General features: G+C 41.7%; 1 protein-coding gene across 2 annotated transcripts; it reads left to right on the top strand.

Moving 5' to 3' along the window:
- The first annotated feature begins 27,953 nt into the window (after nt 1-27,953).
- Nucleotides 27,954-113,601, top strand: LOC125454629 (tryptophan 2,3-dioxygenase-like). Of its 2 annotated transcripts, XM_048536031.1 has the most exons (12): nt 27,954-28,033; nt 39,882-39,981; nt 45,733-45,823; nt 45,949-46,019; nt 58,678-58,805; nt 74,990-75,176; nt 88,622-88,729; nt 89,493-89,604; nt 100,750-100,807; nt 101,635-101,714; nt 101,808-101,898; nt 112,791-113,601. In XM_048536031.1, the coding sequence occupies exons 1-12, from the start codon at nt 27,993-27,995 to the stop codon at nt 112,942-112,944; spliced, it is 1,221 nt and encodes a 406-aa protein (XP_048391988.1). In that variant the 5' UTR covers nt 27,954-27,992; the 3' UTR covers nt 112,945-113,601. The 2 variants fall into 2 exon arrangements, with proteins under 2 accessions (XP_048391988.1, XP_048392846.1); XM_048536889.1 differs by lacking the exon at nt 101,808-101,898.
- Nucleotides 113,602-114,030: the final 429 nt, after the last annotated feature.

Genomic DNA, 114,030 nt, shown 5'->3' with positions numbered 1-114,030 from the left:
AACTTAAACATCACACCAACGCTTTGTGAGGTAGTTGTAGAATTGGTGCCTTCTTCAAATGTCCAGTTATAGTAACTGGAAAGTTAACTCTGTAAGCAGTAAAGGCCGTAATATGGGATAAGTTAAAGATACACTTGAAGAAAAATAAGTTAACACTAGACAGTCAACATGGCTTTGTCAAGATATGTCATGACCAGCAAAATTAAGTTCTTTGACCAGGTGATGCAGACAATGGATGAGAGTAGTGCACTGGACTTACAGAAAGCATTAGATATGTTGCCACATAGCAGGTTGATTAGCAAATTAGAAATGTTTAGGATTGATGGGTCTGGTAGAATGGATTAGAAATCGGCTAATTTTAAAAATTAAACAGAGGATAGGTATAGATGTGCATTTTTCAGACTGCAGACGACTTGAAAGTGGTGATCTCCAGGAATCAGTGGCAGAACCCTTGCATTTTCTGATCCGTATACCTGATATAAAGATGGGTGTTGAGGGCAAAATATCTAAATTTGCAGATGATATGAAGCTAGGGAGAAGACTGAATTGTGACTTTAGAGAAGCATTGATAAATTACCCAAATGGGCAGACGCCTGGCAGATGAATTTCAATGCGGAGAAACATGGGGTAATACTTTCTGGTAGAAGAAACATGGAGAGATAATATTTAGGCCCAATGATACAACTTTGAAGGGAGTACAGGAAGAGAGGGGCCTTGAGATTCATGTGCACATCTGTCTGAATGTGGCCAAGCAAGTTGAAATAATTGTTACGAAAGTTCCTAGGATCCTTGGGTTTATAAATATAGGCAGAGAGTGTAAAAGCAAAGAAGTGATGATACACCTCTACAAATGATTGGTCAGACCACAGCTGGAGTATTGCATTCAGTGTTGGCACCTAATTTAAGTTGAGATATTAAAGCTTTAGAGAGAGTGCAAAGGAGATTTACTAGAATGATACCTGGAATGAGGGCCTTTAAATGCAAGAGATGAGAGAAATTAACCTATTCTCCCTGGAGCAGAGAAGGTTAAGAGGTGACCTTATTTCCCTTAAGAAAGATATTTTATTGTCACTTGTCAGTAACTGCACATTATAATTTCAAGATTGTTAGCAGAGAGTTAGGTGTGAGATGAGGAGAAAAATTTTTTACTCAAAGTTGTTAAGATTTGGCATGTGTTGCCTGGGAGAGTGGCAGAAGCGCATATCATAGGGAGTTTCAAAAGAGAGCTGGATATATGTTTGAAAGTGATGAATTCAGAAAGCTACAGAGATCAGGCTGGAAAATTGAACAATCTAGGTAACTCTCTAAGGAGCCGGTCAAATGGCCTCTGTCTGAACTATAAAGTTCTTTTAATCAAGTGCAATCAGATCTGTTACTCCTTGAGGTCTGATCCAAAGGCAAGCCAAGAATTTCAAACATACAATCTAATTTTTTTGACAGGTGCTAACAATCTTCTCATACTTCCAATAAAGCAAGATAAAGCCTATACTTATTAGTAACCATTTTAGATTAGATTAGATTCCCTACAGTGTGGGAACAGGCCCTTCGGCCCAACAAGTCCACACTGCCCATGCAGCATCCCACCCAGACCCAAGCCCCTGACACCCACACACCCCTGAACACTACGGGCAATTTAGCATGGCCAATCCACCTAGCCTGCACATCTTTGGACTCTGGGAGGAAACTGGAGCACCCAGAGCAAACCCGCATAGACACGGGGAGAATGTGCAAACTCTGCACAGACAGTCGCCCGAGGCTGGAATCGAACTTGGGTCCCTGGTGCTGTGAGGCTGCAGTGCTAACCACTGAGCCAACGTGCTGCCCTAGTTTTAGTGTGGCAAAACAAAATAATTCTAGCTTTTCATCAGTGGCCTGATTCAAATACACCACCAAACCTTCTCAGAATGCCGATATGTGTCTGTAGCACTTTCCTTTGATGATACTAAGGTACATAGGTCAATACTGGATGCATCATTTAACCACCTATTTAGGGAAAGGCATTGATGAAGTAGTAATGTAACTAGGGTGGTAATCCCAGGCTAATAAAAAAGCAAAAGATAAAGGCACCATAGTTCTATTGGATTGTAGTGTATTGGAGAGAAATGACTGGTGGTAGTTTAACCCAAGGGTTGCAATGCCTTCGATGAGGGGGGAGTTTGAAAAGAGAATCCTCGTGGTAACCTCAGCCAGTGAGGAAATTAACCCATGCTTTTGGCGTTACTTGCGTTGCAAACCAAACATCCAGCCAACTGAGTTAATTGACCCGTATCCAGGCAAATGTACTAGGAACTTGGGTTTCAGTCTCACTATGATAAATATGAAGTTAAAAGATAGACTCAACAATCTCACAACCTTTGAAATTACATAAATGGGTGCTTGAAATGGCACAGTTTTCAAAAATATAGGCCACTTGTTGGAAAGTAAGATTGATGTATATAGTTCAATACAGACATGATGGGCTAAAGACCCTCTTCTGTGCTATATTACTCTATTACTGTATTGATGATTGTGTTAAAATTTCAGGTCCAGTGACCCTTCCTCACAACTCAGTTCTGAGGAAGGGTCACCAGACCCAAAATGTTAACTCTGTTTTCTCCTCCACAGATGCTGTCAGACCTGCTGAGCTTTTAGAGCAACTGTGTTTTTGTTCCTGATTTACAGCATTCGCAGTTCTTTTGGTTTTTATTTAGGGAATAGACTGATATACAGAGTTTTAGTTTAGAAAGGCATCATGTGTTGGTGCACTCTTGGTGGGTAGAACAACCTCTTCCTGTGTTGTACAATTCCTTGTGCATCAGTTTGGAGCTCCAGTATGCCCAGTGCATTGGTAAATTAGTCATTTTCGTCCCCTCACCTCAACTTTACCAGTGCACCTGATCCAAACTTTTCCCTTCAGATGTGACACAAAGTCAAACTTGATTGTGCAGTTGCAGAACGCTGCAAATTCTTTATGGAAGAGTTTAACAGGCACTTTTAGAGGTCGTGAATTCTCACAGCAACAAGCAAACTGAATGAGTCAAATGGCCTCCTGTGCTGTTCAATTCCATGATTTTACAATAACCACCAGTATTTTATTTGTTAGTATTGTCAATGAATTTTTTTCACATTTACTTTTCCAATAAAATTATCAAAAAATGGAAGAAATAACAATGACCTTTTAAATATTTTAATCTTGCATTTAGATTAAATTGCAAGTGTTTTTGACGAAGATAGATAATATTTTACAGAATTTGCATCACATGATCAAGTTCACTGAAGAACGTTGTAAAGGGCACAGAAGTTGAAAGTAAATGCACAATAACAGAATTTTTGCAATTGAAGGTCATCAAGATTAGTTGCAGATTTGAACAAATATTTATGTGCAAAGGTCTGAGCCACTTAGAAGTTATGCGATCACAAAAAAATCACAACCACCTCTACTATTCAAGCACTTATCATGTAAAATAAAATATCTAGAATCATTTTTCATGTGAAGGAAGATCTTATGCAAGGAGAAAAGGGGAACAATTCACGGAAATTATATCGAGGTAGCCAAACAGAAAGTCATTTTGGATATTCCCACAAGCAAGTTTTGAGGAATGAAGGCTAAATGGTTTTAGCAGCTACAATGCATTTGGTGTCTTTATATACCAAACAAGTGGTAATCCCTTCTGATTCACTTTCTTTCATAAATCTGTTGAGAATCAGGAAGGGTCCTTTTATTTATATTGCTATACAGCATTTTCCTTACTCATGTCCAATTATCTCCTCCTTTCCAATATTTAACTGCAGGGAATGGGGAAAGAATAGAGGTGGTACGATGTGGAACCACTTAAGGATCGTAATTTTGACAAAAGCCACTGTTGACCCTCTTTATATAGCCCTCCTTACAATGGCTTATCACTTCCAAAATAATATATTAATTTTGTTAAAAAGCACTGTTACTTGTCAATCAATATAGATGCCTTCTCCCCAATACCAATGTAGAGACATGTTGAGACTGATAGTCTTTGGCTCATTGCATGTTTTCTCCTTTCAGTTTGATAGTTAGTCCTCTTCCGAGTATCCTTCTTCTTTACCAGGATGTATCTTTGTTATAAGTCGTGAACAATTTTTGAAATGTCGACATTGTTCATCAATCATCTTTTTTACTCCTGCCAATTCTTCCCTTATTCCTTCACAATTACCCTTATTTATGACTAACAGTTGTTTCCAGCCCACACACCTCACTCTCAAAATGAATGTTATATTCTACCATATTTTCGTCAAATTTACTATTGGATACTTAGCCAGATCATTTGTTGAACATGCCTTACTACACATTACCAAATTGATCTCTAGTTGTGTCCACAACATATTGTTCTAGGAAGATGTCCCAAATACATTCTATGAATTTTTCTTCATAGTTAACTTGCCAATTTGATTTTCCTAATCTGCATGAAGATTAAGGTCAACCATGATTAATATACCCCCTCCTCATTATCTCCTGATTTATTTTATATACTACAAAATAGTTATTGTTTGAGGTATTTCTGTAATCTTCCTTATCTTCCTCCTGTTTCCTCCCTGAAAAATCATACCTAAGCTATTCAAGCTGGTCTGACTCATTAGGGACCATTTTACATTAATGCTAACTCTAGGTACACATGCAGTGTGTAAATCACTCAGTAATTAAGAAGGGATTTAAGACAAGTCAATTGAAAAAGTGACTGGTGGGCATTGTGGGTGTTGTGGTGAATTGTGTATCTGCATGATGATATTTTACTTTAAATAAAGTAGGTTTTAAACAATCATTTGATCCAACTAAACTTAAGAATTGCTGCAAAAAGACATTTCAATGAATCTTTTCATCCTGCATTCTTCAGGACATCTTTCAGAAATGCAAATTTGAGAGGAAAATAAGCATTTATACAGCATGCGATGAGTTATAGGAGCATCGGAACAAGATACACCATTCAACCTGTCGAGCCTGCACTATCAAACATGATGATCATTGTTGATGAGTCACTTCAATACTTTTTAGCACCACATCTGCATAACCCTGTACACCATTGATGGTCATAAATCTATCAGCCTCAACTTCTGACACATTCATTGACTGATTCTTCACAGCCATCTCTGGTAGAGAATTTCAAAGGTTTACAACAGTGAGTTAAAAAAAAAATCCTCATCTCACACCTAAATAGCATCTAGCTTATTGTCAAATTGAGTCCTTTAGTTCTAGACTCCCAAACCAGGGAAGCAATTTAAATTCACTGCCACATAGAGTATGAATGTTGATTTTTTTTTCTCTCATATTTGTAGTCTTGTGAAATGTCCTGATGAGCGCAAGCTGAAAACATTCAGCAAAATGTACCTTTAGTTCAGAAACAATACATTTCCTTTAGAATTTTGATATTTGTTTCAATGCCCCTATTAGATTTTTCCATTAATATTGTTTAATTTCTTTAATTCAAAACAGTAGATTGAAAAAGCGATTGTAATGTTTAACAGTAATGAAGCAAATGCAGGATATTCATGGAGTAAATATTTCAGGAACTAGGTAGTGTAGTGGCTTTCAAGGGGTATATTTTCCCCTAGTTTTCTTTTAATGAAGAAAGGTTGAGACAGAGGTGCTGAACAGTCTGTTTCAAAGCCAATAATGTAACAGCTTGTAGGGCCTTTGGTTCTTTTTCAAAGTTAGAACAATAGAGACAGCCTGAATGGAGGGGTTCAAGCTCCCACAAAAACAGGCCTTTTGTTTAATTTTAGCATTCAGTAGCAGTTTCTGGGGTCTTGAAGCTGGATGTGGAAGCTCTCATTCCTCTCTCTGTTACAGCTAACAGCTGGCATTCTCTTCTTGCTGCTAGAATTGCATGTGAGACAAATCTATTTTACTTGATTTGTCTTTCCCAAGAGTGTGTTTATCGAATGTTTCTATGTTTGAATAGTTATTTAGTAATAGTTAATGTATATTATTTTGATAAGTATTTTGATAGAGTTACAGTTAAGCCTTTTCTTTCATTTTTGTTTCGTCTTTATCATAGCAGACGACAAGTGTGTTTTGTGTCAAGCCTGGCAGTTTGTCCAAACAAATTGCATCTGGAACATCTTACACTATAAAATAAGAAAAAGTTAGTCTAGATTATCTTCTTGATATATTTTGATGGTGTTTGATCTGCTCCATGATAGTAGATACACTTCCAAGAAAAAGCTAACGAAGCATGAATGATCAAAGAAGCAACTGTTAAGATAAAATCTTTTTTAAATTCCAGAATTCTAAAAAGCAGAGATGAAGTTCACTTCGAGGTACGGTTTCAAACCTGCCCGAGACGCAAAGTTCAAACTGTGCTGAACTTAAACTTGCTTCAATCTGATGTTGAAGTTCCATATTTGTGATACACATTTGAATGGCAAAAATGACGCAAATATATCCAACAAATAGTTATAAATTGAAAATAGTTAAGCGGGGGGGGATAAAGGAATATTTGAAAGTTGTAATCCTAAAACCATTATATGTAAACATTTTGTTCGGTATCTGAGAATTCTTAAAATGCTAGGTAAGTTCCCTGAGTCTAAATTGAAGACTAATATATGAATGTATCAGTGTGTAGTTAGGAAAGGGTTGGACTCAATGCATCAAAGGAATATGATAAGAATTCCTATAAGTTGAAATTCCTGGCAATGGACTGATGTTAACATTCGGATACAAAAGGAAATGTTGTGAAAATGTCTGTAGAAAGAGTAAGAGTGCAAAACTGTCTGTAAAACTGTGCTCAATGGCAAGGAGCATTGAACAGTCCAGCTCCAATGAGGATGAGAACCTTGCATCTGAAACATATGGGTTAAACTGCTGCTTGGCCTGCTGTGTTCATCCAGCTCCACACTTTGTAACCTTAATTACAAAGAACTTAGTTTTCCACAGCACTTAAAGCACACCCTGCCCATTGTGAAATGGATGATTAGCTGTAAAACCTATCAGGTTGTAACAGTGACCAATAGTTTTCTTTGCAGCAGAAGCAGTTGCTATCAAAAGCTTGAATGCTACATTGGAATCGCTGTTCAAAGACACTTCCATATTGCAGCAACAGTCCACCAAGTTGTTTTGTCAAATTGTTCTCCCAAAGAATCAGTTGGGTTGTTGAAGCACTGTCCTCAAGAGTGGTAATGGCTCCCAGGAACACATACCTATTACTTCTCATAGGATAAGGATGTTTCTGCTCCTACTTCTGCTATACTGCTATTGCTCTTCTAGCTAGCCATGAGCCAGCCCTCTAGTGTCCATCCAATGGGCCAAATTCGATTTTCAAAAATATGTAACTAGACAGTAATAGGTTTTACAAACAAATGAAAAGAAATTGAGTCAATAATTTACGTGTAAAACCCTTCAGAGAAAGTGAATAGGGATTCCATTATGAAAAGCAAGAAGATGGCAGACTTCATCATAGATTGGATGAAAAATATCTAAATAGTAAAATATTAAAGGTAAAAGGGAAGGAGAAATCTAAATCTAAATCTGAAAAGTATGATTTATCTGGTGGAATAGATAAAGGGGGATGGATGAGTGTTGTGCATTTGGATTTCAAGACAGCTTTTGGGGCAGCAAGGTGGCTTAGTGGTTAGCACTGCTGTCTCATAACACCCTCTGGTGACTGTCTGTGTGGAGTTTGCACATTTTTTGCACTTTCTCCCTGTGTCTTCATGGGTTTCCTCCCACAGTTCAAAAATGTGCAGGCTAGGTGGGTTGGTCCTGGAAAAATGTCCATAAGTGTTGAGGGATGTGTAGATTAGGTGGATAGTAGGGGGATGGGTTGTGGGATGCTCTGAGAGTCATTGTGCACCTGTTGGGCCAAAGGGCCTTTTTCCACACTGTAGAGATTCTATGATTCACTGGGAAAACTAATGGCATTAATAGCTGGCTGATCCATTGAATTTGATGGCAACTTTCCACAATTTTGAAAGAAGAGTATTCAGAAGTTAAGGTTGTAACCTTTCACAGGTTGAAGCATGGGCACTTTTAAAAAGTGGGAAAACAGACAAAGGCAATGGCAGTGACCACACGGGAAGTGATTCAAATGGAGAAAGAAACCTACAGTGTTGTATGACCCAACACTGAATCTGCACAGCTACTGCCTCTGCTGTTTGATTTCAAAGATTACCTGGGCATAGAGGCTCATCCATGAAAAATTAACCAACAAAATTTACAGCTGACCTTGGAGAAACCTGTGTGGGAAAGCTTACAGCAAGAGAGCAGCTAAATGGCATTTTAAAGTGCAACCTTTTGTTCATTTCATAAAACTGTAACAGTGTGTAGAGTGTGATAATGGGAACTGCAGATGCTGGAGAATCCAAGATAATAAAGTGTGAGGCTGGACGAACACAGCAGGCCACACAGCATCTCAGGAGCACAAAAGCTGATGTTTCAGGCCTAGACCCTCTCTGATGAAGGGTCTAGGACCGAAACGTCAGCTTTTGTGCTCCTGAGATGCTGCTTGGCCTGCTGTGTTCGTCCAGCCTCACACTTTATTAACAGTGTGTAGAGTGTGTTCTTTTTTATTTATATGTTTTATTGAAATCGATCTCTTGATTAAACTTGAAAAAAATATAAAACATAGGTACAAAGTTAGCCTGGAGTGGTGTTTTTAACACAGCATAACTGTGCTATTTTCTGGGTCTGCAGATAGTTAAGGTGCAAAAATGGCCTTTAGTAGAGTCATGTGCTCTTCCTGTTGGATGTGGGGGTTTAGAGAGAGTTTCCATGTTAATGATGATTATGTATGCAGGAAAGTGTGCGGTTGAGACTCCTTTTGAGATTGCATGAATTGGTTAGAGCGGCAGTTAGAAACAATGAGGAGTTTACAGAAGCTGGGGGTATGATGGATGGCAGCTGCAGGAAGGGAGAAAAACCACTGATGCAATAAGCAGATGGGTTACTGCAGGGAAAGATAGAGAACAAGGCAGATAATGCAGGAGTCTCCTGTGACTATCCCCACTAACAAATATGCTGGTTTGGACTGTCAGGGGAACGTACCACAGACAGCTAGGCTTCTGGCACTGAGACTGGCTGTAATGGAATGAAGGGTAGGTCAGGTTCCAAGCGATCAATTGTGATCGGGTACTCACTAGTCAGAGGCACAGACTGACATTTCTGAGGTTGACAGTGAGAATTCAGAATGGTGTGTTGCCTCCCTGGTGCCAGGATCAAGGATGTCCCAGGGAAAGTGCAGAATATCCTCAAAGGGAACAGGGACCAGCAGTAGATTGTTGTATATGTTGGGACTAATGAATCAGAAGAGGAAGAATGAGGCTCTAAAGAAAAAAATATAGGAAGTTAGGCAGGAATTTATAAAGGAGGTTCTCGAGGACAGCAATACCTGGATTTCTCCATGTCCCATGAGCTAGTGAGGTTACAAATAGGAGGATGTAGAAGATGAATGCTTGGGCTGAGGAACTGGTACAGGGGAGAAGGATTCATGTTTTTGGATCATTGGAATGTCACTTCTACATGTATAAGAAGGATAGATTGCACTTGAATTGGAAGGGGACTAATAAGCTGGTGAAGAGATTTGTTAGAGTTACGCAGGAAAATTTAAACTAGTAATGGAGATAGTGAGGAAGGAATCAGTTTGAGACTGGTATAGTTGGGGAAGGGAACAATTCAAATTGTCAGGGCAGGCAGGAACAAAGCGGAGAATGAGGTAGGACTGATAAATTAAACTGCATTTATTTGAATGCAATAGTCCTAACAGGTAAGGCAAGGCAATTAAAACTCAGGGCATGGTTGGGAACATGGGACTGAGATATCAAAGCAATTACAGAGATGTGGCTCGGGGATGGAAAGGACTGGCAGTTTAATGTCCTCGGGTGTTGATACTACAGGAAGGATGGATAGGGAAGCAATCATTGAGGGGAAATGGCATTTTTGATTAGCGATAACAATATGACTGTACTTAAGGAGAATATTCCTGGGAATACCTTCAGGGAAGTTATTTGGGCAGAACTGAGAAATGAAAAAGGGATGATTGTCTTGTTGGGATTGTACTATAGATCCCCCAATAGTAGGCGGGAAATTGAGAAACAAATTTGTAAGGCGATCGCAGTTATCTGTTAGAATAATAGGTGTTTATGGTAGAGGATTTTAACTTTCCAAACATTGACTGGGATTGCTAAAGTGTTAAAGGCTTTGATCAAGAAGAACTTGTATGATTCAGTATGTGTTTGTACCGACTAGAGAAGGTGCAAAACATGACCTACTCTTGGGAACTAAGGCAGGGCAGGTGACTGAGGTGTTAGTGGGGGCACACTTTGCAGCCAGTGAGCTTAATTCCATTAGTTTATAAGAAGTAATGGGAAAGGATAAACCAATCTAAAAATTAACGTTCTAAATTGGAGGAAGGCCAATTTTGATGATATTAGGCAAGAACGCTCAAAAGTTGATTGAGCCTGGATGTTTGCAGATAAAGGGACAGCTGGAAAGTGGTAAGCCTTCAAAAATGAGATAACCAGACCCCAGAGACAGTATATTCCTGTTAAAGTGCAGGGCAATTCTGGTAGGTGGAGGTAATGCTGGATGACTTAGAGAAAATGAGGTTTTGTTCAAGAAAAGAAAAGGAATCATATGTCAGGCCTGGACAGCAGAGATCGAGTGACTCCTGAGAAGACTACAAAGGCAGTAGGAAGTATATTTGAGAGGGAAATCAGGAGGGCAAAAAGAGAATTGAAAGGGGTTTTATAAATGCATTAGTGACAAAAGGATAACTCGGGAGAGGTAGGGCCCCTTCAAGATCAGAAGGGCCACCTATGCATGGAACCACATGAGATGGAGAGATACTAAATGAGTATTTTGCATCAGTGTTTACTAGGGAGAAGGATATGGAAGAATCAGAATGTAGGGAAATAGATAGGACATTTTGAAAAATGTTCATATTACAGAGGAGGAGGTGCTGTATGTTTTAAAATGCATAAAGGTGCATTAATACCCACAACTTGATCAGATGTGCCCTAGAACTCTGTGGGAGGCAAGGGAAGTGATTGCTGGGCCCCTTATTGAAATATTAGTATCATCAATAGCCACAGATAAGGTGCCAGAAGACTGGAGGTTGGCGAACATGGTGTCACAATTTAAGAAAGGTGGCAAGGAAAAGCTAGGGAATTATAGACCAGTGAGCCTGTAATCAGTGGATAAGTTGTTGTTGAGGGGAATCCTGAGGGATAAGATTTACATGTTTTGGAAAAGCAAGGACTGATGAGGAGTAGTCAACATGGCTTTGTGTGTGGGAATTCATGTGTCACTAACTTGATTGAGGTTTTTGAAGAAGTAACAAAGAGGATTGATGAGGGTGAAATGGTGGATGTGATCTATTTGGGCTTCAGTAAGGCATTTGACAAAGTTTCTCATGATCGACTGGTTAGCAACATTAGATCATATAGAATACAGGGAGAACTAGCCATTTGGATATTGACCTGGCAGGAATGTAGAAGACAGGGTGGTGGTGGACAGTTGCTTTTCAGACTGGAGGTCTGTGAACAGCAGTGTGTCACAAGGGTTGGTGAAGAGTTCACTGTTTTGCATCATTATGATTTGGATGTGATCATAGGAGATATGGTTAGTAAGTTCACAGATGACAGCAAAATTGGAGGCAGAGTGGACAGTGAAAAAGTTTACCTCAGAGTACATTGGGATCTTGATCAGATGGGCTAATGGGACAAAAAATGGCAGATGGAGTTTTAATTTAAATAAATGCCAAATGCGGCAGTTTGGAAAGGCAAATCAGGACAGGACTTATACAGTTAATGGTAAGGTCCTTGGGAGTGTTGCTGAACAAAGAGACCTTGAAGTGTAGGTTCAAAGTTTCTTGAAAGCAAAGACCCAGGTAGATAGGATAATAAAGAAGGCATTTGGTGTGCTCACTTTTATTGGGCAGTACATTGAGCAGGAGTTGGAGGTCGCATTGTGGCTGTACAGGATATTGGTTAAGCCACATTTGGAATACTGCATGCACTTCTGGTCTCCCTGTTGTAGGAAGGATGTTGTGGAACTTGAAAGTGTTTAGTAAAGATTTACAAGGATTTTGCCAAGGTTGCAGTGTTTGATCTCTAGGGAAAGCCTGAATAGGCTGGGGCTATTTTCCCTGGAATTTCAAAGGCTGAGAGTTGACCTTGTCGAGTTTTATAAAATCTTGAGGGGCATGGATAAGGTAATTGGATAAGGTATTTTCCCCAGGGTAGTGAAGTCTAAAACCAGAGGGCATAGGTTTTAGGTGAAGGGGGAAATCTTTAAAAGAGACACTACCCGGGTAGTGTCTCCCACCCATCCTCCTCCTCTAGCTAAAAAAAAGGTCTGTGTGCCTGATTGGTAAGGTAACAAGTTTATTTTTTATTCTTTATTTTTTAAGTCTTGGGAATTTAGAATAATGGGAACGGAGGTCTGAGCAGTTGAATGTTCCTCCTGCAGAATGTGGGAGGTAAGGGTCACCACTAGTGTCCCTGCTGACTTCATCTGCGGGAAGTGCACTCAACTCCAGCTCCTTGAAAACCGTGTTAGGGAACTGGAGCTGGAACTGGATGAACTTCGGATCATTTGGGAGGCAGAGGGGGTAATTGAGAGGAGCTACAGGGAGGTAGTCACTCTTCAAGTACAGGAAAAAGGCAGATGGGTTACGGTCAGGGGACGGAAAGGTAACCAGCAGGCAGTGCAGGGATCCCCTGTGGCCATTCCCCTCAACAATAAGTATACCGTTTTGGATACTGTTGGGGGGTGGGCGACTTACCAGGGGAAAGCAGTGGGGCACAGGTCTCTGGCACAGAGCCTGTCCCTGCTGCTCAGAAGGGAAGGGGGAAGAGGAGCAGAGCATGAGTCATTGGGGACTGCATAGTTAGGGGGACAGACAGTAGGTTCTGTGGGGACGAGAGAGACTCATGGTTGGTGTTGCCTCCCAGGTGCCAGGGCGCGTGATGTCTCTGACCGTGTTTTTGGGATCCTTAAGGGGGAGGGGGAGCAGCCCCAAGTCGTGGTCCACATTGGCACCAACGACATAGGTAGGAAGAGAGATGGGGATTTAAGGCAGAAATTCAGGGAACTAGGATGGAAGCTAAGAGCTAGGACGAACAGAGTTGTTGTTTCTGGTTTGTTGCCTGTGCCACGTGCTAGTGAGGCGAGGAATAGGGAGAGAGAGGAGTTGAACATGTGGTTTACGAAGGAGGTGGAATCTCTGGTCAAGAGGAAGAAGAAGGCTAATGTTAGGATGAGATGTGAAGGCTCAGTTAGGGCACTTGAGGGCTACGAGATAGTCAGGAAAGACCTAAAGAGAAAGCTCAGAAGAGCCAGGAGGAGACATGAGAAGTTGTTGGCAGATAGGATCAGAGTAAACCCTAAGGCTTTCTATCCGTACTTAAGGAATAAAAGAATGACGAAAGTAAGATTAGGCCCAATCAAGGATAGTAGTGGTAAGTTGTGTGTGGAGTCGGATGAGATGGGGAAGCGCTAAATGAATATTTTTCAACAGTATTCACTCTAGAAAACGACAATGTTGTCAAGGCGAATACTGAGATACAGGCTATGAGACTAGGTGGGATTGAGGTTCACAAGGAAGAGGTATTAGAAATCCTTCAGAGGGTGAAGATAGATAAGTCCCCTGGGCCGGATGGGATTTATCCTCGGATCCTATGGGAAGCCAGGGGGGAGATTGCCAAGCCTTTGGCATTGATCTTTAACTCGTCATTGTCTACAGGAATGGTGCCAGATGACTGGAGGATAGCAAATGTGGTTCCCCTGTTCAAGAAGGGGAGTAGAGACAACCCTGGTAATTATAGACCAGTGAGCCTTACCTCAGTTGTTGGTAAAGTGTTGGAAAAGGTTATAAGGGCTAGGATTTATAATCATCTAGAACAGAATAAATTGATTAGGGATAGTCAGCATAGTTTTGTGAAGGGAAGGTTGTGCCTCATTGAGTTCTTTGAGAAGGTGACCAAACAGGTAGATGAGAGTAAACCAGTTGATGTGGTGTAAATGGATTTCAGCAAGGCGTTCGATAAGGTTCCCCACAATAGGCTATTGTAGAAAATGCAGAGGAATGGAATTGTGGGAGATATAGCAGTTTGGATCGGAAATTGGCTTGCTGAAAGAAGATAGAGGGTGGTAGTTGATGGGAAATGTTCATCCTGGAGACCAGTTACTAGTGGTATACCACAAGGTTCGGTGTTGGGTCCACTGCTGTTTGCCATTTTTATAAATGACCTGGATGAGGGTGTAGAAGGATGGGTTAGTAAATTTGCAGACGACACTAAGGTCGATGGAGTTGTGGATAGTGATGAAGGATGCTGTAGGTTGCAGAGAGACATAGATAAGCTGCAGAGCTGAGCTGAGAGGTGGCAAATGGAGTTTAATGCAGACAAGTGTGAGGTGTACAAAACTCTGGTGCGGCTGCACTTTAGTATTGTGTATAGTTCCGGTCACCGCATTATAAGAAGGATGTGGAAGCTTTGGAAAGGGTGCAGAGGAGATTTACTAGGATGTTGCCTGGTATGGAGGGAAGGTCTTATGAGGAAAGGCTGAGGGACTTGAGGCTGTTTTCATTCGAGAGAAGAAGGTTGAGAGGTGACTTAATTGAAACATATAAAATAATCAGAGGGTTAGATGGGTGGATAGGGAGAGCCTTTTTCCTAGGATGGTGACAGCAAGCATGAGGGGGCATAGCTTTAAATTGAGGGGTGAAAGATATAGGACAGGTGTCAGAGGTAGTTTCTTTACTCAGCGAGTAGTAAGGGAATGGAACGCTTTGCCTGCAACAGTAGTAGATTTGCCAACTTTAAGTACATTTAAGTCATCATTGGATAAGCATATGGACGTACATGGAATAGTGTTGGTTAGATGGGCTTGAGATTGGTATGACAGGTCGGCACAACATCGAGGGCCGAAGGGCCTGTACTGTGCTATAATGTTCTATGATTCTATGAGATCTAAGGCACAGCTTTTTCATGCAGAGGGCGGTGTGTATATGGAATGAGCTGCCAGAGGAAGTGGTGGAGGCTGGTACAATTACAACATTTAAAAGGCATCTGGATGGCTGTATGAATAGGAAGGGTTTAGAGGGTTATGGGACAAATGCTGGCAAATAGAACTGGATTTATTTAGGATATCTGGCCAGCATAGACGAGTTGAACAAAAGAATGTGTTTCCGTGTTGTATGACCATCGCTATGACTCTAATTATTTGGAACAATGCAAATACAACAATTCTTTTCACGAAAGGCAAAAATAGAAAACAGGTCAGAGTGAGTGAGTTAGCCTAATATCTGACATTGGGAAAATGCTAAAGTCCATTCTTAAGGAAATAGTTGTAAGGCATTCTGATAATGTGGTAACATAATCAAGTAGAATTAGAGTTTTTTGAAGTGGAATCATGATTGAAATATTTATTAGATTTCTTTGTGTTAAAGCAGGTGAATAAAGGAAAATGTGGTATTTAGACTTTCAAAAGATAATTGACAAATCTTCTGCAGAACAGATCATAATATTAGAGGTGATATATTAGCAAAGATGGAGGATTGCCTACTAAAATAAGGGGTAGTGTGGACTTGTTGGGCTGAAGGGCCTGTTTCCACACTTTAGGGAATCTAGTCTAATCTAATCTAATCTAAAATGAAGCAGTTGACTGGGCCATTTTCAGGTTGATAAACTATATTTATTGCGGTGCTGGATGGATCAGTGCTGAAACCTCAATTACTTCAGATCTATCTTTAGGACTTGGATAAAAGAACTGAGTATGTCGCATCCAAATTTGCATATTGTACAGAGGATACAATAAACCTACAAGGAATTGGGAAAGTGAATTGGCAGAAGGAAGATCATTTAGGAAAATGTGAGCTTGTCCACTTTGGCAAGGAAAATGGAAAAGCTGATTATTATTTCAGTGAAAAGAACCTGTTGTAGAGAGAGATCCGGGCATCCTCGTCCATGAATCACAAAAGGTTAACATGCAGGTACAGCATGTAATTAGGAGGCAAATGGAATATTGGTTGTTGTAACAAGGAGAATTGAGTATAAGTGTATAAAGAAATGTCTTACTGCAATTGTACAGGGTATTGTCAAGACCACACCTGGAGAACTTGCCCCTCACATCTCCTTTGGATTTTTCCCCCCACACCTTAAATGCATGCCACCTAGTTTTAGACATTTCAGTTATGGGGGTATATGGTTCTGACCGTCAACTCCGTCTATGCATTTCTTAATTTCATAGACTTCTATCAAATCTGCCCTCAGTCTCTGCAGCTCCAGAGAAAACAACCTGAGTTTTTCTCGCCTCTCCTTATAGCTCATACCACATAATCCGGGCAGCATCTTGGTAAACTGCTCCAAAGCCTCCACGTCCTGCCTATAAACTGGAAACCAGAATTGAATGCAAAATTAAGTGTGGCCTAACTAAAGTCTAATAAAGCTGTAACATGACATCCTGACTCTGTACTCAATTCCCCGACCAAAAAAGGCAAGCATGCTATATACCGTCTTTACCACCCTGTCTATTTGCGTGGTCACTTTCAGGAAGCCATGGACTTGAATTCCAAGATCCCTCTGTACAGCAATGCTATTCAGGATCTTGCCATTACCTGTATATTTTTCCTTAACATTTGTTCTCCCAAAGTACAGTGCCTCACACTTACATGGATTAATCTGCAGCTGCCATTTCTCTGCCCATATATGCAACTGATCTATATCCCACTGTATCCTTTCGCAACCTTCTGTACAATCCACAACTCCACCAATCTTTGTATTGTCTGCAAATTTATTAACCCACCCATCTGCATTTTCATCCAAGTCATTTATGTATATCACAAACAGCAGAGGTCCCAGTATGAATGCTTGTAGAACACCACTAGTCACTGAACTCCAGCCTGAAAAACATCCTTCCATCTCTACCCTCTGCCTTCTATGGGCAAGCCAGTTCTAAATCCATGTGGCCAAGTAACCATTGGTTCCATACAACTTAATCTTCTGGATGAAACAACCTTGTTGCTGCCATATGATGAGCTATCTGAATGATTGCAGTTATGCCCATGTGATTCTTGTCTCCCTTGACCTCACTAGTGCCTCGTTGCCTTTGATCTTCAGGCATGGCCGTATGGTTGAAACACATGCAGATGAGGACCTTGTCAAAAGCCTTACTAAATTCAATGTAGACAACATCCTCTGCTCTGCCTTCATCAATCACTTTTGTCACCTTCTCAAAAATTCATTCAAGTTATTAAGACCTGACCTGCCCTTTACAAAGCCATGCTGAGAGAGCTTTGGCAAACCGCAGTAGGTCTTACTTGCTTAGCCGGTCGAACTCATACCATTTCAGCCCTTCAGGATTCCTACAACTTGCAAACCTCTGCTGGTGATTTTGCTTGCAGGAGCATACACACCCCAAGCATCTCCACAGGATTCAACTTAGGCTGCTAGCATAGTTTCTTAGGGTTCTCTTATTTTGTGTTTTCTTGAAGACTGTCAACTTTTGTGGTTTGCGTTGCTTCTTAATGCGCAGGAAAAGGTGGAAGCTTGACAATTTGAAGAACTGAACAGCCAAGGGGATGGAAATATTGCTGTGTAGCACTACATTACACTAATGCCATGTTGAAAGCATATGTTAGCAGCTTGCACAGAAAACACACTGCATGTGCTTCAACCATATGACCATGCCTGAATATCAAAGGTCAACGAGGCACCAGTGAGGTCAAGGGAGATGAGAGCCACATGGAGATAACTGCAATCAATCAAATAGCTCATCATATGGCAGAAGGTCTGCCAGGGGTCTTGCATTTGTCTTATTCCAGGACATGTTGGACATGTGCAACGAGTCTGGTGATTACTGCTAAGCCTCTCAGTAAAGAATATAATTCAGGGATGGGTGAATTTTATCCTGTAATGAGGCAAAGAGAGAGTCAGAGTATGATGGAAATACGTGGAAGAGTAGTTAGTTGTGATGCATGAGTTGATGAGGTGGGTGAGGTGTTCCCAGTGAATGAGGCAGAGGGAAGGAAGAGTTAGTAATTTGGAAGGATGAGTTGAGTGAGACCCATTGAATGGAGATGATGCCTGCCATTGTGGGGGCCAATGAGCCTTTGTGTGATACATGGGCCATGGCAGAATTCTAGTCAGTGGCAGCCCCATGACTTTGAGATAGCAAAGAGAAAATGGTGGCACTTACTTCCAAGGCAGACATGGAAGATGATAAACTTTCCTCCCTGCACTGCTGTATTTTGTATTTCACATGGAGCACTGCATTGACCTGGATCACTATCTTGATTTGGGCTGACTGATCCTAGTGAAATGGCTTCCATTGCTGGTCAGCAGGAAGGAGCACGGCTCTCCTTTTCATTATCCCATCACCCAGCACTTCAACATGCCTGACTGTGAAACAGTGTTCCAACTTCCCCTCTTGGACCATGTCCTTGGTAATAGTGGTGGAGCAACAGCACGTGAATGAGAGTTCCTGCCTTGCAAAATTTAAAGTCATGAGCAGTCGGGGATTTAGTACAAGAATACTGGCGTAAGCATCATTGGTATCTGGCACATTGCCGAAAGATAGGAAATTGACCTCAACTGAAATAAAAGCTTGTGAAGCCTACAAATCGTCGCACCAAACCCACGATAATAGTCTCTACAAGGAGAAAATTCCAAATCATAAACCGAGATTGAAGCAATTGATATTGGACACAAAAAGTAAGTTTATTCCTTTAGTTGAGAATGCAAATTCTTATATTCAAGAGAAAGATCTCAGCTGAGAAGCTTAAAGAAAGCTTAAGTTGTTTTGTTTAGTGGAAGAGTATATTTATATTCAGATAAAATTGTTGGAAAAAGCTGATAATAAGCCTTTGGAAGAAAGATCACTAGCTAAGAAAGTGGTTGAACTGGCAGTGGATTCAACTTTTTTTATTTGTTTATGGGATGTTGCTGTCTCTGGTGATGGCCAGCATTTTTTGCCCATACTAGTTGCCGTTGAAGGTGGTGGTGAGCTACCTTGAATCGCTGTAGTCTACCTGCTGTATGTTGACCCACAATGTTATTACAGAGGAAATTGCAGAGTTTTGACCCAGCGACAGTGAAGGAATGATGATATATTTCCAAGTCAGGATGGTGAGTGGCTTGGAGGGGAATTTGGAAGTGGTCATGTTGATTTCTGTCTTGTTGCTCTTATCCTTCTAGAAGGAAGGGGTCGTGCGTTTGGCTGGTGCTGTCTGAGGATCTTTGGTGAAGTTCTGCAGTGCATTTTGTAGATAGTATACTGCTGCTACTGATGTTAGTGGTGGAGGGAATGGATGCTTGTGGATGCAGTGCCAATCAAACCGGCTGCTTTGTCTAAGGATCCTGGGATTGTACTCATTAGAGTTTAAAAGGTTGAGGGGAGATCTAATAGAAACTTACAAGATAATGCATGGTTTAGAAGGGGTGGACACTAGGAAGTTGTTTCCGTGAGGTGGGGAGTCTGGGACCCGTGGACACAGCCTTAAAATTAGAGGGGGTAAATTTAAAACTGAAATGAGACGACATTTCTTCAGCCAGAGAGTGGTGGGCTTGTGGAATTCATTGCCGCAGAGTTCACTGGAGGCCAGGACGTTGGATGCCTTCAAGGCAGAAATCGACAAATTCTTGATCTCAGAAGGAATCAAGGGCTGCGGGGAGAGTGCAGGGAAGTGGTGTTGAAATGCCCATCAGCCATGATTTAAATGGCAGAGTAGACTTGACGGGCCGAATGGCCTTACTTCCACTCCTGTGTCATATGGTCTTATGGCCTTATGGTCTTGGATGGTGTCAAGCTTCTTGAATATTGTTGGGGCTGCACTCCAGGCAAGTGGGGAGTATTCCATCGTACTCCTGACTTGTGCCTTGTAGATGGTGGGTAGGCTTTGAGGAGTCAGGAGGTGTGTTACTTTCCGCAGTATTCCTAGCTTCTGGCCTGCTCTTGTAACCACTATGTTTATGTGGTGAGTCCAGTTGAGTTTCTGGTCAATGATAACCCCAGAATGTTGATAGTGGGGGATTCAGTGATGGTAACACCATTAATTGTCCAGGTGCGATGGTCATAGCCGGCATTTATATGGTGTGGGTGTCACTTAGGGTCAAATTAGGGTGAAAAAGTCAAAGGTAAAAGTAGAGTTCATTCAAAATCATTTTGAAGTAAGAAAATGGCTTTTGTTGCATAATTGAAAATCATCTTGATTGGGTGAATATAATACCACTTTCTTTTTCCTTTAAAAAAGACCATATGACCATAAGATATCAGAGCAGAATTCCACCTTTGACTCTGCCCTGCCATTCAGTCATGGCTGATGTGTTTCTCAACCCTGTTTTCCTACCTTTCTCCCATAACTCTTGGTCCCCTTACTAGCGAAGAACTCATCCATGTCTGTGTTAAATGCATTCAGTGACTTGGCCTCTATCGCCTTCTTTGACAATGAGTTCCACAGATTAATCACCCTCTTGCTGAAGAAATTCCTCTTGATCTCAGTACTAAGGGGTAATATTTTCACTCTACAGCTGGGGCCTCAGGTCCTAGTCTGTCCGACTAGTGGAAACATCTTTCAGCATCCACTGTATCCAGGCCTCTCATTACTTTGTAAGTTTCAGTGAGGTTCCACCTCATCCTTCTGAACCCCATGGAGGACAGATCCAGCGTCCTCAACTGCTCCTCACGTGACAAGCCCTTCAGCCTTAGAATCATTCTTGTAAACCACCTCTGGACCCCCTCCAACACCAGCATATCTTTGCTTAGATACAGGGCCAAAAACTGCAGTCAGTATTCAAAATTCTGTCTGATCATTGCCTTATACAGCCCTACCAGTGCATAGAATCCCTACAATATAGAAACAGCCCATCCAGTCCACACTGACCCTCTGAAAATCATTCCACTCTAAACCATCCCCCCCACCCCCGCATTTCTCGTGGTCAATCTACCTAACCTGCACATCTTCGGACTGTGGGAGGAAACCAAAGCACCCAGAGGAATCCCACATAAACACAGGGAGAAGGAGCAAACTCTGCAGAAACAGTTGCTCATGGCTGGAATCAAACCTAGATCTGTGGTGCTGGGAGACACCTATGCTAACCACTGAGCCACACTGCCTCCCATGTCTCTGCTTATGTATTCTAGCTCATTTGAAACTAATCCTAATGTTGCATTCACCTTCTTAACTGCCAATTGATCCTGCATATTAACCTTAAGAGTATCTTGAATGGGACTCCCAAGTCCTTTCCATTGAATACCCACAGTGTGGAAATAGCCCAACAAATCCACACCGACTGTCATAAGGGTGGCAGTTTCCTTCCCTAAAGGACATTAGCAAACCAGATGTGTTTTTCTGACAATCGACATTGTATTCATGATCGTCATTAGATTCTTAATCCAGATATTTTTATTGAATTCAATTTCCACCATCTGTCATGGCAGGATTTGAGCCTAGGTCCCCACAATGTTAACTATGTCTCTGGATTAACAGCCCAGTGATAATAACACTAGGTCATTGCCTCCCTAGACTGTATACTTTACCACATTGAATGTTTTTCTTTTACCTTTGTGCCGTCCCTGATTTCCCTTGTCAGCCATGGTTACCTTGTGCTCCCCCTTAGCATGTTTCTTCTTCATTGGGATTTTTTTCTGCTTGCCTCCCAAATTACCCATGAAACTCTGGCTAGTGCTGCTCCACTATCTTCCCCTTCTAATCAACTCTCGCCAACTCCTCCCTCATATCTTTATAGATACCTTTACTCTACTCAATTGTAATATTATTAAATCTGATTCCAGTTTCTCCCTCAACCTGCAGGGTGAATTCTATCTTTTAGTCGTCACTACCCCCTTAAGCTTTCTAATCAAGTATGCCTGCCTCATTATACATCAGCAAATCCGAAATTATCTGTTCCCTAATAGGCTCTACCACAAGCTGCTCCAAAAAACTATCTTGTAGATATTCCACGATCTATCTTTCTTGAGATGCACTACCAATCTGATTTTCCCAGTCCATCTACACGCTGAAGTCCTTCATGATTATTGTAATTGTGCCTTTCTTACATGCCTTTTCTGTCTTCCAATTTATTTTCTGCACCACATTCTGACTACTGCTAAGAGGTCTGTACACAATGTCCATCAGGGTCTTCCTGCCTTTGAGGTGCTTCAACTCTACCCACACAGAATCTATGCCTTCTGACTCTACATTACTTCTTGCTGTTGATTTAATTTTATTTCTTGCTAACATGATAATACTGCCCTCTTTGGCCATTCTCTCGACAGACTGTGTATCCTTGATGTTTAGTTTCCAGCCCTCAGTCCCTTCTCAGTGGTCCCCATAACAGAATCCCAAGAATGCAAATAGAAGCCATTTGGCCCATTAAGTCTCACCAACCCTCCCAGGAGCATCCCACCCAGATTCACCCTGTCCTGCAACTCTGCATTTACCATGGCTAATCCCCCACCTAGCCTGCCCATCCCTGAACAACACTAGGCAATTTAGCACTGCCAATCTACCTAATTTACATATATTTGCACTATGTGAGTAAACCAGAGCTCCCAGCTGAAAGTCACCAGACAGTGGAAGAACATGCAAGCTCCATAGACTGACACCCAAGGTTGGAATTTAACCCATTGTGAGGCCATGGTGCTAACCACTGTGCTACCATTCCAGCCACAAACAACATACCTGTCAATTTCAATCCAAGGTGCAAGCTGTTTTGCCTTGTTTAGTATACAGCACACATTTAAATACTACATCTTACATTGACTGTGTCTCTTTTCCTATTATCTATTCTGGAAATTTTAATAACCTCTGTTGAGATCTGTCCTCTTTAATTTTTTCCATGCAACTAAACATCTCAAACCCCCAAACCCACCCCTCACCTCCCACACCCAGTATGTAGTTTGAAGCCCTATCAACAGCCCTGTTTATGTGATTCACCAGGACTCTGGTCCCAGTGTGATTCAGGTTGAGTCTGTGATCAGAACTCCTTCCCCTGTACTATTCCCAATGTCCCATGAATTCAAGCCTGTTTCTCTCACATCAATCTTTGAGGTACATACTTGCCTCTTCAATCTTGTTGAGCCTCTGACAATTTGTTTGTGACTTGGGTACTAATCCAGAATTTGTAACCCATTTTGGTTTTGCTTTTTAATTTAGCCCCTAGCTGCTCCTATTTCCTCGGCACAATCTCGTTTCTTGTTCTATCTATATTGTTGGTACCTGCATGGACCACAATAACTGGATCCTTCCCTTCCCACTCCAAGTTTTTCTGTTGCCCAGGTGAGATCTCTTGAACCCAGGTACCAGATAAGAAACATAGCATTTGGGACTCTTAATTCTGGCCACTGAGAATGGTGTCTATTCCCCTTGTAAAAGTATCCCCCATGACAAGTACATTTCTTTTTTTCTGCTCCTGTTTGAATTGTACAACAGTGCCGTGCTTATCATCCCCAAGGCCTCCACACTCATCGACATAGGGAACAAGAATCTTAAAACAATTTGTAAAGCTCAAGGGCTGAGGCTCCATCATCACTATTTCTTGGATCTCTCTGTAGGAGCAAATTTCTGCAGATGCTGGAATCTGTCCTTAAAAACAAAAAATACTGTAGATCACAGCAGATCAGGTGGCATCCACAGACAGAAAGCAAACTTAGCTCGAAACGTTAGCTCACTTTCTCCCATGGATGGTCCCTGACCACACTGATCTCTGGCATTTTTTGTTTTCACTCCTGGACCCTCTTCATTGCTCGTAGTCATTCCCTCCTGACTCTGACTGAATTTTAGATAATTAATCTAAAGGATGTGACTGCCTCCTGAAAGACAACATCCAGGTAACTCACCCCTTTTTGATGTGAGAGTGTTCAAAGCTCAGACTCTAGCTCATCAACACTAAGCTGAGTTCCTCAAGCAACCAACACTTGCTACAGATGCGATCAATGTGAACACAATGGGATCCATCAGCTCCCACGCCATGCAGTTACAACACATCACCTGGCCCAACATTTCAATTTAAATACTTAGCTCTTGCTTTGATTTTTTTTTAAAAATTGTACTTGTCTTTTAGTTTGTAGCCTGCAAGATTGTCATATTAATGACTATTACCAACCAATTAACTTACAGTTTATCTGTGAAAACTCTCTTTTGTGCTTATCCCCTGATCCCAGGCTACAATTTATTCTGTTTTTAAAAATACAACTGACAAACCGAGTCCAAAAGAAAGCAAGCACAAAACCATGTCTTCCTATCTGCTGATATTTTTACAGGTCTTCGATATCTTTCTTGTGAATATTGTCTTGTAGTACTTGAGAGTGTAAGACCTACTCAGCATGTGCTAAGTTCTTGATGCCTCAAGTCTAATCTGAAAGACAAGGTGGAAGAGTTTTTAAAAAAGGGAATAATCAAGTAAACACCAAGCGAAAAGTGGAATGAAGAAAACTAAGATAGGAACTGAACCTTTGTTCATATCCAGCATCCTGGTCTTTAATCTTTTGATGAGTGTTATTTAATCTTATCCCCTTCTTACTAATGATGTTCCTGAACTCTAGGAAACCTATACAGGTGGCATTAGTTTTGAGATTTTAATTGGATTTTATGAAAGAAAAATGACTTACATTCTGGGGCAGCACGGTGGCTCAGTGGTTAGCACTGCAGCTTCACAGTGCCAGGGACCCAGGTTCAATTCCAACCTCGGGTAACTGTCTGTGCAGAGTTTGCACATTCTCCCCGTGTCTGCATGGGTTTCCTCTGGGTGCTCCGGTTTCCTCCCACAGTCCAAAGATGTGCAGGCTAGGTGGATTGGCTATGCTAAATTACCCGTAGTGTTCAGGGGTGTGAGGGTTATAGGGGAATGAGCCTGGGTGGGATGCTCCAAGGAGCGGTGTGGACTTGTTGGGCCGAAGGGCCTGTTTCCACGCTGTAGGGAATCTAATCTAATTGTAATTACCAATTTACTTTTCTAAGTTACTTGGACACATCATTGTTTGCCACTTTCAAATAAATGAACTGCATGAAAACTTTGTACCATGCCAGCTTTAAGCTTCATACAATCATGAGAACAATAGAGATGCTGGAACAAGTCCAATTTCTATATGTAATGAGGAAGTAAAAAATGAAACATTCGCAAACCCATTTTTTTCCCCATGAGAACTGAGCCGATTATTTCCTATTTCTCTCAATTTAGTATTTTCCATAAGGAGCGAGGGTACATATTCTGATCTAAGAGTTTGACTGGATCGATGCTGAGGGAATAGTTCCATCATGGGTAAGTTAGAACTAGGGATCATTGTTTTTCAAAAGTTGTCTCCTATTTAAGATGACTATAAGAAGCAATTCCTTTTCTCGGGAATTACAGTTCTCTGGAATTTTAATCTCCAGCAAGAAGTAGAGGGTGGATCATTGATCATTTAATGGTTAAAAAAAGTTTCCAAGATCGTCACAAGGCAAGCAAATGATAATAATGCACCAATTCTTGAAATTCCATACTTCAGACTGACATTTGTTAAACCTTATTTGTGCAAATTTTGTCTGACATCAAATCTACATATTGTCATGAAATGTCAACAGTTTATCAATCAATTAAGCTATGATTTGAAAAAGAGCAATTTTTTTAAGAAAAGAAATACAATGGGTTGAAAATTATATGTAGTGGCTATATTGAGTTTTTTGAGGCTTTTCACTGGAAGGTCCAGTAAGTTTTCTTGTTCTATCAAATTCACCACATTAACTACCTACCCCACAATACCACGTCTCAACACTGAGAAAAGCATGATCTTTTATTTCAGAAAGGAACATGGAACAGAAATAAGGTCAACAGAGGCTGAACATCAACTCACATTGTCAACTACATTTTGGTATGATGACTAAAGATTGTTCCAATAAATGATTTTCTGCTGTGTCCAACTGTCTTCTATTGAAACCAGGTGAGGTTCTGCTGGTTTGTAGAGTCCTTTGCAGCTAAACCATCTGCTGGAAAATTACAGCTTCCTCCACCCCAAAGTCCTCATCCTCCTCTTTGAAAGAATGCTCCCATGCCCCACGTAGTTCAACATCCAGGAAATTGTATTGTTCCCTCTAGCACAGAATATCAAGATGACACCAAATACCAGGATACTCTGCTTGTTCTATGATGAATGGACACTCCCAGATTGATGCAAGCAGCAGGAACAGGAATGGAGAATGGTGTAATCAGCCATGCCCACAGTGGCCTCGTTCCCAGCAATTGGCCTTGCAAGGCCCTGGACCCTTAAATGCACCAGGCACTCCAAGATGAAATTGTCTCAGTAGCTGCCACATCACAGGCCTATCCCTCAAGGAATTGGAAACTGTGATCAACTGAAAACAGCCTGAACATTATTTGAATAGAAACCTTTACTACTGAAAAATTCCATAGCAATCTGATATGACCTTCTCAGTGCCAGGTTTGTACAGCAGATAGTGCCCCGCACCTGGGAAAACCTAGCTATGTTCTCAAATCCTACTGTCCTGGCTACAACGCTGACCCAAACATGGGGGTGCAAAATGAACCCGTGTGACCTTACAGAAGTGGCATAGGACATTGTGCTAATGAACTTGTACATGCACAACTGAGAGATTCCACAAAGGTTGCATGTTGCTCCCTGGAAGGATTCAGTCCCCCTACAATAACATTCAAATCCACAAGGAAAGCATAGCCTCCCACTCTTGGAGCCCTCAAATCCCACTCTGGAATCTGATGTGGTTTTGTCACCGTGCCCCAAAATGTACAGAACCTATGTCAGCCATATACCTCGCCCATGGCCAGGAAGTGGAGTTGGGGCTGGGAAACTTTGGGCCTCCTATGCACTCCATCACCCTGAGGGACCTTGCAAAAATGAGTTCTCCCTGAGCAGTGTGCTCGTTATCCTTCACATCAGACAACTGCTGCTCCTGGATTTTCATCAGTCCCATTCCTTCTGCATCCATCTTCACATTCTTAGGCAGGTAGCCACAGCGACAGGGTCTATCGCTCTCAGTGGAAAGGATGTAAATTTGTCACAAAGAGCAGAAGAATTTCTTAGTTATCAGAAGAGTCGTTTGTAGCATATCCTCCAGATGCAGGGTGAGCACCCTTCACAGAGTGAGGCATTGCTGGATTTTGATAATGGGACATGTTTACCTTGCAATCAAATGCCACTTGCATGCCCAGTCAATCGCTGAAGGTGCTGTGCCAGCTGAGCAACTACCACAAATTAGTAAAAAGGAGCTATCTGTAGCCTCAATATCACTCTTTGCTGATATCTATCATGCTCCTTTATACTCTCTTGTGGGTGTTATGGTGGTGGTCACAGTCTATAACCATACGTCACCACTAGTCCTGTAGCCTACATTGCCCTCCAATACTGTTCCACATTCCCCCACTGAACTCAAAACCCACCTGTCACTATCCTTATTCCCACTGTTATAAATGCCTCTGCTTCTCCCCAACAAATCTTAATTCCCTCACCCCTTCTATCATTGATCCCCTTGCTGCCTCTACAGATTCTCCCAAACCTTCTTTACACTGGCCCTACAGAACTGACCACAAAAATCTCCTCAGATGCTAAAGTGACAAATCCCTTGACCATGAACATCTGAATTAGACAAGATCAGGTGAAGACCCTGGACTGTGTCCGTGACAGTGCTGGGACCCTCTGACTGGCAGCAGCCCTCTTTGATCAGATTGAAACTATCATTTAACAATTTCCAATATGGTTATTTAATTAATGTGCAATGGTTTTGCCACGCAGACAGCGAGCAAATACTGTAGGGATTAGATTGCTGACTCTGTTCATTAAAATGGATTCCTTCTCACAGGATGTGTACTAATGCAACTGTCAATAATTTGAGTTTTGTGAACTAACCTGGGTGATGAATAAAGTTTGTGTAAGTTATCTTTCACTTATATTTGCGTAACAAATTTTATCTCTTTACACACCATGCAGTCTTTCTTTGATTGGTTGGGCAGATAGGACAGCCGCTTTAAAAGGGAAACAAGGAATTTGTTGATATGGCAGTAAAAACAAGAAAATTCAGCATAGGACTGGGTGAACAAGCATGACCATGAATGGGTGCCCGTTTCAAAGGAGTAAATCACAGTAAGTTTAACTTTAAGCTCAAGCACACGTGATTGCAATTTATAAATCTTGCAAAAGGTTTTAAGTCTTTTTTTCCAGTAATGTTACATTTTTGAAACTTGGAAGTTGAGGGAAAGTGGAACATGGAAATAAACAGTCATTAACTCATTGGATTCAATTTGTTTGTTATAATGCTTTTTTTCTTTGAAGTGGCAAGAGTTGACCAGTTGTAATTGTCACAAGCTTTTGTGAGTGCCACATGACAGGCATCATAGTTCAAATATAAAACAAAGATTTCCAGACAGTGGAAATCTGGTGGAGAAATTGAACAGTTTTGAAAGCATCTGTGAAGAGAAAACAGAATTGATGATTCAGGCCCATTTTCAGACCTGCTGTGTAGCTACAGCAATTTCTAACTTTATATCTCAGCTCAAATGTATCTCATCACGTGGAGCTCTTTGAGACAACTTTTGTAACAATACATAACAGACCTGCAAACACTTATAATTCTATGTTGCCACTATACATTTTTTAAAGTGTCATAAAACAAGGAATTCAGCAAAACAATCTAAAGTTATTATATTGTACGGGACATTGCAAGCAAGTTATGAGAATATATGACAATAATCGGCCAAGAAAGTCAAGTATAAGAAGTGCATCAGAATTTCTGGCAGGTATACACACCGCATTTGTCAGACCCACTATTACACACCAACAAGTTATAAAGCACACCATCACTAGCTGGACCAAAAGGCTGACATAAATTCAGTAGATTGTGTTTGACTTCCACAAATGTTTGCATTGGTCACTTATAGGTACCTGAGATCATTTTTAACCATTTGGTCCATCCTTTTGCCGATGCTCTTGATGCCTTGCCTGCTGGCCTCTTTTGTCTTTCATTACACACAGGGTCATTCATGGAGTGACACCTCTTGATAACTTGACTTGCCCAGTCAATCAAAAACTTAGTGAAATTTCACTTAATGGCATTTCCCAAGAATCCTTTCCCTTTAGACTGCATTTCATTCATTTCCACAAAGGTTGGGCCTGATCATCGTTGACATCGATTTTGCTGGGCATTACATTGCACGTATCTGCAAATTCTTTAATTTGTTTCTCATCTTCAGATTCCTGTCAAACAAACTGGTTGCAAGGGAAAGCCAATCTGAAAACCTTTCTCAGCATATTTGGTTTCCAGTGCAGCAAGCTGATTTATGCAGTCTTTCCTCTGGGAGGCCACTTTTATGATATTGTAGACAATTCCCTTGTATTCTTCCAGAGACACTTCTGTGCCACCTATTTCCTTGATACTAAACTCGTTAACAGATGTCACCTTACGCTAGGCTTCTGATTGCACACTCATTGCTGCTGCCCTTACCTGCTCCTTACATGATGCTAAATCCACCAGAAATATGTTTTATATGCAATGTTGTTATATTATGTCTTCTTAAAATTTGATAAGAAATTGAAGGTTTGTTAAATATTTCATCAGTATTAAGCTGTCCTACAGGTATCAAGAAATTAAATTGACTGGGAGGAACATTATTGAGATGTTTAGAATTATGAGGGGCATAGATTGGGTCGTCAGGCAGGACTTTTTCCGCTTGTTGGAAGGTTTAATTGTAAGGGGCAGGAGGTCTCGAGGGGATTTGGGGAAAAACAATTTCACCCAGAGGGTGGTAAGAATCTAAAACTTGCCAGTAAGAGTGCTGGTGTCAGAAACCCACCTGACATTTTAAGTATTTAGATGTCATTTTTGATGCCAAGGCATAGGAGGCTATGAGTGAAGTATTTAAAAAAATGGGATTAGAATAATTCAATGCTTCTTTTTGACCAACACAGACTTCGACAGGGCAAAACATCTTATTTTGTGCTACAGACATCTATGATTCTATATAACTTCCAGTAAGATGGCAGCAGAGTAGGGCTTCTAAGCCACATCTGCTCCACTTGATTTTCTTCCTTTTCCTCTCTCTTCCTGTGATTTTCTTTTTATCTTTTCTTCTCTAACTCTTGTTGAAGAGGTTCATCGTGGCAACTGCATTGATGTTGGCAAGTAGGCCCAGTGTGGACTTGTGTGCTGCAAGATGGTGGCAGAATAGGTTTGTCCACTTCATTTGCTCCTCTTCTCCCTTTTATTGCCTTTATCTTTTTCCTTTTTTTTGGTTTTAGTGTTTTTCTTAGTTTGTTTTCTACAAACTTACCTTCTGGAGAGCGGTAGCCGTAGCATTAGCTGCAGTATCAGGCTCATTGAAGTTTTTGGTCAGTCAGATGTCAGTGGCTGGCGCCCTGACCTAGACTCTCAGTGAATTCTTGATGTGAACCAAAGGTGAGGCTGAGGCCCAGCACAAACGGTGCCTGTATTGGGGCTTCAGCAGTCTGAGCTCCAATGTTGTGATGGAGGTTCCCCCGACATCTTCAGCGACAACAAGAACAGGGTGATTGAGCAAGCATGTTGGAAGAGTGCCAAAGTGGAGGAAATTGAGTCCTTGTAGGAGGTGTGGTCCCAGCATTGCTAAGTACTTAAGAAAGAGCAAAATGGTTGAACTTTTAACTTGATTTCTTTATTTTTCGACTTAATACTAAGAAGGACTGTAAAGTTTAACTCTTAACTTTGACATACTAAGTATGATTATAATGAGATAATAGGAACTGCAGGCGCTGAAGAATCTGAGATAACAAGGTGTAGAGCTGGATAAACACAGCAAGCCAAGCAGCATCAGAGGAGCAGGAAATCTGACGTTTCGGGCCTAGAAGGGTCTAGCCCGAAACATCAGCTTTCCTGCTCCTCTGATGCTGCTTGGCCTGCTGTGTTCATCTAGCTCTACGCCTTGTTATCTATGATTATAATGATTGGCTTAACTTTGTTCCCTATTTCTTTCTACCTTGTTCTTAAGCTCTTGTGCCTAGCTATGTCTAAGATGGCACCATGTGTGGCAACATTGAAAACTTTTCACCGTACTCTACTTGAGTACACATGACACTAAAGTCTAAATGTAATCCAAATCTATATTAAACATTATTAGTCTACAGCACTCAGTTAATTAGATAAGGGCTGATTTGCACCTCAACCCCACTTCCAATTCTTTCTGTATCCTTTCTAACCTATCCAATTGGTTCGTTGTATCAAAATATATTAAACTGATGTGATTATCAGTCCAGTCAGAAGCAAAATGGTGTAATTCATGCTCATGCATGAATAACCATGACGATCCCTGCATAGTAAGCCCACCAAATTATTAGATACCCCCAATCATCTATTTAAGTCTTCTGTTCAGCATTATGGTTATTCATGAAATTATAACAGCCAGACCGCAATAGTGTATAGAAATTACAGCATGTGAACAGATGATTTTACCAACTAGCCTGAACTTTATCTTCCATGCAAGCAATAGTTTTACTCCTTTAACTCTCTTCATGATTGGTGCGGAATGAGAGGCCACTGTTTTAAAACTGTGGTCACCCTTTTTGTTCAAGGATAAGGAGAATTTTTAAATTTTCTCTCTGAGATTTGAGCAACTTGGAACTCTGTACTTCAGAAGGCAATAGAGATGTGTTCATTGAATATTCTTAAGTCTTAGGTGGGTAGTTATTTGTTAAACAATGGAATCAAGGATGAAGAGGAGAGGGGCAAGAACGTGGAGGGATCTGAAATAAAGTTAAGAGCTTGGAAGTCAAGATGCTGCTTAACCCTGAGCAAATGTCGATCAGTGAACGCAGGGTGACAGATGCACATTCTGTGCAATATCATTTTTAGCTACATTTATTGAAATCAACAGTCAAATTCATTTGTAGAATTTGAAATAACTTCTCCTTTAATCACAGATTCTGGCCTTATACTCCAGTAAGAATGCCATGGCTTCAACTCACAATATTGCCTAATCTGTCAATACATGCTCTATAAATGTTTTTCAAGACCAAAACACCACCTGGCAAATTGCAGTAAACCATTTCCATTCCTGATCACTAAAATAATGATGGAAATCCCACTTACACACTCAGACACAGTATATGACACAGTTCTGGTAAAGTTATATTGGTAGAGACAGCAATTTCTAAACACGGTTGTTAGGATTTACAAAGTCAGTTTAAGTTCTGTAACTCATAATTACAGCCACTGCTTTGAATATGCCTCACTACTCCCTTTGGATCATTCTCAGATTTTGATCAGTGTCTTGTGTCACTCACCATCTATTTCATATTTTACATTCTAAACCCAACTTTTACATCCACCACAGGGAAGAAAAGACACTTTGTCCTCAATTCATTTACAGTTGCATTTTCAAAGTCCTAATGATCCAGCCATTGACCTTCTGCTCAGTACAACATTTCTGCAGCTACACATTACTCAGCACAGCTTCACTTCAACCTTCAATACCCTCGTCTTCACTAAAGCAGTTGGTCTCTCACCCTGACTCCAGTACTCTGGCATCTGGCCCCGACCAGGTGACGGGTTTAGCCATACATTGCCAAATCTGGTTAGATTGCAAAAACACTGTGAAACTCTCTTCTTGTCTGAGAAATATGCTGAATAGCGCAAGATCATTCTGCACTGCAAAGACAATTATTTTACCCCCAACCAGTTTCTTTTCTCATTTGCAAACTGTCTTTTAGACCACTACTCTTTGCCCTTCTCCTTCACTTCTAACAACAGATTTGAGGCACTCAGTCTTTGTCACTAAGATTGATATCTGTCACAAACAAAGATGAGTTTTAGATTTATGGGGGAAAGAAAACGAATCTGACTCTCATTGAGCACAAAAGATTGAAAGAAACCTAGCTGTTACTAGTCACCCGACCACACAGCTGAGAGTTTTAACTGGTTTGCACAAAGCCTTGCGCAGACATGCAAAGACACTTGAAATACCAGGAGGTTGCAACTGGATAATGAAAGTGAAAATTCTCATTTTGAAGAGAAACAGCAGATAAGCGGAAAAATTTCAGAGGTCCTTGGTATAATTGACTTCATTACTTTTACAACCCTTGAGTCCTCAAACCTTACCCACCATTTTGAGATTTTGGACTGTAAATTGGCTTAGAAAAGAACTCCAAAAAGGAGGCTTTGAAAACCACCTTCGTAGGAATGTTTTGAGCCAGAGGGACATTGTGGGCCGGGGTGTGGTGTAGGGAATAAAGATGAAGGGTTATGCAGAAACCAAATACTGTTAGGTTGAAGGAAAGTCGAGCAGAAAATGCCAAAACCACACAATGGCCTGAACATGCAATTCACCAGTTTCTAAATCTCCCCGTCCTCAGCCTCACCCCATGTCCAACCCTTTCTCTCATCCCCATCTCTTTGCCCTGACACAACCTGTCCAGCTTCATTCCCACCAATCCGCCTCACCCTTCCCACTGACCAATCTCCACTACCCCTACATACATTCACCTATCAGCATCCCATCTACTTTCCCCTAACCCTACCTCTCTTCCCTCTATTTATTTCCCAGCTCCTTCCCTGTTCCCCTGTCCTCATCAAGGGTCCCTAACTGAAACATCAACTTTCCTGTTCCTCTGATGCTGTCTGACCTGCTGTATTCTTCCACCTCCACTCTGCAGTGACTCCAACTTCAGCATTTGCGTTTCTTGCTATCTCCAAGAGATTTTCAATACCGCAAGCAGATTGGGTGGAATAGATAGTTGAAAGTGGTTCCAGTCATAAAAACATCAAGAACCAGAGGACACAGATTTAAAGAGATTTGCAAAAGAAGCAAAATTGATGTGAGAACAAGTTTTTTTCTCACACATTGAGTAGTTATAGACAATAGACAATAGGTGCAGGAGTAGGCCATTTGGCCCTTTGAGCCAGCACCACCATTCATTATGATCGTGGCTGATCATCCACAATCAGTATCCTGTTCCTGCCTTATCCCCATAACCCTTGATTCCACTATCTTTAAGAGCTCTATCCATCTCTTTCATGAAAGTATCCAGAGACTTGGCCTCCACTGCCTTCTGGGGCAGAGCATTCCATATATCCACCACTCGCTGGGTGAAGAAGTTTCTCCTTAACTCTGTTCTAAATGGCCTACCCCTTATTTTTAAACTGTGTCCTCTGGTTCTGGACTCGCCCATCAGTGGAAACATGCTTCCTGCCTCCAGAGTGTCCAATCCTTTAATTATCTTATTCGTCTCAATCAGATCCCCTTTCATCCTTCTAAACTCCAGTGTATGCAAGCCCAGTCACTCCAATCTTTCATAGAACATAGAACATAGAACATAGAACAGTACAGCACAGAACAGGCCCTTCAGCCCACAATGTTGTGCCGACCATTGATCCTCATGTATGCACCCTCAAATTTCTGTGACCATATACATGTCCAGCAGTCTCTTAAATGACCCCAATGACCTTGCTTCCACAACTGCTGCTGGCAACGCATTCCATGCTCCCACAACTCTCTGCGTAAAGAACCTGCCTCTGACATCCGCTCTATACTTTCCTCCAAACAGCTTAAAACTATGACCCCTCGTGCTAGCCATTTCTGCCCTGGGAAATAGTCTCTGGCTATCAACTCTATCTATGCCTCTCATTATCTTGTATACCTCAATTAGGTCCCCTCTCCTCCTCCTTTTCTCCAATGAAAAGAGACCGAGCTCAGTCAACCTCTCTTCATAAGATAAGCCCTCCAGTCCAGGCAGCATCCTGGTAAACCTCCTCTGAACCCTCTCCAAAGCATCCACATCTTTCCTATAATAGGGCGCCCAGAACTGGACGCAGTATTCCAAGTGCGGTCTAACCAAAGTTTTATAGAGCTGCAACAAGATCTCACGACTCTTAAACTCAATCCCCCTGTTAATGAAAGCCAAAACACCATATGCTTTCTTAACAACCCTGTCCACTTGGGTGGCCATTTTAAGGGATCTATGTATCTGCACACCAAGATCCCTCTGTTCCTCCACGCTGCCAAGAATCCTATCCTTAATCCTGTACTCAGCTTTCAAATTCGACCTTCCAAAATGCATCACCTCGCATTTATCCAGGTTGAACTCCATCTGCCACCTCTCAGCCCATCTCTGCATCCTGTCAATGTCCCGCTGCAGCCTACAACAGCCCTCTACACTGTCAACGACACCTCCGACCTTTGTGTCGTCTGCAAACTTGCTGACCCATCCTTCAATCCCCTCGTCCAAGTCATTAATAAAAATTACAAACAGTAGAGGCCCAAGGACAGAGCCCTGTGGAACTCCACTCACCACTGACTTCCAGGCAGAATATTTTCCTTCTACTACCACTCGCTGTCTTCTGTTGGCCAGCCAATTCTGTATCCAAGCAGCTAAGTTCCCCTGTATCCCATTCCTCCTGACCTTCTGAATGAGCCTACCATGGGGAACCTTATCAAATGCCTTACTGAAGTCCATATACACCACATCCACAGCTCGACCCTCATCAACTTTTCTAGTCACATCCTCAAAAAACTCAATAAGGTTTGTAAGGCATGACCTACCCCTCACAAAGCCGTGTTGACTGTATTTGATCAAGCCATGCTCTTCCAGATGGTCATAAATCTTATCCCTCAGAATCCTTTCTAACACCTTGCAGACGACAGACGTGAGACTTACCGGTCTATAATTGCCGGGGATTTCCCTATTTCCTTTCTTGAAGAGAGGAATTACATTTGCCTCTCTCCAGTCCTCAGGTACGACTCCAGTGGAGAGCGAGGATGCAAAGATCTTCGCAAGTGGCGAAGCAATTGCATTTCTCGCTTCCCAAAGCAGCCGAGGACAAATCTGATCCGGGCCTGGCGACTTGTCAATCTTAATGTTTGACAAAATTTTCAGCACATCAGCTTCGTCTATCTCTATCCATTCCAGCATGCACACCTGCTCTTCAAAGGTTTCATTCACTACAAAGTTTGTTTCTTTCGTAAAGACAGAAGCAAAAAACTCATTTAGGCCTTCCCCTACCTCCTCAGGCTCCACACACAAGTTCCCTATGCTATCCCTGATCGGCCCTACTCTTTCTTTGACCATTCTCTTATTCCTCACGTAAGTGTAAAATGCCTTTGTGTTTTCCCGGATTCCTTCTGCCAAGCCTTTCTCGTGCCCCCTCCTGGCTCTCCTCAGACCATTTTTGAGCTCCTTCCTTGCCTGCATGTAATCCTCTCTAGCTGAACTTGACCCTAGCTTCCTCCACCTTATGTAAGCTACCTTCTTCCTTTTCACTAGAAGCTCCACCGCTCTCGTCATCCAAGGTTCCCTAATCTTACCCCTTCTTGCCTGTCTCAGAGGGACATATTTACTCATCACTCCCAACAACTGTTCCTTAAACCGTCTCCACATGTCGATAGTTCCCTTACCATGGAACAACTGCTCCCAGTCCATGCTTCCTAACTCATGTCTAATCGCATCATAGTTTCCTCTTCCCCAATTAAATATCCTCCCATTCTGCCTAATCCTCTCCTTCTCCATAGCTATGTAGAATGTGAGGCAGTTATGGTCACTATCACCAAAATGCTCTCCCACCACAAGATCTGATACCTGCCCCGGCTCGTTTCCGAGCACCAAGTCTAGAATGGCCTCTCCCCTCGTCGGCCTGTCAACGTACTGCGTTAGGAAACCCTCCTGAACACACCTTACAAAAACAGCTCCATTCAAATCTTCTGCTCTAAGGAGGTTCCAATCAATATTAGGAAAGTTAAAGTCACCCATTACAACAACCCTACTGCGTGCACACTTTTCCAAAATCTGTCGACCTATGCTTTCTTCAATCTCCCTGCTGCTATTGGGGGGCCTGTAGTAAACCCCTAACGAGGTGACTACTCCCTTGCTGTTCCTAATTTCCACCCATACTGACTCAGTAGGCAGATCTTCCTCGACAAAGGAAGCTTCTGTAGCTGTGATACCCTCTCTGATTAGTAGTGCTACACCCCCTCCTCTTTTTCCCCCCTCCCTATTCTTTTTAAATGTTCTAAACCCTGGAACATCCAGCAACCATTCCTGCCCATGAGAAACCCATGTCTCTGTTATGGCCACAACATCATAGCACCAGGTACTGATCCATGCTCTAAGTTCATGACTTTTATTCCTGATACTCCTTGCATTAAAGCAAACACACTTTAACCGATCCCTTGGTTCCTTCCCAGGAAAATCCTTCCCACTAGCTGGCCTACCTCTTGCTACTGCCTCACCTGCATCAACGCTCACCTCTGGTATACAGCTCAGGTTCCCACCCCCCTGCCATACTAGTTTAAACCCTCTCGAACTACTCGAGCAAACCTTCCACCCAGGACATTGGTCCCCTTCCAGTTCAGATGCAACCCGTTCAACATATGATAGTCCCGCCATTCCTTGAATTGACCTCGTGAACCTACGCTGCACTCCCTCAATAGCCAGAATGTCCTTCCTCAAATTTGGAGACCAGAACTGCACACCGTACTCCAGGTCCGGTCTCACTAGGGCCCTGGACAGCTGCAGAATGACCTCTTTGCTCCTATACTCAATTTCTCTTGTTATGAAGGCCAGCATGCCATTAGCTTTCTTCACTGCCTGCTGTACCTGCATGCTTGCTTTCATTGACTGATGTACAAGAACACCCAAATCTTGTTGTTCTTCCCCTTTACCTAACTTGACTCCATTTAGATAGCAATCTGCCTTCCTGTTCTTGCCACCAAAGTGGATAACCACACATTAACCACATTAGACTGCATCTGCCATGCATCTGTCCACTCCCCTAGCCTGTCCAAGTCACCCTGCATTCTCATAACATCTTCCTCACATTTCACCCTGCCACCCAGCTTTGTGTCATCAGCAAATTTGCTAGTATTGCTTTGAATGCCTTCATCTATATCATTAATGTAAATTGCGCTGACTGTATGATAGAAGCATGTTCCACTGATTCAAGTGAAGGATGTTGAATGATTATTTGGATGGAATTAATGTGCAAGGGATGGGGATAAAGCAAGAGTTTGGTACTAAGTAATGATGCTCATTTGAAGAGCCATTGCAGAATGGTGGTTAATTGACTGTGACTGTGCCACAACTCTCTTTACTATTGGTGCAGAACGAGAGGGCACTGTTTTAAAATTGTGGTCACTCTTTTTGTACGAAGATAATGAAGAATTTTTTGAATTTTCTCTGAGGCTTGTGCAACTTTGGAACTCTGTACTTCAGACGGCAATGAAGATGTGTTCATTGAATATTCTTAAGGCATAGTTGGGTAGTTATTGGTTAGACAATGGAATCAAGATGAAGAGCAGAGTACAGAGGTGGGAGGGGCAAGATCATGGAGAGATTTGCAATAAAGTTAAAAGTTTGGAAGTCAAGATGCTGCTTAACCCTGAGCAAATGTTGATCAGCGAACACAGGGTGACAGATTAATGGTTCTCATTGTGAGTTAAGACACAGGCAACTGAGCTTCAGATGGTCTAGTGTGGATGAGGGCTTATGCAGCAGATGATCTTAGATAGGCTAAAGTCAACCGATGTTACTGAGGTGGAAGTAGGTAATCCTAATAATGGCACCGATGTGTGATTGGAAGCTCATCTTTGGGTCAAATCTGACACTGATGTTGCAATTAGAATATTGTAAATCTCAGAGAAGGAGAGGTATGGATTCAGTAACGCAGAAAGAGAGTTTGAATTGGGCCCAAAATAATGGCTTCAATCTTGTCAATATTTAATTGGATGAAATTTTTGCTAAAGCAATTTTATCATTTGACAACAGCCCAGAAGTGGAAAATGATGGCGATGAAGTAGAGCTGAGTGCCATCAGCATTCAGGTATTAAAATACTAACACTGTGATTTTGGATGATGCTGCCAAGAGGTAAGATGTAGATGAGAAATAGGGAAGGGCCAAGGATAGATCATTAAGTGACACCAGAAACAATACTGCAGAAGGAGGAATAGAAGCCATTTAATGTGATTCTTTGATCATGGGCTGCACATTATTGAGGTGGAAATGGTGATTGGGTCAACTGCTCATGTCCCCAGAAAGAAAGCCAGCCTGAAAGTTATGAGACAACTGACTGGAAAGAAGCATTCCACTCAGCTATAATATTCAGTAGGTGGGCTGAAGTGGTCAAGAGTCAGAATGCTTTTCCTTACTGGGGAGAAGTTCCGTCCCCTTCACTAATTGAATAATTGGATTGGATTTAGTTTAAACAGACCCAGTGGTGCCACAAGCTCAGTAATAGACACTGTTTATGTGGCAGGCAGTCACACAGAAAAGCAGCACAGGCACTGGCCTCAGGTGAGCCTGGAGTATTGAGTGGGGTTAGTTTTGAAAAGACTAGGGAGGAGTTGAGAGACCAGGAATGGGTTTTGCAGAGCAGATGTGTAGAAACGAAGGAGGGTATTATCTCAGGGAAGGGTGGGCCTGATGAACACAAGTCAACCCCGAAGACAATTTACCCATGCTTTATAAAAAGATAGCCTGCCCACTCCCAACTATCTCCTACAAAAACTGTATTATGGTATGAGCAGTGTATTATCAGCATTGCTTGAAAAGAGTGGATTTGTGAGATACAACAAATTCAAGGACTTTAGAAAGGGAATTTGGAGATTTTGAGAAGATTTGTAGCTCAGGTTGAGGTTCTGGATGTGAGTTTGCTCGCTGAGCTGGAAAGTTAGTTTTCAGACGTTTCATCACCATTCTAGGTAACATCATCAGTGAGCCTCCGATGAAGCGCTGGTGTTATGTCCCGCTTTCTATTTATAAATAGAAAGCGGGACATAACACCAGCGCTTCATCGGAGGCTCACTGATGATGTTACCTAGAATGGTGATGAAATGTCTGAAAACTAACCTTCCAGCTCAGCGAGCAAACTCACATCTGGAATTTGGAGATTCCAACAGAATGCCTCATTGCTCAAAAGAATATTGTAATTTATAATTAATAACCACATTATATTAACTTGTTGCAAATTTCTTACAGGCATGCATTTCCTTCAGACTTAGAGGAAAACAGTGACACATCACAAGATGGAACAAATAAAGCCATTAAAGGAGGAATAATGTACAGGGACTATCTGCAGGCATGTTTAAGGATTCCATTGCAGTCTTACCTATCAGCAAATTGTCCCTTTTTAAGTTGTAAAGAATTATTTGTGTGTGTGTGTTTCTGTGAAGGAGCAAATGTGCCACCTTCCTTTCAATTTTAGGAAAAAGTCACATTTTAAGGAAGAGTCAACAATATAGCAGCACGGAATATTGTGAAATCACATCTTCGTTTAAGTTTCATTATTTTTATAACTATGATTCGCAATTTTCTTTTATTGTACTCACATTGGAAGAAGAATATTTGCCAAAAGACTCATTATATATTTAATAAGTCAGTCACAATGCACAGAAGGGTAAGCTTTGCCCTGGATAGAGAACAGAGATCATCCTAAACAGTTGAATATTGCTGTGGAAGCTTGAATCCAGAAATCCCCTTCTTGAACATTGCATCTACCATTTTTAAGAAAAGAGAAAGCTAAGAGGCGTGTTCAAGTGTGGCTGCCTCAAGCTGATCTGTGATTTGCTAATGGGTGTCCAAAACACTATCTAAGACTTGAAGAGGCAAGATATCTTTTTGGAAATGGCACTGAAAGATATTTGTGAAAATGTGTTTTGAGTCTGATTAGCTTATTTGCATAACCATTAATTAATCTTAAATTCACTGATTATTGCTCAGCTCATAATTCATTACAGCATTTTGTTCTCAGGCTCTATTAGACACTGAAACAGATAATTATTTAATCTTTCTACTTTTTATTCTTAGCAGTGGAATTATCCTACCTTGCATCTCACTATTCTTGTCACAGCTTTCCTTGTATATTGTTTTGCCTGTAAAATATGTCTTGATTTATGAAACATCATAATGTATTTTTATAGTCACGCCTTGCCTGAGTTTTCTTAATTTTTTTCTCATAATGCCTTTGTGTTTTCTTCAATCATGCATACCTCTTAAGGAATGTTTCTTCCTCATTTGTTTTCCATTCTTGTCCATTATTGTAGATTACCAATATTGTTGCCAATTTTGTTTTCCCAAGTTTCATTGGCAACTTTTCAACATCTCTTTTCTCTAATTTATTATCTTGGTGTTTATCATTTTAAGTCCATCCCTGTCACTACATTAAAGCATATTTATATAATAGTCACTGTTGTCAAGGTGGAGAAACTGTTGGAGATAAAATTTTGATAGACAGACTTAATATTCCTTTGGAAAAGCATGAGTTAATTAGGACAGTCAGCATAGCTTCAGCTTGGCTTAGAGGGTCATACATAACAAATACGTTAGAATGTTTTGAAAATGTGATCAAGTGTGTGGATGAGGGAAGTTTAGTTGATGTAGTTTATGTGGATTTTAGCAAAGGTTTTGACAAAGTACCACATGGGAGACTGAGAAGGTTAAAGCACATCGAATTTGAGAAAATTTGGCAAGACAGTACAGAACTTGCTTATTAACAGGACACAGTGACAGTAGGCTATTTGAGTGACAGAAAGCTGGTGTCAAGAAGTCTACCACAAAAATCAGTACTAGGACTTTTATTGTTTGTTATATACAAAACTGATATAGATGAAAATGTGAGGGGACTGTTAAGCAAGTTTGTAGACAATATTGAGTTTGATGGGTGGTTAAAAGTGAAGAAGATCATTGTAAGTTAGAGGAAGATATAAATGAGTAGGTCAGATCGGCAGATCAGTGGCAGATGGTAATTAACTCTCGAAGTGTGAGGTGATAGACTTTGAAAGAAGAACGAGGATGAGGAAGTATTAAATGAGTGGCAGGATACTGGGTAGCTCAGAGGAACTGAGGGATCTTGGGATAATTACTCACAGATCCCTGAAGTTGGCAAAGTATGTGAATAGGATGGTTAAGAAGGCATATGGGACACTCACTTTCGTCAGTTGTGGCATAAATTGTAAGAACAAGAAAGTAATGTTGGAGTTGTACAGAGTGTTGGTCAGGCCACAGCTGGAGCACTGTGTGCACTTCTGCTTACCTCACTACAGGAAGGATGTAATAGCACAAGAGTAGGCTCATCAGGATGTTGGCTTGGTTGGAACAATTGACCTATAAGGAAACACTAGATAGGCTCAGACGTACAGACGTACAAAACTGAGGGGGAGGCATAATTGTGGTGTATAAGATTATGAGGGGTGTGAATCGGGTTAGTAGGGAGCAATTGTGTCCCTTGATTGAGAGGTCAGTCACAAGAGGGCATAGTTTTATGGTTGAGACAGGAGATTGAGGGCATTTGAGGAAAACAGCGTTTTTCTTAGAGGGTGTTGGAAATCTGGAATACACTGCCTGGGAAGGTAGTGGAAGTGGAAAAATTAGAACGTTTAAGAAGTATTTCGAAGAGCACTTGGAATATCATAATATTCAAGAATATGGGACAAGGGCAGGAAATTGGGATTAGCACACCTTTAGTGATAGTTATTGCCAGTGCATACTCAATGGCCTGAAGGGCCATTTCTGTGCTGTTTAACTGTATATTCCATGACTTGTACATCTCTTATCCACTCTAGCTTGTTTCCTATTACTAGATCTAAAAGTTAATCTTTGCTTGGTCATCGAGTCTGTACCAGTTTTAAAACATTTCTAATCCTATTTTTCAATACTTGGCCCATACCTTGATATTATAAGTATGCATCTAAATACTTTTTAAATGTTAAGAGGATTTTTGCCTGTATCACCCTGACAGACAATGAGTACCAGGTCCACACCACACTCTGGGTGATTTCGTTTCCTCACATACCATTTAAATTCCCACATATCTCCTGCCCCTTAACATAAATGCTGGGCTTTCTTGTTTAAGGAACTCAATTCCTCATCTCTTTTGCCCGTAACAATCCAAAAGAGAGCTTGAATTTCTGGGAAAAGGATTTGTCCTGAAATTCTATATTAGACTTTTTGGTGACTAGTTTATGTTTCTGGCTCTTAGTTCTGGTCTCCTGTGCCAGTGATATTTTCTCTCCATCTACTCTATCAAACACTTGCATAATCTTGAACATCTCTAAAGGTCGCTTCTCAGCCTTTGTTTTCTAAAGAAAAGAGCTGTAGATGGTTCAGTCTTTTGTTTCAATCTAGTAAATTAATTTTGCATGTTTTTCAGTGCTTCTACTTTTTTTGCTAAAGTAGACACCAGAGGGGTTCACAGAATACTAAGTGCGGTGTAATCCAGATTATTTGCAAGTTTAACTGTTTTTACTTGCCAAGCTTATCCCTCTGGAAATGAACTGTAGACTTTTGTTACTTTACTGCTGCAATTAACATTAGGGATTTATAAATGCCCCCTGATTTATGAATGTGTCTCCAATTTGAACAACTGTAATTCTATTTCCAACTTCAGACCTTTTGCGTAAATGATAATCAACACTAGTCCCACTCTCAATCCTCATGGAGCACCTTTTGCCAGTCTGAGTAACTGTCTTAACCTTCCCTGTTGGAAGCCAGCTTAATATCGATTCCACGAGTTGCCACCCTCCACATGCTCTCATCATATCTGTGCCTCATTGGTGGACATTTGAATTATTATCCTCTACACTACTTTTTTCTACACTTTTTTTGTTATTTTTTCAATGAATTCAATAAGGAAGTTCAAGCATAACATTCCATTTGAAACCTATGCTGACTATTCTTTAACACATTTTCAGTTTTTTTTTTAATGTGTGACCTTGTATTAGAAATCCATTGTTATTCCAACTGATGATAAGATTCACATTTCCCTGGGATAACTCTATCTCCCTTTTAACTCCCAAATAATTCAATTAATTGTCTGTCATAATTCTAACTGTGTTCCTTTCACTTCGATATTATTTTACCTATTTGTAATTATGTCTCTGTCATGTCGTATTAAACATATGTTTAATACATATGTATTATAGGCTTATATGGTAGGCTTATATAATTCAGCATAACATACTCAACAATTCAGTGCTAAAATTCACATTCAATTTAACTAGCATGAACCAGTACTTACACTGGTTATACTCACTTAACCTCTGAGTTACAAGGAGAGGCTGAACAGGTAGGAACATTTTTCCCAGGAGTGTCGGAAGCTGAGGAGTGACCTTATAGAGGTTTATAAAATCATGACAGGCATAGATAAGGTGAATATCCAAGGTCTTTTCCCTCAGGTGGCAGAGTCCAAAACTAGAAGCAATAGGTTTAAGGTGAGAGGAGAAAAATTTAAAAGGAACCTAGGGGCAACTTCTTCACAAGAGGGTGGTGCTTATATAGCATGAGTTACCAAATAAAGTGGTAGAGGTGGGTACAATTACAATATTTAAAAGACATTTATACAGGTACAATGATAGGAAAGGTTTACAGATATATGGGCCAAAAGCAGGCAAATGGGATGTTCACCTGCATATCTGCCAATGTGGTATACTGTATTCACTGTACCCGGTGTGGCTTCCTCTACAATGGGAAAACCAAGTGGAGGCTTGGGGACCGCTTTGCAGAACTTCTCCGCTCGGTTCGCAATGAACAACTGCACCTCCCAGTCGCGAACCATTTTAACGCCCCCCTCCCACTCCTTAGACAACAAGTCCATCATGGGCCTCCTGCAGTGCCACAATGATGCCACCTGAAGGTTGCAGGAACAGCAACTCGTATTCCGCTTGGGAACCCTGCAGCCCAATGGTATCAATGTAGATTTCACAAGCTTCAAAATCTCCCCTTCCCCCACTGCATACCAAAACCAGCCCAGCTTGTCCCCGCCTCCCTAGCCTGTCTTCCTCTCAACTATCCCCTCCTCCCACCTCAAGCCGCACCTCCATTTCCTACCTAGTAACCTCATCCCGCCTCCTTGACCTGTCAGTCCTCCCTGGACTGACCTATCCCCTCCCTACCTCCCCACCTACACTCTCCTCTCCACCTATCTTCTTTTCTCTCCATCTTCAGTCTGCCTCCCCCCTCTCCCTATTTATTTCAGAACATTCTCCCCATTCCCCTCTCTGATGAAGAGTCTAGGCCCGAAACGTCAGCTTTTGTGCTCCTGAGATGCTGCTTGGCCTGCTGTGTTCATCCAGCTTCACACTTTGTTATCTTAAATGGTATTAATAGTTCAGTTTAGGAAGCCTGGTTGGCATGGATGAAGGGCCTGTTTTCATCCTGCCTAAATTAATTATTTTCTCTATTCATTTGTGGGATGTGGGCGTTGCTAGTTGGCCAGCATTTCTTGCCTATCCCTAGTTGCCCTTGTAAAGGTTGGACGTGAATTGCTTTCTTGAACCACTGCAGTCCACCTACTATGGGTTGATCCACAATGCCATGAGGGACGGCCTTCCAGGATTTTGACCATGTGACAGTGAAGGAATGGCAGTATATTTTCAAGTCAGGATGATGAGTGGCATGGAAGGGAACTTGAAGGACTCTATGATTCTAATAACAAATAATGACATACAGAAACTACTACCAATAATGTATTGAAATATTTTTTGAAGGATATTATGCTCACATCAAAGAAAGAAAACAACTAATCTTTAATTTTCATATGAATTCCCCAAATTCCCACAGAACCTCAGATGGATATTCTGGGAAATCTGCATAAATAGCAATTCCTCTGTATTTTCATGCAATAAATTGGGAACCATCACAAAAATTCTGCTGAATGCTCTTTTAGCACCACCTTTTTGTCTTCATCTAACTCCGGTTTTCCCTCCCTCAGTTTAATGTAGCTATTAAATTTAATAAAGTAACAGAAAATATTACAACAAATGTGTCACCACAACATGTTATTTTCCATTTCTTCTGTCTTACACTGAAGTTTAAACTTTGTTTTTCTTTAAAGTTGGATAAAATAATAAATGCTCAAGAGCTACAAAGTGAGAAGAATGGAAACAAAATACACGATGAACATCTATTTATTATAACTCACCAAGGTGAGCTGTTAACAGCATTATATCAATAATAAAAGCACATTGACATTGGCAAATAATTCACAACAACTTGGGGTTGATGCGATAAATTATTGGTAGTTTTAATTCTTTACATGTCTAAATTGCAGCTTATGAGCTGTGGTTCAAGCAGATTCTTTGGGAATTGGATTCAGTTCGTGCAATATTTGAGAATGGTCACGTGAGTATTTTACATTAATCCCTAATTTCTATAAATGTTACAGAGAATGACGGAGGGAAATGTTCCTGTAAAGTGGTCAAGTGAATTTTAACCCTTTCCACACAGTTTCCTGCTCGACAAGTATGCAATTAAAATCCAGCTGACTTTTTTTATCCCCAGTTGATGATTTAACCTGTGGGAATGAGGAAGTTGGAGATTTATCGGGAGCAGCAGAGACAGGATGGACTGAATGGTCTTTATTTTGTGCTGTGTAACCTTATGGTGTTGCCATTAGATCCAATTACCTCAGATTTTAATTAGCAGTCCTAATCAGACAATAAGCCACTCATCCAAAACTGCTCGTTTCTTCCTTTAAAAGTGCACCAAAGTCATCAAGTTAAAAGGCCTTTCGAGGTAAGCTTCTTGCTCTCCTCCAAGTCCACCTGATTGTAAATTCTCAAGGCTGCCTAGTTTCGTACAGGCTGGCAAAACATTTCCTTTCCATTTTCCTTGACTTTATTTATGAAGTATTCCATGAGGAGAAAAGACAAGAAAAATGTTCCTTGTAATCATTAAACAAGCTTCAATATAACTGAAACGTGCAGGAAAATGGAGTTGAAATGCCCATCAGCCATGATTAAATGGTGGAGTGGACTCGATGGGCTGAATGTCCTTACTCCCACTTCTATGTCTTATGGTCCTACGTCATTGTAATCTATTTTGTAAGGCATTTATTAGTTTGCTTAATGAAAAGTTAGAAATTATCTACATTGTCTGTCTTTGCCTACAATTATCTTTTATCAATGTGGGCAGCATGATAATATACTTTATCTGTGTTGCCAGGCAGTGAATTGTTTCTTTCACTTAAAGTAATGGGAAGATAAGGATGAATACTTTGTTTTAAGAGATTAAATAAACTGAACTTGTTTATCCTTACTTATTTTGGAAATTTATGATGAGATTATAAATAAGTGTTAGGCCATTCATTTTGTTTTAGCACTGGATGTTTGCTGGGATTGCTTACTCAGCCTGTGCCTTCAGTGGAAGAACAGCAGAATCCCTGACGTGGAATGTAAGATGATGATACAGTCCATAAGACATAGGAGTGGAAGAAAGGCCGTTTGGCCCATCAAGTCCACTCCGCCATTTAATCATGGCTGATGGATATTTCAACTCCACTTCCCTGCCCTCTCCCTGTAGCCCTTGATTCCTTATGAGATCAAGAATTTATCAATCTCCACCTTGAAGACATTTAATGTCCCGATCTCCACTGTGCCCCATGGCAATGAATTCCACAGGCCCACCACACTCTGACTGAAGAAACATCTCATTTCCGTTTTAAATTTACCCCCTCTAATTCTAAGGCTGTGCCCATGGGTCCTAGTCTCCCTAACTAATGGAGACAAGTTCCCAGCGTCCACCCTTTCTACGCCATACATTATCTTGTAAGTAAGTTTTGATTAGATCTCCCCTCAACCTTCTAAACTCTAATGAATACAACCCCAGGATCCTCAGCCGTTCATCGTACGTTAAACCTACCATTCCAGGGATCATCCGTATGAATCTCTGCTGGACATGGTCCAGTGCCAGTATGTCCTTACTGAGGTGTGGGACCCAAAATTGGACACAGTATTCTAAATGGTCCCAAACTTGAGCTTTATAAAGCCTCAGAAGCACATCACTGCTTTTATATTCCAACCCTCTTGAGATAAACGACAACATTACATTTGCTTTCTTACTCACGGACTCTACCTGCAAGTTAACCTTGAGAGAATCCTGGACCAACACTCCCAGATCCCTTTGTACTTTTGCTTTACGAATTTTCGCACCGTTTAGAAAACAGTCCATGCCTGTATTCTTTTCTCCAAAGTGCAAAACCTCACATTTGCTCACGTTGAACTTCAGCCATTTCCTGGACCACTCTCCTAAACTGTCTACATCTTTCTGCAGCCTCCCCACCTCCTCAGTGCTACCTGCCTGTCCACCTATTTTCGTATCATTGGCAGACTTCGCCAGAATGCCCCCAGTTCCTTCATCCGGATCATTAATATATAAAGTGAACAGCTGCGGCCCCAACGCTGAACCCTACGGGACACCACTTATCACAGGTTGCCATTCTGAAAAAGAGCCTTCTATCCCAACTCTCTGACTTCTGTCAGATAGCCAATCCTCAATCCAAGCCAGTAGCTCACCTCGAACGCCATGGGACCTCGCCTTACTCAGCAGCCTCCCGTGAGGCACTGTATCAGAGGCCTTTTGGAAGTCTAGATAGATAATATCCACTGGGTTTCCCTGGTCTAACCTACCTGTTACCTCTTCAAAGAATTCTAACAGGTTTGTCAGGCACGACCTCCCCTTAGTAAATCCATGCTGACTTGTTCTAATCTCACCCTGCACTTCCAGGAATTTATGTATAGTAATAAGTTATGTACAGACCTCCTACCAATGATCAGGACCAGCGGCGCAAGATGCACTGGGAAATAGATAGGGCATGAGAGAAAGGCAAGGCCATGGCGATCATGGGAGACTTCAATATGCAGGTGGACTGGATGAATAATGTTGCCGGTGGATCCAAAGAAAGGGAATTCATAGAATGTTTACAGGATGGCTTTTTTGAACAAGGGAGCAGGCTATTCTGGGCTTAGTGCTATGTAATGAGCCTGACTTTATACAAGATCTTACAGCACGGTGGCTCAGTGGTTAGCACTGCAGCCTCACAGCACCAGGGACCCAGGTTCGATTCCATATATATAAATCTCATCCTTAACAATGGATTCTAGAATTTTACCAACAACTGAGGTTAGGCTAATTGGCCTATAATTTTCCATCTTTTGTCTTGATCATTTCTTAAACAAGGGGGTTACAACAGCAATTTTCCAATCATCTGGGACTTTCCCAGACTCTAGTGACTTTTGAAAGATCACAACCAAAGCCTCCGCTATTTCCTCAGCCACTTCCCTCAGAACTCCAGGATATAGCTCAATCGGGGCCGGGAGATTTATCAATTTTTAGACCTTTTAGCTTTTCTAGCACTTTCTCTTTTGTAATGCCTACCATACCCAACTCTGTCCCCTGACTCCCCTTAATTGTTGGGATACTACTCATGTCTTCCACTGTGAAGACTGACACAAGTTAAATTCTTCAGCTAATTCCTTATCTCCCATCACTAGGCTTCCAGCATCAATTTGGAGCAGCCCAATGTCTACTTTTGCCTCTTGTTTGTTTCTTATGTATTGAAAGAAACTTTTACTGTCATTTCTAATATTACTAGCTAGCCTACCTTCATATTTGATCCTCTCCTTCCTTATTTCTCTCTGTTATCCGTTGTTTTTGTAGCCTTCCGAATTTTATGATTTCCCAGTGCTCTTGGCCACTTTATAGGCTGTCTCTTTTTCTTTGATACATTTCCTGAATTCCTTTGTCAGCCGTGGCTGTCTAATCCCACCCTGGACAATCTTTCTTTTCTTTGGGATGAACCTCTGTACTGTGTCCTGAATTACACTCAGAAACTCGTGCCATTGTTGCTCTATTGTCTTCCCTGCTAGGCTCTGCTTCCAGTTGATTTTCATCAATTCCTCTCTCATGCCCCTGTAATTACCTTTACTTAACTGTAACACCATTATATCTGATTTCGCCTTCTCTCTTTCATGCCATATTCTGATCGCTGCCTCCTAAGTGTTCCCTTACTTTTTTTTAGATTCCCTACAGTGTGGAAACAGGCCCTTTGGCCCACACGTCCACACTGCCCCTTGAAGCATCCCACCCAGACCCATCCCCCTATAGCCCACATACCCCTGAACACTATGGGCAATTTAGCATGGCCAATCCGCCGAACTTGCACATCTTTAGACTGTGTGAGGAAACCGGAGCACCTGGAGGAAACCCATGCAGACACGGGAAGAATGTGCAAACTCCACACAGACAGTTGCCCGAGGCTGGAATTGAACCTGGGTCCCTGGTGCTGTGAGGCTGCAGTGCTAACCACTGAGCCACCGTGCTGTAAGATCTTGTATAAAGTCAGGCTCATTACATAGCACTGAGCCCAGAATAGCCTGCTCCCTTGAGGGCTCCAGCACAAGCTGTTCCAAAAAGCCATCCTGTAAACATTCTATGAATTCCCTTTCTTTGGATCCACCGGCGACATTATTCACCCAGTCCACCTGCATATTGAAGTCTCCCATGATGACCGTGACCTTGCCTTTCTGACATGCCCTATCTATTTCCCAGTGCATCTTGCGCCCCGGTCCTGATCATTGTTAGGAGGTCTGTACATAACTCATGTTATGGTTTTTTTGCCTTTGTGGATCCTCAACTCCACCCACACAAACTGCTCACCCTCTTACCCTCTGTCGTTCAGTGGCGTAGATTTAATTTCATTCTTAACTAACAATGTAACCCCGCCCCCCTCTGCCCACCTCCCTGTCTTTTTGATAAGTCATTTAAATTGGCTTCTCCACTGGGAAAACAATATCCCACTGAGTTCAAAATGTCACCAGTGAAAATGCAGGTTCAATAACAATTAAATTTTGATACAAAAAGACAAAACTTTAAAGGCCTGTGTCTGAGATAATAGGAACTGCAGATGCTGGAGAATCCAAAATAACAAAGTGTCGAGCTGGATGAACACAGCAGGCCAAGCAGCATCATAGGAGCAGGAAGGTTGACGTTTCGGGCCTAAACTGATGAAGGGCCTAGGTCCGACATGGCAACCTTCCTGGTCCTATGATGCTGCTTGGCCTGCTGTGTTCATTCAGCTCTACATCTTGTTATCTCAGAGCTCTGTGTCTGATTGTTATGTTCGACCTGGACAATGGAAAAAAGATTGACAATGCATTTTGATGTAAATAACTACAGTTTAAAATCCATTATGGAGACATAGCATCAGGGTGACAAGGCTTAGGATAAAAAGAGAAAGCAGTGGAGAAACACAACCGCATGTGTGGAGAGAGAAACAGAATTAACTATTTGACGTCCTGTATGAATCTTTTTTAGAAGTTTCTGTTGACAGATGAGGGGAGTGGAGGAGTAGTGGAATAGATTGTGGGTCCAAAACAAAAGATGAAGGAAGTGAAAACAGTAATAAAGTCACAACTGACCCAGAGGACTGCTCTCTCATGAGAGAAAGAGAACTGTTGTTGGTTTAAACTGATGATCACCTTGCCTCAGGTAAGGTATTTTCCTTCTGGCTGGCACTGAGCTTCATTGGAACAAAGTCGCAGGGTAAGGATGGGAATGTTAGCAAAGTGGTCACTCAATCAGCTTTTTAGAATCATAGAACACCTACAGTGTGGAAACAGGCCTTTCGGCCCAACAAGTCCACACCGAACCTCAGAGCATCCCACTCAGACCTAACTCTCTATAACCCACCTAATCTACACCTCCCTGAACACTATGGGCAATTTAGCATGGCCAGTCCACATAACCTGCACATCTTTGGATTGTGGAAGGAAACTAGAGCACCTGGAGGAAACACACATAGACGTGGGGAAAATGTGCAAACGCCACACAACGAGTTGCCCATGGCTGGAACGAACCCAGGTCCCTGGCACTGTAAGGCACCTGTGCTACCACTATGCCACCCCATTTTTTCTTGCCAATGTAAGGGAAACTTAAAGGTGAGCAGTGAAAACAAAACTACATTGAGAGAAGTCCAAGGAAAATGTTGCTTCCTCTGTTAGGTATGTTTGAAACTTTGAACACTGTGAATGGATAAGGTAAATGGCCAATGAGATTACAAACAAAGGAATGGGGGCTAAGGAAGTGTTAGGAGTGATACAGAAACGGACCAAAATTATGTGGAGGAAACTGTCTCTACAGAATGTTGACAGAACAGGGAAGGTATAGATGTGTTTGGTGGTGACATCTTGATGGCAGTGTCAAAAATAGCAGAGGCACATCCTTTGAATCTAGAGACTGGTAGAGTGGAAAATGAGGTCAAAGGAACCATAATCACTTTCTTGGAAAGGAGGGGATAGACTGTGGGTTGAAGTAAGAGACACATTGAACACAGCTGAGAGCCTTTTTAAACACAGTTGTCGGGGTGGGGTGAGGAAAACTTCTCATTTCAAGAAAAAGGAGGATACATCAGACTCACCCCTTTGGAAGATGGCATCATCAGAACAGATGTGACGGAGGTGGAGAAACTGGAAAAATAGAATGGAATTCTTACAGGAAGCAGGGTGTGATGAAATATAGTTGAGATGACTGTGAGAGTCTGAGTTTGTAAAGGATATTGGTCAACAGGATGTGCCCAGAAATGGTAACAGTGAAGTCAAGGTAGGGAATGGAAGAGTCAGAGATGGACCAGATGAGAAAAGGATGGAAATTGAAAGCACATTTGATTAACTTTTCTAATTCCAGACAAGACCAGAAATTTGCTCCGGCAGTGTAATTGATCATTGGAGAAAGAGTTGTGTATGACAGCCCCTTGTAAGACTGGAATAAGGAAGCTTTTCTGAGTTTACAAAGGGGTCTTGATCAAATGGTCAATGGGCTGAAAAAATAGCAGATGGAGTTCAGTCTGAATAAATGCAAAGCATTACATTTTGACACAACAAATGAGGATTGGGCTTGTACAATTAATGGTAGGGCCTATGGCAGTGTTGTAGAATAGATGTACCTAGGGTTACAGGTATGTCATTCTTTGAAGTTTGTGACACATATTGACAGGGTGGTTTCAAAAGGCTTGCCTTCATTACTCAGCCCTTTGAGTATAGGAGTTGTGAAGGCATGTTGAAGTTGTACGGGACATTGGTGAAGCTTCTTCTGGAATATTGTGCCCAGTTCTCGTCACCCAGTTATAGGAAGGATAATGTTAAGCTGGAGAGGATTCAGAAGAGATTTACCAGGATGTTGCTGAGTGTGCAAGGTTTGAGTTATAAAGAAAAGCTGGATAGGCTGGGACTTCTTTCAGAAGAGCGTAGGAGGTTGAGAAGTGACCTGATAGAAGTTTATAAAAGAATGAGAGACATAGATAGAGTTAATCGTTGTCTTTTCCCTAGGATGGGGGATTCAAGACTAGGGGACACACTTTTAAGGTGAGAAGAGAGATTTAAGAAAAAGACAAGAAGGACATCTTTGTTTTACGCAGAGGATGGTTCATGTGTGGAATGAACTTCCTGAAGAAGTGTTTGATGTGAGTACAATTCCAATGTTTCAAAGACATTTGGTTGGTACTCAAATAGGAAAGGTTTGGAGGGTTATAGGACAGGAGCAGGCAGGTGGGACTAGTTTAGTTTAGAATTATGTTCAGCATGGGCTGAAAGGACTGAAGGGTCTGTTTCTGTGCTGTATGACTCTATTACTTTATGTGGGCATGAAAGCTAAGCAAGCTGACGTAAACTGGTGTACTTAACTAAGGGATAGATAAATGCATGCAAAGACTCAGAAGAAGCTACAGTATAAAGAATGTACTATTAACCCTTAAATGGTGGGAGACAGTAAGAGGAACTTTTGTTGCCAAGTTCCTGAGTGTTAAAACAATAGGGCAGTAATAATTGAGGGATAAAATTACCCAAGTATCAACTGGGATATCAACAGTGAGAAAAGCACAGAGGCAGAAGATTCTTGAACTCCTTTAAAGGGAACATTTTCAACTCGCATGTAACTGGTTCAACCAACAGAGAGAACAATACTATGGTTAGTCTTCGAAAGTGACCCTAGAAAAAGGAACAAAGAAAATTACAGTACAGGAAGAGGCCCTTCGGCCATCCAAGCCTGCACCGACATGCTGCCCATCACAAATAAAACCCCTACCCTTCCGGGGACTGTATCTCTCTATTCCCATCCAATTCATGCATTTGTCAAGGTACCCTTTAAAATTCTCTATTGTATCTGCTTCCACTGCCTCCCCCAGCAGCGAGTCCCAGGCACCCACCACCCTTTGTGTAAAAAAGAACTTGCGTTGTACATTACCTTTAAACTTTGCCCCTTACACTTTAAACCTATGCCTCCTAGTAACGGACTCTTCCACACTGCGAAAGAGCTTCTGACTGTTCACTGTATCCATGGCCTTCATAATCTTGTAGACCTCGATTAAGTCACCCCTCAACCTTCATCATTCCAAGGCGAACAGCCCAAGTTTCTCTGACCTCTCCTCATAGCTAATGCCCTCCATACCAGGCAACATCCTGGTAAATCTTTTCTGTATCCTCTCCATAGCCACCACATCCTTATGGTAGTGATAGATGAGACTAGACAGGTGAATGAAAAAGAAGTGAGTGACCATTTTTGGGTTGGGTAGATTTAACATCATTATGGAAAGGGATTAAGATAGACCAAGAATAAAAGTTTAAAAATTGGTTGGGAAAGGAAACGTAATAAATCTGATTAATAATCTGGCATTCTGAGGAAAGGCTACTGGATCCAAAACATTAAATTTGATTTCTGTCCACAGATGCTGCTAGATCTACTGAGCCTTTCCAGCAATTTCTGGTTTTGTTTCTGGCAAAGCAGGGCTAGTTACCACTGCTTGAAGGAAAGTCAGCCACAAGTCAGTGGTGACATGTCCCCACAAAGAAAAGATACTGCCAGATCTAGAATTCCCCAAAAGCCATAAAGGTTATAATAAAGCAAAACAAAAATAGGAGAGCAAAGTGAGCTTATGAGAAAATCTACAATTTCTAAATGGATTGTGGGGAGACACATGTAGGTGTGCAAAGATTGCTTAAATACAAGGAATTTGCAAATAAATCAGAACCCGTTGCTTTGAAGAGAAACAGCAGATTGGAAGAACAGCTTAAAAAGGACTGAACACAATTTTGAAAGATCAAATAAGTCAATTAATATGCCACTATTTTCAGCCGTGAACTGTATACCTGGCTAAGAACAGCCTGTGGAGTATCAGGCAGTATAAAAGTGCTGAAAACACTGAAAAACCAGGAATTTCCACTTCTTCCCAAACTCTGCTGGTCTGCTGCTATCCCTTGCACAAGAAAATATCAATCACCCAGCTACAGAAGATATACCAGATTTCGTGTTGACCTCTTCACTTCAGCAACAAATAACTCAAGTAATGGATCCAAAAGTATACCAGAGATTTATTGTTTATAAATGTCTCAAAAACACTAAAATTCCAGCAACACTTTTTGAACTGATAAATTACCAAAAAGAACCTACTGCTATTCAGGGAGCAGAATTTTCCATCTCTTGATCAGTTTAATTTTTGAAGATTATCTTAGAACCAAGACTCTAACATACTCACTGGAAACGTGGTGTTTGGTCTCGAATTCCAGTTTGACAGAAAAACAGGTTTGAAACCTGCTCAGATAATCTGATACTTAAAATATTTAGCTCAAGTGCCCAGTAGAGCAAAAAAGAACATTTAGACATCTTGGAAACTTCATAAATTTACCTTCTATGTAGGTAGTCCAACTAGGAAAAGGGGCTGTACTGGACCTAGTATGGGGAATGAGCCTGGCCAGGTGGTTGATGTTGCAGTCGGGGAGCAGCTCGGGAACAGTGATCACAATTCAGTAAGGTTTAAAATACTGATGGATAAAGATAGGTGTAGTTGTTTGGTGAAGGTGCTAAATTGGGAGTAGGCTAATTACAACAATACTAGGCAGGAACTGAAGAATGTAAATTGGAGGCTGATGTCTGAGGGCAAGTCAGCATATGATATACGGGAGGCTTTCAAATGTAAGTTGCTGGGAACTTGGGACCAATACGTTGCTTTAAGGATGAAGGATTAGCATAGCAAGTTTACGGAACCTTGGATAATGAGAGATATTGTGAGACTATAGTTATTGCATGCAGTTCTGGTCACCCCATTACAGGAAGGATGTGGAAGCACTGGAAAAAGTGCAGAGGAGATTTACCAGAATGTTGCCTGGTCTAGAGCACAGGCCCTTTGAAGAAAGGCTGAGGGACTTGGGTCTGTTCTCATTGGAGAGAAGGAGGCTAAGAGGGGATTTAATAGAGACATACAAAATGATCAGAGGATTAGATAGGGTGGACAGTGAGAGCCTTTTTCCGAGGATGATGACGTCAGCTTGTACGAGCGGGGATAGCTACAAATTGAGGGGTGATAGATTTAAGACAGATGTCAGAGGCAGGTTCTTTACTCAGAGAGTGGTAAGGGCATGGAACGCCCTGCCTGCCAATGTAGTTAACTCAGCCACAATTGGGGCATTTAAACAGTCCTTGGATAGGAAAATGGATAATGATGGGATAGTGTAGGGGGAGGGGCTTAGATTAGTTCACAGGTCGGCGCAACATCGAGGGCCGAAGGGCCAGTTCTGCGCTGTAATGTTCTATGTTCTATGTTCTCTGTACTATGTTCTATGACTAATCAAAAAGTGAAATGAAGCATTTATCAAGGGTAGGAAGCTGGGAACACATGAAAAAAGGATGGAATACAAGGAAAGTTGAAAGAAGCCTAAGCAAGGAGTCAAGAGGGCTAAAGAGGTCATGAAAAGACATTGGCCAACTGGATTAAGGAAAATCCTGAGACACGTGCAAAAAGCATGTGGGTAGTCAGGCAGTGAGTTGACCCACTCAAGGACAGGGAAGGGAATTTATATATGGAGCCAGAGGAAACGGGTGAAGTATTAAATGAGTACTTTGTGTCACTGTTCACCGTAGAGAAGGACTTGGTGGATGATAAGCCGGGGGAAGGGTGTGTAGATTGTTTGGATCATGTTGACATCAAAAGGGGGGAAGTATTGGGGTTCTTGAAAAACATTAAGGTAGACAAGTCCCCAGGGCTTGGTGGGCATCTCAGGATACTGAGAGTGGCAAAGGAAGAAATTTCTGGGGCCTTGAGGGAAATCTTTATATTCTCACTCACTGCAGTGGAGGACCCAGAGGATTGGGGATTAGCCAACATTGTTCCTTCATGTAAGAAGGGTGGCAGGGATATTCTGGCTAATTACAGGTCAGTGAACCTTATGTCAGAGGTGGGGAAATTATCGGAGAGGATTCTTCAAGACAGGATTTACTCGCACCTAGAGATCAGGAGGTGTATCAGTGAGATGCAACGTGGTTTTGTGAAGGGGAGGTCATGTCTCACTAATTTGGATGAGATTTTTGTGGAAGTGATGAAGATGATCAATGATGGTCGGGCAGTGGTTGCTGTCTGCATGGACTTCAGGAAGGCCTTTGACAAAGTTCCTCATGGCAGGTTAATACAAAAGGTAAAGTCGCATGGAGTCAGCGGTGAGCTTGCAAGTTGGATAAAAAACTGGCTCGAAGAGAAGACAAAAGAAAGCAGTTGAAGGATTCGTTTCTGAATGGGGAGGGCTGTGACTTGTAGTGTTCCTCGGGGGCCAGCATTGAAACCTTTGCGGTTTGTAATGTACATAAATGATTTGGAGGAGAATGCAACTGGTCTGATTAGCAAGTTTGCCGATAACACAAAGGTTGGTGGAATTGCAGATAGCAATGAGGACTGTCAAAGGATACAGCTGGATGTAAATCGGTTGGTGACTTGGACAGAGAGATGGCGGATGGAGATTAATACGGAAAAATGTGAGGTGATGCATTTTGGAAGGTCGAATCCAGATTGAAAATATACAGCAAATGGCAAAACCCTTAAGAATACTGATATTAGATTAGATTCCCTACAGTGAGGAAACAGGCCCTTCAGCCCAACAAGTCCACACTGCCCCTTGGAGCTTTCACCCAGATCCATTCCCCTACAACCCACACACCCCTGAACACTACAGGCAATTTAGCATGACCAATCCACCTAGCCAGGACATCTTTGGACTGCGGGAGGAAACTGGAGCACCCAGAGAAAACCCACGCAGACACAGGGAGAATGTGCAAACTCCGCACAGACAGTTGCCCGAGGCTGGAATTGAACCCGGGTCCCTGGTGCTATGAAGTTGCAGTGCTAACCACTGAGCCACTGTGCCATCCACAGAAGGGACTGTACTGCAGATGAATCTGGGTGTACAGGTACACAGATCACTAAAAATGGCAATGCAGGTATGTCAGGCATTTGGCATACTTGCCTTCATTGACCAAGTTATTGAGTTTAAAAATTGTCAGGTAATGTTGCAGCTTTATAGAACCTTAGTTAGGCCACTTTTGAAATATTGTGTTCAATCTGGTCGCCACACTACCAGAGTATGTGGTGGCTTTGGAAGGGGTATGGAAAAAATTTACCAGGATGTTGCCTGGCATGGAGGGCATTAGCTATGACAAGATGTTAGAGAAACTAGGGTTGTTTTCACAAAAACGATGGAGGTTGAGGGGGCGACCTGATAGAGGTCTACAAAATATTATGTGCGTGGACAGAGTAGACAGTCAGATGCTTTTTTTTCCCCAAGGTGGAAGAGTCAGTTGCTAGGGGCCATAGGTTTAAAGGCAAGTTATTTTACACAGAGGGTGGTGGGTGCCAGGAACTTGCTGCCAGGAGAAGTAGTGGAAGCAGAACTAACTATAGTGTCGTTTAAAGGGCATCTTGACAAATACATGAATAAGATTGGAAGAGAGGGATGTGGTCTCTGGAAGGATAGGGGATTATAGTTGTTACGGGTAGCATGTTAATGCAGGCTCGGAGGGCCGAAGGGCCTGTTCCTGTACGGTAATTTTCTTTGTTCTTTGTTCTTTGTTCTAAATATTATTTTTATTTGTTCTTGCTGTGTTGGAGGCTGAACTAAACAGGTATGCCAACATATCCTTTTAAGTAAAACGGGTATTAATTTATAACCCATGAAATAATTTGTTCCAGGTGAGAGACGAGAGAAATATGCTGAAAGTGATCTCAAGAATCCACCGAATTGCAATAATCTTTAAGCTTCTGGTGGACCAGTTTGCAGTTCTGGAGACAATGACAGCACTGGACTTCTTTGATTTCAGGTACCAAAGATTTGCAACAATCGCAAACAAGGGAAAAATTGATATATAATTATCTGAATGCAAAGAAACAATTTCTTATTGTCGACAAAATGTATAATTCCACTTATTTTCACACTTGTTGCAATGAAGACCCCTGTCTTAGAGATTCTGAACGTACAATTTAACAACTGTGGTATTTGATCAATACATGATGAGGAGGTGTTAGTGCAATGAAAAATCCCACTCGGCTAGAAATCTAGAACCCAAGACTAATATTTGGGACACGTGTGTTTTAATGCCACAGTGACAATGCTGCAGTTCTCCTCTGGGTTATTAGAAATTGGAAATAAGAGCTTCCCTATCCAATGATGCCATCATCCTGTGAGGGACTTATCACCAGAGACAATTCAGTTTCTTGAGTCAAATACCCAGTTGAAATATATATCATTGGGAATTCTGTACTTCCTTGAAGGAGACAGATTAGCATGTGCCTGAAGAAGCCTCATGTTTGTGAGACAGAAGGAAGTTCTTTTGAACCCATGTAATTGTCGAGTATAGACTAAACTTGTGATCCAGGATCTGCTGTTCCTCTTCAGCATTCATCACGTGGAGGTTTGGGATGGGGAGAAAGAGGAGCAGTAAAATTTGCACCCTCTGTGGTTAATTATCCTCACCATATATCCAGGTGTTCAAGCTTCCTTCATTTCACTTTTGATTATGCCTGTGTCTCACTGGCAATATAGTTGAGGACAACTGGAGCTTTAAGTGAATTTCAGTCCTCCTTTACACGCTTCTGTATTTATGTGAAACATCAAAACATAGTGCTGTTATTACGTTTGATTTGCTTTGATAACTGCATCTAAGGAAGCTTCCGTTATTAATGTTATAATATCATGAAACATAAAAGTCCAAACCTTCAGGTTTCTGGGTTGTTGGAGATTGGAAGCATGCTGGGAAACATGTGGAAACTGTTCAGGCTGTTAAACTTGTGATGGGCTAGTTCCATACTGACTGGACCCATCCATGCATTTCTTTGATGCTGATATTGTGGAAAAGGTGGGAGGAATGTGGTAGGAGTAAATGATGTGTAGAGTTAGATCCCAGAGTGAGAGAAACACAGTTGGCTAGACAAAGGAAAGTGTTAAGGTCAGCCTTGGAGAATGAATCCAGGATCTGTATCCATCTATTCCCTTCTTATTCATGTATTCGCCCAGGTGCTTCTTGAATGCAGTTATTGTGTCTGCTTCCACCACCACCTCTGGCATCATATTCCAGGCACTCAAAGAAACAAAGAAACCTACAGCACAGGAACAGGCCCTTTGGCCCTCCAAGGCTGCGCCAGTCAAGATCCTCTGTCTAACCTGTCATCTATTTTCTAATGGTCTGTGTCCATTTGCTCCCTGCCCATCCATGTACCTGTCCAAATATATCGTAAAAGACGCTAACGTGTCTGCGTCTACCAGCTCCGCTGGCAACGCGTTCCAGGCACCCACCACCCTCTGTGTAAAGAACTTTCCACGCATATCTCCCTTAAACTTTCCTCCTCTCACTTTGAACTCATGACACCTAGTAATTGAGTCCCCCACTCTGGGGGAAAAAAGCTTTTTGCTATCCACCCTGTCTACACCCCTCAAGATTTTGTAGACCTCAGTTAGGTCCCCCCTCAATCTCCGACTTTCTAATGAAAATAATCGTAATCTATTCAACCTCTCTTCATAGCTAGCACCCTCCATACCAGGCAACATCCTGGTGAACCTCCTCTGCACCCTCTCCAAAGCATCCACATCCTTTTGGTAATGTGGCGACCAGAACTGTACACAGTACTCCAAATATGGACGAACCAAAGTCCTATACAACTGCAACGTGACCTGCCAACTCTTGTATTCAATACCCCGCCCAATGAAGGAAAGCATGCCATATGCCTTCTTGACCACCCTATTGACCTGCGTTGTCACCTTCGGGGAACAATGGACCTGAACACCCAGATCTCTCTGTTCATCAATTTTCCCTAGGACTTTTCCATTTACTGTATAGTTTGCCCTTGAATTAGATCTTCCAAAATGCATCACCTCGCATTTGCCCGGATTGAACTCCATCTGCCATTTATCTGCCCAACTCTCCAGTCTATCTATATTCTGCTGTAATTTCTGACAGTCCCCTTCACTATCAGCTACTTCACCAATCTTAGTGTCATCAGCAAACTTGCTGATCAGACCACAGACACCTTCCTCCAGGTCATTTACATATATCACAAACAACAGTGGTCCCAGCACAGATCCTTGTGGAACACCACTGGTTACAGGTCTCCAATTTGAGAAACTCCCTTCTACTACTACCTTCTGTTGCCCAACCAGTTTTTTATCCATCTAGCTAGCACACCCTGGACCCCATGTGACTTCACTTTCTCCATCAGCCTGACACGGGGAGCCTTATCAAACGCCTTACTGAAGTCCATGTATATGACATCTATAGCCTTTTCCTCATCAATCAACTTTGTCACGTCCTCAAAGAATTCTATTAAGTTGGTAAGACATGACCTTCCCTGTACAAAACCATGTCGCCTATCACTGATAAGCCCATTTTCTTCCAAATGCGAACAGATCCTATCCCTCAGTATGTTCTCTAGTAGCTTCCCCACCACTGACATCAGGCTCACCGGTCGATAATTACCTGGATTATCCTTGCCCTTTTTAAACAAGGGGACAACATTAGCAAGTCTCCAGTCCTCTGGGACCTCACCTGTGTCTAAGGACACTGCAAAGATATCTGTTAAGGCCCCGGCTATTTCCTCTCTCGCTTCCCTCAGTAGCCTGGGATAGATCCCATCTGGACCTGAGGACTTGTCCACTTTAATGTCTTTTAGGATACCTAACACTTCCTCCTTCCTTAAGTCAACTTGACCGAGACTAAGCAAACATCTATCCCTAACCTCAACAACCGTCATGTCCCTCTCCGTGATGAATACCGATGCAAAGTGCTCGTTGAGAATGCCACCCATTTTCTCTGACTCAGCACATAACTTTCCTTCTTTGTCCTTAAGTGGGCAAATCCTTTCTCTAGGTACCCTCTTGCTCTTTATATATGAATAAAAGGCTTTGGGATTTTCCTTAACCATGTTTGCCAGCACTATCTCATGTCCTCTCTTAGCCCTCTTAATCCCATTTTTCAGATTCGCTCTACATTCCCGATATTCTTGCAAAGCATCGTCTGTCTTCAGTTGCCTCAACTTCATGTGTGCTTCCTTTTTTCTCTTGGCTAGAATCACAACTTCACCTGGCCACTCTTTGTGTGAAAAGTGTGCCTCACACATCTCTTAAACATTCCCCTAACCCTCCACCCTTGCACTTTGAACCTGCTTCTCCCAGTAATTGATTCCTTTACACTGGGAAGAAGCCTCATCCTTTCCACTCTATCCATGCTATTCACACTCTTTTAAGCTTCTATCAGGTCCTCCCACTAACCTCCTATATTCCAGTGAAAACAAACCCAATCTATTCAACCTTTCTTCATAGCTAAAGTTCCCATACCAGGTAACATCCTGCTAAATCTTTACTGTATCCTCTCCAAAGTATCCATATCCATAGGTGTATACCACTGGGCAAGAGTTATAGCTGGGGGAAAGGCAATTACGATGAGATTAGGCAAGATTTAGGGAGCATAGGATGGGGAAGGAAACTGCAGGGGATGGGCACATTAGAAATATGGAGCTTATTCAAGGAAAAGCTCCTGTGTGTCCTAGATAAGTATGTACTTGTCAGGCAGGGAGGAAGCTGTAGAGCGTGGGAGTCGAGGTTTACGAAGGAGGTAGAATCTCTGGTCAAGATGAAGAAGAAGGCTTATGTTAGGATGAGATGTGAAGGCTCAGTTAGGGCGCTTGAGGGCTACGAGGTAGCCAGGAAAGACCTAAAGAGAGCGCTCAGAAGAGCCAGGAGGAGACATGAGAAGTTGTTGGCGGATAGGATCAGGGTAAACTCTAAGGCTTTCTATAGGTATTTAAGGAATAAAAGAATGACGAAAGTAAGATTAGGCCCAATCAAGGATAGTAGTGGTAGGTTGTGTGTGGAGTCGGATGAGATAGGGGAAGCGCTAAATGAATATTTTTCAACAGTATTCACTCTAGAAAATGACAATGTTGTCGAGGAGAATACTGAGATACAGGCTCCTAGACTAGGTGGGATTCAGGTTCACAAGGAAGAGGTATTAGAAATCCTTCAGAGGGTGAAGATAGGTAAGTCCCCTGGGCCGGATAGGATTTATCCTAGGATCGTCTGGGAAGCCAGGGAGGAGATTGCCAAGCCTTTGGCATTGATCTTTAACTCGTCATTGTCTACAGGAATAGTGCCAGATGACTGGAGGATAGCAAATGTGGTTCCCCTGTTCAAGAAGGGGAATAGAGACAACCCTGGTAATTATAGACCAGTGAGCCCTACCTCAGTTGTTGGTAGAGTGTTGGAAAAGCTTATAATGGATAGGATTTATAATCATCTAGAAAAGAATAAATTGATTAGGGATAGTCAGCATAGTTTTGTGAAGGGAAGGTCGTGCGTCACAAACCTTATTGAGTTCTTTGAGAAGGTGACCAAACAGGTAGATGAGAGTAAACTGGTTGATGTGGTGTATATGGATTTCAGCAAGGCATTCAATAAGTTTCCCCACAGTAGGCTATTGTACAAAATGCAGAGGAATGGGATTGTGGGAGATATAGCAGTTTGGATCGGAAATTGGCTTGCTGAAAGAAGACAGAGGGTGGTAGTTGATGGGAAATGTTCATCCTGGAGACCAGTTACTAGTGGTGTACCGCAAGGGTCAGTGTTGGGTCCACTGCTGTTTGTCATTTTTATAAATGACCTGGATGAGGGTGTAGAAGGATGGGTTAGTAAATTTGCAGATGACACTAAGGTCGGTGGAGTTGTGGATAGTAATGAAGGATGCTGTAGGTTGCAGTGAGACATAGATAAGCTGCAGAGCTGGGCTGAGAGGTGGCAAATGGAGTTTAATGCAGACGAGTGTGAGGTGATGCACTTTGGTAGGAGTAACCGGAAGGCAAAGTACTGGGCCAATGGTAAGATTCTTGGTAGTGTAGATGAGCAGAGAGATCCCGGTGTCCATGTATACAAATCCTTGAAAGTTGCCACCCGGGTTGTCAGGGCTGTTAAGAAGGCATACAGTGTTTTAGCTTTTATTTATAGAGGGATCTAGTTCCGCAACCAAGAGGTTAGGCTGCAGCTGTACAAAACTCTGGCGCGGCCGCACTTGGAGTATTGTGTACAGTTCTGGCCACCACATTATAAGAAGGATGTGGAAGCTTTGGAAAGGGTGCAGAGGAGATTTACTGGGATGTTGCCTGGTATGGAGGGAAGGCCTTATGAGGAAAGGCTGAGGGACTTGAGGCTGTTTTCATTCGAGAGAAGAAGGTTGAGAGGTGACTTAATTGAAACATATAAAATAATCAGAGGGTTAGATAGGGTGGATAGGGAGAGCCTTTTTCCTAGGATGGTGACGGGGAGCTCAAGGGGGCATAGCTTTAAATTGAGGGGAGAAAGATATAGGACAGATGTCAGAGGTGGTTTCTTTACTCAGAGAGTAGTAAAGGAATGGAACACTTTGCCTGCAACGGTAGTAGATTCAGCAACTTTAGGTACATTTAAGTCATCATTGGATAAGCATATGGACATATATGGAATAGTGTAGGTTAGATGGGCTTCAGATCGGTATGACAGGTCGGCACAACATTTAGGGCCGAAGGGCCTGTACTGTGCTGTAATGTTCTATGTTCTCTATATCCTTCTGGTAGTGTGGTGACCAGAACTGTACGTAATATTCCAAGTGGGGCCGAACTAAACTTCCATAAGGCAGCAGAATAACTTGTCAATCCTTCTACTCAATGCCCCTTCCAATGAAGGCAAGCATGCCAGAGGCCTTTTTATTACCTTATCTACCTGTCTTGCTGTCTTCAGTGGTTTGTGGACCTGCTCACCCAGATCTCTCTGCATATAAATACTCCTCAGTACTCTGCCATTCATTGTATAATTTCCACCTGTACTTGACCTTCCAAAATACATCACCTCACATTTGTCTGGATCAAAGTTCATCTGCCAATTTTCTGCCCATGGCCTCCAACCCGTCTATATCCTGCTGTATCCTCTGATAATCTTCGTTACCACCCACAACTCCACCAATTGTTGTATCGTCCACAAACTTAGTAATTAAACCAGCTATGTTTTCCTCCAAATCATTGATGTAGACTACAAACAGCAGAGGTCCCAGCACTGATCCCTGTGGAACACTACTAGTCACAGTCCTCCATTCCAAAAAGCTTCATTTCACTGCTACTCTCTGTCTCCTTTGACTGAACCAGTTCTGTGCCAGCTCACCCCTGATACCAGGTGACTTCAACTTTTATAGCAGTCTGTCATGAAGTACCTTGTCAAAGGCTTTACTGAAATCTGTGTAGACATCAATCACTTCTCCCTCATCAATCATCTTCGTCACCTCTTCAAAAAACTCCATCAAGTTAGTGAGGCATAACCTTCCCCACACAAACCATGTTGTTTATCAATAATCATTCCTTTTCATTCAAATTGCTTATAGATCTTGCACCAAAAGAATCCTTTTCAATAATTCCCCTACCACTGTGAGTCTTACAGGCCTGAAATTTCCTGGATTATCCCCCCTTTACTCTTTTTAAACAATGGGACACCATTAACTATTCTCCAGTCCTCTGGGACCACACCTGTGGCCAAAGAGGATATAAAGCTGTCTCAATGCTCCAGCAATTTGTTCTCTTATCTCCGTCATTATTCTAGGATAGACCTGGACAATGGACTGTTTATGGTAGCAGCCATTATAACCAGGCCTGGTGTCTGGGCTTTGGGCAAGGACATGGAGAAGATATGCAAGCCCTAAAATTGTTGAATTTGATATTGAGTCCAAAAAGCTGCAGTTGGAAAAAGAGGCATTATTTCTCTAGCCAGCACTGGCCTTTGCTGGAGCACTGAGGCAAGCTTGAGACAATGATGTTGGCCAGGGAACACAGTGATATGTTGAAATGGCATACGACCGGAACTCAGATCCCCACGTTCTTATATCATTTGCCCCTTTTCCTGCACCCAACTCTTCTTTGGCATTTATACTTTTCCTAACTGCGATCAGTTCTGAAGCAGGGTCATTAGATCCAAAACCGTTAATTCTGTTTTCTGCAGACCTGCTGATTTTTTTTCTTTCCAATAATTTCTGTTCTTGTTTCTGATTTGCAGCATCGACAGGTCTTTTGTTTTTGTTTAGAAGATTTAGTACCTGTTATGACACAAATAATTCTCCAATAATTCACTGATCACCTGACTTTGTCACTGATCAGACCCACACTAGCATCTGACTACCTCACTGTCAGACCTGATATTGCCCTTTGACACAACCATATTCTCTAACCTGATGATGCTAGACCGGACCATTCCCTATCCAGTTATCATTTTGGCTTCACCCAACAGCCTCCAACTGAATAACTCCATCTTTGACACAACCTTACTTCTTACCCATTTGACCCACCTCTACCCACTCATTTACTAGCCCACACTCTTGCATTAAATTTCTCAAAAGCATTTTAAAATGACCTGGATGCCATGGCTAGTACTGTAAAAGGGAGACATCCTTTTCTTAATCCAATTCTTCAATGACCATCTGGATTTGAACGGGAGCTGCTGCATTATCTGTTATTCTCCGTGCCAGTATCTGATGATTACAAACGCTTCAAGTCTTTGTGAGTAATGGCAATGTTTCCAGCATTGCCCCTGATCAGAAGGTCTAAGCCATTAACTAGTTACTGTGTATCAGGAAGCCACATGAAGAGGAAAGAAACCTCCATTGTCCTGGAGGAAGTTTCAAGGAAGAATACCAACACACATAACTGAAAAGGCATTAAAAGGCAACAAGAAACATAAACGAAAGTGATGAAAAAGAGTTACCCCAGCTACATCTACAACATGATGCAATTGTTTCACTGAACACCAGTACTTTCCTCAAGGCCACAGGGCCTCTGCTCACCACACTTTGGGAATTTTTGATGGTCTTTAAAAGAGCAGATTTAACACAATGATTCAAGGGTTGAGGGAGTTTAGGTTGCAGAAGCTGGGGTTCTTTTGAAGCAAAGGAAATCAAGATGAAGTCTGATAGAGGTTACAAGATTATGACAAGTTTGGAAAAAGTAGTCAAGAAAAAGCTGTTTTCATTGATTGATAGCTCAAGGACTTGTAGACACAAATTTACAATTTTTGGTGAGCGCTGTTGGTGCTGTTGGGTGGTCGGGATGGGACAGATGATAAAGAACTTTATTGCACAGGTTTATTACACTTTGGTAGTAGCCTCAAATCTATTGTACATGACAATCATGGGAGCAGACATTCAATGGCATTTTGAAAAAAAATTGCTGGCCCCATGAAGGAAATGAACTTGCAGCGCTATGGTATAGACCGAGAAGCAGGATTAATTGATTTAGTAACAAGGTGTAGAGCTGGATGAACACAGCATCAGAGGAGCAGAAAAGCTGCTAATTGATTTGGTGTCGGCAAGCTAGCGAAGACTAGGTGGGCAGAACGTATTCTGTGATATTACAAATTCGATGAATCTAACGTTCAAATGTCATCATGATGCTTATGATGTTCGTGAATGTTATTCTTGAACTTGCCATCACCAAAGCTGTCAAATATCAGCTCCAGTGAGATGCATATCACATTCTTGTATTTGATTTAGTGTACCATTCTTGTAACGAGGATTGGCAAAACAATAATATAAAGTCTTCCTTGAAGACAGGGATAATCATTAAGAGGCAAAACATGCATGCATTACGTTTGCCATTGTGTACTGACTACAAGCCATGGAACTAATACTTTTAGGGTGGTTATAGTACTATTGTACAAACCTCAGCAAGGAAGTAAATCTTTAAGATATCACATGTTGTGATGCTATCTTGATGTTCCTATATAAAAGGTCGCCTTTTTATTTCAGCAATTAGTGAGTCAATCTGTAGTTGTCAGTCCAAATGGTTGATCCTGTTCAGTCAACTGTATATATGTGATATTAGTAAACAAAGCAAGCATTGAACCCAGACTGTGGATGTAATTCTGAGATGTATTAATGTACATTGTTGGTGTTGTTAATAAGGTCAAGACATCTATTTTTAACAAGAATCTAATCTTTGTGGTAAATGTTATGTCGGCTAACAGATAGAAAATATATTAGGAAGCAATGCCTGATGGTATTACAAATGGGCTGTTAATCCAGAGATCCAGGTAATGTTCTGGAGAAGTAGGTTCAAATCCTGCCACAGCAGATGTGGAATATGAATTTCATTTTAAAAAAATAACAAAATCTGGAATTAAGAATCTGACCATTAATCCATTGTTCATGAGAAAAACTCATCTGATTCAACTAACGTCCTTTCGGGAAGGAAACAGTCGTCCTTACTTGGTCTGGCCCACATGTAACTCCAGACCTACAGCAAAGTGGTTAACTCTTAATGGCCCTGAAAGGCAATTAGGGATGGGCAAAAAATGCTGTCCTAGTCAGCAATGCCCTCATATCGCCTCAATGATTTTTTTAAAAAATTGCATCATGGTACCAGCTCGTGAGTACAAAAGCTGAAGACAGCAAGGCACCAAAGGCTTGAGAAAAGGATTCCAATCGTTGCAGTTGTGAAAAGTTCTTTTTATTACAGCCACCTATCAATTGTCTGAGTTCAGCGCTGAATTTGTCACTATGATCAAGGTTGAAAGCTACAAATTATACTGGAGCTAGAAGCAATCATGAGTACGCATTCTCTTCAGTGAAAAAGAACGGCACAAGTGACCTGTCCTTAAAAAAAATGGTGCTGAAAGTGCAGCTCCATCCTCAGTGATTCTCAGTTCGACATTTCGGGGAAAACCAAGACAAAAACTGTTTTATATATTGAAAAGGCTTACCCGTTCTTGGTCATCAGTTTGTTCATCCATCTTGTTCCTTGGAAAAGGCACAAATGCAGAGAGAAAAGGTACATGTGATATCATTAACTCATTCAGAGATAGTAAGAACTGTCGATGCTGGAGTCAGAGATAACACAGTGTGGAGCTGGAGGAACACATCAGGCCAGGCAGCATCAGAGGCACAGGAAAGTTGATGTTTCAGGTCGGGACCCTTCTTCCTAGCTCATAATGCATTCTTTTTTGGCATAAAAGCCAGCTAAAGGCACAAGCCTGCAATATTTAAAGCAGCTACCATCATGATTAAAAGGAGAAATTCTCAAAAACATGGAAACAAGAACAGGAAGAGCACTGTGAATGATCATGGGGTTTTATTCTGATATTTTTGAAGAGCACAAACAGCATAATGCAGATAAAAAGCAACCATCTGTACATGGATTGACACACCAGATGCTGAGTATATTTAAGAGAGGAATAAATAGGTTTCGACAAGCTAAGCATGTCAAGCTGTCTGGGAAGAGAGCATAAGTATGGCATTGAGACAAGAATTGGCAATATCTTTTTGAATGGTGAAACAGGCTTATTTCTGTTCCTATTTTGATATATTTATGAAACCTGAACTATTTCAAAAACTAGACAATTTCCTAGAAGCTCGAGCATTTCCCTGTGTTTGGAGTAATTTGCCTGAGCCATTAAAAAAACTTTAGAATCAAACACAATGCAATACCTATGCTCTTTTGAGGATGTAACTACTTCTAAAGTGTTAAGCTTGGTGTGATTAAAAAAATTGAAGCAAAGACTTGCTGGATGATAAAGTATCTTTTAATCTCTGAAAATATCCTGGCATATACATAAGCTACATTTATAAATCTTTTCAGGGCAAATTTCAAAGGAGAGAGGCTTGGGTTACAAAATTTGCCTGTTAACTCAACTTGCCTAAATTGCCCAAATGCCTCTTTACATTATCTTCACCACTGTTACTCCACTAATACTCTCACATAAATTTTTGTTGTAAAACTAATCATGTTTTACCTGGCTTGTTCCTACTTAGTCAATAAGCATTTCGTTGTTGGTACAGATAATAAATTGTTGGAATTGATCTGCCAGAAACCTCTCCAGTGGCCCAGGTAGTGAACCTTGCCTGCCAGGGCCTGCTTTCATGGTCTCCTCTGCCAGTCCTCTGGGAAGAGGATGCCACCACCGTCTGGACCACTCCATCCACAACATTTCTGGGTCTCTCTTGGAGAATTGTGGCACCATCTCTGTCACTTTCTCTGACATCTTCTGTCTGAATGTCCAACACTGAACAGTTCTGAGGAAGGGTCATCAGACCCAAATTGTTAACTCTGATTTCTCTTCACAGATGCAGCCAAACCTGCTGAACTCTTGTAGTAATTTCCGTGTTTGTAAATGAGCAGGACAGCTTCAGAATTCTAAGTGTGTGGCTGGTACACAGCTGCCTTTTATATATGACACATCCAAAGTCTTTCAGTGGATATTCAGTGAGTGGCAAGCTGTTCTGTGGTATGTGGTAAGATGGGGTTATAACTAGACAAAAGGTAAATAGTGGGGTAGATTAATAAGGTGATATAATAAGCAAACAACTGTGGATACTGGAAATCTGAAAAATCAGATTTGAAATCTGGCAGCATCTGTGGAGAGAGCACAGTTAAAATTTTGAGTCTAGCGATTTTTCTTCAAAATGAGGTGAGTTTGGCAAGATACTAACAAGAGATCTTGTTAGGTCTTGAGTTGAGGGCGGCACGGTGGCTCAGTGGTTAGCGCTGCAGCCTTACAGCGCCAGGGACCCAGGTTCAATCCCAGCCTCGGGCAGCTCTCTGTGCAGAGTTTGCACGTTCTCCCTGTGTCTGCGTGGGTTTTCTCCTGGTGCTCCGGTTTCCTCCCACAGTCCAAAGATGTGCTGACTAGGTGGATTGGCCATGCTAAATTGCCCGTAGTGTTCAGGGGTGTGTGGGTTATGGGGGGGATGGGTTTGAGTGGGATGCTTCAAGGGGCAGTGTGGACTTGTTGGGCCGAAGGGCCTGTTTCCACACTGTAGGGAATCTAACAATCTAATCTAATCTAATCTAAAACCTCTAAGAAACTTGATGGAACTAAGACTTATCCAGACAAAAACTGATTCAGCCTTTGCTGACTATTTATAAAGTCTACGAAAAACTAGGGTGTTGTCAGGTTCAGGTTACACACATGGCTTTGCCAGGTAATCACACAACATTTGTACAACTAGCTTTGTTCCAGTAAACTTGGCCCTTTGCAATATTCAGACAGCATCAAAATCCAAAGGACTTGAACAGCACTGCAACCACCACAATAAAGCTGTGTGCAGTTAAGAAAATATTGAACAAATATTGATGTGTTCTGTTATCATTAGGCTCCTGATTTCAATTCAAAGTTTAAAAATGACAGAAGTCTTCTGGAAAATTAACATCAACCAACTTAACTGTCACGATGTAATATTTCTATCCACAGAACTAGCTTTCATTGTCAGAAATGCTAAACTTTGCAACCAAGTGATAAATCTTATTTTAATATGAAACTAACTACACTTACAAATGAAGAAAATAATAAAAAGCAAAACACTACAGACTGAATAAGAACAGGAGTTGGTCATTCAACCCCTCAAATCTACTCCATCTTCCAATAGGATTATGGCTGGTCCAACATTCCTTTGCTCACTTTTCCGCCCTTTTCCCATAACCCTTGACTTCAATGAGCAACAATCTATTTATCGCAGGCTTTAACATACACAAGGTCCCTGCCCCAACAGCTCTCTGTGGCAGAGTTCCAAAGGCTGTCAACACTCTGTGAGAGGAATTTCCTCCTCATCTCAGTCTTAAATAAGTGCCCCTTTACTCTGAGATGATTCCCTTTGGTTTTGATTCACCTGTGAGGGGAAACATCCTTTCAGCATTTACCTGGTGAAGTCCCTTAAAAAAACTATATGTTTCAATGAGATCACATCTCAGTTTTCTACACTCTAATAGGTAGAATCCCATCCTGTTTTACATTTGCTCATGGAATAATCCCTCTACGCTGGATTATCCAAGTGAACCTTCTCTGAGCTGCTTCCAATGAAGTAATATCTTTTCTTCAATAAGTAACCAAGTCGGATGCTCACTGTGCTCCAGATGTTGTCTGACCAGCACCTTATACAGCTGCAGTAAGGTCTCCCTATTCTTGTACTCCAACCACCTTGAAATCAGGACCAACATTCCATTAACCTTCCTGATTATCTGCTGTCCCTGTGTTCTAGCTTTTTGTGTTTTGTGTACAAGTATTCCCAAGTTACTTAGTGTTGCGTCTTGCTGTAGTTTTTCTCCATTCAAATATTACTGCACTTTTGTTCACCATGATAAAATAAAGAACTCCACATTTTCCCACATTATAGTCCAATGCCAAACTTTTGTCCACTTAATTATCCTCTGAGCATCTCCCTTTAAACTGTTTATTTCTCTCTTGCAAGTTGCCTTTCCACCTATTTTTGGGTCGCCTGCAAATTTAGCCTCACTAGCCTTACTTCCTGTCTCCATATCATTGTACACAGCTGCTGTTCCAGCACTAATTGATTGCTGTAGAACGTCATTGGTCATGGATCGTCAACCTGATAAAGAACGCCTTATTTTCACTTGCTGTTTCCTACCCTTTAGCCAATGCTCTATCCATGCCAACATACCATCTCCAACACTGTGGTCTCTTATCTCCTGACTTAAAACTTGTGGAAAATAACTTGTCAAATGCCTTTTAGAATTCTAAATTCAACACATCTACATTCAACAAGGTCCCCCCACTTGATCAACTCTGGCTGACACTTCCTCAAAAAACTCTCATATGTTAGTTTGGCACAATTTCCCTTTCATGAAGCTGCACTGACTCTGCTTGATTTAGATTATGATTTTCCTTAATAATTGATTCTTTTTTTTTCAGCAATAGTGTTCGTCTAGTTGACCTACTGTTTCCCACTTTTTGCTTATTTTCCTTTCTGACTAGTGGTATCATATTAACAGTTCCCAATCCTCCAGTACTTCACAGAATCCAAGGATTTTTGGAAAATTACAACCATGCATCCACTATCTGTAGCTGCTTCTTTTAGGATGCCAGGAAGCAAGCCATCAGAGCCGTGGACATTTCTGCCTTTAGTGCTATTTGTTCTCCAGCTTTGGTGATGGCACTTAATTCCTCCCTAAGATTCTTCAGTATTAATGGGATGTTTGAGGTATTTTTCACTGTAAAAACTGATGCAAAATACCTGTTTATCTCCTCTGAAGTAGAATCATTGAATTCCTACAGTGTGGAATGAGGCCATTCAGCCCAAGAAGTCCACACGGCCCCTCCGAAGAGAATACCATCTAGATTCTTCCCCTGTAACCCGGCATTTCATATGTCTAATCCACCTAATTTATATATCCCAGTCATTTCCTTGTTTTCCATAATTGTCTTCCCATACATACTTTAGATGCTGGAAGCAGGGAATTTTTTTTCTTGGGGGAGAAGCTACTTTTCAGGTTTGGGGTCTCCTTTTTCATTCTCACTAATCGATTTGATTGATGCTAATGTCATGTAGTCACTTCTATAGTTGTGCTAGTGTATGGGGCTTTGAATTCGCACAGAAGCATGAATAGAAGAATTCAGCAAAATCTTCAATAATAATAGCCAATTCATTCAACTACAAGGAAAGTATTAATTTATTTGACAATGCAGTGTTTAAATTAATTCAAGATAGCAGCTCATAAATTAGCAACTGTTAATTTTCAGAATATCTGAAACACGCATCAACACACAAAAAGCCATCACATTAAAATCTCAGACTGATCTGTCACAGTGAATGTGTTTTCATCGCACATGCACAAAACCTGAAAGACTTTAATCAGGCAATTTCTAGCCTTTTCACTGCACCTTAGATTTGAAACTGAAATTTAATTCAATAACTGTCGCATTGTTTCTTACAGTTGCATTCATTGCATTTCTTCCGAGACGGTAGCTCCTCGTAATATAGATCTGTGGCATGGAAAAACCTCGTTCAGTATCAGCGTCAACAACAAGTACTTTACAATACCTAACAAGAACAGAAATTGCTGGAAAAGCTCGTCAGATCTGGCAGCGTCTGCAAAAAGCTTTCTTTTACTCCAACCATCTCTTGCAGCCACCTTCATTCACCATGGTGCCTCCCTATCTCCTCCAGTCACCTTCCAGCCTCCTTAGTTCCTGAAGATCACATACAGCTTTCCTGACTCCCCTAACTCTCACCCATTCCCCATCCCCATGTGCATCCTCCCTGTTTCCTCTCAACCCTCTTGTAGCATCCATGACCCTTGTTCATGGACAATTAGACGTGGAGTGCTTTGACTTGGACCTAGAGCAGATTGCGCAAAGCATACTTGTTTGTGAGCACATCGAGGCACTGTTACCCAAACCCATATCCTGATGATTAGTACCATATACATCCCTTCTTTTGGGCTCTGTACGGGGTTAGCCATTTAAACCCTAAGGTGAGAAAAAAGTTCTTCAATCAGTCATTTTGAATGTTTAGAATTCTCTGTCCTCGAAGGCTGTGTCTGCTTGGTTCTTGAGTATATTCAATACTCGATGGTAGCTTCTTGAGTGTTTTGGGAGTCAAAAGGTTGAGAATTGGGACACGAAAGTAAAATTGATATCAAAACTCAGCCTTGAGCTTACTGAATTGAAGGAGGCTCGAGTAACTGTACGACCTACACTATTAATTATTTCTTCTGCTCTAAACTGCACTCCTTCTATGTTGATCATAAAAAGCAAGTTTTTTGTTTGTAGTTCTTTGTTCTCAGGATATGGTGAATGTCAGCAGGGAGACATTTATTGTCAGCCTTTAATCATTTGGAGAATGTGCCTTCTTAATAGGGATTGAGGAGATTGTTGGGTCATCTTTGATGTAATTATGCAAAAATGTTATCAATTTTTGATATGCATAAGGTATCCCATGATCCAGAGAGTAAACCCAGTTCTCATTGAATGGCTGTGAAATAAAAAGTCTAATTTTGTCAAACTTGACCGACTAATCTTATGTGTATAGCTGCTGACAAATTCCCTTTCTTCCAGAATGGAACTGACCAATGTGATAGTAAAACAAAGGCAATTACAATCTAACAGTTGGTTAATTTTATATGTAACATGAGAAGAAGAGCAATTTTTTGTGAATTTCCATCTACCATATTTGTAATGTTCCGTGTAATGCGTTATTTCGTTTACCATATATTTTTAAAGGAATTACTTAGTACCAGCGTCTGGATTTCAGAGCCTGCAGTTTCGTCTTCTGGAGAATAAGATTGGTGTTCCAGAGAGCCTGCGCGTTCCTTACAACAGAAAACACTACAAGGACAATTTCAAAGGGAAGGACAATGAATTACTACTTCAATCTGAGCTGGAACCAACACTACTACTATTAGTAGAGGTACTCAATAATCAGGTTCAGTTAATACTCAATTATCTTTATTTCTTCAAAAATATGACCAGTAAGACCTACATAATATCACTCAGCATTCAAGGTTGGAACTGCAGAGCCTTTTTGACACTCTGTATCAAGCATATACATCACTTTGTCTAGGTGCTATGCTAAGTCTTGGAGACAAAGCCAGACTTCTGAATCCTATAAATAGTAAATAACCTTATAGTAAGAGTTTTAGTTTAAAAAGTCTTCAATTTTGTCTTGATTCTTCATTTGCTGCAAGTGTGAGGTGTTTGTGAACTTGTACATGGATGTTGAGCAACTGTGAAGTATTGTGGAAGATAAAGGAGAGATGCTAAAAATCTGACATCATTCCAGGTTGAGAGTCATCAGAGCCAGATGGGATACATTCTAGAATGCTGAGAGATGTTAGGAAGAAAATCTCAGATCCATTGACAGAAATTTTCCAGACCCCTCTGAACACAGGATTAGTTCTGGGGAACTGGAGGTTTGCAAATGTGACATCATTGTTTCAGAAAGAGGCAAAGAATAACCCAGGAAATTTCAGACTTGTTAGCTTGATATGAATAGTAGAAAGCTGATGGAGGCCATATTGTGAGATAAGGTAAATCTACATTTTGGAAAAAGTAAATTACTACAAGATAGTCAAAGTGGCATTGTCGAGGACTGCTCATGTCTGACAAATTTGATTGAGTTTTTTGAGGCACTGGATGAGAGTAGTGCTGTGCATGTTGTATACTTGGACTTGCAGAAAGCGTTTAATATGGTATCACATGGCAAGTTGCTAAGAAAGTTAGAAATGTTTGGAATTAATGGAAATTTGGCAGCACGGATTAGAAGTTGGCTGAAAGATAGCAAACAGAGGGTAGGTATGGATGGGCATTTCTCAGATTGGTGATGAGTTAAAAATGGTGTTTCCCAGCGGTCAGAGATAATGGGAACTGCAGATGCAGGAGAATCCAAGATAACAAAGTGTGGGGCTGGATGAACACAGCAGGCCAAGCAGCATCTTAGGAGCACAAAAGCTGACGTTTCGGGCCAAGACCCTTCATCAGAAAGGGGGATGGGGAGAAGATTCTGAAATAAATAGGGAGAGAAGGGGAGGCGGACTGAAGATGTATAGAGGAGAAGATAGGTGCAGAGGAGAGTATGAATGGGGAGGTAGGGAGGGGATAGGTCAGTCCGGGGATGACGGACAGGTCAATGGGGCGGGATGAGGTTAGTAGGTAGGAAATGGAGGTGCGTCTTGAGGTGGGAGGAGGGGATAGGTGAGAGGAAGAACAGGTTAGGCAGGCGGGGATGAGCTGGGCTGGTTTTAGGATGCAGTGGGGGGAGGGGAGATTTTGAAGCTGGTGAAATCCACATTGATACCATTGGGCCGCAGGGTTCCCAAGCGGAACATGAGTTGCTGTTCCTGCAACCTTCTGGTGGCATCATTATGGCACTGCAGGAGACCCAGGATGGACATGTTGTCTAAGGAATGGGAGGAGGAGTTGAAAAGAGAATCCCCCTAGTCCTCACATACCACCATACCAACCTCCGGATACAACGCATCATCCTCCGACACTTCCGCCATCTACAAACCGACCCCACCACCAAAGACCTCTTTCCCACCCCACCCTTGTCTGTCTTCCGCAGAGAGAGACAACTCTCTCTGCGACTCCCTTGTCCGCTCCACACTCCCCTCCAACCCCACCACACTTGGCACTTACCCCTGCAACCGCAGGAAGTGCTACTCACGCCCCCACACCACCTCCCACACCCCTATCCCAGGCCCCGAGATGACATTCCACATCAAGCAGATGTTCACCTGCACATCTGCCAATGTAGTATACTGCATCTGCTGTACCCGTTGTGGCCTCCTCTACATTGGGGAAACCAAGCGGAGGCTTGGGGACCGCTTTGCAGAACACCTACATTCAGTTCTCAGTAAACAACTGCACCTCCCAGTCACGAACCACTGCAACTCCCCCCTCCCATTCCTCAGATGACATGTCCATCCTGGGCCTCCTGCAGTGCCACAATGATACCACCCATAGGTCGCAGGAACAGCAACTCATATTCTGCTTGGGAACCCTGCAGCCCAATGGTATCAATGAGGATTTCACAAGCTTCAAAATCTCCCCTCCCCCACTGCATCCCAAAACCAGCCCAGCTCGTCCCCCGCCTGCCTAACCTGTTCTTCCTCTCACCTATCCCCTCCTCCCACCTCAAGCCACACCTCCATTTCCTACCTACTAACCTCATCCTGTCCCGTTGACCTATCCGTCCTCCCCGGACTGTCCTATCCCCTCCCTACCTCCCCATTCATACTCTCCCCTGCACCTACCTTCTCCTCTATCCATATTCAGTCCGCCTCCCCCTCTCTCCCTATTTATTTCAGAATCGTCTCCCCATCCCCCTTTTCTGATGAAGGGTCATGGCCCAAAACGTCAGCTTTTGTGCTCCTAAGATGCTGCTTGGCCTGCTGTATTCATCCAGCCCCACACTTTGTTATCTTGGATTCCCCAGTGGTCAGTTTTGGAACTCCTGCTTTTCCTGACTTATATAAATGATTTGGAGATGGGTGTTGAGGGAAAAATCCCTAAATTTGAAGATGATACAAGTGGGCATACACCTGACAGAGAAATGAGACATCAGGCATTTTGGTAGGAAAAACCCAGAGATAATACAGACTTAATGGTACAAATTTGAGCGTAATGCAGGAGCAGAGGAAACCTCGTGGTTCACGTTCTCTGAAAGTGGCAAGATAAATTGAAACAGTTGTGCAGAGGGCTTAAAGGTTTATAAGTAGAGCCATCGAGCATAAAACCAGCAAGTGATACTACACCTGCACAAATCATTGGCCAGACCACATTTGGAATGTTGTATTCAGTTTCTGAGCACCTTATTTAAGGAAGGATATTAAAACTCTGGAAAGAGTGCAAAGATTTACCAGAATGAAACAATGAATGAGGAAATTCAGATACGAGTAGAGATTAGATAAGTCAGGCTTACTCTCCTTTGAATGGAGAAAATTTAGATGTGACCTTATTGAGGGCTATAAAGAAGGCCTACAGTGTTTTAGCTTTTATTTATAGAGGGATCGAGTTCCGGAACCAAGAGGTTATGGTGAAGCTGTACAAAACTCTGGTTCGGCCGCACTTGGAGTATTGTGTACAGTTCTGGCCACCACATTATAAGAAGGATGTGGAAGCTTTGGAAAGGGTGCAGAGGAGATTTACTAGGATGTTGCCTGGTATGGAGGGAAGGTCTTACGAGGAAAGGCTGAGGGGCTTGAGGATCTTTTCATTAGAGAGAAGAAGGTTGAGAGGTGACTTAATTGAAACATATAAAATAATCAGAGGGTTAGATAGGGTGGATAGGGAGAGCCTTTTTCCTAGGATGGTGACGGGGAGCTCAAGGGGGCATAGCTTTAAATTGAGGGGTGAAAGATATAGGACAGATGTCAGAGGTAGTTTCTTTACCCAGAGAGTAGTAAGGGAATGGAACGCTTTGCCTGCAACGGTAGTAGATTTGCCAACTTTAGGTACATTTAAGTCGTCATTGGATAAGCATATGGACGTACATGAAATAGCGTAGGTTAGATAGGCTTGAGATCGGTACGACTGGTTGGCACAACATTGAGGGCCGAAGGGCCTGTACTGTGCTGTAATGTTCTATTTCTATTTTTATTTCTAAAATTATGAACAATTTTAACTGGGTAATGGCAGATATTCTGTTTCTACTAGTCGATATGTCAGTAACTAGGGGACAAAATTTCAAGGCTATCAGCAAGAAAGCTAGGAGTGAGATGAGGAAAAACTTCTTTATTCAGAGAGTTTGTTAGAATTTGGAATGCACTGCTAGAGAGAATGGTGGAAGTGGATGCCAAGGAGGTTTTAAAAGAGAGGTGGATTTATGTTTGAAAGTGGTGAATTTTAAAGACCATGGAAATAGGGTTGGAGAATGGGACAAGCTGGGTAGCTCATTCAGGTGCCAAGACAGATATGCTGGATTTAATGGCCTCCTTTTTCACCATAAAATGTTTTGGCTCTATTTGGGGTACTGTGTGCAGTTTTGGTCTCCTTACTTGAGAAGAGATATGCTAGCAGTGGACAGGGTGCAGAGGAGATTCACTCGGTTGATTCCCGAGTTGAGAGGGTTGGATTATGAGGATAGACTGAGTAGACTGGGATTATACTCATTGGAATTCAGGAGAATGAGGGGAGATCTTATAGAAACATATAAGATTATGAAGGGAATAGATAAGATGGAGGCAGGGAGGTTGTTTCCACTAGCAGGTGAAACTAGGACTAGAGGGCTTTGCCTCAAAATAAAGGCAAGCAGATGTAGGACTGAGGTCAGGAAGAATTTCTTCACCCAAAGGGTGGTGAATCTGTGGAATTCCCTATCCAGTGAAGCGGTAGAAGCTACCTCGCTGAATGTTTTCAAGGCAAGGCTAGATAAATTTTGAATAGTAGAGGAATTAAGGGTTATGGTGAGTGGGTGCGTAAGTGGAGCTGAATCTCAAAAAGATCAGCCATGATCTTATTAAATGGTGGGGCAGGTTCAAGGGGGTAGATGGCCTACTCCTGCTCCTAGTTCTTACGTTCCTATCAACCCAAGTCTAAGTGTTGCCCAGGTGTCTCTGCATTTGGACAGGGGCTGCTTTAGTATTTGAGGAGTTGCAAACGGTGAATATTGTGCAATTATTAGCAAGCATCCTGTCCTCTGACAAATGGAGGGAATGCAGAGGAGATTACCTTGAGAGTAGCAATGACTGGATACTAAATTGCAAGATATATAAGTAAATTGCTCTTTCACTGAGAGGGAACATTTGGAGCTTTGTGTGGTGAGAAGGAAAGAGATGAAAAAGCAGGCATTTCCTGAGTTTATACAGAAAGGAGTGTTGGTAAGGGAGGTGATGTTAAGTGTGACTGCACTTAAGACTGGACTAAGGTGTTGCGATTGGTACAGTCCCTTCAGAATGCTGAAAGCAGAAGGTAGAGGAAGATAATGACATATACTGGAGCTGGTGCAAATGTGGAGAATTATCTGTTTAGTTCGGTGGCTGGTGGGGAGGTAGTGGGCATAAGGGGAATCCTGTCATTATTTAGGCAGGGAGGCAAAGTGGTGAAAGCAGAGGTGTGTGAAACATATTTGACACAATGGAGGGGCTTGTCAATTTTGGCAGGTGAAAATCCTCAGTTGAAGAAAATGGATTACATATCGTAAGATCTGATGTGAAAGGTTGCATTATCACAACAGGAGTGTCTGACATGGAAAATGTGGGAGGATGGAATGGAGTCCTTACGGGAAATAAGGTATGCAATTGTTGTCAAGGTAGTTGTAGGACTGAGGTTGTGGACTTGCTCGCTGAGCTGGCTTGTTCTCGTTCACACGTTTCGTCACCAAGTTGGGTGACATCATTAGTCGAGCCTCCGGTGAAGCGATGTTATTCTACCCTGTTTGAAATTTATACTGATTGGTCCTTTTATGCTGAGTAGTGTCATTTGTGGTTTTGATCTGGATGGATTTGTATATGGGGTCCTTTTGTATATTAATGTTTTGGTCTGGTGACCCTTCCTCAGAATGGAGGAAGTGTACCAATAATAAGGAAAGTTCGTAGTGCTGTTTTGCTGCCAGTTGATCATGTATTCTCATGGCTAGTTTCCTTCCTGTCTAAGATAACAAAGTGTGGAGCTGGATGAACACAGCAGGCCAAGCAGCATCTCAGGAGCACAAAAGCTGGCGTTTCGGGCCTAGACCCTTCATCAGAGAGGGGTATAGGGAGAGGGAACTGGAATAAATAGGGAGAGACGGGGAGGCAGACCGAAGATGGAGAGAAAAGAAGATAGGTGGAGAGGAGAGTATAGGTGAGGAGGTAGGGAGGGGATAGGTCAGTCCAGGGAAGACGGACAGGTCAAGGAGGCAGGATGAGGTTAGTAGGTAGGAAATGGAGGTGCAGCTTGAGGTGGGAGGAAGGGATGGGTGAGAGGAAGAACAGGTTAGGGAAGCAGAGACAGGCTGGGCTGGTTTTGGGATTCACTGGGGAGAGGGGATGAGCTGGGCTGGTTTTGTGATGCAGTGGGGGGAGGGGAACAACTGGGCTGGTTCCTTCCTGTCTAGCCATCAGAATACATGAACATCAACTAGCAGCAAATGGCATGATGAACTCTCCTTATTATTGGCACACTGAGACAATGAAGGCCATCAGCTTAACTGGGATATGGTAACCATAGTAGCCCAAGCCAAACAGAGACATACATGGGAATTCCTGGAGGCATGGTTCTCCAGCCATGATTCAATCAACAAACACTTAGAATTGGACCCCATATACAAACCCATGCAGATCAAAACCAGAAATGATACTACTCACCATAATAGACGAGACAGTATAAATTCCAAGTGAAGTAGAATAACATCGCTTCATCGGAGGCTCCACTGATGACAACACCTGGCACAGTGATGAAATGTCTGAATGAGAATGAGCCAGCTTGGCGAGCAAATCAACAACTTCACCCATAACCCAACCTACAGATCTTTGCCAAAACTTTAGTTATAGGAGTCTGTAAATTCATAGTGAACATGGCTTGATCCAGAAAATGAGACATGGAAATGCAGGAGTAAAAAGTCTGAGATGGACCAGTTAAAAGTAAGAGAAGAGTGGAAATTGGAAACAAAGTCAATGAAGTATTGAAGTACATGTTAAGACCAGCATTTGGCATTGATGCTGTTGTCAAAGTAATGGAAGACGTCATGAGGGAAGGAGCCTGAGTAGGACTGGAATAATTAATGTTCCAAAAAAAGGTCATCTCACCCTAAAATGTTAATTCTGTTTTGCTCCACAGAAGCTACCTTATCAGTATTATTTGTATTTAACATTATATCAGAAGCCTTCATCTGATGTTCTGATGATGGTCACAGATTGAAACTTGAACTGTTTTTCAGTTCACAGTTGCTGCTAGACTTGGTGAGCGTTTTCACCATTTGCTGTTTTTAGTTTTTTTTCAGCACCTGCAATAGTTTCTTTTTGTCTCACCACAACTCAGAATTTGGGCGGCATGGTGGCTCAGTGGTTAGCGCTGCAGCTTCACAGTGCCAGGGACCCGGGTTCGATTTCAGCCTCGGGTAACTGTCTGTGTGAAGTTTGCACATTCTCCCCATGTCTGCGTGGGTTTCCTCCGGGTGCTCCGGTTTTCTCCCACAGTCCAAAGATGTGTGGGCTAGGTGGATTGGCCATGCTAAATTGCCCAAAACGTTCATGGGTGTGTGGGTTATAGGGAGTTGGATCTGGGTGGGATGCTGCAACGGGCGGTGTGAACTTGTTGGGCCGAAAGGCCTGTTTCCATACGTAGGGAATCTAATCTTAAAAAAAATTGGTTGACTTCATACTTAAGGTATCTGCAGGATTTCAAAATCTACATTCCACTTCTTTCTCCCATTCACAAATAACATATTTGCTAAGGCCACTCGTCAGATACTCTTTGACACCGATGACACCAGTCAGATACATAAAGTCAGACACATAACCTTAACTTTCCTTCAAGACTGTGTTTCCAGGGAGAACTGAATGCAATAAGATGCCATCAGATGATCTGCCAACATTCACTAAATGGAACAAATTCCATTCCCCAATGTGCAGACTGCTAAGTCTTGGCTAAGTCCTCCTTGTCGTCAGCTCTCATTACAACACAGAATTTAAAAGATGAACTTGAAATTTCTGTAGCAAGCAATAGAAAACAACATAAAGCAGCTCCATATGTTCAAATGGAAAAGTAAGTCTTTAAAGACATGTTGTTATGCGGAAGGAGGTTTTTGGTCAGGGGAGGGCACATTTTATGATGGTTTTCTGGCAGGAGTTTTTTCCTTGTGGAGTACAGACATTCTAATTGTTCGCCTTACATTTTGCAGACCCCTCAAAACTCCTTACTGCTGCATAAAATTAACCTCCCTGGTAAGGCTTCTGTGCCACCCTGTGTGAGGACATAACATACAGTTTCAATGTTAAGGGTGTGAGGACTCAGGCATTCTTTTAATTAAACTGCGGGATTGCTCTGTCTTTCATCATAGATTATATACTCAAAGACATGAAACATCAGAGGATATATCTACTATCCATGTAGCCTTGCTCCCTCAGATAATTAACAGAAGGAAAGAGATAGTGGAGGTAAGATCTTCAGAAAATCCAGCAAGACCAGCAACCTAAAGTAGCTGCCTTCCAACTGTGAGGAAGAAGCAGCAAGATAAGATCCACAAAGAGGTATAGAGGAGTGATGAGAGCCAGGGTTTATAGATTTCACTGCTGTTATGTGCAAATACTGGAGCAGCAATGCCAGAGAAAATAAAGGATGGCCTCATCCATCATCACAAAGCTGAGAAGCTGAACAAGAGCTTGCTTTCACAAGCACTAGCTATCAAAACCATCCCAGTGATCACAGGGTCACAGCTGCCCTTAACTTTTATGCTAGAACCTCATAAAAGGGAGTTACTGATTCCTCTGTCATCTCCCAATCTTCCACTCTGATGTATGTTTAGAATGTCATTGATGCCATTTTCACAAGAGCCTACCTCCTTATTATCTTCATCCTTGAAAAGAATCAAAGTATTATGGCATTATAATTCTCCACTATCATTGGCTTCCTATAGTGCAAGATTTATCAACTTTACCTATGTTGGTTTGAGACCAGGGTTAATAGGAACTGCAGATTCACACTTTGTTATCCTGGTTTGAGACCAGCCCATTTGAAGAACAAGACAGGATTCTGCACATTTAATATTGAAATAATTTGTGATCATCAAAGCCACATTTTGGAAATCATTGGCAGATATCCTAGTATATGTCTTGACTTATACCTTCTAGAGCATTCACAGATGCTTACATCTTTCCAAGGTTACAGCCCACACAGTAGTCGCTGCTGGGTCACCAGGCTACCCCTCATAACTTGGCTTATAATACCTGTATAAAATGAATGCAGAATTAGTCTACAGTGTTACTTATAGCTCCTCCAGGGCCAGAGTGGAACAGATAATAGGCTTACTGAGGAGAAGTTTCCAATGACTGGACTGCTCTGATTTCAGTATAGCGTAGACAAGGCGTCCTGTATCAGTGACTGCACTATCTGTGCCCTACAAAATTTTCATAAACAAGATTTGAATGTCCCTGATGCAGCAAAAATGGCTGTGCAAGATTAAGGTAAAGGATAAGGTGAAGATGATCAGAATTTTGACCAGGGGCCTTCTACAAGAAGAAGACAGAATAATCTTTCAGAGAGTCTGGCAGTGCAGAGACAAACAGGCCCAAAGGGCCTGTTCCTATGCTGTAATTTTCTTTGTTCTTTGTTTACCAGCCATTTCCTAGTTATGAAATGTGAGGCTGGATGAACACAGCAGGCCCAGCAGCATCTCAGGAGCACAAAAGCTGACGTTTCGGGCCTCCACCCTTCATCAGAGAGCGGGATGGGGTGAGGATTCTGGAATAAATAGGGAGAGAGGGGGAGGCGGACCGAAGATGGAGAGAAAAGAAGATAGGTGGAGAGGAGAATATAGGTGGGGAGGTAGGGAGGGGATAGGTCAGTCCAGGGAAGACAGACAGGTCAAGGAGGTGGGATGAGGTTAGTAGGTAGGAGATGGAGATGCGGCTTGGGGTGGGAGGAAGGGATGGGTGAGAGGAAGAACAGGTTAGGGAAGCAGAGACAGGTTGGACTGGTTTTGGGATGCAGTGGGTGGAGGGGACGAGTTGGGCTAGTTGTGTGGTGCAGTGGGGGGAGGGGACGAACTGGGCTGGTTTTGGGATGCAGTGGGGGAAGGGAAGATTTTGAAGCTGGTGAAGTACACATTGATACCATTGGGCTGCAGGGTTCCCAAGTGGAATACGAGTTGCTGTTCCTGCAACCTTCGGGTGGCATCATTGTGGCACTGCAGGAGACCCGTGATGGACATGTCATCTAAAGAATGTGAGGGGGAGTGGAAATGGTTTGCGACTGGGAGGTGCAGTTGTTTATTGCGAACCAAGCGGAGGTGCTCTGCAAAGCGGTCTTTTGCAGAGCACCTCCGCTCGGTTCGCAATAAACAACTGCACCTCCCAGTCGCAAACCATTTCCACTCCCCCTCACATTCTTTAGATGACATGTCCATCACGGGCCTCCTGCAGTGCCACAATGATGCCACCCGAAGGTTGCAGGAACAGCAACTCGTATTCCACTTGGGAACCCTGCAGCCCAATGGTATCAATGTGGACTTCACCAGCTTCAAAATCTTCCCTTCCCCCACTGCATCCCAAAACCAGCCCAGTTCGTCCCCTCCCCCCACTGAACCACACAACTAGCCCAACTCTTCCCCTCCACCCACTGCATCCCAAAACCAGTCCAACCTGTCTCTGCTTCCCTAACCTGTTCTTCCTCTCACCCATCCCTTCCTCCCACCCCAAGCCGCATCTCCATCTCCTACCTACTAACCTCATCCCACCTCCTTGACCTGTCTGTCTTCCCTGGACTGACCTATCCCCTCCCTACCTCCCCACCTATATTCTCCTCTCCACCTATCTTCTTTTCTCTCCATCTTCGGTCCGCCTCCCCCTCTCTCCCTATTTATTCCAGAATCCTCACCCCATCCCGCTCTCTGATGAAGGGTGTAGGCCCGAAACGTCAGCTTTTGTGCTCCTGAGATGCTGCTGGGCCTGCTGTGTTCATCCAGCCTCACATTTCATTATCTTGGATTCTCCAGCATCTGCAGTTCCCATTATCACTGATTTCCTAGTTATGGTTTAGTTTATCCCATAATGAGACATAAGGAAGGATTGCGTCTATTGGAAGTGAATATAAGAGCAGTTAGTGATCACACATGAGCAGGCAAGATGGTGTGATGACCCTAGTGAGTGATCAGAGTTGCAGAGGACAGAAAGGGTTCGTAGTCATAGAGGATGGAGTGGATTTTGGTCCTTGAGTTGAAAAGAGGTGTGGGAAAGAACAGTACAAGAACAGGCCCTTTCACTGATATGTGTTCCAATATCATGCTCTTCTAACTAAACCCTCCTGCCTCGATATGGCCCATACCCCTTTATTCACTGTTCATGTGTCTGTCTAAATGCCTCTTAAATTGATACTGAGGGTTGTGCAATTGCTGGAGTGAATTGTGAAGTAGGAGAGAGAAAATAGATACAATTACCCAATCTTCTTCTCCACAGGAGATCATTGGCCATATTACTGCACTGCTGGCATCCCCTTTATTGGTGAAGACAGAATTGATCTAGATTGCTATCTTTGTCCAGAGTGGCTGGTTCTGGTGGATAGCCTTCTGTTATGGTCAACTGGGAAGGGACAGTTCCTGGTTTGGAATGTCTGTAATGATGTAAGTTGAGTTTTAATTATGATGCCAGAGCTTTGTAAACCAGAGGGCCCCAACAATGGCAATTTCATCATGCTCACCACACAATTACCTGATCAAAAATTTATTTTGCCTGGTTAAAAATTTATTTTGCCTGATTAGTGAGATGAGAGGTAATCTTCTCAGGAAGTAGTGGAAAAAGCCATGAAATTTTCTTGCCACTATTTTTTAAATTTCAAATGGAAAAGAATCTGCCTACAGCCACAAATACCCAAGTGAATCTCTTGTACAAGGATAAAGTCTTTTTCTTTAACTTCCCATTATTTCTATATGCTTGTACACCAGTGGCTTCAGCAGCGCTCTGTTAGGTGCTCATTCCCTTGCTCTGACATTAAGTGGATGCCAATGAGTCTTAGGACTACTGAGATACTCAGCTTCTATAAATGCATAAAGCTCCGAGCATGCGCCACAACGATTAGGACGCTGTCCTGTTCCATGAGATGTATGGTGAGACAAATACCAATCATGCCTGGAAGTCCATTATGACAGTGAAATATATATTCTTAGATCTGCCCAGAATTGTTAGTCTTCCACACATGGACAAAAGAAAAATACAACAGATGCTGGAAATCTGAACTGAAAACAGAAAATAATAGAAAAATTCAGCAAAAAGAGTCTTCGTGCTCAACACATTAACTATGTTTCTCGTTTCAATGCATAACGTTGACCTCAACTGTGTGTTGTAGACTGACACATTCCAAAGTTTAGAATCATATACAGAGGGATACACTGAAGCATGGGGCAGCAACTGCAGAGATGGAAAAGTCACCGAGTCCTTTCAGCATTCCCTGAACAGCTGGAAACTGTGATACACCTCATGCTATGTTCCCCACAAAGAACGCATGGTGTAAATTTGTAAAAATCAAGACACTTTAGAGTAAAACATGTTGCACAGAGAACTTTATATTGATTGCACTACCTGTAATTTGAAATGTTTTGTCCTCAGGCTGCATACCTAATATGAAATGCTAAACATGAAGATTATTACAATTGTACATGTTGAATTTGCTAGAAAATCCTGTGACATTTGAAATGAAATGTCATTTTTTTTTGTTTTTACAAATTTTATAAATAAGGTATATTTTGGAGACGAACCTCATGCTCAGACTGTTAAGACAGTAAGTAATAGCACATTATTTATAATGCCTCAACAATTGTACTCTGATTGGGTGAGATGTATTAAACTTAACCCCATTTTATTTTCTTCCTCAATGTAAGACATTTTGAGACATTTTCCTGTACGTGAGGAGCAGTATACACTTGCAAAGTTTTAACTCTAATGCTCTTCATTAACATTTAATTTCAACATCTGTCTTGGTAAACAAAATTATTTGCATGGTTAGTAAACCAAGCAGTAATGGCTGAGATTTATCTGAACATTTAGCTTAAAAAAACTATAATCGTGAAGAGTTTGTTTACGTGAGTTCACAATACAATTTCTACTCTTCCTTTACTTGTAAACACTATAACTGGCATTTTGGTATTTTAAAGAAAACTTGCATTTATATAGCACCTGTCACGACCTCTAGCCATTTGAAATCTCTCAACAGACAATGAAATATTTTAATGTGGGAACTGTGGGAGCTAAACATCAAGCTTCCATCAACAGCAATATGGTCATGACTAGATGATATGTTTCTGTGATGTTGGTTGAGAACTAAATATTGACCAAGCCACTTGAGCTAAATATGATGCACTTCTTCAAATCAGTACATCGTTTTATTATTAGTTGAGAGAATAGATAGTTTTTTTTTTAATGAAAGACAATACCTACAACAGCATAACACCACCTGAGCATTACACAGGAGTATTAGCTTTAATTTTCTGCTCATTACTCTGAACTTGGACTTTACTTATGGATGAGAGTGTTATCAACTGATTGATTGCTATTTTCTTTGTTAATTACTCGTGAGGGTAGATGGAAGTCATTCACTACTCCTTACAGATGGGAAAAATTGGATCATTAATCATAATTGTTGAGGGAAGGAGAGGGAAGAGTTACCTATGTAACTATTTCCTGTTTTGAATACATTTTTACATTCCAACTTCAATTTTATTTTAAGCAATGGCTGGAGAGAACCCCTGGGCTGGAACCAGATGGATTTGATTTTTGGGGCAAACTTAAAATCAACGTTGAAAGAGGACTGAAGGAAGAATTTACAAGTATTCAGGTAACAATCTCTATCAAATTAAAATCAATATAGAGCAGCAGTATGTATTATGCAACATTAGATTGTAATTAAAGCAGAATATTTTTTAGAAAAGCCCTCCCCACAAATGCACAGAGAACTTTATATTGATTGCACTACCTGTAATTTGAAATGTTTTGTCATCAGGCTGCATACCTAATGTGAGATGCTAAGCATGAAGACTGTTTCAATTATGCACATTGGAATTGCTAGAAAATCCTGTGACATTCAAATGTCATGTAACTTTTTACAATGTTTGTGAGTAAGGTATATTTTTGTGAAAGAACATCAAAATTTAACTTCCTCCCTAACAGCAAATGGGTGTAGTTACACCACATGGACTGTAGCATTTGAAGAAGACAGCTCACCACCATCTGCATAGCAACTAGAAAGAGGATTAACTGTTGGCTTAGCCAGCAATGCCACATCCCAAAAAAGGAATTCATAAAATGTACACAGAAATACAAATGAAACTGTGCAAAGATACCAATTATAATGCAAATATAAGGGAATCTGTGGTCAGTTATGTTTGGGATATGGTCAATAATGAAGCATAACAATTTTCATCACGAACAGATTACTGTTTCATGTTTTCTTGTGACTATGATTTTGCATGTAAAATCTTGCATCAGAAAGTATTCAGTCAAATTATATTCACAGAAAGAGAGAAATAACTTCAGAAAGTGTCAAGTGAAAATAATCTTCAAATGATAAACTGCTGTTCAATCTTTTTGTTTTGCAACAGTCAAAGCCAGAATTTGAAGGGAAGGAAGATATGTTGTGGGAGCATAACAAACAGAAAGAAGTACTCACATCACTGTTCGATGAAAGACGCCACGAGCATCTGCTGAGTAAAGGTAGAAACAAAATTGTAGAATGGAAAAGGAGAATTGTTCAGTTTTGGGCTCTGTGACCACAGAGATGCAATAAAAGTAGTCAATCATTCATTGGGAATTTTCAGATAGTTTATTAAGTTTGTTAAGCAACAGCAATTTAGATAGGATATATTGGTTAACTGGAAATAAGTATAAGACCCATGAAAACTGGGGATACTTAATTGACTTCAAAGGACAAATGGGCAGTTGGAACGAATTGAGTTGATCTTATTATTGCAAAGGCATCATCCTCTAGCTGAAGAGTTTAGGAACTCTTCTCTGGATCTCTTGTTAATCTCTTCTGGTCCATGTTCCATCAGAAGAAGACAGTTCCCTGATGAAGACTGTACCCGATAAGAAGTGTCCTTTGACTTTGAGCACTTGCTGCTTTATTAATTTTTTGAAGCTGACAATCTAGGCTAATTCAATCTCTTATAACAAAGTGTGGAGCTGGATGAACACAGCAGGCCAAGCAGCATCTCAGGAGCACAAAAGCTGACGTTTCGGGCCTAGACCCTTCAACAGAGAGCCATCTGATGAAGGGCCTAGGCCCGAAACATCAGCTTTTGTGCTCCTGAGATGCTGCTTGGCCTGCTGTGTTCATCCAGCTCCACACTTTGTTATCTTGGATTCTCCAGCATCTGCAGTTCCCATTATCACTAATTCAATCTCTTGCCTGAATACTTTTTTTGCCAATGAGCACAGAACAATTACAATATAAGAATAATGATTGCCTCCTCGCACTTCTTACCCATCTCCATCACAAAGTCAGCATTCAGTTTACCTTAGAACAAGCTGTTTTCTTTTTCCTAAACAACTAGAGGTACCAGGCATCAGTTGCCTGGTAGCAACTATTGCATGAGGTTTCATGCTACACGGGAAATACAAAAAAAAAACCATTTTGAAAGGACCACAATTTCTAACTCTATGATCTCCTACCATGAGGTGATTTTAAGCCTTCTTGAAAAAAACACTAGGCAGTTTTCGTTACTGCCTTGGACCAGTTAGGGGCTAATCTGTCAATATTTTCACTGTAGATGTCAAAGATACAGAGATGTGGAGGCTAAGTGGGTTTGCCATGATAAATACTGGATTACAAGGATAGGTTGGGAGTGCTAGGTGTAGGGGGTTCTACCTGGTTTATGGTTCATCAGCTCCCGGGTTCTGGCACTGGGCTCATGTAGTGGAATGTGGTTTGGTGGAAAACACAGGAGACAGATGCTTCGGAAGCAAACAATACAGTGAGTGGTTTTACATAATGGCTGACAGAAAGTGTGTGTGAGAGAAAGAGATTCCTGGCTAACCCAATAGCATACCCTACTTCACTGATAATGGGAACTGCAGATGCTGGAGAATCCAAGATAATAAAATGTGAGGCTAGATGAACACAGCAGGCCCAGCAGCATCTCTGGAGCACAAAAGTCTCTGATGAAGGGTCTAGGCCAAAAACGTGAGCTTTTGTGCTCCTGAGATGCTGCTGGGCTTGCTGTGTTCATCCAGCCTCACATTTTATTATCTAGCATACCCCACTTCACTTCCTTATGGATGCCCTTTACCATTTGGCCCTAAACCCCACCTTCCCCTATCTTTGACCAGCCAAGCTCTGTTAGAGGGTCTCCATGAGCTTAGGCTCAGCCCTGGAGTGGAACAGAATTTAGACTTGCTCTTTTCCGTAGCCTCTTGCTGTAGCTGGGGCTCTGTTGAGCGCAGTGAGAGTTGATGACTGTCAGTCTGGTGATGTCTGCTAATGTGGTTAGGTATGTTGGCCCTGATGGTGAGCACCTTAGGTTTCTTTACTTTCTTGGTGGTCCTTATGAGAGGGTTGTTGTCCTGGATGGTGGTGGATGTTGCTGGTGTTGGCCTGGTTGGTGCCTTGTGGCTCCGGATGCTTTCGGTTGCCTCCAGATGTCGAGTGGATGTTCACGGTTGGTTGATAGTGTTCAGTGGCTGTGAGCGTTGCTCTCAGTATGGAGGGTTTGTTGAGTCCTGGACTCGGAGATATCAGCAGGAACTTTTCTCTCAATCGGTAAGTCTGACTGATCTCCTTTCCCTTCTTCATGGCTTTGGCTCAAGGAATCCTTCGTGTGTGGGGCCTGCTTCTGGTTTGGACTCTTAAAGTCCACTGATGAACTGCTCGCATCAGGAGTGCACAGAGCCACCTCAGAGCACACACCAAGTTGGAATCAGTGCATATGGCTGGTATCGCTCTCACACTGCTGGGATTGCAGCTCTCAGTTGTGTCCATGGCAGGCCCCCTTATCTCCCACCGAATCTGGTTTTGGCTGCTGGACTATTGTCTCTCCTCTCTGGGCTGAATGAGCTTCCTGATCACTGGAGGAAGTGTGAATGGCATTTTGATTAAGGTGAATAGTTTCAATGGTTTGTAATGTCTAGTATCATCTTGGATGAATATTTACTAAGTGTTGAATAGTAGCGTGAATATTCTTACATCCAAAGGTGATACAGGTTTACATGTAGAACAATCATGTGGACTGTTTGGTATTTCTGTTCCTGAGCACTGGTTGGAAATTGAATGGCTTTGTACATCTATGGGCTCCAGAAGGTCTGACGTTGTTTATTTCCTCCAGTCTGGGTTCCATTGTTTTAAGCTGGTGTGTGAATGGAAGTCTTCCTTTTAGTTTTCAAAACTGACACATGTTTCAGATATCTGCCCCTGGGCTTGCATATTACCCAGTCTGTCCCAAACAGCCATTTCCTGAATCAGTTGAGTCCCCTAGTTTCACAAGTCCAGAAGTTGCATGCATTTTAGGCCCAGTGTAACTTCCTCAAATTTACATCTTCAAAAGGTTTTTGTCCAGAGTATATCCATAAATTGATGTTGATTTTTGTCCCAATTTACACTAGGTGAATGCAGGATGCTTTTCAGAGGGTTAATTTGGACATGGTGGACCAAATGGCCTCTTTCCACACTGTAAGGATTCTATGAATGTCCCAATAATAATAGGGATCCTCAATGGTCATCCATAAATTGTTGTCATGTATTTATCGGCTGTTGGTGGGTTGACAAGGCTGAGAGAAAGTAGAGCAGTCAGAGAGGGTGAGGTTGACAGCTGAGTGGGGCTGTCAGAGATTGAAGTGGAGCAGTCAGAGAGGACAACTCTGAGAGTGCAGTGGAGGAGACAGAGAGGACTGCCTGTAACTAGCCTTGTAATTATTCTTGTAATTAACTTCCAACACTTGATATTAATTAGAACCCAGAATCACCTTCCCAAATTGCAAGAGTGTAGGTATTCAATCACTCATGTGACCAAAGTTCTTCATGACATTCGCAGAATCAGAGAATCCCTATAGTTTGGTCCACCGAGTCCACACCAACCCTCTGAGGAGCATCCCACCTAGACCCACATTCCTACTCTACCCCATAACCCTGCATTTCCTATGGCTAATCCACCTCACCTGTACATCCCAGGACAATATGGGTAATTTAACATGGCCAAGCCTCCTACCCTGTGTATCTTTGGACTGTGGGAGGAAATCGGAGTACCCAGAAGAAACGCATGCAGACACAAGTAGAAAACTTCCAGTAAGATGGTGGTGGAGTAGGGCTTGTCTGCTCTGTTCGCTTTTCTTTTCATGCATTTTCTTTTTTATTCTTTCTTCACTTGTTTTTTCTCTTTTATTTTACTTACCTCTTGTTTGAAAAGCATGGAATCGGTGGTGGCAAGTAGGCCACCAGAGCAGACTTATGGTAGTGAGTTTAGAGGCAAATTTCATTCCTGGCACCTTCTGCATTGTCAAGGCAGACCTTAGAACCAAAGTCACCAACCTTTGGCGCCATCTCACCTCCACCAATACCTCCTCCCACAATCAAAAGATATGCAGGGTAGGTAGATTGGCTGTGCCAAATTGACTGTAGTGTACAGGGATGTGTAGATTAAGGGGATGGGTCTAGGGGATTAAGGGGATGCTCTGAGGGTCGGTGTGGGCTTGTTGGGCTGAAGGGCCTGTTTCCACACTGTCAGGATTCTATGATTCTAATGATGCAGTGGCTGAGGTGTGTTTGGCTATATTGATGAGGTGGGCCCAAAGCAGACTCATGGTGGCAGTAGAGTTGGGTTTTGGTCAGAACAGTACTGGGCAGCATCTGTAGCATCTGCATTGATGAGGTCCAGCAGGTACTTATAGCGGGTATTGGTGGAGGCGAGATGGCGCCAAAGGTTGGTGACTTTGGATCTAAGGCAAGGACGTGACGAAGGGGATTCATGCCTTTTCACCAGGCCCATGGAGCACTTAACAAGAAGGACGGTAAAGTTGGACACTTTCCCCTATTTCTTCATACTTTTGCCCTGTTTTGGTTTATTTTCTGTGCTTTGAGATGGCGCTGAAAGTAACAACACTATACAACACCTTTCACTGTATTTTTGTAACAGCATAAATGTGAAAATATATCAAATCAAATGTGCAAACTCCACTCAAAGTCATGCAAAGATGGGTGTTGAACCCAGGTGCCTGGTGTGTGAGATTGCAGTGGTAACCACTGAGCCATTGTACCATTCTCAATCCATTGTTTCACAGCTGTCTATTAATGAATAAGCACAGTGAAAAGTCATCAATATGATCAGACAATATGGTCAGGAAAGTACATTCAGTAATTTTTATGATGTGTAGCATAAAAAAACATCACAATGAAAACAAGGTTTATTTAAATACAGCTTAATAAATGTTAGATCAAACCAAATACTGAGAGCTTTTCCGTTTATAATGGGTAAATCATTCATTGTTTACTACAGGAGTGCTCTTGAACATATATAAATATTTTCAACCTTTCATTTCAGGTTTAATGACATTTACTGCCATTTTCCTGTGGAGATGATTAACTTTGAAATGTGCTTGAACATGTCACCTCTGTTTTCATGTACAGAAACATTTATACTAGCAAAGTCAAAGTTGATTTAGAATTTGTTGCTAATCATTATTTTAAGAACGTAGAAGCATCAGACTATGCTTTCATATAATAGCTAATTTTAGTGAAAGGGAGACATCAAAGAAACATGAGCAACTATTTATAAACCGAAAGAACTGCGGATGCTGTAAATCAGGAATAAAAATATGTGGAGGAGAAAACAGAGTTGACCCAAGGGTCACCAGACCCGAAACGTTAACTCTGTTTTCTCCGCCACAGATGCTGCCAGACCTGCTGAGCTTTTCCAACAACTTTGTTTTTGATTGTGAACAAATATTTATTTATTTAAAACTTACTCTGAGGATTCCCTTACCAGCAAAAATATATTAAGAAAGCTCATGTAGATGGTAAATATGGTTCATGTTTGTGAAGATTGTTAGTGGTGAACCTCTGCAGCATTCTACGGTTTTACAGCACATTATAAACCGAGGCCCTGAACATTTATTGATTCTTCCAGTGGATTTTTGTTCCTTAACTCCAGCCAACAAGAAAAATGATAAAGTTCTACACAGGATGGAAGGAAAGCATACATTGAAGAGGTTCAGCTTGGATTCCATCTGTAGATCCAGTTGTGTGACATGGGTGAAATCCATGGTCCTGGAGGCAGGAAGGCAACTTAATTAGGTGAGGTGGAGGGATTCCGGAAATCCGTTGCCTTCATGCCTCTGTCCAAGTTAAGTTCTGGCAGAAAGAATGAAGCCTTGTTACCAATCGAGACCATGAAGTGGTCAGTTATTTCAATATCAATAAATTCGTGATTCTGTTATGTTGGACTGTAATTTCCAGACTGATTCTCCTGAAATTGATCAATCACTGCAAAAGATCAGGAAATCCAAATGCAAATTAGCTGAGTGCAAATTGAAAGTCCACACATTTTACCCTGATTTGGATTAAAAAGCTGGGCTGGGAGCTACTTCTCATCACAAAACTGGCCATTTCCAAGAGTTAATTATCAATATGTATTTCAGCTAATTGTGTCTGAACAGACCTTAGAGTAGGCTTACAAATTTTTTTTTGGATTAAAAGACACTTTTATAAAGGCTTTTAAATTAATTTACTATGTATTAATTTATACAAATGCAATTTGGAAAGGATGATGTGTCATTTTTAAAATCATTCTCAATGACTTAAAATTATGACAGACCAGACAATTTTATTATACGTGTTTATTTTTATGATAGCCCATTTTCAGCTGTATTAATAAAATTACACCAGGTTACCTCTCTGAAATGTAATTTTTAAATTTAAGAAAAAAATTATGTTGTTTAAAAATCGACTTAATTATATTAGTTCATGAAATCTTTTATATTCATCAAAATTTTGAGTATAAATTTGCTGAGCAAAAGAAGGTAAAATTATTACAGATAACATGATGTGAAGCTGGACGAACATAGCAGGCCGAGCAGGAAAGTTTGACGTTTCGGCTTGAGACTCTTCCTCCTCTGATGCTGCTTGGCCTGCTGTGTTCGTCCAGCTTCACACTGTGTTATCTCAGATTCTCCAGCATCAGTAGTTCCTATTATCTCCTAAATTATGACAGTTTTGATGTCTATTTGTGCCCTGATTCTCAATTGCACCCAGCCTGAAAATCCAACCTCTTTATGTTTAGTCCTACAAGGAGTGCTTTTGAAAATATTTCCTTACCTCCTGATAACAATATATTTTGTGTGCACCAAATTTACATTTTCTTTCAGCATCTTCCTTGTTCATTTCCTGCATTATCTGCCAATCCTTATTTTTAATCTAGTTCAGTCAGATCACTAACTCAGAATATTAACTCGCCAAAATGATCTCTCTCTTGTTGAGAGATAACAAGAACTGCCAATGCTAGAGCCAGAGAGCACACTGTGAAGTTGGAGGACCACAGAAGGCCAGGCAGCATCAGAGCAGCAGGAAAGTTGACGTTTCAGGTTGGGACCCTTCTTCGGAAGTGCCTGGCCTGATGTGTTCCTCCGGTTCCTGCACAGTGTTATGTTATTTCTTCCAGTTGAGAAGCTTTGCCTTCAATTGTCCCATGTCCATCTTCTTAATCTCTCTAAACCTAATCATGGTGCGAGTCCTGTTTTCCAAAGGTTATCCTATTGAAATATACTTCTTTTTCTCCAGGTTTTGCATTGTGTACTTCCATATTGACCTGTGCAAGCATAATCATCAAGAATGTTATCCTGAAGGCATTTCATGAATTCCTCCGTACTCCATGTGCTTTCCATTGTTTTATTTCCTGTCTATTTTAAGGTCATTGCCTTGAATCCAAAGATAAGTTAAATTACTTGGTGCATCAGATAATTTTTGGGACCTTCCTCACCTCAATCCCGTTACACTATTTTATGGCCTCTTCTCACTGGGTGTTATCCAAAATGCGTACTTAGTGGCATAGCCACCTTCTAGCTGAAATTAAAGAAGATCCCAATGACCATATGTTAACAGCGGAGATTCTTGATGGGCTAATCTCAGATAAGACTAGAAAACTTTTAACTACTGTGCAACTAAAATTCAGGACCTCAGGATGTCTCAGCAATGAATACTTGTGTTTATAAAGCACTACTAAAGTAATAATACATCCCAACATGCTTTACAGGAGTGTTCTCAAACAGAATTTAACATGTGCAAATAGTAAACTAGTGAGAGAGTTTTTTAAAGGAATGTCTTAAAAGAGCAATGAAAGATAGAGGCGAAGAGATTTGGGAAGGGAATTCTACATCTTAAGGTGTTAATTGCTGAAGGCAGGGTTGCTAACAGTGGAGCAATTAAGATTAAGGAAGTGTAAGAGGCTGCAGATTTCTTGAAGGATGTAGAAGGTTATAAGTGATTACATAGATTTGGATGGTTATTGATAAAGTAATCTTTGCAGAATACTGTCATAGAGCAAGCAAAACTACACAATGGTTCTGGACATTGGGGCCAGGAGGCTGATTATAATAGACTTCCTGAACTAATCAGATGCTCTGGTTCTGGATGAAGGTTATTCTTAATAATGAGCCGATTGAGTCTTTATGATATTTGGCCTCATGTTTTGTCCATGACTGTTTCTGAGGATTGATTCACTTCAGATTGGGTTGCTGCAGATATTGGACACAACTTAAGTTGTACTGAATACTGGTATCAATCTGCAAGATTCTAGAACATAGATCAGTACAACACAGGAACAGGCCCTTTGGTCCACCATGTCGACACCAACTATGATGCCATTCTAAAGTATTCCCATTCGCCCACGCATGTGCTCTATTCACTGCCTGTTAATGCGTCTTGCCAAAATCCTCTTAAATATTGCTATCATCTTTGCTTGTACCACTTCCCCAAGCAGTATGTTCCATGTATCTACCACCTCTGTGTTTTAAAAAAAACTTGCCTCATACGTATCCTTTAAATTTTCCACCTTTCACATTAAATATTACTTGTATGTGGCATTTCTAACCTCAGAAAAAGACTCTGACTACCCAGCCTATCATGCCTCTCTTAATTTTATGTACTTCTATCAGATTATCCCTCAGTCTGATACTCTTGTAGAAACAATTCAAGTTTGTCCAACCTCTTCTTATAGCTAATACACTCCAGTCCAGGGAACAACTGGTAAACTTTTTTTGCACCCTCTCCAGAGCCTCCACATCCTTTTTATAGTGTGGTGACCAGAACTACACACAGTACTCCAAATGTTGCCCACCTAAAGTTTTATACAGCTGCAACATGACTTGCCAACTTTTGTATCCAAATCCCTGGCCATTGAAGACACGCATATATGCCTTCTTTACCATTTTGTTCAATTCTGTTGCCACTTTCAGGAAGCCATGGACTTGAACCGGAAGGTACTTCTATATATCAATGCTCCTAAGAGTCCTGCCATTTACTGTATCCTTTCCTCTAGCGCTTGACCTCTCAAAATATATCACCTCACACTTGTGCAGACTAACTTCCATCTGCCACTTCCCTGTCCAGCTTTCCAACCATCTATATTCTGCTGTATCCTTTGACAATTTTCCTCACTATCCATAACTCCACCAATTTTCGAGTTGTCAGCAAAGTTACTAATCAGCCCACGAAATCATTTATGTATATTACAAACAGTAGAGGTCCCGGCACTGATCCTTGTGGAACATCACTGGTCACGACATCCGATATGAAAAGCATCCCTCTACGATTACCCTTTGTCTTATATGACCAAGCCAATTTTGAATCCAGCTTCCAACTCACCATGGAACCCACGTGACTTGATTTTCTGGATCAGCCAGAAAATAAGGGACCTTGTCAAGTGCATTTGTCAAGATAATGTAAACAACATCTACTGCTCTATCCTCATCAATCATCTTTGTTAATTTCTCAAAAAACTGAAGACAAGACACCCTCTGCACAAAGCTTTACTGACTATATCAAATAAGAGCATTCTTTGGGGGGAGGACACAAAGTATAGAAGGGAATGTGGTAGAAGGGGATTGGTCAGGTCCCAAGCAGGTGATCGAGAGTCAGGATCAGATCTGGAGTGCTAGGAGTCACCTTTGATGGTGGGGGAGGGTGTTGGCAGATTCCAGGGTGGAGAGTCTCAGGGCAGGCAATGAATGGCCAGTCCTGGGATAGAGGCAGTGTCAGGTCAGAATATGGATGGTGTAAGGGGTCTGGATGATGAGTAGTTGATGGAATGTGTGACAGTTTAAGGGGGGGTGATGTCAGTTAAACTAATTACTGATCTAACTTTTACTGAGTAGCTACTGACTTAACTGCACCCTCCAAATCCTCTGATGTAAATTGATACTCTCAGAAGGTTCCAAGGATAGTAGAATTGCTCAATGGGTGCTTCAGTTTTTGGGACAATTCCTTAAGAATCTGTTATCCTGGAGATTCAGCAGGGACCTCAGTCACAACTGTATCTATATTTCAGAAACTATTATCTGCCCATCAGAAAATGTGGACCATCAAAGAAACATTACAGTGAAGGAGGCCATTTGGTCTGTTGTTCAAGCACTGGCTTTTAAATAAAGGATATTTACCAAGTACCAATCTTCTACTTTATGCCCATACCTTGCATACTATTTCTATCCAAATAGTCTCAAATATCTCAATAGAACAAGCTTCCACCAGTGCCATCCAGGCAGTGTGTCTGAACCTTATCAACTTGCTGCGTAAGAGTTCTTTTTTTGCAACACATTTGCTTCTTTTTCACATCACTTTAAATTTATAAACTTTTCATTCTTATTCTTTTTATGAGCAGGAAAAGCTTCTTCCTATCTACTTTATGCAGCCTGCTCATGATTTTGAAAACTGCTATCAAACCTCTTCTCAGCCTCCTTCTCTCCCAGGTGAATAGGCCTAACTTCTTCAATCTATCCCCATAACTGAAGTTTCTCATTCCTGGAACCATGGTTGTCAATTGCTTCTCCATTGTCCACAAAGCATTCACATTTTTCCCATAATGTGGCACCAACAATTACACACGATATTCCAGCTGAGATCTCACAAGTGTCCTGGACAAGCTCAGTGGCAGTAACCTGCATGTGTATCCTTGGTCTCCAATAATAAAAGCCGAAGACACTACATGCTTTGTTAACTGGTCTCTCGATCTGTTCTGCTGCCTTCAACAATCTGTACACATGTACACCCAGGTCCCCCTGCAGCACAGTGGCATAGGGTTAGCACTGCTGCTTCACAGCACTGGGGATCCGGGTTCAATTCCAGCCTTCGGTGACTATTTGTGTGGAGTTTGCGCATTCTCCCTGTGTCTGCGTGGGTTTCCTCCAGGTGCTCTGATTTCCTCCCACTGTGCAAAGATGTGCAGGTTGAGTGGATTGGCCATGCTAAATTACCTATAATGTTCAGGGAAGTGTAGATTAGGGGGATAGGTCTGGGTGGGATGCTCTGAGGTTCAGTGTGGAGGTTCAGCCTCACAAAATAAAATTAAAGTGATCATTGGGCCATTGTTAATGTTGGTGAAAATGAATCCTGCCAGCCTTGAATGGATAACTTAGCTATTTGTCCAGAAAAGTCTTTACAGTAGGAAAAAAGCAATTTTTCAGTGGCTAAGTAACGGGGGCATTTTAACTGTCCACCTACCCAGTATCTGTGAGGTAGGTAGAGTTAAAATTTATTTAGCTGTCGTATTCTCCATTTCCAAATAGATATTTTAATTTCATTATTTTTATCAAATCCTACGTGAGATATTAGTTAGTCTGAGAGAGATTTTACCATTGCTAACTGTTGTACTTTTATCTTATCAGGGGAACGGAGAATATCATATAAGGCATTGCAGGGGGCCCTCATGATTTACTTTTACAGGTTAGTAAAACCAAACATACTACCGTAGAAGGGCTGAGTGATTGAGTGAAACCGCATTTTGTTTTCTCATCTCTGGGACTTCTGTTCAAATCCAATTTAAACTGATTCAATAAAAGTACTGTTGTTTATTGTTGGGGCTCCAAAAGGTAATGGAAAATCACAGGCTGCAAATGTTTTGAGAGTGCTGGTCATCTGTGGAAGGACAGGAGTGTGAAAATTGTAATTAAATGAATTTGGATATCCCAAATAGACACTGACTGCTACAAACTAACCACAGTTTGCAATCTGAGTACACTAACAGCACTGGAAGTATTGCAAGTTCCCATAATCTTACCCAGACTGTACGGTTGCTCTCACATTAGAGAAAGACAACTGGTGGTTGGTTGAGCCTAAGGGTCACCATGCCTCAGGGGAGGGGAGAGATTGAGAATGAGATTCCTTCATGGTAACCTCAGCCAGTGTAGGAAGTGAGCACACACTGCGAGATTCATTCTATGTAGTAAATCAACAGTCCAGCAAACCGAGCTAATTGACACCTCAAAATGTTCTCTCTGTGGTGTAGGTGTTAATTTTTTGGGCCCAGTGACCCTTTTTCAGAACATTTTTTTTATAATAAATCTCAAAAATTAATTTATTAATTTTCAATAAGTCTTGATGAAGCTCAAGATTTTTGTGTAGATTTCAAAGAGAAGTAGAGTTAGATGGCTTTCCCAATTTTTTGTCCATGGATGATACCTGGATTCAGAATAAAAATGCTGAGAGGTTAACTTTAAAATAGAGGTTAAACAAGAGAAGATATTCAAAATATTTACATTTTTTAACTCCAGAGAAGAACCACGTTTCCAAGTGCCATTCCAGTTGTTGAATTCCCTCATGGATATTGATGCGCTTATGACTAAATGGAGATGTAAGTTATGCTTCCAACTTCAAATTAATAACAAAACTTGTGCATGTTTCATGAAAGTAAGTCAATTTAAAACATGTTCCTACTTTTTCCAAGACAACCATGTTTGTCTGGTTCAAAGGATGATTGGAAGTAAAGCTGGCACTGGTGGTTCGTCCGGCTATCATTATTTACGTTCTACGATGAGGTAGGATAAAAGGAGAGCCTTTTTTTTCAAACTTTGTATAGGTCTTCTAATTTTTGTTGTGAAAAATTGAGCAAGTATCCATGGAAATTGCTGCTTGTTATCGGTACTTTAAATTTAGCCACTTTGTAGTGATTAATTAATAGGGTTCTTTTCTTCAATGCACAAACACTGCTGCTTTCATGAGCTATGCAGTAATACTCCCCAGGTAAATTTTACTTTAGGAACCAGGATGGTATCTGTCTGTTTGATTTATTCATTGTGGAACCCAAAATATGTTTATCTCATGTTAATTTCAGGAAAAACAGTCAATGGTACTGAGCTCCATCAGATTGCTGTATGGGTGAAGGTGAAGTCATCGTATCATTACCCTCCTGTGCTTATTATTTTGATTAATAAACAGCATAGACATCAAGAATCCACATTTCTAACCTGTATAATTCTTTTTATTTAGATTGATTGTTTGAAACAACACGTTGTGTTGTCTGACAATTGAAACATCTGTCTTTCAGTTTTCAACTTGAAATCATGAATTTACATTCTTCAAATATTAGGTGTTTTTGGAGCAAAATATGCAGAGGAAGAAAGTGAGTGAATATGACAGTTGGACTGTTGATAGCTGATTAAATGAATGTGTTGGTGTTGGGAAAGTGTACGAAGGGATTACACTATAGAAGGTCTCAAACATTGCGAGTAGCTAAAGAGTGCTTTCTCTGGCATTCAGGCTGACATTATAAATCTTCAAAGGAACAACAACTTAAACTCCATGAGAAATGGGTGCCAATAGGTTGGGCAAGGGACTCTGATTGGTGGAGAGGCATTGCCACCTAGTAAAGAAGTAACTGAAGACAAAGAAACCAAAAGAACTGCAGATGCTGGAAATCTGAAACAAAAATAGAAATGGTTAGAAAATATCAGCAGGTCAGGCAGCATCTGTGAGAGAAATCAGAGTTAACATGTTGGGTCCAGTGACTCCTCTTCAGAATTGATGATAGCTAGGAAAAGGATGGTTTTATACTGAAGAAGGGCTGGGGTAGGGAGGGGGAGTAAACAATAGGTTGAGATAGTGCCCAAAGAGAGGAAAACCATTGGACAGACAAAGAAGTGGTTAAAGATCAGATCGTGGGAATGAATAGCCGTTAGTGGGGACTATTAGCGACCTTTGGGTAGTGTGCGGTAGCAGCCCACTTGATGCCAAGGCCTGTTGTGTGGATGTGAGGCAAAGCATGGGGAAAGATGCTCCAACCCCGAAGTTTTTGAACTTGACATTAAGAACTGAGGGCTACAGAGTTCCTAAGCAGAAAATAAGCTGCTGTTCTTCCAGCTGTCTTCACAGGAGCTCTAAAGCAAACCTGAGGTTGCAACCAATTGGAAGCTCAGGGTCTTCTTTGCAGTTAGAAAGTAGGTGTTCTATGTATCCATCATCCAGTCTGCACTGTTTCTCCAATGTACAGGAGGCCACATTTAAGCAGAAATACTGTAGATTACATTGAGCAAAACACCTCAGAACACCTATATTCTGTCAGTGAAAAAAGACTCTGAGCTTCCAGGTGCTTGCCACTTCAACACATTTTGTGGCCAAAATCTCCTTGTCAGGTTCGCTGCAGAAGCTCAGCAAAAGCTAGAAGACAGCACCTCATTTTCCACTTGGGATCTCTGTGCCTTCTGGGCTTAATGTCAAGTTTAACAATGTTAGAGCTCGAGCACCTTTCCCCTACCCCACACGCTAGGCCTTGGCATCAACTAGGCTGTTACCACACACTGTTTATTGTCAGTCACTATCAGTTCCCATTAACTTTTCCAGGCTAAACTTTAACCATAAATAACAAGGTGTGGAGCTGGATGAACGCAGCAGGCTAAGCAGCATCACAAGTGCGGGAAAGCTAATGTTTTGGGTCTGGACGCTTCAGAAATGGAGCAGAAATGCAGCATTTCTGAAGAAGGGTCCAGATACGAAACATCTGCTTTCCTGCTCCTGTGATGCTGCTTGGCCTGCTGTGTTCATCCAGCCCTACATCTTGTTATCTTAAATTCTCCAGCATCGGCAGTTCCTACTATCTCTAAACTTGAACCATTCCTTTGCCTGGATAACTATTTTCCACACTCTTTAGGCTCTATTTCCATCTATCATTTACTCTTCTCTGACCCCATCCCATATTCTGTGTTTAAAAAAAAGTCCTTTTCCTAGATAGCTTTTAAGCTTTTGCGTAAATTCAAAGTAGGCAAATTCACTCTGATTGATTAAATCATTGTTACCTGGAATGCACGACGGAATGTTTGTCTCCCACCCTTTCTCTTGCTGTAAAATGTGCGATATAATGCATGGACATGTTCTTTGTTTCAGTAAAGGACAAAAAGGTATGCATTTGAATATCTGTAGCTTCTGGCGGACATATGTCTATCACACATTGAGCCCAAGTGATCAACTTAAATTGGTAATTATTGTAATTCTAATTGGTAGCACAATCTCAGAATATAGGGTAGACCGTTTAGGAGAGGCGAGGAAACATTTCTTCAAAGTGTAGTTTATCTGTGGAATTCTCTACCACAGAGGCTATGAGGCCACATCACTGAATATATTCGAGAAAGATCTAATTAAAGTTTTAAACATTAATGACATAGAAGACAGAGAAAGGAGGAAAATGGCATTGAGATAAAGGAACAGCCATGATCATTGTGAATGACAGAACAGATTCAAAGGGCTGAATGGTTTACTCCTGCTCCTAGTTTCTGTACATCCAGTTTTAATTGATATTGCTTAGAAAGTACTGATCAATCATGCAAGCACATCTCATGTTGCACATTATGGGGTCTTAATGGAATCTGAGTGATGTGGGGATATGACGAGATTTGGGTCAGAATTGGATGGGAATTCTGGTATTCCCTATCTTGATATTGGGAGCATTTTACTTCATATTTTATGTTTTTGCCATACGGTGAGGTGAGTTTCTCTTTTGGCAACAGTGAGTTGCCAATGAAGAGAGCTATTAGCTCATCAAAACTCATCTGTTCAATTTTCAATTTTCTATCTTACCAAACACACCAAATAAGATCGATAATGAGAATTCTCAATGTGGAACTCAAGAGTGGGTAGCTGGTGACTTCAGCTATTATTATTTCAGCAAGGCGTTTGATAAGGTTCCCCACAATAGGCTATGTACAAAATGCGGAGGAATGGAATTGTGGGAGATATAGCAGTTTGCATCGGAAATTGGCTTGCTGAAAGAAGACAGAGGGTGGTAGTTGATGGGAAATGTTCATCCTGGAGACCAGTTACTAGTGGTGTACCGCAAGGGTCGGTGTTGGGTCCACTGCTGTTTCTCATTTTTATAAATGACCTGGATGAGGGCGTAGAAGGATGAGTTAGTAAATTTGCAGACGACACTAAGGTCGGTGGAGTTGTGGATAGTGACGAAGGATGCTGTAGGTTGCAGAGAGACATAGATAAGCTGCAGAGCTGGGCTGAGAGGTGGCAAATGGAGTTTAATGCGGACAAGTGTGGGGTGATGCACTTTGGTAGGAGTAACCAGAAGGCAAAGTACTGGGCCAATGGTAAGATTCTTAGCAGTGTAGATGAGCAGAGAGATCTCGGTGTCCAAGTACACAGATCCTTGAAAGTTGCCACCCAGGTTGACAGGGCTGTTAAGAAGGCATACAGTGTTTTAGCTTTTATTTATAGAGGGATCTAGTTCCGCAACCAAGAGGTTAGGCTGCAGCTGTACAAAACTCTGGTGCGGCTGCACTTTAGTATTGTGTATAGTTCCGGTCACCGCATTATAAGAAGGATGTGGAAGCTTTGGAAAGGGTGCAGAGGAGATTTACTAGGATGTTGCCTGGTATGGAGGGAAGGCCTTACGAGGAAAGGCTGAGGGACTTGAGGCTGTTTCCATTAGAGAGAAGAAGGTTGAGAGGTGACTTAATTGAAACATAAAATAATCAGAGGGTTAGATAGGGTGGATAGGGAGAGCCTTTTTCCTAGGATGGTGACGGCGAGCACAAGGGGGCATAGCTTTAAATCGAGGGGTGAAAGATATAGGACAGATGTCAGAAGTAGTTTCTTTACTCAGCGAGTAGTAAGGGAATGGACGCTTTGCCTGCAATGGTAGTAGATTCACCAACTTTAGGTACATTTAAGTTGTCATTGGACAAGCATATGGACGTACATGGAATAGTGTAGGTTAGATGGGCTTCAGATCGGTATGACAGGTCCGCACAACATTGAGGGCCGAAGGGCCTGTACTGTGCTGTAATGTTCTATGTTCTATGTTCTATGCTCTATGTTCTATGTTCAGCTCATCATTGGCTGTGTACAGCTGGTGTGTTGGTCACCCAGTGCCAACATTTCAGGCATGCTGCATGGGTATCAGCCACACACACACCTCACATCCACAGTCATTGCCATTCAACATGTGCCAGCCTCTAAGATTCCTCAAGATACATCTCCAATCAAATTCCAGGACTCTTCTCTAAGTCAGTGCTGAACTTCAGGCTACTCTGGCAACTTTCATTGTCATGATGCTGCAAGGACACTGTGTGCTTAGGAACATAGATGTGACCAGTTGAATGTCTAGGATCTTTGTTTGCTGTCATACTTCTCACTCATTCTGAGCCTCCCTGGAGGTTCGTAGCATCCTGACTTCCTTGCCTTGCCTTTTGCACTTATTATAATGCTTAAAATACTTCTGCTCTGTCTTGATGTTTAGTATTTAAAAAAAAGGCCAGGAATCTCCTCATGGTTGTTAGCAGTCTTCAGTCAAATGAAGGAAGATAGTCTTCAGTCAGGATACCCTGGCACAGTAAATTGAGGATAAGTCCAATATGTTTCAGACTACCAGGGTGGCCAGAGTCAGAACATGCTCAATGTAAAGGGTGAAAAGCCCAATATCAAGTAGCCTATTATCTGTCTTGAATCTTTCTGACCTTTTGTGGCTGTTTTTCTCTTGCATGGAGAGAGTGGCAAGTATTAGGAAAGATGAAAGTGTACGTCACTTTTGGTGCAGAGGAGACAGACGCAAAGTGCATGCAGAATTAGTTGTGTTGGGGCTAGAGTGGTGAGAGCAAGTTCGAAAGAATTTACAGGCAATAGTGAATGTAGTCAGCATGAGCCTTGGTAGGAGGTGGGTACAGTAGCAGAATAGAGTGTGTGTGAGATTTTGGGGAGAAGATTGTGGAACTTATGCTGGAGAGTTGACAGCGTTCGCCTTCTTTCTTTGGCCATTTCTCCATATGATTCAGACTGCACTGATCTGGTTATCAACCACAACCCAGGCTGGCATAGTGTGCACGGTGTAGAGTTGGATGAACACAGCAGGCCGAGCAGCATCAGAGGAGCAGGAAAGCTGATGTTTTGGGTTGCGACCCTTCTTCTGCTCCTCTGATGCTGCTTGGCCTGCTGTGTTCATCCAGCTCTACACCGTGTTATCTCAGATTCTCCAGCGTCGGCAGTTCCTACTATCTGTCACATAGTTTGCAGGTGTGGTCACCACTGCTGCTCCTGGGTAAAAACGGTGTCTCCTCTCGAGGATGCACAGCTCTGTTCAAAGGACCTTGAGGTCCTTTGCTGCAAAGTAGGTGCCAACTTCCCTTTCTGCTGTGTCATGGACAAATATCAGGAACCATGCTTCATACTAACAGTGCTTCTGTAGGTGCACAACAGGCTATTAAACATGGTTTCGGGAGTAAAGAATACCATCCTTTCAGTGTGTGGTCAATTTTAGTAGGAGTAACACATGATGAGATGGTGATAGAACCAGATGTGAGGGACATCATTATTATGAAATAGATAGTTAATGAGCTACATTTAGTAAGATCTGTTGAGAATTCCTCCTTAAAAAAAAGATGCAATTCGCAATTAACTAAAAGGAAATGATAAAATTAAGTCTCATATTTTGAATTCTGTGAACAGTCAAAAGGACGTGCTCTTTGATACGATGATCTTATCGATTCTAAGTGTAAGTAGAGGGTTCCTTTTCGGATTGGAGACCTGTGACCAATGGTGGTTCACCAGGATCAGTTCTCAGTCCTCTTTTGTTTGTCATTTAGAACATAGAACATAGAACAGAACAGCACAGAACAGGACCTTCAGCCCACGATGTTGTGCTGACCATTGATCCTCATGTATGCACCCTCAAATTACTGTGACCATATGCATGTCCAGCAGTCTCTTAAATGTCCCCAGTGACCTTGCTTCCACAACTGCTGCTGGCAACGCATTCCATGCTCTCACAACTCGCTGTGTAAAGAACCCGCCTCTGACATCCCCTCTATACTTTCCTCGAACCAGCTTAAAACTATGACCCTTCATGTTAGCCTTTTCTGCCCTGGGAAATAGTCTCTGGCTATCAACTCTATCTATGCCTCTCATTATCTTGTATACCTCAATTAGGTCCCCTCTCCTCCTCCTTTTCTCCAATGAAAAGAGTCCGAGCTCAGTCAACCTCTCTTCATAAGATAAGCCCTCCAGTCCAGGCAGCATCCTGGTAAACCTCCTCTGAACCCTCTCCAAAGCATCCACATCTTTCCTATAATAGGGTGACCAGAACTGGACGCAGTATTCCAAGTGTGGTCTAACCAAAGTTTTATAGAGCTGCAACAAGATCTCACGACTCTTAAACTCAATGCCCCTGTTAATGAAAGCCAAAACACCATATGCTTTCTTAACAACCCTGTCCACTTGGGTGGCCATTTTAAGGGATCTATGTATCTGCACGCCAAGATCCCTCTGTTCCTCCACACTGCCAAGAATCCTATCCTTAATCCTGTACTCAGCTTTCAAATTCAACCTTCCAAAATGCATCACCTCGCATTTATCCAGGTTGAACTCCAACTGCCACCTCTCAGCCCATCTCTGCATCCTGTCAATGTCCCGCTGCAGCCTACAACAGCCCTCTATACTGTCAACAACTCCAACCTTTGTGTCATCTGCAAACTTGCTGACCCATCCTTCAATCCCCTCATTCAAGTCATTAATAAAAATTACAAAAAGTAGAGGCCCAAGGACAGAGCACTATGGAACCCCACTCACCACTGACTTCCAGGCAGAATATTTTCCTTCTACTACCACTCGCTGTCTTCTGTTGGCCAGCCAATTCTGTATCCAGACAGCTAAGTTCCCCTGTATCCCATTCCTCCTGACCTTCTGAATGAGCCTACCATGGGGAACCTTATCAAATGCCTTGCTGAAGTCCATATACACCACATCCACAGCTCGACCCTCATCAACTTTTCTAGTCACATCCTCAAAGAACTCGATAAGGTTTGTGAGGCATGAACTGCCCCTCACAAAGCCATGTTGACTGCATTTAATCAAGCCATGCTCTTCCAGATGGTCATAAATCCTATCCCTCAGAATCCTTTCTAGCACCTTGCAGACGACAGACGTGAGACTTACTGGTCTGTAATTGCCAGGGATTTCCCTATTTCCTTTCCTGAAGAGAGGAATTACATTTGCCTCTCTCCAGTCCTCAGGTATGACTCCAGTGGAGAGAGAGGATGCAAAGATCTTCGCAAGTGGCGAAGCAATTGCATTTCTCGTTTCCCAAAGCAGCCGAGGACAAATCTGGTCTGGGCCTGGCGACTTGTCAATCTTAATGTTTGACAAAAGTTTCAGCACATCAGCTTCCTCTATTTCTATCCATTCCAGCATGCACACCTGCTCTTCAAAGTTTTCATTCACTACAAAGTTCGTTTCTTTCGTAAAGACAGAAGCAAAAAACTCATTTCGGCCTTCCCCTACCTCCTCAGACTCCACACACAAGTTCCCTATGCTATCCCTGATCAGCCCTACTCTTTCTTTGATCGTTCTCTTATTCCTCACATAAGTGTAAAATGCCTTTGTGTTCTCCCTAATCCGTTCTGCCAAGCCTTTCTCGTGCCCCCTCCTGCTCTCCTCACGCCATTTTTGAGCTCTTTCCTCGCCTGCCTGTAATCCTCAAGAGCTGAGCTTGACCCTAGCTTCCTCCACCTTATGTAAGCTACCTTCTTTCTTTTGATGAGATGCTTCACCGCTCTCGTCATCCAAGGTTCCTTTATCTTACCCCTTCTTGCCTGTCTCAGAGGGACATATTTATTCATCAGTCGCAACAACTGTTCCTTAAACAGTCTCCACATGTCTATAGTGCCTTTACCATGGAACAATTGCTCCCAGTCCATGCTTCCTAACTCATGTCTAACCACATCATAGTTTCCTCTTACCCAATTAAATATCCTCCCATTTTGCCTAATCCTCTCCTTCTCCATAGCTATGTAGAATGTGAGGCAGTTATGGTCACTATCACCAAAATGCTCTCCCACCACAAGATCTGATACCTGCCCCGGCTCGTTTCCGAGCACCAAGTCTAGAATGGCCTCTCCCCTCGTCGGCCTGTCAACATACTGAGTTAGGAAACCCTCCTGAACACACCTTACAAAAACAGCTCCATTCAAATCTTCTGCTCGAAGGAGGTTCCAATCAATATTGGGAAAGTTAAAGTCACCCATTACAACAACCCTACTACATCCGCACTTTTCCAAAATCTGCCGACCTATGCTTTCTTCAATCTCCCTCCTGCTATTGGGGGGCCTGTAGTAAACCCCTAACAAGGTGACTACTCCCTTGCTGTTCCTAATTTCCACCCAAACTGACTCGGCAGGCAGATCTTCCTCAACAATGGAAGCTTCTGTAACTGTGATACCCTCTCTGATTAGAGTGCTACACCCCCTCTTCTTTATCCCCCCTCCCTATTCTTTTTAAATGCTCTAAACCCTGGAACATCCAGCAACCATTCCTGCCCATGAGAAACCCATGTCTCTGTTATGGCCACATCATAGCACCAGGTATATAAATGATTTGCATGAGAATATAGAAGACATGGTTAGAAAGTTTGCACAGGGGTAGGGCTTATGCAATTATTGGTAGGGCCTTAGTTGGTGTTGTAGAACAGAGGGACTGAGGAGTACATGCACACAATTCTTTGAAATTTGCATCACATATAGACAGGATGGTTAAAAAGGCATTTGGCACACTTGCCTTCATTGCTCAGTCTTTGAGTATGGAAGTTGTGAAGTCATGTTGAGGTTGTACACAACGTTGGCAAGGCCTCTTCTGGAATACTCTGTCCAGTTCTGGTTACCCAGATGTAGGCAGGATATTATCAAGCTGGAGAGGGCTTAAGAGATTTACCAGGATGTTGGAGGTATGGAAGGTTTGAGTTATAAAGCAAAGTTGGAGAGCTTGGACCTTTTTCACTGGAGTGTAGGAGGTTGAGAGGTGACCTGAAAGAAGTTTTTAAAATAATGAGAGATATAGATAGAGTTAATGGTAACAAAGTGTGGAGCTGGATGAACACAGCAAGCCAAGCAGCATCTTAGGAGCACAAAAGCCTGCTGCTTGGCCTGCTGTGTTCATCCAGCTCCACACTTTGTTATCTCGGATTCTCCAGCATCTGCAGTTCCCATTATCTCTGAAAACGTTAATGGTAGTTGCTCTTTCCCTAGGATGGTGGATTTCAAGAATAGGGCGCATATTTTTAAGGTGAGAGGAGAGACATTTAAAAAAGACATTGGCAAATCTTTTATAGAGTGGGTCGTTCATGTGTGGAATGAACTTCCTGAGGAAATGGTGGATGTGGGTGCAATAACAGCACTTAAAAGTCATTTGAATAAGTACATGAATAGGAAAGGTTTGGAGAGATCTGGACAAGGAGCAGCGACCAGTTTATTTTGGAATAATGTTTGGCGTGGACTGGAGGGTCTGTTTTTGTTCCCTTTAAATTTTAGTATTCTTGCAAATCTGTCCTGATAAGTGCTAGACAAAAAAAAACGTTGACAGGGTGCCTTTTTAAAACAATATTCAATTTCTATACTGTATTAGTTTTGTTGATGTAATACTTATCTTGGAAGAATTATGTTTCTGAATTCATTTTAGGGGGAAATGTTGATCGTTTAACTGAAATGCCCTAAGTACACATTAGTGACAGATTTCAGCTGTAGCCATTACTGATCTATCAGGGCAGTTCAATTTTTTTGATAAAGTTGTCAACAGGTAACTATTTTCTTCATCAGAAGGGCCTTTGGGATGTCCAAATGCGAATAAACATTTTTACACATAACCTTCATTTTTACCGTCCCTTACACCATTCCCTCAAACTTCCATTCCCAGCCACCTAAACATTTTTGAAATGAGTTCTTGCTGAGGTTTTGACAGTCAAATTTGGGGACAGAATTCACTTCAACAATAGATTATATAAGACTTAGAATTTCAGGATTGCCACTAAGGGAAATTCTAATCTTCTAAGGAGGTCTCGAATCAATTATTTGCTTTATCCAAATAAACAGCATTCTCCCAGTCATTAAGTAAGTTTGGTGTTTTCCTTGAAGTGATTCCTGCCAAATAAGATCAGCATTTATCTGAAACCATGAGTTTACAAGAAGTGAATTTTGAAAAGAAGTTCCAATGCCTTTTCCTTGACCTTTTTAAACACATAATCCAAATAGCCACAATACTTTAAATGTGACTTCCACAACAATGATTAAATATGACATGTTCACAAAAAAGGGAGGCTGGAAAGAAGGAAGGCAGCCTGGCATCTGTCTGGCATAAAGCGGGTACCACCATTGAGGGCACCGATGATACTTCTCCTGTCTTCCTCTTTCCCTGTCCCTGAGGTCCCACTCTGGTCTCATTAAGACTATCCACAGCATATTATTACGCAGGGTAGCTGGATTTCATATTGTATTAAGTGCTGGCTGATTTTTAGAATGATTCGGGGTGTGTGGGATATCACGTATGTTCCCCACTTGTAAATTCTCTTCCATGAAGTTATTATTGTTCTCCATAAGATGCAACTGACCTGTTGAGTGTTACCAGAGTTTTCTGAGTAAAACGTTTTTTTGTTCTTTTTGATTTTCTATTTCAGTGATCGATATAAAGTGTTTGTTGACCTGTTCAACCTTGCAACTTTCTTGGTGCCAAGACAATGGATTCCAAAGCTGACCTCTTCAATTCACAAATTTTTACATACTGCAGAGTGTTGTGATAGCTCATACTTCAGTGGTGAGGAATCTGATTAAAATAGAAATCAACTCAGCATATTTTGAAAGCAAACTACACACAATTTTAAAAGATTTTTAAAGCTTTTAATGATCCATGTATGTTTTTAAATTTTAATTGGACTTGGACACAAAATCATTTTCAGTGAAAGGCTTTCACAGATCTTGGCTTTATAATTTTGTAAAGTGGGTGATAGTGGATCTCCAGCAGATTTTATACATTCCCTGATTTTCACATGCAATTACTATCACATGAACTCAATAGTACCCCTCTTTCTCAATTTGTTTCCTGTAATATATTTTACAAATGGGTAAGGTAATGTACATGTAAATCTATTTATCTAAAATATTATACACAGGATATAAAACTACCTTAATTCTTCAGGAGATGCTTATAGATTTAGTTTATATTTCATAAAGGATAATTGATTTAAAAGAGCAACACTGCTTCTAAAAAATGGATATGGCTTTTATTGACAGTTGTAAATATGTACATTAATGGAATTATTCAAAAGGCTTTTCAGATGCAAATGCATTGTATTTGTGCATCCTTTCTGAAAGGTATGCTATCAATTAAGTAAATCTAAATACCTTGATTAATGCTCTATAACCATTGACATGCCAGACAGTGTGAAGCAACATTCATTAACTACATGTTAAACTTCATCTTCAAGCTTGTCTACATTCTGATCTGATATTTGTTGGTAGAAGATCATGTCTGCTTTTAGAGTATGCAATCTTCAACACACTTCGCATTTTACAGTGTGGGTTATTGTTCCTTTATTCATTCACACAATATTGGATATACTAAAGGCCAACAATTATTCCTTTATCTCTTCAATACAACTGGGTGGCTCAGATGGCAATTTGAGAGTCAACCACATTGTTATGGATCGGTCAATCGTGATGATTTACTTCCTTAAATGCCACTAGTGAACCAGTTGATTTTTGTGTCAATCCAGGGTCCTTGTTAATATTAATTATACTAGATTTTCCATAATGCAGATGTATTTCATTATTAAAATTAAAATTCCCAGCTATTAGTACAACCACTTCAAACAAAAACCACCTACAGAGAAACTTCCATCAATTAAAGTGGAACTAGAA

The sequence above is a fragment of the Stegostoma tigrinum genome, chromosome 1 (assembly GCF_030684315.1).
Source record: "Stegostoma tigrinum isolate sSteTig4 chromosome 1, sSteTig4.hap1, whole genome shotgun sequence".
Taxonomy (NCBI): Eukaryota; Metazoa; Chordata; class Chondrichthyes; order Orectolobiformes; family Stegostomatidae; genus Stegostoma; species Stegostoma tigrinum.
The sequence above is the reverse complement of the archived record's forward strand: the minus strand, read 5'-3'. Positions and strand labels throughout refer to the sequence as shown.

Bases quoted from the DNA above. Each gene is read 5' to 3' on its own strand.
- LOC125454629 (XM_048536031.1), top strand. From the start codon at position 27,993: ATGACCATGAATGGGTGCCCGTTTCAAAGGAGTAAATCACA. The intron at 45,824-45,948 runs GTGAGCTGTTAA...TCTAAATTGCAG, and splicing joins ATTTATTATAACTCACCAAG to CTTATGAGCTGTGGTTCAAG. The intron at 100,808-101,634 runs GTTAGTAAAACC...TTTTAACTCCAG, and splicing joins CTCATGATTTACTTTTACAG to AGAAGAACCACGTTTCCAAG.